At 42.9% G+C, this 144,179-nt stretch overlaps 1 protein-coding gene across 2 annotated transcripts; it reads left to right on the forward strand.

Annotated features, from left to right (window-relative positions):
* The first annotated feature begins 21,831 nt into the window (after positions 1-21,831).
* On the forward strand, positions 21,832-80,586 carry UBE2E3 (ubiquitin conjugating enzyme E2 E3). 2 transcript variants are annotated; one of them, XM_075430707.1, is made up of 6 exons: positions 21,832-22,047; positions 23,264-23,469; positions 25,634-25,684; positions 75,059-75,191; positions 76,831-76,978; positions 78,068-80,586. In XM_075430707.1, the coding sequence occupies exons 2-6, from the start codon at positions 23,276-23,278 to the stop codon at positions 78,163-78,165; spliced, it is 624 nt and encodes a 207-aa protein (XP_075286822.1). In that variant the 5' UTR covers positions 21,832-22,047; positions 23,264-23,275; the 3' UTR covers positions 78,166-80,586. The 2 variants fall into 2 exon arrangements, with proteins under 2 accessions (XP_075286822.1, XP_075286823.1); XM_075430708.1 differs by lacking the exon at positions 25,634-25,684.
* Positions 80,587-144,179: the final 63,593 nt, after the last annotated feature.

Genomic DNA, 144,179 nt, shown 5'->3' on the forward strand with positions numbered 1-144,179 from the left:
CTTTTCATGTCTCAGTGCCACACCATGCCCCTTTTGAGCACCAGACCCTATGCAGCTATTGCCAAAGGAATTATTTTGATTTTTGAAGCTAATTAATGCTTAAATTAATTTTTTTTAAAGAGGGACTTTTTTTCACCTTCTCTTCCCTCCTCTTCCCCTTCTGACACCCACAGAACAAACGAGTGTAAGAGCCAGCAAGTATATTCCTTCCCTTAGATGAAAAGCACTTGCTTCAAAGGGTATGTAGTTTCTAGGTTTGCCTGTTTCATTTGAAAAAAAAAATCACCCACATAGAATAAACATAGTGTTTGATCAACATACGTGTTAAACACAGCATGCCCAAGAACCCAGCTGTATAAGCACTACAAAACAATTGCAAGGATTCTGTTTGTCAATGTCAGAAATGCCATTGCCAACACTTTTTGTAAAGGGTGATTGCAAAAAAGTCCTACTATTGGCATACAAGTCATGGTGGTACATTATCCTACACAAAAAAATATTGTTCTAATCAGCAATTTTCTAGGTGCCCAGTACTTTTGCTTTCAAAGCATTTTGTTTATCTATGCAAAACTGTTACTGACAGTAGGTTTTCTTTAATGCAAAAAAATTACTAGGATGGATAATAGCTTCTGTGATATCTAAAAAAGTAATATTCATATTAGTACAGTAATTCTAATAAATATATATTTCTTATTAATTTTTGGCATAATAAATTCTGTCATTTTACAGCATATAAGAGTATTTTATTGGCCTTTACAAAATTCCGTTTCCTTCCAGATAGCACCCTGCAGTTTTGTCTCCCAATTACAGAAATATCCTTGAATGTGTTTTTAGAGAGTCACAGGCTGAACTACATAAAGAGACAGCAGCAGACAGCTATCTGATTCAGTTTTCCTTAGCAAATTTGGCCTGGAAATGCAATCACAAATTGAGGTCGCACAGGTTGGTGGAAAAATATCTGTACATCCTACTTGTCCCAGGCTGTTCCCATAATCAACTTTTAATAGGGAGGGAGAAGCAGATGTAGAACATTACCCTCCCTTGAGAGAGATCTGTGTGGGTCCAGGTGCCCAAGTGGCATCAGAACACTTTTGTGCTGCAGTGGAGAGTAACTACAGTCATCACACCAACAGCAAACAGATCCAGACCCCTCCTACACAGGCTTTACACTATTCCGCTGTCCTTGGCGCAGTCCAAGCACGCAGTTTTGGCTGCATTAGGTCCTTGCATACAATCAGCTCGAGGACATAGATGTGTGATGACTAGAAATGAAGAGGATTCTGAAACAACAGGGAATGAGCTAGTTATACTAAAGGATAGGAATTACATACACCGTGAGCAAAGAACAGGTAGGGTGCAGCTGGACAGAGAAGTCATTCAGTTAAAATGGAAACAGTTTATGAAGGTTGAACTCTAAAATAAAATCCATTTTGCTGTCATTACAGGAGCTGGAATGTTAAATCTGACAAAATGGCTAAGCAACATCAACTGAAATTTGATTTCATATATATCGGGTCAAATTACACATTGCAAATAAGATTTACTGTAGGTTTAGTGTTCATGAATCATTTGTGAACGGATTTTCTTTATTTGTAGGCATGCACCAAATTGCTTCTATGTAAGCACACCACAATCTTCTGCATTGTTTGCGAATCACTCACATTGACTATTCATAGTATGTAATTGATCACTTAGCTCACAAGCCAATATTTCCATTCTTGAAGGATGCCTTAGAATGTCCAAACAAAATAGAGATAAAATAACAAAGAAAAAAACACTTTTGATATGTATGTAGGGATGAATACTTGTATCTTCTGAAATCTGTGAAATTTTAGTAGATTGCAAGAAACTGCAAATATGAAGACTGCACAAAAAAGTGCAAGTGAATACACTAGTGTTTGTTGATAAAGTCCATAATTAAGAGCTGGTTTTTAGCTGTGATTCCAAGAATTTCACAGAAAAATCATGTATTAAGTATTAAATAGTAGTATTAAAATTTCCCCGAAGGAAGGAAAAAATAGTATTGAATATAAGTAAGTAGCCTTTGGATCAAAAAATAACCAAAATATTACTTAATCCCATGGAGAAAACAGCATAGTAAATGAAAATACAGAAGGCAGCAGAATACAACTCTGAAAAACTTAGGCAAGTCAAGAGAAAATTACCTTCACTGCAAGTTAAAATAATTTAGGCTCCACAGCCTAAATGATGTACTTCATAGAAATGAAAATATAAACAGCATCTTTTATGAAAAAGGCCAGCCTACTACAGAGAAACTATGGAGATTAGAGAAAGAGATTGCAGAAAAACAATTGAACAATGATCTAAGAAAACATGAAAGCAGTTCCCTGAGCACACGGAACTTTATCTGAACCAGAACCTACTGATAATCTGGGAATGTTTAATTTGGAGAAAGCTTTTAAGGCACATCTAAAGAATAAGTGTCAAAAATCACCATAAAAGAAATTGAGCTTTTGCCAGACAGAAATCCTTCCTTCTTTCCCCTATCAGTCCTCAGTCACAAAGATACTTCACCTTAATTATTTTAATCATTAATCAACCTTAATCATCACCTATGATGATTATTTGGAATCTTAACTTGAAAGACATGAAAATGAAAACAATTATTCTACATACCAGCACTGCTTTTTCTGTAACGTGTGATCACCACCTTGAGAAACCATGTGAAAATGTCTTGGCCAGAAGGGGAAAAAATATTAGCTAAATGACAAACTGTTAAACAAAAACACTGAGAAAAGTAGTGGAGTGATTTTACTATAAAATTAAAAGAATAGCAATGTTTAAGGAGCCTGTTCAGTCAGAAGGACATTCCTGAGAAGGTGTCCTATTCTTCAGAAGAGATTTAAATATCTTCTGCTGAATGTGTAAAATCTTGAGAGACAAAATTAAAGACATTTATCTTATTCTGTACTTGTTAACTTGTTTAATAATAAGAAGACTCAATGAGCCTATCATCAACACTATATTCTTACTGCCTGTTTTCACCACAGAAAGAGAAAAATGTATTTCCCTTTACCAAAGAACTTTATGAATTTGGGTAAATCAGTGAGTCACGACATCAACAGCTCTTGTCATTTTTTATCACTTTTTCTTGTTTGCTATACTCTATTACAGATGAAACACTGAGTATGAAAAAGTGGAAGTCATGAAAATCTTGAAAAAGTAGCCTGGATCACAAAATATTATATTCTAATGTCCACAACAGCAAAAATTAAGATTGCAATAGCTCCTGTGAATAAAAGCCTTGTGGATGGTGGAGTTAAATCTTTCTAGGCGCTCAGGACAAGCAGTTTTTCTGGTCACAGTGGCCTTTTTCCTTCCTAAGGGACATGACCTCAAAGCAATGGTAGACATTCAAAAGGTTTTTGTGAAGAGCATGAAAAATGTATTAACTTCTCATGCAGTGTGACATCTTACCTGCTGTTATTCATTATTATATTCACTAACAGGAATAGGAAATAGTATGAAAAAAAAATGGATATATTCTTCAGACAAAGTTAGTGGAATATTGTTGTGTTCGGTGGTTTGGTTCAATTCAATTCCAGGGGTTTATACAGCCACTAACACTGGGAGGGATAAGAATCACAAGAAGAAAAAAAGGGCGCATGGCATAGAGGTAACAGATCATTTTGCAACTGGCATTCGAACAGGGGGATGACACAGCCAGGAATCATTTAAAGCAACAAAACTATTTAGAGAACACAGTTCACAAAAGAGGATGTACAGAGCTGGGAATGTAGATGGTGCATGTAAATAGGAACTGAAGACAGAACCAGCCTTTTCTGTTATCTATAAAACTTAGACAAAGGAAAACAGTTAGATAAAACCAGGATGCTCCATCCTGGCTTAAAGCAGCCCAAAACAAAGGGGCTAATGTCTTCAGCTTCTTAAGCCTGTTACCAGGACTGACATTAAAATATTATTGCACAAATTTGCAGGTTTTTTAAGACATATTTAGGTAGTTTTCTATTAATAAGGCACTATTGTAACATTGCTATAGCAACTCGAGTTATGGTTGAAAAGACTTTTTTAAGCCTTTCTAGGCAGGTGCTTCTAACTTTTAAAGCTTTAAAATGCTGTAAAACGCTCACCGGCTCAGCTTAAATATTTCAAGTCTGTTGTTAATAGCAAATGCTTTAGAAAAGTTTTTTGGAGGGGAAATGTCATGCTTGACCGATCAGTGCACATCAATATTATACTTCTTGCATTAAGAAGTACTTTCAGAAGATGAGGCAGTATTCAGTGAAAAGGAAATGAAAGGCAAACGATGTTGATATGATGAGTATGGTTGTAAGTTTATACAAACTTAAGTCAGTAAATTAAAAATTACATCCTCAACATCTGTAATGCTGCCCTGAGCAGAGAGATTAACATATTAAGCAGTGCACACATTAAATGATTAAAGTAAGAAGCATACACGGCAATACAAAGCACTATGTAAGCACAAGTTAAGGTTATTTTGGGAAACAATTTCTCCACTTGTGTGTACAAAACCTTATGCTAACACAGGACCAGATTTACTCTTTGGCAGAAATGCAGCAGAGATGAGAAGACCATAAGCCTGTCATTGGGAAGTTTTCCCTTCAACAGCTTGTTTCCACTCAAAAAGTAACAACAGTTTTCACCTACAGACCTATCTGCAGGGCTATGGATCAGCTCCATAGCTCTTCTTGGCCAGCAAGTGAAGTGGGCCTACTTTGGCTCTCTGCCATTCAAGACCTAGACAGCTCTTGGAGGAAGCTAGACCTGTGCGGAGATTTTTTCTATTCCTCCGACTATGAAAGGACCCTCTAGGCAAGGTGGAGCGCTCTAGGAAGCCCACTATTTTTCTCTTCTGTAAGTATCGCCTGAAGATCATGAAACAAATCAGACATTCTCACAGCTGATATTTTCATTTCTGGTTAAAAGAGAAAAATCAAATTTTTGCACAGAAGGCAAATGCTTCTTTCATTTTTTTCATTTTTTGAGCCAATGATGAATCATGGTGTTCTGGTCACGATGAGACAATCATGACTGGAATCACAGGAATACATTTCCCTGCTCCAGAAGAGGATTAAGCTATTTCTGATGGCTATTTTCCTCTAACACCTTCTCAGAAATCCTCAGTGATTCCACAATCTCACAAGACAACTTGCCCTGTTGTTTTACCACACTTAGGGCTAGGAAGTTTTTCCTGATGTCCGACATAAATCTCTCTTCCTGAAATTATGCTGAGTTTATCTCTTGAAGATAAAGTACTATGTTCAGCAGAGGCTGATGTGTGAATGATGATGTGAAGCTACATCATCACTCCTCAGTCGTGCTGTTCTTACAGGACAGATGGTTTATATTTTCACTAGAGATCATTTAGTTGAAAAGGACACATTCACCTGGGGGAAATAAAAAAGTCCAAATTTTAATGAAATCTAATTTGCTACTACTATTTTTTTTTGGTTTTACACAGGACACGATATACAATATTGCATACAATACAATACAAATAAATCTCTTGAAGGGCTTTTTCATGGAATGTTTTCTGTTTGCATAGAATATAAATTACATCTTGCAGGGAAAATTGCAACGGTTTTTATTTTCACATTTAAAACCTTTTTTTCCATATGTGCTGAACAGCCTACAGAAAAAGTCTCTTAGAAGTAGCAGATACATACTAATACACATTAAAGACAGGAATATTTTCAAATATCTCTGAAAAATTCACATGGCATGAGTTCCTTGATTGCTGCAGAACACACCTAGCAAAGACACTGCTTTCATAGCATTTGTTGACAGAAAATGATGATTTCCTATTTTAGGTAAGTTAGAGAGTGTACATTCCCTAAGGTTAAAGGTTCCTAAACACAGCTGTTTCTGACATAATCAGAGAAGAAATACATATGGAAAAGACACCAACTGAAAGATTATATTTCTTCCCTGCTAAGTGAGTAGTTTATCAAAATATCTGACTTTATTTCTTCAGGAAGACATGACCACATTTAATTTGTCAAATGCTTTCTGTACAGCCCTTACTTGCTGTATTTTATACCTTTGGATACTGATTAAATAAGACAAACAATGGATAAGAAATGTAGAGAAGAATATACAGGCCAGCACCGCTCAGATGTGGACCAGAAAAGATTTCAAACTTAGGGGAAAGAAGGGGACTCAGACTAAAGTAAGTTTTTACATCAGAAACAGTGAGTTCAATTTGCACATCAGTTCTCAAAGAAAAGAGTAACATAGGTTTGGCTGGGATACAGAGGATGTGATCAAAGACATCAACGTAGGATGAACGTAGGATGTAGTGATCACAGTCTAATTTTTAATAAGGCTGTTGAAGTTGCTGTTGTTGAAGGTCTAAATTCATTCATTGTCTCAGCAGTCCAAAGGGATGATAACAGCATGCAACACTGTTAATATAGTTAGGAAAAATAAAGAAGCTGGAACATCCCAGAAACAGAGCTACATTTCCGCATTGAGGCAATCTGGCAAATTAGTGACACCAAGAACTGACAAAGCAGGAGAGACAGCTGACACTCACTGCTGCAGAGAACCCTCAGCAGTACAATAGCTACTGGCAGGGAACTGGTATCCAGATCCAGACCTGCTGCAGTGTAATTGCAGCTCCATGGAAATCAACCATTTAAGCTGTGTAAACTCTGTCTGAACTGAATCTTTTGGGTTTTATACAAGTTTCAAATGAGCCTTCTCATTTTTTCCCATGATAACAACAGTTGGTCTAAGTGCTGTCAACAGCGTGGAAAGATGACAGGTAGTAACAGCCACTTTGGGATTCTTAACAATTTTTCTGTGTTGCTTATGGAGGTGTGGAATTGGTGACAGCACCATCATTACTTTTGTTTCCTGGCTAAAATGAAAAGTGCTAGGGATTCAGCTCTCGCTGTAGTCTACCAGGAGCCTCATAAAACAGTAATAGGCTGTGGGTTAATTTTCCACACGAAACATTTCACACAGCTCTCTACATAGCAAAGGAATCCTCAAAGGAAAAGCAATATCTAATGACTGAAGAAGGGGGCTGACAATGTGGTGGGTGTGTATAAACAAACTGGTTATATTTGTAAACATCTATATTAACCACCTCGTTAATACTGAATCAGAATACATTGTGTTTCCCCCCTCTCAGGATCTCGTCAGGCCTTTTTCCCTGCAAACCTGTCCATGAAATTCTATGGTGTCCAAGAAGTTTTGCAAAGTCAGAGAACAGTTAGCAACTAAATTCAATAACTCATCACTTATTGTGAAGAAAGTTATACAGAAATATGATTGCTGTCAAAAGTGCTCATTTATTACTTATATGACACCTAGGGGACATAAGTATGCTGAAGCACGAAAACAGTGCGCTGGAGTTAAAGCCTTTTTGTTTCTTCCTTTTCTTCACACCTTCAAGTAAGATATATGATGTTGCTGTTGAAAACCTATTCATACTTGAAACCAAGTCAGGTCTGCAACATGTTTAACATATTCTAGGTGGGGGAAGAGATAATAAGTAAATAAGGAAAGCCATTTATTTACCAAATCCCTGCAGCTACTGTATTATCTATCCTAATGCAAAATGTTACCAAATAAGAATTGTGACATTCCACGCAGGTGTAAAAGATTAATTACACACAGGACATAGCGTGTGCAGCAGACTGCATAGGATGCAAAAATTTTCCCATTTTTACTCAGATTCATTTTTAACTGTCACTAAATCCACCTAAGCACAATTTCCAATTTTTTTCATACCTTCAGTTTTGGTTTCTTTTTGTGTGTGTGTGTGTGAAAATATCTCTCTGTACTCATTACTCTTATATAATTCAGGACAAAATAAGTTGAGTTACACAGGTCCACCAAGATTCCTCCAGAAATAGTTGCATAAAATTATCTTTACAAAAACCAGATTTTTTAACATGTTTTCTGATGTTGTCCGATTACATACTTCCGGCCAGGAGTCATTCTCTGCCATTTTTGTAGGACCTGGGCTCACCAACTGCAAGATGAGTTCATTTCACTGTAGACCACAGTCACTTCTCATCATTATACACTGCACAGCTACTTCACTCTAATTCATCTCTTTTCAAATGATTTAGCTATTTTCTGCTTTGATTTCAACTGGGACGCTATTACTTATCTTTGCTCATTATTTCTTACAGCATGTTTCACACTTGTAAGTTCTGTATTTCTGAGAAACGCCTGTATTAAGAATTCCATAGTACCAAGTTAAGACTGAAATATTCCAAGCATGTGTTAAGGAAGCTTCAGCTTACTACTGTCAAAAGGCAGTGCAACTGAAAGCATGTGTTTTCAATCTTCCTAAAGCATACTTAACATACAGAAATGTTTAAAAACTATGGGAACCATTTTTCTAACTATAGCCATTGCTTGATATTCCAATACAATATTGTGGTCAAAAAACCAGAGATGATCCCTATCCCAAATGTTTATGATCTAAACAATATACAGACAATATATTAAGAAACAAGTGTCAGAAAACAGTAGTTCTGTGAATATCAGAGTCCATGAGGTCTTCTTTCTGTTGGAGTTGTACATTATGATTGATTGGTTTTGTTACTGAATAATATTAATGATATACCACGAGTTCACGTGTTATTGGTCAGCAAAGAATACACACAGAAGAGAAATAATTTGAAGGCTGCAACTGTGGAAGAAGCCAAAATTGGGTTTTCACCTGGAGAGTCCACAGAGGAAAAAAATTCAAACTGAAGCTCTAACAATATAACCTCTAATAATATAATAACTAATACAATGAGAGTCCCACAGTCTTTGGTGTGGATTTCCTATTGTCTAGCAAAAATGAGCTCAAACTGCATTTTTTCTTGTCAGAGGAACATGAAATAAACTCCTTTTCTTCTGTGTGGCCATATTCTTTAATAAAACTTAAAGACGTTTTAAATCCCTCTACTCTTCCAAGTTTTGCTAAAGGCTTAATACTTTATTCACAGTAAAGGGTAAACATATGCATTTATATAGCATAATCACAGAGATTTTGTTTCCTTGAGAAACTAGGCCTAAAACCGGACAAAGGAAGCACTAACAGAGAGCAGTTGTTTTATTACAGTAAGAGGTGACAAGGCTGGACAAGCAGGCATTCAAATGCGAAGAGTTGATCTAGAACAAAAGGGCAAGCAAGGCAGTGAGGTAGATGGCCAACCTGCCAAATGAGAACTTAAGGGGATGAAAACAGGCAAATGCAAGGAGAAAGAAAGATGAGAGAGAAAACCAGAGAAGACAGGGAGGAATAAATGGAGGAGAACAGGAGAACAGATGAGAATACGTAGAGTAAAAACCGGCTGGTTGGGGAGAAAAGATTGACAGTGCTTAACAACTAGCCCCTCTGGAGGACATAGTCTCAAATTATTTGCAAGCACAAATTCATTCATTTTTATGCAAATTAGTGCAGGGAAAAAGAGGAGGGCATCTCAGAGGAGATGCTATCCACTCAGTCCTTCCACTTCTCTGAGGAAACAGCATCTGCTCAGCCCTTCCAAGGCAAGGAAGTGAAAACTAGCTTTATATAACAGCTGCAGATGTAGACTGCCAAGAAGTCAAAGTAGTTCATTGCTCCTTCAAGAGTCTAAAAATTCACAGCTCCTGTGATCCACTGGAAGCTTGTTGGGGGCTGTAACAGTTTGAAGAACTCTCCTGTGGAGAACATCAGTTGTGGGAGCAGAGAGGAATGATGCAAGCAATGGAACCTGCAAAAGGGAAAACTCCTATATATTTCAGGTGACATAAGAGATGGGAGTGATCAGGGGCTCTGGATGTCATTGATACTCTCCAAGATGGAGCAGAGGGGAAAAAAAAAAAGAATGTTGCATACTGCAGCTGCAACAATGAGAAGCTGTTCAGCACAGATATTTGAATAAAGTTTGAAAATAAATTTCAGTAAAAGGCAGCAGCTCATGCTCCAGGATTGCCTTGGGAAAGAAGTCATGGTGAGAGAAGTTACAGAGCTCTGTGACAGCTAATGAGTAACTAATAATAAGTAACTGTATGCAGCCACTGACACTGTAACTGGTTTGGAAATGTTATAAAAATGGGAGTAATTTTAAAGATTAAGATTCACCTGAACTGAGGATGAAAAGGTCTTTGGTTTTATTTAGCAATTTACTGTGGGCTTAATGTTAATTTAAAACCTAGAAATGCCACTGGATGATTTTAATCCTTTCCTGTCATTGGCTTAAAGAGGGCCAGACCACCTCATCAGCTCTGGTACTCTCCTTGCTAATAGGAGCACCGTGGTGGGTGGTGCCGAAGATCACGTAAAAGGCAATCCCCTCCATAACTGCCCATGCCCACTATGCTCTTCAGAACCATGACACTGGCACAAATCACATCCTGCATAACTGTGGAATGGCAGACATCAAGAGAGGAGTACAAGGCCTATGGTTTTGTTTGCACCATCTACCCTTACAGAGGGGACACCTCTCCACTTCTCTATTGCACTTTCTCCAGAAACAGAAATGCCATAGGTTGACCCTCCCTATGATAGCAGCTGCTGAACAGTCCTCTCTTTTGGTTGTAAGAAAAGTACATGGTATGAAGGGAAGAGGCAAGGTTGGCATCTTATTTTCAGCTCTTGTAAGGAAATTATCTCTTGCCTTCAAAAGAAATTGTCAATTTTGTTTCCAGAGAATGGTCCCACTAGGAGCCTGAGCCGTCTCTGAGACTTGGCTGTGCTTGATGCGAATGGGGAGGGGGGAACAAGCACCAAGAAGACAGGAAAGCGCACCAGCAGCGCTCCTCTGCTTTAAAATTAGACATGTGATTCACAAGAACCCTTCCTTCTTCCCATTTTTAAAGTTGACTGTTTTCCAAGACACTCTGAAGTGACAGGACTTGTTTTTTGAATTAATTTGGCTGGAATATATATATAGAGAAAAGACAGCCCACAAGACACAGGTTATTCTGTATTTCCAACTGGTGGTCTCAACGAGCCTTAACAATAAGCACCAATCAATGCTTCTGAGGACCCTGAAATGTAAGTAAGAACAATTCTCATTTTACAGATGAGGAAACTCAGACACAGAACAGTTCTGGGTCAGAGTCTAGCAATGATATCTATCTCATCTGTCAATCTCTGCTGCCCCTTCCCACAGTATATGATCTTCTTTCAAGAATTAATAACCAATATTACAATAGGCCACAAGTCTAAATTTGCTTTCTTTTCCCCAGACTGGGTTTATCTAACTTCTTTTCTCTTGTCACTCTCCATTCTGAACTTTTCTGCTTTCCTCTTTTCTTCGTTGCCGCTTTAAGCTGTGTACCTGGTGGGGACAGCAAGGCTAAAATAACATTTTCAACTTTACCCTGAAGACTGTGAAAGCTGTGATCATTCTTACCTGTTTCAGCAAAGGGTTTGAAAGTCTTCTATGGCTTCTACTGTCATAAGAGTTACCCCTCAGGTTAGGAAAAATGCTGTTCCTAAAGCAAAGCAGATGGCAGAAGAGAATATTGTCTGAAAATAAGCTGCTCTAGGTAGTGACTCGGAAAACAAAACTTTTAAATTTAATAATGATATTCTGAAACTGACCCAAATTCTGTGGACGGCCAGCCCACAGAGAGAAGCAAACCTCCTGGATTCCAGGCAGCAGGGTAACTATTAGTGAACAGGTACACCTGAGCACAGAATAGAAATCTCCCCTTTCTAGCGGTTGGTGGAAAAAGACTATTTACTTGTAAGCTGGAAGTTCTGCTGCATGTGGAAATATCAGGAAAAGTGGTCTCACCTGAGCACAGTGTTGAACAAAATACAAGTTTGCTTCTTCGGATGCAATCTTGACAATCTTGCAGCTCCTTTGCCAGGTGCTGAAGCATCCTGCAGCAAAGGTGGACAGGCATCACCCAAAATCACAAGAAGGCACATCGTACATTTTCAGGGAGTGCCTTTTCCCATAAACCTGCTGGAGTCTTTGCAGGATATCAAGTCCTGCGCCTGCATGATCTCTGCCCGCCGAAGAAGGTTGACCTGTTCTGGTGAGTATACTCATGTCTCCTTACAGTACAGTCTTTCCATGGTTCACTGCGCTCAGCCCAGTGTGAGAAGCCAATCCACAGCCTCCAGATACTACAGAGAGATGGGTTTCAGGCTGTGGAAACCTCAGTGACAGAGTTTATCTGCAAGTAGCACATGACCTGCAAACTATGTCACAAATTGCATTTGCTTTATTCCTGTTATATCTGACAATACTGATAAGAAAATGGAGGAAGAGATGGGAAGAAACGTGAAATATTTTTACAAGTGGTGTTCACCTGCAGGAGGCCCCACGTTCTCAGGAAAAAATGGATGATTTTTTCTTTAGTGGATGTTTTAAAGTACCTGAGCTAACAGATTTTCAGTCTGAGGGCAGATACACCAGGGTAGGTGAGCAATTTTATTTTTTAGGCCATGCCTATGTTTGTAATTGAGTTTGTGATGTGACCAACATGTGTCAAGGTGGCTACTTGAATGACAATCACGTGACTGATTGGAAAGAAGATTTGGGAATGTCTGAGTACAGTCTATGTAAATACTGAAGTGCCTTAGGGAATGAGCTTCACCAGCATGTAAAATCTACAAGCACCAATCTTGGGAACTCTCTCTTGTGGGAAGATCTGAGAGCTGGCTTGAAGGTAGATATATTTACATGATACTACTACCATTTCAGCATTTGTGGCTGAACAGTATAGCATACCTTCTTTCCTTGCTGTTCTGAACAGCCCTGTGGACTGACTTTGGCTAGCTGGCACCATCTGATCTGGTTTTGTTAATGAAGGTCAAGGTGGAGCTGTAGATCAGCTCTGAGGTCAAAATTTGACAGTTCTGGATCTTGCTCCCAACAGCACGAGTTTTCTGTTAATAGAGTACAAAAAGAAACACACATAATCAATTCACCTATAATTATTCACATAGTGCATTTATTCAACTCTGTAGGGGTTTTTTTCCATCAATGTGTAGTAAAGGACAACGCTAATGGAGGTCTATGTATCTGAATACTGTGGAGTGGTAGATAAGTGCTTTCTCCCACTCGCTTCTCATTTTTCCCTTTTTTTCTGGAAGCAGAACCACAGCTTATCACTTGTTAGCCCTGAGCCTCAGCACAAAAGCTCTTCCTATTCTGCTGAACATTACCTATATGAACTGGGCTTTTTGACAGTTCAGAATGACCCCACCAATAGCATACTAACTGGTAAGAAACAATGCAAAGAAAAGAAGCTGATTTGCACTTTTAAACATCTTTTTTATGTACATGTCTACTTGTTGGGTAGGATTCTGTGAAAGATAAGTTTGGGAGTGTAAAGACTGACTTTGCTGCTTCCTTGGTACAAGAAACTAACAAAAAACAAATAGCATCAAAAAGATATTTGTTTGCTTCAGGATTTCACACATTCTGAGTCACTTTTCCATGTCACCAAAGTTTAATAGCTATTAATTTAATAAAATTAATCTTAATGTATTTCTTCAGTGAAAGAGGTATCAAACAAGTGTTTCAGCCAGAATTATATTAGCACCATACTATTTCAAAGTGAAGTTTGAGAAAGATAACTAAATAGGAAAAATGTACTCTGAAGACTTAAAGTGCACATTGCAAAATGGCCATTATTAAATGGATATTCTTCAATCAATTCTGACTAACAGAACCGTTTTGGATCTACATCTCCTTTAGCCTTGGATTCATGCTGAGACAGGGAAGTATCACACCAGTACGTCAGATATCTATAGTGGATATGAGAAGATATCATATGTAAAATATTGATGGGAATTACTAGCTTTTTTTTTAAAAACAATCTGGACACCTGTTTATGTGCTGGCAATTAAGCACTTAACTTTAAATACCTGTGTCCTGGTTCAGCACTAAATTAGATGAATTTGATTCCATTGACCAAGACGTTCCCTATCTTAAAATTTCCACTAGTAAGATTAATACAGTCCACTACCAAGAACATTACTATTTAAAACCATGATCAGCCTGACAGCAAAGGCCAAAAGTTCATTCTCATACACAGCCGAAACAGGGACAAAAATAAGCAGACCTCAGGAATGATTATCTCTATTTAGCACATTAATTAAAACAACGTAAGGTAACTTAGGAATAAGAATACCCCTGAGATTTTTTCATGGCTTTCAAGATCATGGATACAGTACAAAGTAAAGTAATCTTTTGATGTTAGATGAGTAGAAGCAGCTTCATTGGCATATTTTTTCTGCTGTTTTTAAGTTAGCACCATGTTCTTATTTGTTCTGGCATAGTACGGTCTCCTCTATTTTTATTTAACCAAAAAGCACTCTTAAAAACGTAGTATGTTAATATTCACATTAAATATTAGTGAGAACATAGTCAAGCAGTAGTAAAAGGAAATTCAAGTATGAATAGGCAATGCTACAGTTAGACCGATCCAAGCAGAGCTGGCACGAATTAAGCTTGCGTTTCCTAGTCTTCCTCACCCGTGTTGTGCAGAACACAGGAGCATCGTTTCAGCTTAACTCCAGTTGGAAACACTAAAACACTTTAAACTTAGGCTTCAACTGACACTTTCATTGTGTTAATTATATTTCAAACTTCCACCTCAAGCTCCTGCCCTTCCACGCTGTGCCATCCTCATGAGTAGCGTATTCAGTGATATACAAGTGCAGTCATACAACTCTCCTACCTGAAGAGACAGATCAGGTTAATTTACATATTTATTAAACACTGTAAGCAGAAGCATGCACTGCAGTGCCATGTTGCATTGTGAAGAAGCGCTGCAGTAGCAGCTGGGATTACTGCACTAGAACACACAACAGTCAGCCTGTTGACATACATGTGAGTAAAGGTAGGGAAATAACACAATGGGTATTTAAGACAAAAGCAACTTGAGGGATAACTGCACTCGGCAGTGCAGCTGTGCTCTGCAGGGGTACGGAGAACATCCTTGATCTCTCATTCTCTGCTGGGAATGCAGTAGAGACAGCACACATGGCTGGCCAAAAAGGACACTCATCCATCAGCTACTACCCAGCCAGCCTAGCAGTAATGAGGGACGCCGGAGGGAGCCTGGTTCAGCTCTCACTTGGAAGGAGGATGTTGCTCAAAACTGTAAAATGGAAATGCTCATTATAAAAAGAACTAAAAGCTGAAAGAAGAGCTTATTGCTGAAACCATGGGACAAGACTAAAATCAGACTGGTCTCACACCTGCTAATCATAACTTCTTTCCTGGGCAAAGAATTCTGGCTGGTGATACTAAAAGAGCTACTTGAAGACAGTCTCATCTTGACATCACACAGATGGGGGTGATAAAAATGACTGTAACACTAAAAGCAGCTCATTTCTAAGCCTGCACCACTTTACCGCTCAAATACTTCAGAGAAACCTTTCAACATGCTCAACGACAAACATAAACCCTCCACCTACCCTGCAGGATTCAATCCATTCCTGCCCTTGAGTTTTTCTGGTGTATCTCCGGGGCGTGACTTCCCATCTGAGATGGCTTTAGCTACAATTACTTAAGAGCGCACCACCCAAGCTCTCCGCTTTGATACAACCACTCCAGCAGTGGAGGTAACAGAGCAAAGATATGGAAGCTCTTCAGCCAGGGCTGTCCTCCCCTCTCAGTCCTCACCTCCACCGTGGAGATCCATTCCTGAAACACACCTGCTCCTGCTGCAGGAACAACTCCCACTGACCAGGGTACAAGAGAGACTGATGAAGTTGCAACACCTACTCCTATTGCAGAGACTGCCCAGCAAGCTCAGGAGTCCAGTGTCTGGAAGATCAGCCCTGCCCAGTTATTTGCAGCGGTGATTTATCATGATCCAGCCCTGACCTGTCTTTCCTGTCCCTTTGTGGGAGGTTAGGGCTCCTACAGCAGAAAGGGAGTGGATAAATGCAGACAGTAATGTTCCTAGTCGAAAAGCAAGATGCCACAAAGCTACTCTGCAGGAGTCTTTGGTAATCCTGATCTTTATACGCTGAAAAAAAGGTATTACTTCTTTATTGTAGAACAGGCGATCAGCCAAGCTGGCCTTTTATGCAGTGCAGACATGATAATGGGAAATAGGTAAGGGCCTTACTCTATAATTAGGGTGCATTCAGAAGTGTCATGGGCTTTCCAGGCAGGCAAATGTAAAAAGCACCTGTGACTCATCACTAAAGGGTGTGACTGCTCTCAGGGATTTGCAAGATTTTCTTTAAATGCTGATCCCTTCCTTCCTCTCGGATGGGATGTCAGAAACCAGAATCTGAAGAGCCTGTTGGGGGCCGATGTGTCAAGTGTCTGATAAGCCAGATCAAGCTGTTTGTGCCAATTGTTGCCAGCCCTAAAGGTGAGGAAGGAAATCTTTTCCCCACCTAACCCCAGGGAAACAGGTTAGCCAGACTACAGCAGTAAGGAGCTGTCCAGGATACCTTTGTTTATAGTAACACCCTCAGGACGGACCGATCTAGTCATGTAATTTTTTTTTTTTTTTAAAAACATCAGTCATTCATCTTATGAATAATACCTGCCCCATGTGTATGTTTCTTTCTGACCTCAACTCGGTCAAGTGAGCGACTTTATAATTATCTTGCTGCCTTCTGGCTGGCATAAATGAGGATATTATCTCTATTACTACCAGCCTATTAACTTTCTGCTTTCACTCAAACTTCAGTCTTTTGGAGCCACAGGTTTTATGGAGCCAAAGGCTTCCAATCTAAGCAGTCTGTAAATAGCACTAAGATATATGCTTGTGTATGTACTTATAGATAATTTAATCTGAGATGGTTTAGGGGTGGTATATCTCTGTTTGTAAAAGGGAAATGAGACATTTACTAGGCCTTCAACATCATTCATTACAACAGCTACTAGTTTCATAGCAGAATATCACACACCGAGAATGACAGTGTTATTTACTTTGCCCCATGTGCAGAGAAGGGACGGATTCTCACACTGAAAGTTTCCTGAGAATGCTGGTCTGCCAGGGTTGTATCTGTAGAGCCTAGTTCTCCCTAACTTATGATTTACACACAATACTGTCAAATATACACCACAAAATTGTTTTATGGAGTTTATGAAGTTGCTTATAGACCTATTGTTCTCACACTTTGCTACAGGTAAAAGTCTGCCAGTATTTGCATTTTACTCTACTATGGTCAAACATTTATGATACCGTACTAAAAATTAAGTCTGTGTTAAAGCAAGGTGAAACTACCCGTATATAGACATCAAGGATACTTTTTCAACTAAAATTTCAAGGAAAAAGAAATTCTCTTTATGATATTGCTTGCAGATGAATACTCACTGAAATAATGCTTATTTATAGAGGGAAATACCCTTATGAAGTACAAATTGCTATTATCTGGTAGACAGACCAACCTTACCTGAATTTCCTCCATTTAATTTTTCTCACTTTTCTCACAGCTTTCCAAGTAAAAAGAAAATTATAGAGGTTAAAAGCTGGCTAATATAAGCTTCTTTCAACAAAAAAAAGTATGGATTTTTTTAAAGCACTGATATTCATTTGACATGCACAGACACTGGATTCATATGAATGACTACAGGAACTGCAAAGGGGCCATTATGGTCTTTTCTTGCATGAATAATCCACATGCAAGGAATGAATTTACACAATAGAATACAAGGACTCCATGGGAACACTGAAATAAAAACATTTCCACGTGAGTTTGTGCTGCAAAAACATGGATTTACCTGTTATGTTTTTTAAGTGCTTAATGCTAATCTGCCCATTAAAAATCAGTACGCAACTGACCATTTAGTCTTTTAGTGTGTAAAAAGCAACTGTCAAATACAATGCATACCATACAGTAGAACTTGGTATCTACTTCATGGGATTACGAGGAAGATTAATTATTTGTAGTGCTTTAACATATGTTAAGTATTTTTCTATGGATTTAGACTCAGCAATGTTCAACGCTGTAAAGAAACCTGGCTAACTAGCCAGGTCCTGTGTTAAAATATAGTTGGTAAAATTCTCTTCCTGGCTTTACTCGAGCACATAAGGATCCAGAGAAAGTAGACACATCCTGAAAACTCCTCTAAGCATCCCGAGTTTCAGGCCTCGGGACAGTCTGCATCGGAGCAGTCTCAGGACTATTGCTGAGCTACAACAGCCTCCAAAATCCATTCTTCAGACAAGAACAACTGAAGCACAGCGGTGTTCTGGCTCTTGCCTTCATCTCTTCCCCCCACTCCCTCCCCATCCTTCCTCCACCCTATTCCCGTGCCAGGATTTGTAAGGTGGCAATACAAAACCAACAGATGGGCTAAACACCAGCTGACAAAGGGACCGGGAGGTGGTTTCCTAATGGTTGGTTCCTACCCACTCCCACGCTTACTTTACTTCTTCGTTGAGAACAAAAAGATTACCTCTGCTTTTTTTGTAAATTCTTGAGGATGCAAATTCATTGAAACATAGTAGGAACATTGTTCTTAGGGGCTTGTTTTTCATTCATAAACCCAAATGAACCTATAGCATCACAATGTAAAAATAATCCTATTTATGGTAGTGATTTTAAGGCACAAGAGGACGAGCTGCAATTACTGACTGTGCAGCAGGCTTCCTGCACTCGCCTCTGTAAGTCACTACCTCTCTTTCTGGCCCAAGGTTTTTCCCTAATCTACTTTCCTAGGCCTCTGTTAAAATTATTAATTATCTTGGGAAAATACACGCTGGATATTTGTACAGGGTATACCTTACAAGGAGCACTAGCTGCTACTATGACAATAATTACTAATAAAAACACAATCTAAATTTTACCCCGTTACTTTCTGGAAAAAAAAAAAAAAAATTTTTGTTCATTTCCTGGTTCCACAGTTTGCGCCTGTCTCGCTGTGCCGTTGTGGTAGAGCTCCAACAGGTGCTTTAACAACATAGCCTGATATGGGAACACACATAGAACAGAAAGATTAATTGCTAGGTGGAGATATGTTTACTGTCAGGAAACAATGATTTTGTGATAAAGAAGATGGAGTATACAACTGTAAACATTAAGCAGTATTTTCAGCTGAGCTGCTCTTAATCATGAGAAATATATGTTGGCCTTATTTTATCATCCGTACACCCTTAAAATCGTAGGGGCAAGGAGATCAAGCAATGATTTTTCCATCCCACATAGTTGTCTTGTGAGAAGTAGAAAATGCCTTTCACCCTACTTCTGGTGCCAGGCATTGAGTTGTTTGCTATCACAGAATTTCATGTCAGATGGAGGAGACTGAACTGTGAATTCCTAAACCTAGAAAAATATTTTCAGATGTCTGTGCAGCCCAAAACAGCTGTTAAACCTCCGCATGCTGGCACTAACTTCATACCTGTGCTCTGACAGCAGAGGGATGGAGACATACCCAAACAGACATCGGGCTTCTGAAAAAGTATCAACTGCCTTTGGGAACAGTGCTTGTTAAAAAAAAACAAAAAAACCCCAAAAAAAACCAAACCAAAACCCAAACAACAAAGGCAACTGATTGGGGAAAAAAATGCAGGCCTCACCCACTCCTGAGCGCCCAGGACTGTTCAGACAAGTCTGAACGGTCCTTGGGAAGGCTCTGCACTTAAAACAGCAGCTGCCCTTTCACAGTTCAAGCACCCAATAAACTGACAGAGAAAAAACATTCATAATAGGTACATCAGTTAAAATTACACTGGTGTCAAATCACAAGGGATATAAAAAGCCAGAGAGAGATTTTGATACGTAGTTTTGTAACAATGTCTATTAAAATCGTCATTTCTCCCTCCCCTTCAGACTGTACCATACCTCCCAGTACAGTATTTTTGCTATGGTTGACAACATAACAAACCTACCCAAGGAAAACACAACCTCGTAAGAAGAAAGTGTCATCCTTCAAGACCTGATGTCAAATGAACGAATATTCATTCAAATAAATCTATACGTTGCTGATGTAATTCTGTTTTAACAGGGTACAAAAGGCTGGGGAAAAAGAAAATCTAGGCTGGCTTTTCAATTAGTCTTTGTTATATTTTTATGTATCTTTATATATTTTTATATAACTTTATTTTTACTTTGTATCCTGAAAGCCACAGAAGCCGCACAACATGTAGTAGCTGATGCGGTGTGCAACACTTGACCAACCTATTTACTTTCATTCTGTAGATGCACACTCTTCTAGTACTTTTTTTTTTGGACGCCTGTGTTAATTTTCACCTGGAACAAAATAAAAATTCAAACACCTAATCCTGGCTTTCAAAGCTCCAGCAAGCCTTATCTTGAACATCATCCACAGATGGGGGGGGGGGAAGCAAAAAAAAAAAAAGCTCCCAGTGCTGACTGATAGATTTTTGATATTGCCATGCTTTCCTTTTACTAATTATGCCCAGATAGCTCATCATGCCAGATACTGTTTATGCTAGGAATTTTCTACAGCATACCTCAGGGGCAAATTGCCTATAGTGGTGATCTGGGAATTCTCTGTAGCCTCCTTTAACAAACAAACCTCCAGTATTCCTGCACATCACATCACTCAACTGTCTCTTGCCAAATCTTCAGCCAAATCTTTTTCAACTTCAGCTAGCCAGAGGAGGGTATTCCCTGACACACCAATTGTTTATTCCCTCTAGAGCACAATATACCCTCTCTGACCCCTCGATCCTGCACAAGCTAAGAAAATACGGAAGTTTTAAGTCATTAGGCTGTTGATAACGAAAGCCCTTGAGGTAAAAGCCATCGAGGCGAAAGCCCTTGTGCTGGACAGCAACATCAGTCTGAGGTTTCATGTAGATTGCACAAACATTCACAGTACTGGTTAGTTTCTTCTCTGACGAAGCCAGTTATCCGCTACCTCATCTACTTCTTACAGATAGAATGAATCTTCTACAAGTGGATTTTATTGCCAGTGCGATCAGCTCAAGTTTGGAATATTTACGTTATTTCAGTCGGCGGATTGCTTTTACCAGACAGCGTACGGCGTGAAAAGCTGTTCCAGTACACACCAGCAAGGCGCACCCATGGCGGGCCAGGAGAAACACCCTAAATCTCCATCTCACAACGTCTTCCTGCGACCCCTACCGCAACTGCTACCGGTTGTCCCCTCTCCTCTTTCACGCATTCAGAGCTCGGCACGGGCTGCTCACAGAGGAACAACTCCTCTTTCTGCTCGTAGCCCCGCAGGTGGCGGTGAGGGACGGTGGGGCGGCTCTCCCAGCACCCTGGGGCTCCTGGGCCCTGCGCGGGGCCGGGCTGGGGGCACAGCCGGGGCGGCCGCCCCGCTGCTCGGGCTCCCGCGGAGACGCCACGCCAGGCCGAAGACGTGACAAGAGTGGGGGTTTTTTGGAGGGGAAGGCGCAGGGTGAGCAGCCGCCAGCGGTCCCGCTGCCAGCGCCTGTCCCCACCCTGACGCCGGGCACGAGGCGAGGCGCGAGGCCGTGGCGGCTGAGGAGGCCGAGGCTGCGGAGGCCCCACGGCCCCCGGTGGGGCGCAGCCGGCGGCGGGCATCGGCCTGGCGAAGCCCGCGGCGGTGCCCCGGGAAGCGCCGGAGGGCCGGAGGCGGGAGCGCGCCGGGAGGCCGCGGCCGGGCCGAGCGACCGTCGAGGGCCGCCCCCCCGCGCGCGCCGCCGCTTTGTCCTTGCCCGGCCTGGAGCGCGCGCGCCCTCGGCCACCGCGGGAGAGCGCCTGCGCGCGCCCGGCCCGGAGGGGGGCGCGCTCCGCAGGCCGCCAGGCGGGAGCGAGCGCCCTCTCTCCTCCACCCTCCCCCCCGGAGCTCCGCCGGCGGGGGCCGGGCGGGGGCGGGAGGCCGGCGGCTGGGGGCGGCCGGTGCCCCCGCCCCCGCCGGCGCGCGCCCGCCCGCCGCCCCCCGCCCCGGCCCCCCGGCCCGCCGCGGGAGCCCGCGCCGCAGAGCGGGGCCCGCCAGCGCCACCCGCCGGCCGCGGGGCCGCACCGCGCCTCCCCCCGTCCCCCCCTGCTCCGGCTCTCAATGTTCCACACCGCCCGGCCACAGAGCCGCCGCCGCCGCCGTATAGCCCCCCGGCCGCCTCCGTACCCTCCTCGGGCGCCGCGGGCCCGGCCCGGCCCCCCGCCATCCCGCCCCTCCGACCCAGCAGCGGGACAGGACGCCGGCGAAGGTAAGGGAGCGGCGGGCGAGGCGGCTGCCGCGGCGGCTGGGCGAGCGCGGTGGGGGGAGGAGGGGAGGAGGAGGCGGGGGGGGCTGGTAGAGGAGCTTTGTTCTTGTTTTCGGCGCTCGCTGCCTGGCGGCGGCCGGGGGCGCGGAGCCGGCCCGAGTTCACGCCTCACTTGGCGCACACGCACGGTGCGGTGCGGTGCGGGGCCGGGCGAGCCGCCGCCGCCCGCCGCGCCGAGCCGAGCCGAGCCGAGCCGAGCCGAGCCGGGCTCTCCCCACAAAGCGCGGCCGGGCGGCCGCCTCCAGCCCTGCCGCAGCTCCCCGCCGCGCTCCTCCTCGGCCCCCCCGGCCGCCGGGGCAGCCCCCTCCTCCCCCCCCCCCCGCCTCCCCGGTCGGCGGAAAAATGTCGGTCTGGCTGGCGGAGCTGCGCGGGGAGCGGCGGCGGGGAGAGCCGCGCAGGAGGTGCAGTTTGAATTATGCTTCTTCCCCCTCCGGCAGCTCCGTGGCGGCCGAATGCGGTGCTCGCTGCTGGCCATGTAAATACCCGGGGCTGCTGCCGCCCGAGCGGCTTTAAATGCGTCGGGGGGGTTTTCCCCTTTAAAAAAAAAAAAAAAAAAAACAACCCACACCGACATCAACAACAAAAAAATCCCTCGTTCTTCCCCCCCTCCCCCGTCAGCCCAGCCCTTTAAATGCACAGAGCAAGTGTACATTTCCATCTGAAACCAACCCAAGTGTTATTGGCAATTCGTTTTCTCGGAGAGAGGGGGAGAGGGGGGGATCTGGCGTTTGGACCCAATAAAATGCTCTGCTCCAGTGTAAATATTTACAGGGTATTAGTGACTTTTTAAAAAACATTTTCAGTGAGGTCTGTTATTTACAATGTGTCATAAGTTATTAATGTTCATTGCCTAAGTACCCTGCTAAATCTGTCTCATGCCGAAGAACAAAGTCGACAATTGGCATATTGTTTAAAGTATGAAAAAAATGCGAGTGGGTTTAAAAATTGGAAATATCTGTATTTTCGGAAGTGTAAATATTGCTCCGTAGCTGTCAAACTTCAGCCCTTGGGGACGAGACAAAGAAGTATATTTCAGTTAATTTTTCAGTGAAACGGAGTTGTCACCGATTCAGGCATTCTCTGGAGCTCGGGGGATGGCGAGAGAGAGTCCTGCCTGTTGTGTTAACTCTGCCTCCTCTCTCCTCCTTCCCCCCAAAAGAAGTTCCCCACGATGTCCAGTGATAGGCAGAGGTCAGACGATGAAAGTCCCAGTACCAGCAGCGGTAGTTCAGATGCCGATCAGAGGGATCCGCCTGCCCCCGAACCCGAAGAGCCAGAAGAGCGAAAACCCTCTGCCACCCAGCAGAAGAAGAACACCAAACTGTCCAGCAAAACCACTGCTAAGCTGTCCACGAGTGCGAAAAGGTAAAGGGCAGAGCGGGACCTTCCTCTGTCGTTTTGGACAGTGTTTTGGGTCACCGCACTCGCATTGCGCGTTTCAAGGCAGAGGGGTTCTTCTCGCAAAGCTGTGTGGGAACCAGTGACGTACCAACTTGTGTAGTACGGGAGCCTGCCGGGCAGTACCTTCGTTAATCCAAGTCTCGTTGGGATAGTAATGACGCAGACTTGTCACGCCTCATCTGAGGAGCGGTTTGGGGACGGGGTAGCTCGCAGGCTGGCTGGGGGGGCACCTGGACGTGTTCCGTGTTCGCAAAAGCGCACGCGAGGATGTCGGCTTCAAATGTCTTTTTCAGAGTTAGGTTTCCCTGCCTGATCGGTGTAGGGTGGAGTCCTCCTGGTGTATTTTATTATGGTCTGTAGACGGGTGACGAGCAATGCTCTTTAATTAAACAAGTCATGAAACCCCAGTGGCTTCTGTGGGCCTTGTGACTAGCTTTTTGTGTCAGCGTGTGGGAGAGCCTTACGTACCTTGGAGTAGTGGGCCCGCTCTGCAGTTCTTTCAGGAGAAACTTTGGCGAGTTTTCTCCCTTAGGATCTGCAGATTGAAACCATGGGGTGCTACAGGGAGCCTCTACCTTTACGTATCCAGATCTTCAGAAACCTTGTTTAGCTGTGTCTGTTGCATTTTTATTTGCATATGAGGTTAACTGGCAGTCCAGCTCTCAAGATATGCGCTCTGATAACTTTCTGAAAGTTCAGCTGTGTGAAATAACTCCAAATCCCTTGGTTCCAGTGGTCTTCGGGGAGGAAACAGAACTTCCCAGTCCTTTCCCTGGAGTTGCTTTTCTTTACGAATGTTTACAAATATCCTGCAGCAAGAAAAGCTGTAGAGTAGCTGTGGTTACTTCAAGTTTTTCTTACTCAGCGCGAATACTCGAATAGTTCAAACTTTGAGGAACACTTTGATATTTTTGTATTGGACTTAAATTCAGTAAATAGTCTTTGAAATGTGCTAAAATTGCTGCAGAGTATGACGGGGTGGCTTTTGATGACTTTTGAGCTTGTTGAAGAAACCCTTTGAGATAGGACTGGCTGAAGAGAGAGGAGTTCTGGAAATGCTATGTAGGCTTTGTAGTTTGTTGCTACGTATCTTTTCTGAAAACCCTGAGATGCAGGCTTGTGAGACTGAGTTTTCCCCCCTTGCCTTTGTTTCACTGAATTGTTGCAAGTCTCATTCCGTCCATCTCAAATAGTTCGGGAGTCTGGCTGGCACTGGTACTGGTAGCTGTGCAAGGGCGTGCGGTGCGGTTTCTGTTAGCTCGTATTTTGACACTTGCTATTCGTGTGAAATTCACGGTCTGGCTCTATCGGTCCTCTGCTGAAGGGAAGTCTTATCTGATGTTTTTAAGAGGCATTTACCATGCGTCTTTTGAAATTACACCTCTTACATACCTGAATAAACTATTAGATTGACAAAAAGTTTTTGGTATTCCTCTTCTTGATCTAAACCCCTTGGGAGTGTTTGTAGTAGAGTAAAGCCAAGCACAGATTATTTCAAGTTCTTGTATCACTTTTTATCGTATAAATGCAGCTACTCGATAAGGTTGGGGGAGGCGAGGCAGCAGAAGGTGTGGAGAGCAGCAAAGCTGATGTGGAGAGATTATTCCAGTAACAGAGACAGCCGTGCAGATCTGCAAATCCACTTTTTAAACACACTGCAAAGTAGTAGGTAAAATATCGTGGAAGGGGTTGTGCCTGCCGCCGGTGCGGCTGGCTCCTGCAGCCTCAGCCACAGGTCTGTGGCTCGGGCTTGAAGTCATTGTCACATCTGCCTGGGCAGCCCCCCCCGCCTCATTTGCATATTAGCTTGGAAAGAAAATCTCTCTGGCAAAAAGTGCTTGGATGTGAAAAAGAGTTACTTTTCTGAATACTCGTGGGATATTTCTACCCAGCTCGGTTGTAAGCGTTCTGTTTACGTACCGCGTGGAGCAGGAAAAAAGCTGCAAAGTTTCTCAGCTGTGGGATTTGGGTTATGCCTCTGAGAACAAAGAGGAAGCAGCCATGTTAGCATTACTGAAGGCAAAGCCAATCTTGCATTTAACTGCATGGTGGTAGAGGGCAGTGTAATTCCCTGATTTATTCTATAGACTATCTCACTGCTTTGTGTCTGTTCTCATTTCACCAACAGAATCCAGAAGGAGCTAGCTGAAATAACCCTTGATCCTCCTCCTAACTGCAGGTATGTAACAGCTTCTTAAATTTTGGACGGTGGTAGGAGATTAGCATGCGCAGGCTAGCAAATGGGAAACTCGGTGTTTACGGCCGGTGATTGTTAGACAGAAATTGCGTACAGGAGATTAAACAAGCATAGGGAAGGTTTGATACGGAAGTTTGCTGTTTTGTCTGCGTGTTGGAGGCATAGTCGTTAGTGACTGATGTGCCTAGCAAAGTGCATTCAGTTTGGTTCTCGTAGCTGGTCACTGCCTTTGTGAAACATGAATTGTGTGAACTTGAAGATATGCTGAAGCTTTTAACTTAATGTCTGCATGTAGTTTGAACTGGCTTTTTGAGGGCCGTGTTTATAGAGTTATCACTTTGTTCTGAAGTAAAGGTAAAGAACCATATGTGATTCTCTTAGTATGTTGCTTAACAGTTAGGTAAGCTGACGTATGGCCTTTAATTTTATGTGTGTGTTGATCAAAGTTGTAGCCTCTTGATAGTATCTTTAAGGAAGTTCCCAACTTGGGAGACACTTCTGTTAGGTTTTAGAAAATGAAATGGTAAGCTTGGAAGATTGAGTGATTTAGTCTTAGATAAAATGACGGTAAATGGAGCGCTTGATCTGTGGGAAAGTTAAATAGTAGCAGAGCTAGCTAATTTCTTCAAATCTTTTGCATGTTTTACGTTTGTTTAAAGGATGCATAAAAATTCTAATTAGCTGTGAGCATCCAGTGTTCAGATTTGCAGTAAAGCTATGTTTAAATAATGTTGCTTTCATCTGATGCATCTCAGGAAGATTCCTGACTGCAAGGTATCTTCAGATTAATAGCTCGTGTGTAACAGCGAGCCTTGTACACATTTTAAAAAATGCGTGGTGCTTTCTGACTTTATGTTGGAATTGTTTGGATTTTTGAATAGTTGGAAAGGTTCGGTGCAGGTCTTGCGACTTCAGTAGCATGCAAGTTATTCTGCTGTCTGACTAGTCCGTGAGAGCAGGGCCTAACCAGAGCTGTGTTGTATTGAATTTGTGGTGGAGGTGTCTTACCCCGAGGGCTGTGCTGTGGATTGCCTAGGCAGTCTGATGTGTGTGCAGGCAGGGTCAGTGGCCCTCCCTCTTCACTAGAGGCAAACTCTGTCGAGAGAGCCAGTGTCATCTGGGTTTGGGTTGGGTGTTTTTGTTTTGATTGGTTTTTAAAGAACTCCTAATAAATTACTGGGATCTAGTTCTGCGTTGGTCATGCACTTTATACTTGGACCCTCAAAGGGGGCGGGGTAGAAGAGAAAGTATTTAGATACAATGGGACACCACCACTTTGCCTTATAGTTGCTGAAAAGATAATTGTAGCAGTTTCGGGTACAGCGAGTTACAGCTTGGCTTTTAGAAAGAGAAGTCTCCCCACTCGCACTGTCCAGTGCTGTCTGATGTTTGGCTCCTTGGGAAAGCGTGTTCCTCTCGTATTAGCACGAGAGTATTGCAGAGAGTTTCTTGTGAACTGGTACTACCAGATGCCCAGGAATGCTGTTGAGAATGATGAAAACCCCCCAATGTGTGTAAAATTATTCAAGTTTCTCTCCTACAGAGCAAAGGGGAAAAGATTATTATTTTGCCAGAGAGGAAGCCAGTGCTTCTGTTCCCATAAGTATTTTTTAAGGGGAATTTAACCCTTTTGCTCAATAGCAACTGTATGATGAGTGCATTTTTACCTTTTGCAAAATGAAAAAATAGCTACAAGAGATACTGGCTTCTGTAGCAGAAATTCTGGGTTTTTAGGCTGAACGGTTTGAACAGAGTTTCGGTGCCCGAAGGATTATCGTTACATTGGAATTGACTTGTTAGAAGGAGCCTCTCTGGTATCAGGAGGTAAATGCAGCTGTGTGTTTTGTGCAGAGCAGTTGAAGCTCGTAACACACTTTCTTATAGGGTGTAGTAGGACAGATTAGGCAACAGACTGGCACAGCAGGCATATGACTCCTCTTCATTGCTCGTCATGCAACAAGCAGCAGAACGCTACTTATTAACATTTCTTGTAAAAGAAAAAGAATTTCTAAAAAAACATTTTGAATCCTGTACAGCTTGGGCATATTCACACATGCTTTAAAAACAAAAAACCTTGTATCATAAGTTCTCCCAAACAGATTTCTTCATGCAAAGTTGTTTCTTCTCCTAGTTCTAGAGCACACCCTTATCATTTGCAGTCCACATGTTGCACGCTTCACAAGAATACAACTGCCAACCAACTCTTGGACGTTGATAGTCTTTCTGGTTACTCAGTTACATGAGTGATAAAAAATTAGCAGTTTTTAACATACGATAATGGCACATATAAAACAATAAATGTTACTTCAACAGGATACAGGACAAATACCGAATAGCATGTTGAACTCTCCCGTGTGGTGTTAAACCCTGATGGCTGCTGCCACTTCTCACCTGCCAGTGTAACTGCACGTGGAGTCGCTCCACTGGAGTGATCTGAGGCTGATTTACCTACTTCAAAATGACACCGACTGCGCTGTGATTCTTGTGCAAAAGAGGTGTAGGTTTCCTCAGCAGTTAAATTTCCCACAGTCACATCTAGAGCTATAACATCTGTTTTGTAAAAAGGCCAGAGCCCCAAGAGATCCCCGTTCCTGGGTATGCTGAGCAGGCCTGGGCTGCACATTAACTTCTATTTTAGGCACTGGGATAGCAGAATGACAAACATCCTAAAAACCTCTAAATAGCATTTTTTTGCTTGCTTGTCTTGACAGTAGAGGTTGATTTCTGGTTCTGTTATTTGGACAACAAACTATTAGAAAGATCACGTTGTCATGCATCACCTTGTTGTGTTTGTGAGCAGTAAATACAGCCTGCATCTTGGGGGTACCAAGTATAAAACTTTTATGCTGGTAGCTTTACTCTTTAACATACAGTAATACTCTGAATTCCTGTGATTTCGGTGTGGTTTCCAAGAAACGTAAAACATCGAAAACAATAAAATTAGATTTGCTCTTAAGCCACTAAAGATGTTGAAGGGAAATTAAGTGCTGCTTTCTCCTCATGTTTTCTCTGGTCCAACAGAAGCGCCTGAAGCGAGTCAGTAACTGTCCAGCCTGCACCGCAGCACTAGGACAGATAGGTAAACTGAGGACACAGGTGTCTGATCCTGCTTTTTCTTGCTTTTGCTGGCTTAACTCAAAGCTGTGCTACTTGGTGCAGTGTGCTGTATTTAATTTCTTTTGTGCTTTTAATAGCATAAAGCAAAGCTAAAAAAGTTCTTGGCCCTATTGCTCCTAGGCAGCTCAATTTCAAACCGTGGCCAAGCACTCGTACGTACTTCAAGGTATGGAAGCATGCCAAACCCCACCGCTATACATTCGCAGGAAAATGCCGCAAAGATCTTGCATGTAACGCGTGGTAAATCTGGGCTGCAGAGATGCTCTTAAATAGGTTTGACATATCTGGAATAACTATTTTCAGTTCATGGCATAAAACTGCTTAGATCAGAGGTCACTGCTCTATAATTAAGGGTATATCCGAGGCTGGTGCTCTGACCTGCCTGACGGGGAGGCTGCAGCTCAGGTGGAGCAGGGTGCAGCTGGCTCCGGCACTCCTTGTGCTGCCTGGATTTTAGGGCTGGCGCAAGTGAGGCCGTTCCCAGGGGTACTGTGATTTATAGCAGCTTCCTTTAGCTGTTCCTGGCTGCTCTGCTGATCCACAATAGCAAGTATATGTACTCCCTGTCTTTCTTTCCTCACTCCTGCTCGTTTCCATTCCAAAATTAATCATTGTTCATCTTCGTGGGAAAGTTTTCAAAGTTCAACCCAGTATTAAATAAATTTAGTAACACCTGTGCCAGCTTAGTTTATAGTTTATAACCCATTTTACAACAAATCCAGTTTGGTATAAACTTTGTAGGAAATGAAAGCAAACACCAGAATTGGTGTATCCACTCAGAGCTTAATTCATGAGGTTTAAAAAGAGGGGAGTTAAGATAGTGCATCTTTCCCATGGAAGTGGGAGAGTTTTAACATTTTATAGTCTGTTCAGTGTTAGTCTCTTCTCTTTGTTAAATTAAAGATCAGACATCTGAAAACAAGTGGTTAAAATAAAAAAAAGAAGAAGAAAGGCCCGAGAAAAAACGTGCCTGGACAGAGAGACAACTCTGTCTCATCCTCTAGCTAGTGAGTGCCTGACCTGGTAGGTCTCTTGGAAAGATTTTCCCTAATAGGGATTACTGTCTCGATTACTATTTATTTTCAGGCCTTGTATGCCAGTATATACTAATGTGATTGCCTGAGCGACACTACAAAAGCTAGCAGCTGACGATTTTACTGTTTGTAGCCTCTCCTAGGCTGGCAAGTAGGTTGATAATTTACAAGTAGTTCATTTTAAAACTACTGATTTTAAAATAACACTCCAAAGTATGTGTACTGAGCACAACGGGAACAAGACATGTAGGGGTTTTGTTTTAATATAGGATTCTTCTGCTTCCTGAGGACTGCATTTGTCCCTTTCATTACTGCCACATCTTGGGCTAATTCTGCGCTGCAGAGTGTTGCCAGCCCGACCCCACAGTCTGGAATTTGACACAAAGAAAAATGCCTGCAAAGCCCTGGCAGACGACTGCTATTACTGGTTTAGTTATGGACCCATGAATCCAGATGTTTGTAACTGTCTCACTGTGGTTATTACCCCATCAGTGGGGAAGCATTGCAGTATGTATTTAAAGTAATATTGTGAAGGTATTCTTCAGACCAGCAATTTAAGCTCTTTCAATTGAGCTGTCTGAAACAATGAGGAGCAATGAACAATTGTGCTGGTGATGCAGGCTCTGCCACGTGCAGAGCTAGTGCTGGATTTGAGCTAAGCTGGTAGAAGCCTTCCTTTTCTTAACGTACTCTATCTACAGTAAGATTATAGGCAAATGTTTGCTCTGCAAACAGTTGTGCCTGTTGAAGATGTTACTGCACAGCTGTGGTTTGCTCCAGTTCTGCCGTGGAGGTGACTACTCCAGTCAGAAAGTGAAGCAGATTCGTGTGATTACTCCATGGTCCTACCCGGGGCGGGAGGGGATCATCCAAGTTTGCTTAAATGGTTTAAATAGGTGATTCAGACTAACTCTGCTGGATTTTTCGTCCCTCCTGCCAGAGTAGGCATTGTTCACACAAAGCATTTTGTCAGACACACCAGGGTATGAATAAGTCAATCCATTCCTTTGTCTCTCAAATGTAGTAAGTTTCCATCTCTCCTTTGTCAAAGCCAGGTGTTAGTTCTGTTGCTTTTTTGAAATCAGTAGGAGGAAGAATATTCTGAATGCAGTCAAACACCAGGCCCCTATACAGTAGCACAAATGTGTGCTCAAGTCTTCACATGTACTACGGTTCTTTTCCAGACAAACTGTTGACTTTTCAGGTCAATGGCAGTCCCCCAGTTTCGTGTTTATTCTGTAAGTTTCTTATTGGGCAAATGTCTTCATATTGCTAAATCCTGAGTCTCACTGAGAAAGAAAAAAGATGTCAGTTTTGCTTGTTTTCACCTCTGCAGTGAAAACCCCAACTGTGAACACTAAGTAGTTCCCTATAGGAGGAGAAGTTGATGAAGTTATGTAAGAGACAGTATACTAAGAGTACGTGAAAAAATGCCTGTGCCGAAGCTGAATGAGCAAAATCTAAAAAACATCACCCAAACTCTACTTGATAATGTATCTTCTGATAGTTGCATTATATTTTTTATTGTCTCTCCCTGCCCAGCACTTTCTCACCGCCGAGTGCAATAAATGCACGCTACAAGAAAAGAGAGCTGAAGTTTGCAAGATGGTTCTGAGAACACAAACCCACATGATTATTTCTAACACTTCCTTCCCTATACAGAAATTTGCAGATGCAGTTACAAAAATACAATGAAGAGGGGTCACAACTCCTCTAAGAACATGTTTGAAGTAGCTCTCAAGTGAATATTGAAGTACTGCTTTTTAGTATTATCCAGCTCTGAACATAGTCCTGCAGTTCCTTCTGAAGCAATTCCTTCATCGTTAGTTGCTGAACGTAAATCAGTGGCTCGCAGTGATTTAAAGATATGTTTATCTGCTGATAGCCTTGATTTATCTAGAATTATTTCTACTAAGCATTTTCTTCCATTCTCTTTCTTCCTTCCTTTTTTCTTACCAGAAGAGTATAGTCTAGGTCAGAGTAGGAAGGAGTGGTATAATTTAGCACAGCAGCCAGAAGTCTGGTATTTTTGTATTTCTGTCCATTTGTAGTGACAGCCGGATTCTGCCATCCTTCTGTGTGCAGAGTGGCTGTTACTGTGTTTGCCAGTAGTCAGTGAAACTGCTTAAGGAGTAGGGATGAAGCAAATTTAGAAAGGCATTTCAGTAAAACATTTAAGTGCTAAGTAGAGCTAGAATGCACTGTTACTTAACATGCTTTTATTAAAAAAATGCAACAGTGGAAGACTGTGTAACTCCTGAATGTACTGAATTGTGACAATATTTAAATTACTTTCTTTTCAGTTGAGAGCAGGTGACAGATCCGCTAACTCAAAATGCCTCAAGTTGTTTTTTTTTTTCCCTGTGCTGATATCGACCTCTTGCAAGCTATAAACCAAGTTTTTTACCAACCCCCACACAGTAAATTTCTCATGCAGATAATCTCAGTGGCATAATTAAGAAAGGGTTACCCAACACAAATCAACATATCTACTCACGGGAATAAGTTTTTATGCCTGCAGATTTGCAGGTGGGGCACTTGTGTAGGCAGTGTCCGCAGTGCTATCGTACATGCTCTTAAATGTGTGTTAGTCAAAAGGTCATGTAAATCTTTCACCAGTTTTCATTAGCATTACTGTCAAAATGAAAAAAAAACAAGATCATGACTGTCTAGCTACTCTAGAGTTGTAGAAATAGTTCAAATGCTTTTCACTCAGCTACTGGTGTTAGAGACCTGACCCTCATTATGTCTTAAGTTTTATCTGGAAACAATGGAAGAGTCCAAGCCAGACCATTTTTTTAAACATTTCTTTAAACATTATTTTGCAAAATCTGTAAAAACCTCAAAGTAATGTGTCCTTAGACTTAAGGAGAAATCTACTTTTCAAATATGCATTTGTATAACTGTACAAAGGCCCTTCAGGCTCTGTGATAAAACTGATTAAAATATGCCATGTATATATATATTTCTTTTTACACTCAAACTGTGCATTGCTCACCACGGCCAGCCTGTCGTATTTAGTTTGTGATGAACAGTATGTATGGCAGGGTCCTAGCACACTGAATGCTTCCCCATCAGAATGATTTGTCTGTGTGTATGTTACTCTTCTTAGATTTCATCTTTACTTTCACAGACTTGGTATACCTAATTTTAATTCAAATTAACAAAGTGCAAATACAAGAGAATCATCTAATCTACATTAAATCCTTTATTTAACATGAATTGACTACTTCATGTAAAACTGATGTGTGGAGATTTCCTGGATCTGGTGTAACTAGGATTTGCATAGATGTGGAACATTTTGAAACAGGTAGTACAGATTTAATGAAAAATACTTTGCGCCCATTTTCAGAGTTCAGGGCGAAGTCGGCAGGAGCAAGGCTATGCAGGTGCCGTCTAGGACAGGAGCGTGCATACTGTAAAGGTAGCCAAGAACTATGCTGCAACTTTAAATTGGTGCCTTACTTTGAGCCAGTAACTGCTTGTGATAAACGAGTCCTAGCCTGCTTGCATTAATTTGGATTAATTTTCCCTGTGCAGAGGGTGCACTATACTGTTACCTAGTTCCGAACTGCGGCGGAAGCTGTTGTTAATTTTATAGCACTTACTGTAAAACAGACTGGCCAGATCATTTAGGAACTCAGATGCAGATTTAGTTGACAGTGTTAAAACTGCTACTGCAAGCATCACTTTCAGAAATGAAGGAAGGGAGGGATTGCCTTGATGAAACACCATGATGACCTGTGGTTACCAGTGGGTCACTTTCAGGTTGGAAGAATTTGTAGAGAGGGTCTTTTGAGGACCATCCTGCAGTCATTAGTAATTGGTGGGTCCATTACTGATGTGGATACTGGACTAGACCATATAGATACTGCATTTGCAGGTGGCAGCGGGGAGGAAGGAGTTATAGGCACATTGGAGGACAGGACTAGAATGCAAACTGATGTGGGCAAATATAGGAAGTGACCTTAAAAATAGCAAGTAATTTAATAACAGGAACTGCAAGGCACAGCACTTTAGTAGGCATAATCAGCTGCACAGATCCACGGGGAGAAAAAGACTGGATGAGGAGCATTCTTCAGAAAAGGTGTAGCCACTCTGAGCATCATGTGCTTTCCAGGAATCAGCAATACGAGGCCACAGCAAGAGAAATAAATACAACAGCGATCACAATAGGGGGATGTATTTAAAAAAAGAAAAAAAAAAAAAAGAGGTATTGGAGACATGGTATATAAAGCCATCCCATTCAGTTCAGCACTAGTAAAGGCCAACTGGAGTACCTTGTCCAGTTTTAAGTACAACGCTGCAAAGTGACATGGGCTAGCTGGAAAGAATACAGATCAAAGGAAAGAAAGAAAGAGTAATCTTTGGACAGAGAAGAAAGTTGCTGCAAAGGAAATAAGAAAATTCTTGCTAGTCCTGTCTGGTGGTTATCGAGAGCAACTTAAATTGCCATAACAAAGACCAAATTTAGACAGGAGGAGTACCTAGCTGTGAAGAAAGTGTGCGTAAGGAGGCAGTGGATTTACATCGCCAGAGGTTTTTAAGATCTAAGCTTAGACAAATGACTGGCGGGAGCAGTTTACATACAGTTGACTCTATCTTTAAGCAGGAAATGGACTAAATGACCTCTTGAGGACGAGTTTCATGGAATCACGGAATGGTTTGGATTGGAAGGGACTTTAAACATCTTCTAGCTCCAACTCCCTGTCATGGGCAGAGACACCTTCCACTAGACCAGGTTGCTCAAAGCCCCATCCAACCTGGCCTTGAACACTTCCAGGGAGAGGGCAGCCACAGCTTCTCTGGGCAACCTGTGCCAGTGCCTCACCACCCTCACAGTAAAGAATTTCTTCCTTAGATCTAATCTAACCTAAATCTACCCTCTTCCAGCTTGAAGCCATTACCCATTGTCCTCTCACTCCATGCCCTTGTAAAAAGTACCCTCTCCAGCTTTCTTGTAGGCCCCTTCAGGTGCTGGAAGGCTGCTCTAAGGTCTCCCTGGAGCTTTTTCTTTTCTAGGCTGAACAGCCCCAACTCTCTCGGCCTTTCCTCACAGCAGAGGTGTTTCATCTCTCTGATCATTTTTGAGGCTCCAGCAGGTCCATGTCCTTCCTGTGCTGAGGGCTCCAGAGCCGGATGCAGAACTCCAGGTAGGCTCTCACCAGAGTGGAGCACAGGGGCAGTCACTGGAAAAGCACAGGTTTTTGTCCTGTTTTCAGTGAAAAAGAGCAAATGTCTAGTGATTTTTCTGATTATTTTTTGTTCCGCCCATTTTGGCTTTGTTTTAATTTTGGGTCCAATTCTGCTTTCCTTGGACAAAATTGTCACATTCTACTGACTAGAACTAAGCTAGGCACATGTCTTCTATTCTCCAGAGGTGTATCACCTTTGAGAGAAACTAATAGCATTGGTTGTGGAGTAGATCTTGATTTTTGATTCTTCATGTGCTCTGTACTTGGAATCTCTGCTTTTGTTCCACAGGCACAAAAGTAACTCTGACACTGAGACAGACAAAAGCAAGGGACATTTTTTCCCTGCTTCATAGAGGCAGTTTGCAGTAGATATCCAAGCCCTAATGCGTTTGTGCACAACACCCCAAATGGATCCAAGCACGTCAGAGAACTGTTGTACAGCGTACTGCCTCTGACCGTGGATCCTATCTCTAAGCACCCTCTGGAGTCAGGGCTCAGAAGATTGTAGTGAAAATGTAAGGAGCCTGGCAGGTTTCCAGCTGATGAGTTAATGCTGCTATAAACTTCAGTAGTTCCTCTCTGAGGCATGCAGAAGGGTGCAGGCTCTGGGAAGGCAGCCAACGAAGGCAAAGAGCAGACGGCAAAGCTAAAGGCCAGCCTCAAGGATTCACAACGCGATTGTCTTTGAGGTGGGTGGGTCCCTCCATTGCCAGAAACTCTCCATGTAGCTCCAGTGGCAGGGCTGGAAATTGGCAAGCAAATCAAGGTACGCATTCAGTGCGAAGCCAGCCTGCTTTGCGGACATTCGATGAGCACAGCTTGAGCGAAGAAAGCCCAGCGCTCAAGCCACCCCATGGCTGGATTAGCAGTACAGGGTGCTGCAGAAAGCCGGGGGTTCTCAGTCATGCCAGGTCAGTTCATTGATCTTGAAGCTCCAGTAAGGTGGTTTAGGTTTGAAATCAGGTTATTGCTTCACTCTGAAGCCTAAATATGGAAGTCACCAAAATATTGAAGACAGTAAATCAGTAGAGCATCAGCAGGTCAGATTCCATGGGACAAATGGAAAACAAGCAGCAAAGAGAAACGTTGGTGTTTTCCTTTCTATAAGGGAAAGTTAGCAGCAGCAAGCTATTTTTGTTTGCAATTTAAGTAAAGCATTTATACTATAGATGCTTTGAGCAGAGTGGGTTTGGGGGGAAAAGAAAAAGGCATGACAATAGATTAGTAGATGTGCAGCAGGGGATATGTTCAGCTGATAGTGATTCTTGCTGTGAAGCTGCAGCTATTGTAGCAGACAATGGACAGCCAGATTCCTCCCCACCTTTACTAACAAGCAAAGGACTTGTCTGCTGTGCGGTCACTGCCTGGGGTATGCTCATACTTTGGCTAGCTTTTGTCCTTCCCCCTGGCATCTCAACTTCAGAGCCCTCATCCAGGCTGAAGGATCCACGGGACGAATGAAGTGGTGCAGGGATGGTTAGCTGACACTGAGCTCTGTGTTGCTATTGTGCTGCGGTGCTCATCCTAACTTGATGGATACCTAGGCCATATCAATATCTACTTCATTAATATCAGTGGCAGAGCTGTAGTGGGACATTACAGATACAGCAACACCTCCCTCAGCAGACACCTTAAGGGCCCGTTGAACCAAACCCATTATGCCAAAGTCCAGTTTTGCATTTAGTTTTTAATGCCTTGGGGGAAAAAAAAGATGATATTTGGTTTAATTTCTAGCCTGTAAAGCAGAAGCAAAGAGAGGTCTTAAGGGACTAAAATCAACTTATAATGAACACTGTAACAAACGCTATATTCCCATGGAAGCAATTTTAAGTGGTCTAAGTTACACAGCACAACCTACTGCATATTAAGCATAGTCTGAGTGATTAAACAAACTTCTTACGCAAAAGGTAAAAATACTATACAACCTACAATTCTACAAGCGTGATGATGAAACCAATCAAATCTCAGAGGGTGAGCTTCACATGATAAACTGTTTGAAGCACAATCCATGGCCACAGAAGGGTTTGCTCATCTGGAGTAGATATTTTGTATGATACTCATACAAATTCTATACAGCCAGGTAGTGCCTAGCTCCATGCTCCTTTTCCTCCACAAAGTGCTGGGATTGCTAGAGTGGTGTGAAGAGTTGAAATAGCAACCTGGCTACCTGTTTTTTTGAGTTTGTTTTGCCTTTTTTTTTTTTTTTTTGAAGTAACTGAAAGCTAGAATTACAGCTGATGTTCTTATTTATACCAGAGCAAACACACCATAACTCAGGTTTTTTTAAAAAGAAGCAAGTTACTAAAGTAAAAGGGACATGACCAAAACAGAACAGTAAGAGAGCAGTGATTTGTTTGATAATATACAGTACCAACCCTTAAAGAGATCAATACATGGAGAAATCAATTACTTTTTAGATTCTCTGAGAACAAATACGGTGAAAGCAAGTATTTTGGTTGGCTTTTTATTTTTCATGGTAATACAGCAGGCTTGCATTATTTGAAGTCTTTGGTTTTTTGTTACGCCTGCTTGGGTTTTTTGTCTTAGGAATAGAAGAAACAAAGTATTTTCTTATCAGTTAGAAGGCAAGCTAACAGTAGTGGTTGTCAATACTAAACCAACTGTTGCAGGCTGAGCACTGTGGACGTTCTGGGCAAAGTTCCCATGCAATGACAAGTGTGCCTTACTAGAAATTAGTCAAGGTGGGGTCGGGGATGGAGGAAGTAGAGGGATGTGAGCTGTACTAATCAGATAAAAGTTTTGTTATCACTTTATTTTCTTTCTGTACAGAAAGCAAGCTCTGTAAGAATATGGCTTCAGTTAGACTTCGATAATTCTGATCTGGGGGAGAAGGAACTGGGAACTGTTACTTCCTGTGAATTGCACTTGTTTGTCTTTTCTGTGATTTTTCCGTGCTTTACATACAATGTCTAAATAAAGCTAGAAATAATTATTTGCTTAAGGTCTAATAAACTTAATTTGGCCTGGCATTGTGTGACGGTGATCCTTACTGTCCTCTGTGATGTTTTAATGGAGATGAAAAGGAGGAGCTGGTTCTGTAAGTTGATGCCAAGGTATAGAAGTACCTGTGAGACGTTTTGGGCTTTTCCTGTGGAGCCAGGAGTTTATTGCACTGAAGCTGTAGTTACCAAAGAAGTAAAGCTGTTTTCAGTAATAGATTCTTTAACAAAGTATTAGAATGTTGAGGGGGAAAACCCCAAAGTTTGGTCTTTTCCTTCTTAATGGTTAAAAGGATTGCTACTTCAGGCACTTTCCATTAGGCAAGTTTTGGCTGGAGAGATCAAAAGGGTTTCTTCTGCCTTAGCTAACCTTCTTCACCTCTAGCCTTCTGCCCCTTCAGACGCAACCAGTGAGAAATCCTGTTGCTGTTGGCTTGTTAATGCCGTTGTCCGGTGCTTTCAGATTCTCTTGAAAGTTTCTTTCTGTCCCTTTCCTGAGTGGAACTGGTAGTTGCATCAAGCCATCTCTTTTTCGGCCTGCAGAGGTTTTCTGGCTCAGTGCTTTGTTTCGGGCAGTGGGTGCAGAGAGCCCCGTGGAGCCAGATCCCTCACTGCGCTCCAGCAGGATTCAAATGCTGAAGAAGCTGATGCAGAATTTTAATTGTTTTTTATTAAATCTGCACAGTGGCACTTTCTGCATTGCATGGAGTGAGGTGAATTTTGTACCTTGTGTGCTTGTATCTGGATTGGCGCTCGATGAGAAAAGTTGAAGCACATGAAGGATTAAGTTAGGCAGGAAAGGGGGTGTTATGGAACGGGTCAAACGTATTTGCTGGTTGCTTCTGTTAGGTGATCACTAATAAAACAGTTAGGTGCTAACATTTTAACTCTCGCACTGAGATTTTGTTAGAAAATTTAGAATTCCCTGGGTCCTTATCCCGTTTAAGTGTAGGGGGGGAGTTCTGTAGTCCAAGGCAGACAAAGCTTTGCTAGCCTAGAAATCATAAGCCAAAATCAATCTGGCCTCCCAAATACCTAGGCTGTATGTAACATTGGGAAAAAATATCTTTGAAGTTGGGACCCAGCTTTCTGGATTTCTTGGCAGCGCGGTTTGCGTGGCTGCGGGCACATCGCATCGTTGAGCTCCCTGGTACGGCGCTGCAGGCTGAAGCAGCCTGAGTGCAGACAGGGTGGTCGGGCTGGGTGCTGGCAGGTCGCTCCCCTCTCATGGGTGCCCATAACTTCTGCAGCCTGCATCGGTGCAGGATTGTGCCATTCACTGAACGAATGTGACTGCTCAGCCTGCTGGGTGCTGCTCAGGCCATTTGCATCACCTCTGAGCTGCTGCTCTGTGTTGTGAGCTGAGGAGCAGGCTGCGCTTGATCTTTGTGCTGTAAATGGCTACTGCCTACTTGGCACTCGGGCAGGACTGTAAGATTCAGCTGTGCTTGCACTCTTTGTTTTTAAACATGGGAGTAAGGAGACAGGAGTGACAGTGAGTGTACCTCTTCCTACACCTGGGAGAAGCTGGATATCTCCTCTCTAAAATCCTCCATCCGGGCTGGGCAGCTTTCCAGTAAAGATGCCATGCGCTCACCAGTGCAATAGCAGCTAGTTTCAAGAGGTGGGGAGAGAAAAGTGCTGTCTGAAACACACTGCTGCCGCGACAGAAATATCCCTTTGGTTTTCTGCTTCTTGAAAGTGCCTGAATAAGAACAGGTAGTTATGAGAGACTGTATTGCCCCGGGTCTTAGTCCAAATCCATTTATGACCAGAATCATTCCAGGTTTGTTAATTTTGAGAGAGCAATTGACTTTTGAAGCCTGAAGGAAAAAAACCAAGGCAACACTAAATCATGCAGTGAGCGGTCTATGCAGTGCGCTGAGTGTTATTTCTGAGAGTAATTCTGTCGATCTTTTTCTGAAGTCGGTCGCTGATCGTGAAACTGAGGGATCAGTACGGATTAGTTCTGCAGTACATGTCGTTAGCGATGCGTGCTTGACGAGCAGCATCTGTGGGATGCTGTGCTGCAGCTGCTTGTGCTTTCCATATGCAACATCTCCCTTCAGTACAAGGTCAGCTGGCAGAGTGCAAAGTGCCATGAGTCATCCTGGCACTACTGGGGTGCGTAACTATGGTCTCTACCCTAGGTACGAGCCAGACCCTGGATTTTGTCCAACCTGTGTGCAGAACGGGACAGAGAAACACACCTTTGTGCTCTTCTGTCCTGGGGCGGGTGTCAAAACCACAGTATGTTGGGTGCTGTTGGGAACCGGTCCCAAAGGCTGAAGCCCCAGCTGGGAGCAGACGCGTTTTCGGGGCGCCCCGGCTCTGCTCCGGAGCCAGCAGCGCGGGGCCAGGCAGGGGCACCCCTGTCTCCCATGGGGGGACAGCGTTGACCCGGCGTGCTGATGGTGCAGCCATGCTCAGCTTGTAGTGGGAGCTCAAAACAACTGTGCTAATTGGGATCATGCCTCTCAATCTGTCGGTTAGTAGTTTCTCTGATTTCTTTCTAGCCTCTAAAGTTTTAGTGTTGGAGTCTGGATTGCCGCTGGAACAGGAATTTGGGGAAAAAGATCTTCCTGACTGAAGTATGAAAGACAGAAGCTTTACTAGAAAACCCTTCTGTTCTCATTTTTGGTGTCTGCAATAAGTTGTTCCTGGTATTATTAATTCTTCTGGTAGGTGGAGTTAATTTATTTACGTATTGGTCTTCATACTGCTGGGTGAATTATAGGTTTAATTATGGTCCAGGTGCTCAGAGCTTTGCTGTTCTTCTAAATGTGAAATATTAAGAAAAAATAAGTCTGAGTAATTTTTTGGCTTGTTGAATAAATGTAAACATTGGGAAACCATGCCAGAGTATAAATAAAGAAGGATTTACTTTGCAGAGAACGTTGTTATCTACTCCAGGGTATTCTACTTTGTGGGGAGGATTAGTGCTCCGTTTTGTACTGGCACACACCTTTTTCCAGCTACTGCTCTATGCAGCAGAAGATTAAAAATTTTTACCTGTAAATACCTTGTATTTTCAGACAAAGTTTCTTTTGCAATTACAGCTGATTACTAGTGGCCAAAAGTTGAATGAAGTTAACATAGTCATAACAAGAAACCCTCCCTGATTCCCTGGTAGGTGTAAATAAACTGCCTCCTACTTGTGGTATTTCTCTTCATCTGCATTAGTCGGGCTTTCCTTTTCTGCCTGGCACCGTTTTATGCACAGTCCTTGAACGTCCTCATACTGGAAAGCTACTTATTTATGTTTGTTTGTTTGTTTCTTGTCCTAGAACAGTTTTCCATCATACTTTCCCCTAATCTATATGAAAATTTACTTTTTGAATGATATTTAATTCCATGAGAGCTCTTTTCATAACTGGCAGTTCACAGTCAGGTCAGAATACAAAATCCATGAAAAAATTCTTTTTTTTACTGAGATTTTGTAGGTTATTTGGGCAAGGGGCAAGTCTGTGAGCCATGTTAATTAACTGGGACTTACTTCTCGTCATTCCTCTTTTGTTTCTACCTTTTTAGTTACTGCCTTTCTGCTTTGTGGCCCTGAGTCAGAAAAAGCACACCGTACCTTTCTCGCCTTTTTCAGGAAAACTTGTGTATGTGTTTGTTTAAATGCTTTACTGAAGCGAGTGTGAATTGGCCCTGCATCAGCTGCCACTAAACATCGCTTGGCAGAGCCTGTGGAATAATGCACTTCTGTGTCTGCTGCAGTACTGGGGGAAAAAAAAAAATTAAAGACTGTACTTCTTTAATATATTTCACTATTATAATATACCATTTATACATGCAATAGTATGACATTTTCATGTAAAGATCAACTAACGTATTCTTGCAATTGTTCCCTTATGCTCCTTTTAATTTGGGGGGCAGAAAAATTCGTATCATGATTTCATTTTTCTTTTTGGGGCTGCATAACAGCTACCCTCAGGAGTCCGCTGTTACTCAGACAGAAATAACTTATTTGATGCATCTCCTGAGGAGGCAGCCAAAAGTGCATGTTCTGACCTCATATTTAAGCTTTTTCATTTCCTTTACTGATACTTTATGAAGTTACTATCATAGTCATTAAAGATAATTTTGTAAAAGTAGATTATGTAATTATTACAGTTTCTTGTTGTACTGTTTTTAGTATGCAGTCAAGTATTGATGCTGATTCTTCATTTTGGCCCAGTATGGCAATGCCAGTTTGCTCTGGCTGTTAGATACGGAGTGTGTGTTGGGCGTTTGAGATGGGTGAGAAGTTTATTTTGCGGAAATCTGCATGGTTTAGAGCACCTTGACATTTTTATTTGAGATAAGAAATTAGGTTAAATTGAAGGGACCCATACTTAATGTCTTTGTATTTTCCCCTTTTGATCTGAGGCTCAGTGCAGGGAATCATTTCAAAAAGTTTTGCCGGTATCACTGGACTTGGTTCTGGTTCATTGGTACTGAAATATGAGGAGCTGTGCAACTGTCTTCATGGTATCACTGGCGCTTAGTGGGCCTGAGAGTGGATTCTTACAGTTTTTTTTAAGCTCTCTTGATACACTGCAGCTTTTGGCTAGGGAAGCTACACATGCAATTTCTTTATTTAAATACATCTTTAATGTGGCTAAGTTTAGAAGCAGATTAAGAAGTAAACTCTTCATAGGGATTTTCCTATTACAGAGCCTAAATTTAGCTTCTCTTTCATATAAGCGTAATTTTAGATCATGAAGTACCTACACTTTGTGGGAGGTTTGTGAATGAATGGACTGGGGGCTGATGTTGTATAGGCTTTCAAGTCCTTTACTTGAGAAGGAAATGCAGTTGGTGTCCACCTGTTAATTTGATAGAGTGCATTTATAGGGGGCTTTATATAGCTGTTGGGTGTTAACTTAAAACTGTGTCTTCATTTGGTGCATTTGTTCGTTTGCTGTGTCCTTAGGTTATTTGATAAAACATGCAGTGAAACACTAGAAAAGCTCCTGGACTTTGTCTTCCAAAGAGCTCTTGCTGTCAGTGTTAAGGTTATTCATGTCCTAAACAAAACAATCAGTATTCTTTACAGCAAAAGTGTGATTCTGAAGAGTTACGTATTCTTCATGTATCACTGTATATTTTTATTTTAAAACTGAATTACATAGATTGAGGCTTTTCCCAGTGTTGGAAGTCAAATCAAGTGCACTGTAATTTCTGGAGACAAGAATGCTGCTGTATAAAATCCTTATTAATATAAAAAATACGCAGAGAAAATTCATGGCAGTACCACACACCCCTCAGATTCCTGTTGTTTCTAATACTTGACAGCTTTTGTGGGCTTCGCACGTGTATTCTTGTGTCTGGTTGTATATAACTGCTTACAGTGGTGCGGTGCATTAAACAAGGTTGGCTTTGCACCAGTGAATTGTAATCAGTCCGATCTCATTATTACTCCTAAATCTTGGTTCGCTGTAAGCACACTATAGATGCTCCCTGTTTAGTGCTCAGGAACTCTTTCTTTGAAAATTGTGTGCCTTTTTAATGTGTCATGGCTCAATTATCACATGCGGTTTTGGCTGCCAAAATAGCCATATATATTGTCTAGCAAGTGACAGCCCGGGCCTTTATCTCTTCATGGCTGAGTGCCAGCTGTTTAATTGCAGCCCTGCGTTTGCTGTGTGTCACATCGTATGGTGGTCTATTATACCCAGCTAAAACAATATTTTGAAAATGTTTCAAATGTAAACTAATTCTGTGAGACTTTACATCCTGTTATTTACATGATCTGCGGAGGACGTAATGTAGGTCGTTTTTTCCCCTACAAATACGAACACTTGTACCTCCCATCATCTCATGAATTTCCAGGGCAGAGAGAAGACAAGATGGGGATGTGAAAATGCTATCTCATCCCCTTGAGAGATATAATTAAAGCTGTACACTTTTCATGTAATTTCTCATTTGTAGTTTCTAAGGCATTTTTAAAGCCAAATATTCTCTTTGTTCTGCCCTTTAGAAAAGAGCAAGCACACAGAAACCGAGCTGAGATCTTGATGGGAATAGCAAAGCCGGTGGGGCATGTTCCTGCTCAAACAGATAGGTACTTCGGGTGCAGACGGCGTTGGCTTTTGCGTGGATGGTGTCTCAGAGAGGCAGGGAATGGTGCAGGCGCTGTACCCAGCACGTTCCATTTGGCAGCCGCCTGCTTTCCGTCAGGGAAGACTTCGGGCTGGTGTTACCTGTGGCAGAGCCGAACTGCTGATTTGTGTCCGACAGCCCCGCGCGGCCCGGAGGATGGAGCCACGCAGTGTGGAACCCGGGGTGTTGGAGAGCTGAGCACTCCACGGCGTTCCAGTGTGCGGGGAATTCTCAGACTAAGTGTGAATCCAGTTTCCCCTGCTCCTTTTTGTACAGCTGTTAATTTCTTGCTCCCTCTCTCTCTGAAGAGCGTATGTCTTGGAGAGTTTCAGCTCCTGGGTGAGATTCCTATCGGGTGCAAACTGCTTTAGCCTTGAAAGCAATTAATGTACATTAGCTAACATTCTTGGCTATGTAGATTTTTTTTGGCAGAAATTTTGCTTTTCCACTGCTTAAAGAGGAAATCAGGATTTGTTCTATTGCTTGTTTAATAGGAAGAATAACAGTTTAACAGGAAAGACATGATAAAAGTCTTGGGAAACAGCTTTGCAATTTTAGGTCAGAGGAACGCAGAGCAGAAGAGAGCTTAAGAAAGATCCCATTTTTGTGCAAAATACCAGCTTTATAATTAAGCAGTAAGTGTTGGTTTTTTAAAAAGGAAAGAAGAAGATAGCCTGTAGGCAAGATTAGATCTACAGAATTTTTTCTTAATTGGAGGGGAAAAGATCCCATCTGGCTAAAGCTGTCTAGCATCCTGGAAGAGGTTTGAGATTAAAATGGTCTTTTTCAAAAGGAAGTAAAATTTTTAGAGTGCTCTTAAACCTGCTTTCTAAAAAGTGTAATATTGTGTGTGAGTGATATACTCAAAGCGTGTGCACACATGTGTGTTCTGGTTAATGTGCTAGAAAAGTTCTGGTACATACATCACCCACCCCCCCTTTTTCAGAAGCTGACCTGCTTAAGGAAGGTTACAAAGTGAGTATTAAAAGATATTTAGGGGAGAGTTGTGCATATATGGGGCAGCTGAAGCGTGAGTGGTTGTGGCAGTTCTGCTGTGCTGTCAGCGCGTGTCTTTTCAGGAAATGCATCAACATAGTCGCTAGCGTCACTTTGTTGTAGCAGGATCTACATAATTCCAGTAGTTTCCAATGTGACCAGTCTATCTAGTGTCAAAAAAAGGCCGTGCTTGACTTTCTGCTTGACTAAACTCTTCCCTGTTCCATTAAGCTTTCATGCAAGTGCTGTTATTTGGTGTATTTTGCATGTCAGTTTCTTATATATCTCAAATCACCTTACTTTCTAGTGAGTCTGAAGACATCATCGACTAAGTTTTGTACTATTCGGGTAAAGTGGGTGCCGAAAGGTAGGCTGACAGAAATCCTTTCTGTGCACGTGTCGTGGGGTTTGATAAGGCAGGTGTACATCTGTGCCGTCGACGTGGAGACTTTTGGCAGCCCCCTGTTTACATGGTTTGTGAAGAAGTTGTTATTTCTGAAGAGTAGTTACAACACCCAGTTATAGATACCATCTCGCTGAAAATGATTGCTTACGTGTTAGACAAGTTCACTGCAAATTAATGGTGGCCTGGGGGAAGTGTTTATCAGTTGAGGTCTTCAGGTAGCCCCAGGAGTTAGATATGAGGAAGTTAAATCCCAGGAAGACTTACACAAAGCCCACCGCTGGCAAAGCAGTGATGCCGCTGCTCGTCATGGCTGAACATTAAGTATCTGCTTGACAGAGTTTATATAGAGGAGGGCAAGATCAGGGCAGGTCACAAGAATGTACAGCCTGTGCGCCACTACTGGCTGATGAAGTCCTGAATGTTGAAATAATGAAATATTGATCAAAGACAGAAAACTGGGGGAAAGCAGGGTGTGCAGCAGAGCAGGGTGAGGGCAGGTACCTGTGCCACAGCTGCTGGGGTACTGCTGAAAGGTGCGATATGGTGCATCCCAAATGCAGAACTGTCATGAGCCCGTGGCACTTGGGGTGAGCGTGAGCCAGCTGCAGCGCTGGTGCTCGAGGGCTCTGCTTGGCTTTCCACGGCCGGGCTCTGCTTCCCCTCGCAAGTCCTGTTACACATGTCACCGCTGTTCTCAGTTTCTGACTCTTCGCGTCTTGTCCCTCCCTCTCCCATCTTTGTGGCTGTGAACTGAAAATAATTGGGGCTGAACACTGACTTTTTCGGAGGAATATTTGTTGTGTATTTGTAGTTATTTCCTTGGTGATTCACAAAAAGTGAAAAAATGAGACATCGTCCAGGAACACGCAGCGTGCTCAGGGTTAAAGCAGGCCATGAAAAGGGACACCTCCCTTTCTTGTCAATTTGGCTTTGGTTTCTTAGATCCATCATGCTGGAATGCAGCCCTGAAATGCCAATTTTCTTGTAAGGAGGAAGCAGAGCCAATTGATTTAAACTTCTAGTTGTGCCTGCTGGCAGTTTCCACCAGAAACTAATTACAGCTAGCAGCTATCACCAGGAGATGAGTGAGGCGTGCACCCACCTCTTAAAGAAGAGAGTTTAAACCTGCACAGGTTTTCTTTTCTCTTGAGATTGCAAGGCTGAGGTAAATTTTTTGGGGCAGATATTTTACACACACCAACTGAAATCTTCAGAAATTAGGTACATTATTTTATCATGCAAATAATATCTGTAGCTATTCCCAAAACTGGAAGGCAGTTTACTGGACTTTGCACTGCATCCCTGTATCATGTCAAGACTGCATGGTGTGCATATTTAAATTCTGGTGTGATTAACCCAGGTCTCTTTCTGTGTTGTCAGTTCTGTAAATTACTTCAGGGTAAATAAAATGGCCAGACCTCTTTGCTAAATTAACACTGTAGGTTTAAAAATGCTCATAGGGACTGATAATTCTGCACCTCTTGAAACTGTAGTTTCACTAACAAGAATTTTGCAAGAGTGAACCTTTCTAATAAAGGATAGAGCCGGATTTTTTTCAACTAGCATCACTAGATGGCGTTGCCTAGTAATCTAACAGTTGAGTGTTAGTCTGAAAATAGCTGAAATGGGTGTAAATCGATAGAGTAATTAAAAATATTTAAATCTTCAGTGTCTATGTCTCAGTTGTATTTTTTTCTCCATTTGAATAATGCTTCTAATTGTTCAAGAGAGGGCATCTCCTCTAAGTTTTGCTTCTGCGTGTATAGCTCTTAGGTGGGCAGTCTGCTGTAGTTTCTGCTGTGGTTCTGCTCTCTTCCTTGGCTTGCTTGTAAACTTGTTGAAGTCACTGGCTGAGGGACTGAGGCTCAGCCAGACCCTGTGCTGCTGTTTCATGCCGTTAGGCTCTTTTAATTGTGTGCTGAAATATTAACGGAAGGACTGCTTGGAGGATGCTAGATCAAACACACAACAAAAAGCCGTGCCAGTGTTACTTTGTGGAAAGCTCCTGGGATGGCGTGTTTTTCTAAAATACAATGTCCGCTGTTGTTACAGGCAATGTGAAATGAACAAAAGCATGGTTTGGGGTTTTTATTCTGTTTGTTTATCTTGTGTTTTAGACACCATGCATTTTTTTTCTGGCTGGTTTCCTCTGTTTTGTTAGCGGTCGGTCATGCTCCGGGCTGCAGCCCTGGCGTGACACCGCAGAGCCTGCACGTGGGGCATGACCGTGCCTGCACACTGCTCTCTGGCGTGCTTTTTCCCAGGCAAGGCGAGAGGAAACCTGCCTTTCATGTCAGCAGCGTATTGAGCTGAAAGCAGAAAGACGTCAGGTAGGTGGGTTCCTTCAGGGAGGACGGTAAGGAGAAATGGTGAACCCGAGCAGTTTTTGTCCAGTGCTTTCAGTGCAACTCCATCATCTTCCTCTTCTAAAATGTAAGTGTGAATTTGGCATAACCTACTCCCTTTTCTTGGTTCACCAGCACTTCTAATTTAAAAGATCTCCTGCTTAAAATTGTAGTTATTTTTAGATTCTTTCTTAAGCCATTGCAGATGTCTTTATCAGTCTACAAAAACCTAAAGAATTGTTGTTGGCAGGAATTGGTATAACTCACTTGTTTGGTTTCTTAGTTTAAATAATGGTTCTTGTTAATGTCAATCAATTTGCCTGACATTCTACATTTAGATGTAGAGCGTGTGTACACCCCTGTTTGCTCCAACACTTGTATTTACAAAACAGTGTTTTTAAAGTTTTAGAGTTTTAGGTTTTAGAGTTTTAGCTGCAGGATAATGTTGCAGATTTACATTAACAGCTTGGACACCTATAAAGCAGTATCAGATTTTGCAAAAGAATGAGAAAGAAAATAAAAATAAAATTAAAAAGGCAAATTAAAGAAACCAACAAACAGCAAGCATGTATGAGAATGTATTTTTATGACAGTAGGTCACCATGCTACTATTTCCTTAAGAGATATGAAACTAGGTGCTAGACCTTATTTGAACAACTTTCTGAACACCGCTGCAGTGTATTTCTGTAGGTTAATGTAGTTTTTTGTGAAGCCTCGCTTTAGAGAAATAGCAAATAAGAATTAGGGGGAGAGCAAGGTTGTTTGAGAATGCAGCATGATGCTCAACAGCCTCCTCTTGTGTGTCAGGGGAGCAGTATAAGAATACCATGACCGAAAAACCCTTAATCTTCTTTAAGTCAAAATGAATGGGAGTAGCTATGAAGTAATCAAATCACTTATGGGCTAATTTTTCATTACTTTATACAGGGTAATTGATAATAAAGGGACAAAATTTGGTACAAAAGAGCACTGGTGGGGAGAGGTCTAGATTCGTTTAAGCACCCTGGTCAGTAAAGTACTGACACATGTGCCTATCTCCCGGTGAAGTCGGTGGGTTTTGAGCACACGCAGGCGCTTTGCTGAGCTGGGTCCGAGGGAGGGCAGTCAGCTGAGTGGAGCCGAATGCAGGAGGAAGAGGTGAAAGCAGCGTGGTGATTGTGAGTCGGAAGCAGCTGTTGCGGTCAGTGTTTCGCAGGAGAACGCTCTGCCTGCACCTCTGCAACGCACTGCGAATACTTTTAACAGATCTCAGAGTCTCGTCTTCAGCGATGTCTGACCCAGCAGTGGCTCTGCATGGGGTTTAGCCCAGTGTGGGGTCAGTGCATTTAGAAGGCACAGCCATTGGTGCTTGAGCAGGGTGAGGAGTGGGGATGTGGGACAAGTGGGCCCTGCCTGCTGTCCCCTTGTCTTTGCCATCTTTCTTGTGGCGGTTTCAGGAATATGCCATTCAAAGAAGTAACATTTTTGCCACACCTCCCTCCCAGTTTGCTGCCTGCAAGCAGCGAGAGGCGGAAATGTGAAGCCAGTAGTTGTCAGGCACTGCTCGTGACATCGCTGTTAGGAAGCACTCTGTTTCATGAGCGTAAAATCAAAGTACACATTCAGTGCCAGTTTTTTCACCTAATTTTTACATGAGGGCTGAATGCTCGTCTAATCCTGTTTATTTGGGGGCATTCAGCACATAATACTAAATGTGCTTGATTTTTTTTTTTATTTGCAGGTCACCTTTTAATGGAGCTGTAAAAGTAAGTGTAAACCACACCTTCTTTTGTCATCAGTAAGTGCTGAAGGGCGTAATGCTCAGGGCAGGAGTGTCTCTGGGCTCACATGTGGGAGAAGGGTGGGCAACCCCTAGCGCTACCCAGTAAGTCAAGAGGGTTGAAAGGTAACATGGGCTCTTGTTCATTTGCTCTGTCTGTTTGTACAGCCCTCCTCAACACTGCAAATACCTCCTTTTTTCTTTTCTTGTCAGGGGACCCTGTTGTGCTAATCCTAACACAAACACATTCAGAAGGACAGTTATTGCTCTGAAGAGTTTACCCGTGATAGCTAATGGTTCTCCTGCTTGGTTGATAAAGAGGGTTGGATGGCTTGTCTTGGTGACCTCCAGGTCAGACGTAATTAGGAAACAGAGCTCAGGCTGTTACCCCGCATAGGGAGGTAGCACTTACCCCTTTCAGGGTGTCTTACGGAGGATCTTGGTCCTTGGTAGAAGTCGATTAAGTACATTTTCCTCATGATGTGGGTAGTTCCTGTGGTCCCAGTCTACGGTGAAGAAAGTGGGATCTGGATGCACTTTGCACGTACGCCAGAAATACAGGTGTAAGCCAGATGTAGCAGTCCTAGATCTCAAAACCCCTTTTCCCCTGCCTGATTTGCAGCTGTTGATTTCATTAGCAGTGCACATAAATGGGCAATGACCCAAATAGGAGGGAGCAGTACCCTGCGAAGGCTTTGGCCTGTCACCTGAGTGGGTGTTGGAATAAAAAGTCAGATCTGGAGTCAGGGTGTCTTTCTGAGCTCTCTTCTGTCGAAAGAGCAGCTTATAACCCCTAGCAACTCCTGCTGCAGATCCTCCGCATTCACCCCCTTCCTTGGCAGCTCCTGTTTGAATAGGCGATGTCTGCATATCCATGGTGATGAGCCTTAGGGTGCTTCCCCCTAGAAGATGGGTCCCTTTCAGGCACCAGGCAGGAGTGGACAACGTCTGGCTGCCCAGCTGCCAGTGCTCTGTGTGTCTGTCTGCCTGCCTGTGGCTGCGATGCCTGGCCTGGGGGCTGAGCAGCGCTATTCCTTGAGCAGTTGGGTGGTTGCTGAAATCAGAATCAAGTTCTGGTTTTCAAAAGAAACTTTGTGTGTTTATTTTAAGTCATAACTTTTTGGGGAAAAGCCCAACTGTTTAACCATGGCGTTTCCAGGAGGCTGGGAAAAATGCCAAGTGGAAGCAAATGTAGTTTTTAGTGGTTGTGAGAAGCAGGTTTGAGGCTCTGTGTTACAAGTGGCTGCCATCACTGCAGAAGTGTCTTCCTCTGCGCAGAGCCGAGCTGCCCAGTGTAATGTCAACGGGAGGTCATCTGAGGTGGAGCTGATGTCTTACCTCGGTGCCAGGCATGTGAATCGCTCTGTTTGCTTTGAATCAGTTGCAATAAAAAAGCCACTTCAGCTTGCCCTCGGCGCCGGAAACACACCTTTGTGAGATTGCAGGTGATTTCGTCCCGCTTCTGTTGTTTCAGAGCAAAACCGCTTCGATGATGTTTGTTGGGTCCATTCTGTGGGCGTGGAAGAAAGTTGCGTTCCGTGCTGGAGGCTGGGAGCTGGAAGGGGCTCAGCCCCTGTGCGGGGGGGCTGCGGTGAGGGGGCACGGTGGCATCGGCGAGCCCTGACGTGGAGCTGGGTGCGCAGTTACAAAGCGCAGACCAGGCCTGCGGGCAGTGGGCAGCTGCTGGGGGGTCTCTGCCGGTTCGCTGTCCCCTCTGGGAGCCGCTCTCCGTGTGAGCTGGGACCTGTGGCTGCCAGCAGCAGGGAACGCTGAGCGGGGCGGAGGCGGCCTCGGCGTCGAGCTCCCCTTCCCGTGCGGCTGGGAGGGAGGCGGGGAGCTGGCGCGCAGGTGGGCTGCCAGGCCTGCCAGCAGGCAGAGCTTCACGCAGGGACGAACTCTGCGAGGGAAATCCAGCTGGCCTAACTTCGTCTCGAAGGCTGCCTGCCGGGCGCGGAAGCGTCACGGGACCCTGCGAGGAGCTGTGTTCACACAGCAGAGACAACAGAACTGTGGCAAGATGGCCGGTGCCCCAGAGAGAGAGCCCTGCCAGGGCCCGTGCTTGTGTGGAGAAGACAACAGGAGCGGCCTGGGGCGGGAAGGAGCATTTCTCAGGAGAAGCTCTTCCCTTGCCGTGTGCCTTCTAGTGCTCCAGAAAAAAGGTGGTACTGAAGGAAAAAGAAGAATGCCTTTTTTTGCATAAGAGGAAAGCATTGGAAAAAACAGAAGGTTCGACTGGAGCTTGCTGGGAGGAAACACTCGTGATTCATGTGGGGACAGAATGGTTGGTTTGGGACATTCTGTGTGCAGGGCCGCGTAATGAGGCTTGTGCGAGAGGCTCTCCTCTGTGTGTCCCCCAGCTCGGAGGCACGGTGGCGTGGCTTTGGTTTTTTCAGGCGCTGCGTGAATCAACGGAGGAGCAGGAGGCTGAAGCAGCCAGACAGCTGTTCTCCTCTCCTTGGAGACTGGGAAGTATCAGCATGCCACCGGACCTGCTTGTATTACATGTACTAAACACACTCGGTTCCTTTCTTCTGTCTGTTTTTCATCAAAAGGTTAGAGGACAGGCTGAAAGAAGAAGGACTCTGAAGGGCAGGGCCCCCTGCCTAATTATGCATTAGGCACCTTATAATAAACAAATGAGCTGGAGGCTGTCTTCTAAATGGTCTAATTCCTGCTGTACAAGCCCGCAGAGGAGTAGCAGTGGTGTTCAGCTCCTGCTTCCCCTTGACGTTCACGGGCGCTCTGCCCCTGAGCGCCTGCTCTGCCTGGAAGCCTGCTCTCTGGCCAGGGAGACACTCTCTCGCCCTGTTGGATGCGAGGCAAGGAGGGGGAGGATTGCTGTTTCCAGGGAGAGTACATCTTCTTGGCAGTCAGCGTTTACCTGGGAGAGCCAGGAACAAGCTTGGGTGCCTGCCAGTCCTTTCCAAAGCTGTGATTTGGCAAGCGCGGGGCAGTGGGAGGGAGGGTACCCAGCAAGAGTGTGGAGAAGCACGAAGACCAGTTTGTCCAGCTGTGTCCCCTGGGAGTACCTTGGGCTAGCTGGGGCCCAAATGCTGCTTTTCACCTGCTATGAGACGTGCTACAAGACCAGCAGTCTGCTGCAAAAGGGAGGAACAGATTTGCAGTCTTCTCCCTGCTTGGTCCCTGGCAAGATGTGTGCTTTCAGGAGTGAGCTCGGAGAAGTGCTTTCTTAGCAGTAGGCTGGACAGGTATTTCAACGGCCGATGAGGATCAAATGAGCATGCTTTCACTTCCAGCTCTGTGTAGTGAAAGGCAGTCCACCTCTCCAACCGTCTCATCTTCTACATGTTCTTTCTGGCAGCTTCCACCGTGGTACCTCCTTGCCTTGAACCATGTCTTGCGATCCTGCTTTTGGCCGGGCAGTGGTAAAAGCAGGCTGGTGCGGGCGGCATAGCGCTGCTCTGCGGTTAGCTGCGATTGCTGGCCGCATCTGAAAATGGCCTGGGCTTCAACTCGTTTGCTGACCCATTCTCCAGACAACTCGCTGTTCTGCATCATCCCAGGGTTTCTGCAATCTCTCTTATAACTCCTAGATTTCAACTGGAGGCTTCAGGATTCTTTTTTGTTTTATCGCTTTTCAAATTGTCCAGAGGTACTGCTGCCATTCTTGGCTGGCTTCCAGGTCAGGCATGAAAAATGCGCTGAAGTCTCCACTCTCTTCCTTCTGCTGCTGGACAGTCAGGTTGTTGCCTGCCTGAAACTGTCGCTTCCCCGGAGCGACACCGGGGACACAGGGAAAGGGCTGAGCAAGGACCTCTGTGTAAGCAGACCGGGAGACAGAAGTGTCCGCCCAGCCAGTAATGGTGACAAGTGTTGCGGAGAAGCACCGCCTGTGTTTGATTTGGGAGGACAAGGAGGCTTTTACAGAGAGGGAAAGGAAAGCAACAGTTTAAGCATATTTAACATGTATTTGGGTTTAAAAGCACATAAATGTTTATAATCAAGTAGATAATTCACATTTACTAAAGTATACCTTCAACAAGGAAATGTTGCAAGCTAAGGGGTTTGTGATTGCTTTGTTGACTGAGGATGGACTTCGGTGAGGCTCTTACAGTATTGACTTGAAGAGGATGGATTTGCTAACAGGGCGGGTGATTCTGTCTGGTCGCAGACAGGGCAAAAAAAAGAAGAGCAATGAGGGAATTTAAGAAACTAGTGCCAGCGTGTGACATTGGATGAGTAATCTCAAACAGCCATACTGATCTTGTAGCTTTAAAGTTACATAAATACGTGAGGGTGAAAAGGAAGATTTCATTCAGTAGACAGGAGAGTGGCAGCCAAGAGAATTAGTTTACATTTTTATTAGGCATTCTCGTTAAGGGACTGGGAGAGCAGAATTTATAGTCTTCCTGTCTCATAAGGCTTATGTGGGACGTTTCAGTACTGGGATGCTGAAGCATCTCAAACTAATGAAAAGATCGTTTCAGGGCTCTTGAACTGCTTTATAGCTTGTGATAACGGAAGAGATGTGTTTATTTCGGGAAAGATTGTTTAACTGGTAGAGAAATGTGTTCCTGAGCACTGCTAGAGCAATATGCCAGCGGTTGTCACATGCATTTGTAGCACAGCAGCTGCACCTGTGGATCTAATCTTTTTACCAAGAAACCCAAATACTAAGATTGTGGGTTTTGCCTTTGCTCAAAAGAACAGTAAATTAACCTGAAGAGATGTCGTATCTTATGCTAAGACATGGTATCTTATTCTAAGAGATTTTGCATTTTATTCTGAGAGATTTTTATGCAAAATGAGTATTAAACCTGAAGAAATTATAAATCAGTTTTTATCTAAAGCACTGGAGGTCTGTTTCATTTCCAGTTTTATTGCCTCTTTTTACACTGTTTATTAATTCATTAGCCATACTAATTCATTAGCTATACATTATTAATGTTAATTATTGTTAATTGTTAAATGTTAATTATTAATGTTAATTCATTAGCTATACATGACAGTATTCTTCATACTTTTGCTATACATTTATAGATAAAAGCACAAGTTGCTGTCTTTTTGTCAGTTTTGAATCAAGTAAGTTAATTCTTACTAGCATTTCATAGTGTCTAAATTACAACATTGTGTTGGTATAAGGCAACTCCATTAACTTCCGTGGCGTTAGCTGAGCCTCAGACGAGACTAACCGAGAACAGAATTCAGTCAAAGGGACTGAGGACATTTGTTGATTTTAATAATGCTCTGCATAGCTAATGCCAGCAAAATATTTTCTATACCAACTAACCAGTGTATACCCTGTATATGTCCTGTGAAAAGCTACAAATTGAAATAGCTTTTCTGAAATCTTTTCCACTTACTTCACTGGGTTTGAGTGGAGCATCTATCCAGAAAGCATTTAAGTAGAAAAACGTCCTGAGTTTTGGGTCTTTGTTGGTTTTCATTGCCTCCCTCTCTCCTGCTATGTTGCACGTTTCTTGGATTTGCAACTAAAAGCCATTAACAGCTGAAGATCTAAACCTGCTCATCAGACGGACAAAAGCAGTGCCTAGTTGTGAGGAGCAGCTCTTCCCACTGGATCCCCCCGGTTCCCTGAGAGCTAATCGAGTCCTCTGGTAAATCTTCAGAAAAGGGGAGAATAGAAAATCCTCCTGTGATATGTTCTGCATGGGGTGTTTTGAAAATTGTTCCAGCCAACATAAACTCTATCTCTTTAGGAACAGAAGGTAATACTGTGTATTATGCTGATCTCGTTTATCATTTTAAGGCTCCTTTTAGTTGACCGCTCGCTGCTGACATTTGTAACATTTCCCAGGTAATAAAACTGAGCCGCTGACTTTCTTAACCACCAGGGAAATGGTCCTCTCCTGTTGACTCCTCTCCACCAGTTCCCACGGACCCACCGCTGACAGCTCCTCAGCAGTCATGTGAATTCCCCCTCCGAGTTCGGACCTGAGGACACAGCGTTTGGCTCGTTTTTGGACATGCTTTTGAATGCTGCTCTCCTCAGTAAGAATCAAGATTGAATCCAGCTGCTCCAGATTATTTAAATTTTTCTGAATGTGTGTTTGTTCTGGAACAGCCCCACTGAAATGAACAGAGAAATGGGATATGCCAAGTGTATCCTTGGCGGCTCTGAACAAATCCCTGCCTGATAACATGTTTTGGTTTGTTGTTCGACAGTGGAGTGAGTTTATTGAAATTTCAATGATCATAATTAGGCTTCAAAAGTTAGCATTGCGTCAGCACGCAGGAAAGAAGTTGAATGTTGCCTTGGAGTCAACTTTCAGACTCTGTATCGCTTGCTGCTGCGTGCGCGGTACTTCTGCCAGGACAAAGACATCCGTACCCTCTCCTCCAACGGGTATTCCCCATCTAAGACCAGTAATGGGTCTGGTGTGGGGCGCCTTGTCTGTCGTTTTGGTGCAGGACATACAGGGGGCAGGCCCGCAGGCCTGAGGGAACACTACCAACCCCTTTCCAGCCAGATTCCTCTTTCCTTAAAATCCCGTGTGAGCACCTCCATCTGGTTACAGTTCCTTGGGATGCAGTGAGTCTGCTGACATAGTCTGGTTTGCTGTGTCAAATAAACAAATTAATCTCTGCCTCGGCAGAGTTTATTTTTGGTGTTCCTGAGGAAAGTGTGCTTGAAAAAACCAACCACATAGAGTTTGGGGGTTTAGTTTTTGGGGGTTGGGTCTTTCTGGTTTGTTGTTGTTGGGTTTTTGTTGTTCGACACCCATGGGATCTGCTGAAGTCTGGAGGTGGCATTTGACTTTGAAAACCCCTCTCGGTTGTGGAGTAGGGCACAGCCCGGGTCCTGTCCAGCTGGCAGAGGCGTGAGTCAATCAATGCCATATAGATGGCTTTAACTTCTCCTCAGCATTACTGGTCGTACGCCAGGTGGGGAGATGGATGCGGACGGGCTTCTTTCCAGACTTTATTGATGGAGTCATCACGCCCAAGGCCAGCTCGTGCCTCCCTCAGCCTCTGGCGTGGTGTGTATTCCCAGAGCAGAGCAGCATGGGGGCACTGAGGGGAGTGTTGAGGAAAGCAGCTTCAATATTCATCCGTATTACTAATGTGCACCACACACTGGGGGAGTTTTTCTGCTGCTCTTGCTTCTTACTAGCTGCTTGTTTCTCCTGCTGGAGCCTGATCATTCCTGAAGGATTCGGTCATGATTCAGTAGCTGTGCAGAGATCCCTCAGAATATTTTTGTGGGTTTTAACTGGCTTTTGGGTGCTTTTGCCAGTGTGTCTTCTGTGGGTGTTTCTGTGCTGCGAGACTGGGATATCCAGCCTCCAGCCGATGAACTTTCTTCGTTAAGTCCGGGAGAGCTGGTTTAGGGTTAGATGTGCTGCTGCTGGCATCTTTTTTTGTATTCTTCAGTCATACAGGTATATTTTGAATCTGGGGCCTCAGCTAAAGTAAAAATAAAGTGTTTGAGAAAACTAAATCCAAAGAAAGCAAATGTTTCTGTTGTTTATGTGTTCTGAATTAAAAGACAGTTTGATTTATTGAGGTAGAGGGAAAATGAGGTTATTTCTTTATGGTTGAAAGTCATTCTCACTCTTGGGGCTCTGCAGAATGAATTATTCAATCTTACATCTTTTTTGTGGATATTTGAGTGTTGACGTGTATTGTCTCAAGCTCTGATTTAGCTGCGAGTTGCAGAAAAGTAACAGCAGTGTCATGTAGCTGAAAGCAAGGAGGAGGCAGGGAAACAGTCTTGTGCTTGGGGAGAGTAGAAAATGTAATGGTCAGGGGGCTGAGAGCAAGCAAACTCTCAGAGTGCTTGGCTGAGAGTTTACTGTGAAGAAGTCAAAGGGGTTCTTACGCCTTACCGTTTTTCAGCTTGCTTACAAAAAACGAAGATTCTGAGTGCTAAGCTCAGAAGGAATGCAGCCACTGCTTGGATAATTTTACAAATACCCAAGTGTAAAACAATTGCAAATCTGAATGTTTATACATAATATTTTTTTATGTTAAGCAGATTTCTTGCAGTATCTCTAAAATTGTACGTACAACTGTCCTACACTCTACAGACTCTTTAAATTACTGTGGTGCTATTTTTGCCTACGTTTTCATACACACTTAATACCTCCTGTAATATTTTCTTTCCTACCTATTTGCATCATTCTTCTGTTATAACACTGGCTTTAGCTTGATAGCTTTTCTAGAAAAAAACCCACTATTCTCCCAGACTTTTTCTTTCCTGTTGAGGTTAATAATCATGTAACATGCAATTCACTTTCGCAGTGGAGCTGTCTTCCTCATACTTGTTTCAGGGGATATGTTAGTGGTGAACTTGGCTCAGCGTACGAGCCCTAGGTGTTCACTGGTGTTTTGGTGTTTTTGACTGGCAGGAACCTGGGTATAGACAATTTGCTCTATAGGTTGTAGATACAAAATATTTGTCTTAATAAAAGGTGATGTCTCTAAAATTGTGAAAAATTATCTAAGAGTGAATAGTCAGGTAGATAAAGGGAACTTCAGGAACTTGTAGGAGAGAGTAGAAGTAGGGTTGCCTTCTGTAACTTCAGATTTAGCATTTCGTAGTTTATAAATATGTAATCAATCGCCTCTAGTATTTCCTTCTCATTTTCCTTTTCGGTTTCTATTCTTCACTATTGAAATATTTCTAGATTAAAAAGAAAGATTTTTAAGGAGAAATGAATGTTGACAGTAGAAATATAAGCACTGTTAACAGATCAAAGTATTTTGGGTAACTACAGCAGATTTCCATCGATATCGTTGTTTGACATTAACGTGCAAACAGCTAGAAGCAGTATATCTCCTCTTTAGACTTAATTTGTAGCAAAAACATGATAGATTATTTCTGTATTACTATGCAACAGGCATAAACCAATTACAAAGTGTTTTACCATGCACAAAGAGGATCGTTGCATTCGCTTGACTAGAAATCCAGGAACAAAAAAATCCTCTGGTTTTCAGTAGTTTCTGGTTGTTATGTGGTTATCTCAGGCATGCTCAGAAGAAAAGTTTTATAAACAAAACTCCAGTTTGACTATGAATCTGTGGTGAATAATTCAATCTGTGTTGGAATCAGCTATGGTGAAAGATACTTAGGTATTGCCATCTGTCTGTCTGATTAATATTTTCAATAGATATGAAGCAGATAGCTATGCCATTTATGATTAATATTTCTTCCTTGAGTCTGTTAGATTGTCAAGGAAGAGGAATTTTGTCTTCATGACATAAAGATTGTCCTCATTGTAAGAAGAGTGACAGTTTGAAGGAGTACTAGGGGTGTATTCAAGGGAAGAGGAAGAGAAGGGCTTTGAGACTGGATGGGAGGCATTCATCTGAGCCAGATGGAGGGAGAGAGGTAGAGCGAATGTAGGCACATTCTGGGAGAGCTGCATTTGGTCTCTGCTGGCTGAGATTTTAGCGGCAGGCATACTTTCCTTGCATTACTGAAGGGGGGTTGAGAAGGCTGTGAATGGAGTGGGAAGATGTAGAAGAGCTTGAAAATATGAACTATGATGAGGCTGGAAACATACAATCTGCAGTAGTAGTACATTAGTTTTGTGGACCTAACGTCAAAATTAATCAAACAGCAAGTAGGTAAAGCTGTGGGGAAGTCAATGTCTGAAAGCTGGGTTTTATTCTTCTGTTGAATGCTTTCTGATGCCAAATAGACAGCTATGTTTAGTTTATTTGTGCTTGGCATATGGAGTGTACCATGTTGTTCTGAATGCAGCCCTTGTCCATACCTGCTTCACCTTGTGCTTTGACTCCATGATACACTGCCTGGAGCTGTGCCTAGAGGCTGTTCAGAAGCTAAACTCCAGCCTGCGCCTGCTTGTTACACAGCACTTTGTTGGGAGTGCCAACAAAATTGTCGCCTGGTTTTTAGATGGATTCGAGATGGAGCTTGACCTTCAAAGCACTAGAGATTTTCAAGGCCCAAGTATTTGAGAGATGGCTCCTCTCTGCTCTGTGCTTGCTCTCTGGGGAGGATGCTCGGGTTTCCGAAGTGCATCCTGATGGCACCCACTCCCCAGAGCCAGCCAGTTCACAGTGTTCTGTGCTCCACAAAGTTCTCCCCACATGGGACTACAGGTCTGGTCAGGATTTGTGAATGCAGTATAATTGAGATGAGTGGATTAGTTCATGACTGTGTAGGCAGTTGATGTTTAAGTGACTAATGTAATTCTTGTTTGTAGGAAGGCTTGGCATAGCCACTGAGTTGATCCGAGAAGCACAGAAATGCCAATCTGCAGAGTATATATGAAGCTTTAAAAATGGAAAGAAGAAAGCTAGGAAGCACCGTCAAGAATATATCATCACTTCATATTGCTAATCACTGTCTTTATACCATCAGAGGTTTAGTGCCTTGTATTAAAGGTGAACTGCTGCTTCTTCCATGGCTCAGAGGAGTCGGTGGTTAATGAGGTCGTGCCGGGTGCTGGAGGTCTCTCCAGGGCAGATCTTTGAAGAGAGGTGCCTGCTCTGAAGTGTTTGAGAGGTCCGTGGAAGTGTTGTAGATTGACTGTTTCAGAGCATGTTAGGAGATTTATCTTTTCAGAAAGCCACGGTAGTAAAATTGCTGTAATAAGGACTTAAATTTGTTAATATTTAAAGAAAAGACGCATTCGTAAGTGTTTAAGGCATACAGGATAGCGTGGGGAGCCAAGTGCTCTGGAGGATAACAGTGCAAATGTTTTTTTTTTTCTCTTTAATACACGAAAACTTAGGGTGGGCTCCTTAGAGCTGACAAGAGTGACTGTTCCCATTGAATGCAAGAAAAGCATATGGAAATAGTCAGGTAGAAATTAATGATGTCATCACTTCAGCAGGAGAATAGTACCAGATTTTGCAGTACTTCCCTTCCTAGAATATATTTTGAAGTTTATTGCTTTTAGTCTGATTGGAAAAAAACACTGTTGCTGCCTTAGCATTACACTTTTGGCTCCCGTATGGCATACCCACGTGGGCCTCAAGTTCATCACGGTCATGCAGTTCAGGAGTGGCACTGTCTTTCAGGTACTGCAGCTGCCCTTCAGTAGATGGGGGCAGCTCTTTTACCCCATTGTCCTGAATTCTTCTGAATGAATGAGGCCTCTTGCTTGCTTTCTCCCAAAGGCAGAAGGGATGTAATGTGGTAGAAGGGTCCAGTCCTTTCTCACTCAGTTTTGCTGCTTGGAAGCTGTGTCAGTACCAGTGATGGAGGGGTCATGTCATTCTGCGCCTGCCAAAATGGGAGCTTCGTGTACCCCTAACCCCCCTGGATAGTTGTCCGGATGTGAACACAGCCACTGATGTCAGAGCCTGTTGCGACAGGACAAGGGGTGATGGCTTTAAACTAAGAGAGGGGAGATTTAGACTGGATGTAAGGAAGAAATTCTTTATGGTAAGGGTGGTGAGGCACTGGCACAGGTTGCCCAGAGAGGTGGTAGATGCCCCATCCCTGGAAACATTCAAGGCCAGGTTAGATGGGGCTCCGAGCAACGTGATCTAGGTGAAGATGTCCCTGCTCACTGCAGGGAGGTTGGGCTAGATGAGCTTTAAAGGTCCCTTCCAACCCAAAGCATTCTATGATTCTAATTCTATGTTTGCCACTTTTTAGCAGCAGAGGTTTTGTAGTTAATACTAGTGTTTTCTTGCAACAGCAGCTCAAATGAAGATTGTGATTTGTGTCACTTGGTTTGGGGCATAGCTACTCCTTCTATAGTGGCAGTTCCTATAAACTTGATGTTTCCTTAATGCTTTTGTGAATATAATCTGCTGAGAACAATATTTTAGGTACTTAAGTTAGTATTTTGGAGGGGGAAAGATGCTACTTGCAGTGGACGATCTTCATCTACCAAGAAGTACAGTTTATTTTAGGCTTATTGTCCAAAATGCATGCATCTAAATACATTTCATACTGAGTGCTGGGTTGCTGGAAAAGGTTGTTTATTTTTACACCACGTAATCTGCAGCAGCCACAGGGTAGAATCTGTACAAAATAAAAGCAAAGGTACTGCTTCCAGTTGTAGTCATGACAGGGTCTTTCCAGAGCAGGTGGCATCCAGCAGCCGGGGTGTTTTGCCGGAGGTGAAAGTTCTTGCTTTGTTTTTTTTTTGCCAAAGAGATTTAAATAAAGCAGCTTTGATGTTAAATGGGGCATTGTCACTATACAGCTAGCAAAAAGCCATATGTCACCAATTCCTCTTGGCCCTTGGCATAGGACACATTTCCTAGGCGGTTCAGAGTCGTCTTTCCTTCCATAGCACGGTCAGAGCATGGTCAGGCATTCGCTTTGCAATCAGCTGCACCTATGGAGATGTCACCGGCCACCTTCTGTGGTGGTTCAAACCCTTCCCAACTCTGCCAGCTGGAGGATTCACCTGAGTGGGGGTCTGTATTCCTACTTTGTACTAAATCCATGAGGTTACTTGGTATGGCTCCCACTGAAACAGGCTAGGGAGAACTGACAGTCTCCTGTGTCAGCAGTACTACAGGAGCAGAAATACTCAACCGACTAACTCTTCACTCTTCATCTTTTTCACTATGTCCCCCAAGAGGAGGCAATTGAAAATCATTTCCATTCATGTAAATTGTAGAGTTGAATGCTCAATGCTCTGCAGAATATCTCTGCATTGCCACTGGCAGTTACATGGAGCAAAACTTTGTGGACAGAACAGTTGCATCTGAGCAGATGTCTGACTTGGTCCACTTCTCTTTTCAGCCCGCTTTGAGATTTTCATTGAAGTTGTCCTCAATAAGGGCAGTATTTGAGTAGTCATATGTTTGGCAAAACACGTAAATAATTTGCAACCATTGTTTGTATTCATTTTTGTAGTTCTAAAGTTATTTTAAATAGACAACCCAAAGCACTTTTTCCAGAATTAATAGATTTTCACATAAATCTGGAAATGCCTGTACTCTTGCTCAGATCTCCAGAAAAGTGCATTTAGTTCATTAGTTTCACGCTGAACCGTTAACATTTTAGGTTGTTTTATTAGGAGAGAACAAAGAACTCCTGGCTTGTTGAAAATTTGTTACACAAAAATAAGGATGAAAAGGTTCCAGAAGAGCTGATGTTAAGCGGTGCAGACTGGATGAAGTTGTGCAGATTGGAGAGATTTACAAGACGTCTGGTAATTAGCTTCCAGCTCCTGTGGAGTCCTGCACTCTGAAAACTGCAGCTGCTTGCACTGGGAGGGGGGCTGGCGGGAGGTGCAGCGTAACCCTGAAAAGCCAGATCTTTGTGTTCACAAGTTATCAGTGGGCTAGCGAAGAGTCTCCAGGTAGCTCGTTGGAAAACTACCTCCTACAAAAAAAATGCACGGCACCTCTCCCTTTGCAGGACTGTCTCCTCTGCTGGTATTTGCTTGGTGCGGTGGGGTAGGAGAACCAGCTGTCCAAGAGCTGTTGGTGCCTTTCCCTGCCTGAGCCAGTCTGCCGGTCTACCCCACACCAGCCCGCTGCACTCCCCAGGGACTGCGTGGCCGCTGGGAATTACTGGGGTGCGACCGGCTGAAGTCACCTCCTGCTGCCCGGCCCAAAATGCCGGTGATGCTTGGGACTGCTGTTGGCGCTGGGCACCGGGCGAGCAGCCCTCGCCGGGGAGGCACGGCAGCGTGCTCGGGTGCAAGGGGCCTGGAGCCAGGCCACAGAGTTTGATCCTTTCATTATTATCGTTAGTGTTATTATTATTATTACTATTACTACTACTACTGTTATTTTCCAGTACTATTTTTTAAAATTCATTAAGGAATATTTAAACAAGAAAGCAAACTTTCCATTTGGATTCATTTTGTGAGTTGTCCCTTGGGAGCACCTTTCTACACCCTGGCTGTAGGATAAGACGTGTCTGTGTGGTTTCTGAAGTTCAGGCATAGGAACCTTCCAGCACTGAATGGGAATTGCTGACATCTGGTTACTTTTCAGAGACTGGGGAGACTTTGCTTCTGTACTCTGTTCCGTTTCTTACCCATTACAGTCACTTTTAGCAAGTCATTGCTCCGTCATGTTTATTATTCTGTCTGTAAACCACAATATTGATCTTGTCTTAGACACCTGCAGTAAAAATGATTAAGATCAAAATGATATATTTACTACTACTCTTTTTTTGTTGTTACAAAAATTTCATCATCGAAACATTAGTAATCAATCCTAGCAGGCTAACTACTGGTAAAAGCATTCGTCCTTTCAGCTATGAATCTGTTAAGTACAATGAGCAGGCAGCCTGTCTGAAGTTAATTTTTCTAGCAGTGCTGTACTTTAAAATCAGGCATTTACAGCAAGGAAAGAGTTTTATTGAGATTTGTTGTCGGAAAGAACGTTATTTTTCCTAGATTGCAAAGGTAAGCAAATGAGTGGTTAATGGCATACACCAAATTATGACTGACTGAGAATATGAAGGAAATAGATTTCTATATCAACATATAGTATTAGGACATGTTGCAAGAGATTATACTTAATTTTTATATAACCCAATGAATTTTGCAACAGTACTATTTAAGTTTATTTGTTCCACTGATAATGCTTAGAGTCTCAAATAAAAACCATACCCAGGCTGAGCCTTTTCTTCTGGAGTTTACAGCCGTTCCTCAGCCGTATGTGGTGGTATCCAACTCCTGAATGCTGTGCAACTGGTGCTGTGACCTGATCTGCTGGAAAGCAGGGCTTAGCGCCCAGGAGGAGGTCGGTGCTTTGCTTTGCCCGAGGTCTGAGTTCTGTACCCTGCTGTCGGCAGTAAACTGCCACTTCCCGATCAGCTGCCTTCATCAGCCTGAATCTGGACTGTGGGGGACAGTTACCTTTCTTTTTAATCGTAGTTCTGAACAGACAGATGTGTAAAAAGGTGGAATGAAGTTGCAGCGTATCTTTGCCCACTGGTAACAGCAGTCCAAGCTCTACAGCAAAGCTCTGTGTGGGTCACAAGTCGGTTGTCTCATCCTCAGTGGTGGCAGCTGTCCTCGAGGAGGGATACAAAGCCCTGCTCCCAGGGCTAACCCAGACAGCTTCTGCTCCCTACGCTACAGCTGTCTCCATGGAGAATGATCGTTTGGAAGAGTTACTCATTAAATTAATATTGTTAGAGGGAGCAACAGTTGGGCTGGAGCTGGTTTTTCAATAAACAGATTTTACTGAGTGAGACTTTGTTTCACTTAGATGTTTATTGACCTTTTTTTTTCCCTGGAATTATTATTATTTTCGAATTTTTCTTTAGTGTAGTGCACTTTTGAGAAGTAAAACGAACTCATATCAGACATCGCTTTCTGTGTGTTTGTATGCATGGTGCTTTCTCTGTTCCTTTGAATTGCTGTGCTTTTGGAACGAAAGCTGGCATTCACAGGGGTTTTTTTAGGCTTCTAATACACAAGTTACATTGTATCTACTGGGTACCAAGTGTTGCTTCAGCTGCCTCCAAGTCTGCCTTACACAAAACAGATTCCTATCCTCACTGCTTTTGTTTTGAAACTCTCCAAATTGTTACATTCAACTAGCGAAAGGTAGGTTGCTGGGCTCATGTTCTAGCACCCGAACCCAGTCTGCCTGATGCCTGGTACAGGGCAGTTGCTGCTCGTAACGCTCTACAGCTTAGGTACTGAATGGGCAGAGAGGAATGGCTGGCAGGCAGAGAGGGGCTCCCGAGCCTCTGCTGTGATACACAGGGCACTGCGGATCCAGAATTGCACTTGCAGAGTACGATTCCAGCATGTTTTCAGCCAATTCAGGTTGGGCTGCTGCAGCCCCTCGCTTCTCCCTGCTCCCATTCCTGTGCTGGCGCCGGCACCCGTGCCAGTCTGCAGCCAGCTGCCGCTCCCGGGCGCCCTGGCAGCAGCCCCGGGTGCTGCTCAACCTGCTCGGCAGCCAGAGCAGTTCCGTGAGGGATTTCACCGGTGCTGCTACAGGTGTCCAGGGAGGGGAAGGGGTACGAAGAGGCGCGGGACTGGTTTTGCTGGGGTTAATTGGTTGTGGGACAGCACCAGTCACCTTGCACTCAGGCCTACTGGAGTGGGTTATACCCCAGTGGTTTCCTTTATATGTTCAGATTGGCAGAAGCTTATTTACAGATTTGTTTTGTTAAAAGTGCAAAGGTAAAAAATTTAGTATCAAATAATAGATGGGATATACAAAAACTGACAACAATTATGAACTCGTGCCCTGCACTGAATGCAAAGCTTGTCATGATTTTGCTTTAAGCAGAGTTTAAAACCCATAGCCAGAGCTCTAATGATCATTTCAGACCATGAATCTTGTGAAAAAGTGAAAACCTCATCAGTCCTCAGCGTAGGAAATTTTGTTAGCCAGTGTGGGAACAGGACTAAAGACAGGCCTGCTGAACATTGGACTGTTGCATTGAACAGGGTTCTTGGGTTTTGGCTAACCGGATTCAGACCCCTTCAAAACAGCTCACTTTTTTCAATTCCGATGAAGTAGCCAGTGACAAAAGCCGTGTGGCAATCCCAGCCACATTTGGAAAGGAGCTGCACTTGAGAATTCATCCCTGTGGTGCCGGAGGTGGGGAAGGTCAATTTTATTTTTGAAAAATATGGTCTTTTACTAGTTGCAGAGATTTGCATCAGACTTTTATGGCTTCAGCTTAGGCATCCGACACAGGGAGCTGTGGCACGGCATTTTCTGTTTTGTTAAGCGGTACAACGTGACATGGAAATGGATGGAGGCAAGAGCGAGGAAGTATGTAAAAGTAAGAACAGAATTAGGTTTAGAAGAAAGCCTGTGCTAGAAGGTTGGGAAGACTGAACCGAGACCTGACTTAGGTGATGGCAATACAGACGTCTTTAGAGGGAAAATATTCAGTGCTTGCTACGGAGCAACACTCAGGAAGTTAGTGTGAAAGAACTAAAAGTATGAAACTAATATCCATGTATTAAAGATCGTTAAATCCCTCAGTAGATGCTTCTTCCTCGGAGTATCAGTGTGTTTGAATGGAGGCAGGCTGTCGGACTGCTTTTGTCTTTTCTCTGTCTCGGTGTGGGCAAGCTGTAACTTTGTTGCTGAAGTTGAAAGCTGATTTTTTGGAGAGGGCCAAATGGGAACTTGTAGCTGTATTGCAGTGAAGCGTTGGGGGAGCCCAACCCTGGACATCTCGGAGGGGGAGGTTCCACTGTGGTAGCACCAGGCGCGTTGGGTGTTCATCTTCTTGACAGGTGGATACACCCACGTTCCAGTGAAGGTGACTTCCCTGCAGTTCTCTCTTTCTTGGTCCTTGATGAAGTCCTTGAATAAATTGTGCTCACTAAATTGCACTTTCTCCTTTTACGATATTAGAAGAAAGTTTCTTCACAACATTAACACCATTCACAAGTTTAATCATGGAGTCTGCCTTTAGGCTTGAGTTGTCAGACTGTGGTGGTTCTCTGATTCATTAATGTGCTTTCTGTCTTGAAAAGCGCCGTTCATAGGCGGAGTTCCTTTCAATTTTTGGCTGAAGAGACGTTCCTTAAAAACCAAAACATAATCCACAGAGCAGTGGAAGATTTTTTAATACATCAGTCAGTATTAGAAATTGCCTAATGTTTAGACATTTTGGGTAGATTGATAGCTGGGGACTTCTTTGAACAGCTCTAGTTGACTTGCAGGCTTAGTCTGTTGAAAATTGCCCAGTTATTGTTCCTAGGCATTAATCTTTATAAGTTTACTACAGTTTTAAAGCCAGCTGTATTTTCAGATTAATTAGCTCCTTTAGTGAAATGAATTGTTTTAACTGTTCTTTCTTCCTTCATCCAAAGTGTGTGCATAAAGGATGTTGGAAATAATAGATTTTCTTTGTTGACATTAAAAGTGAAAATATCGGTAGTTAATCCTAAACTGGATTTCTTAAGTGTCAATTAGCTTTTTGATATGAAGATTTTGCAATGAATGATGGAGATGACCAAGGTCTAAAACACGTGGATGCCACAGAACTATTGAATGAGCTGCTAATAGTGTAATCTCAGTCCAGCGGGTAAGGTGATGGCCTGGGATTTGGGAGATTTACATTGCAGTCATACTCATAGCACACATTTTCTGGATGACGTTAGGCAAATGATCCTGTGTCTGATGGCCTGCGTTGTGTGTATTTGTGGGCAGAAGCTTGAAAGTAAGGCTGCATCATTTCTCAGGTACCGTGTGATTCTTTCAGTATGGATTGCTAGCGTCAGTATGGAGGCTATAACATATTGAAGGATAAGCTATACATGTATCCCAAATGAGTTTTGTTTGTGTCAGGGAGTTGAGAAGGGTGCTGTCTCATGGAAGAAAAATAAAATTTGCTGTGTTTGCTAAATACAGGTTCATCAGTAATTTTGACCGGAAGGAATATTTGAACTGAATACGTGGTAGACAGATTTCTTTGACAAAGTGATTTGGCCTTAATACAAATTGGGCTTTATACCAACAGCAAGAAAATAGCACGTGTTTTGCCACTCGTACTACTAGTGTTTCAACACTGATGACAGGGAGCGGGTCTTTTATTTTATGCTAAGTTACAGCTTTGTTATGAACACAGGGTGAAGTAGCAGGAAATGTTTCCCGTTGCTGACTGTTGTGCTCCGTGTTTTAATAGAGAGTATGGATAATATCTGTAGTGTAGGCATGTGAGAGGGATTTCTCGCAGATTTCAAGATATTTAAAATAAATCACATGTTCAGCATGAACTTTCGTCATGCCTAGGAGTCCTGCGATTTCTCTGTTTTCAAAAACAACTCGTGTTTGGTAAACTTTTGATGTATTGCCTGGGTACTATATATTTAGAGCTCCTCTGTCAAGCATAGACAGAAACAATCTGATATGTTTTGTTACCTGGTTTACATTCAGTATTTCTGTTGTAATTTAGCGAACTATGTTCTGGGGTTAGTTATTTTTCAGAAGAAAAATTGCAAGAATTCTGCCTCCATAATTGGCTACGGTTGTTCTGGAAGATGGAGAGAACCTGAGCAGACTTCTGACAGCAGCATGAAAAGTACTGGGAACTAGCAGGAATACAAAGAGGAAAGTAAAGTTGAGCCATTGTAGCAATGAGCTAATTTAATGGGGCTTTTGGCAGTGAAAAAACTATCAGCTTTCCAAAATACGTTACTTGGGTTATCTACATATTACAGCTTTGATGGACTTGTCAAATGATTTGTTACCTCAGCTTCCTTTGGTAACAGCAGTGCATGTTCTTCTACTAATGGCAAGTTTAGTGCTGGAGGTTTTAATTGTCTGAAGCACTACAGTCTGGCATCTTTCTCTTTAGGGTGATTAATAGCAGATCTGCATGCGGTTAGGTTCCCCTAAGGGTACAATTCAACATGGACCAAAGATGGACACCTGATTACATTTCTAAGGCGGACCACGCAATCTCAAGCTCATGCCCTCTTTATGCTGGCTGCAGGAGGACAAAGGCTACCTGACTCAGCAGAGAGCCTGGTGTCACAAATCTAGTCCGCTGGCGTTTTTGGAACCTACACGGTTTGACCAAGTTAGTTAACGCTGGATCAGCATTTTGCTTTGAGTAGCCATACTGTTTTTGAGCTGGTAGGAGGAGCCCTCAGGTTGGATTTACTGTTGCATTGAACCATGGCCTCAGGCACAAGTCCTGCACTGCTTTACAGCCAGCTGAATTAGCAGGGGACCCATGAGTTAAATAGAGGCATTTTTCCCCAGCAGTAATTTCTAGATTTCAGTCTTAAGGGCATGATGGACTTCGAGGAAGTGATGGAAGCAGAGGTTTGTACAGTGAACTAGACTCCGTGTATCCTCAGTTACACAGGGCTTCTGTGGATCTGCTAGAAGCAGTAAACAATGTTTTTCAGCGAACAGATGTAGCAGTTCAGTGGCAGGCAGAATAAGAACAGTTGTAGCTATATAAAGAACACAATAGACTGAAACTTTTTCTTTGTACGAAATTGCACATAACCTGGAAACCTTAATAATGGTGAGTACCATATCAAAAAGTGTTTTCAACACGGATTTGGTATATTGCTGTAGACAACCCACATGTGTCCAGCCCTAGGAAAATGCTGTAATCCAAAAATAAGGGCTGTACTTAAGGCTTTTGCTGGTGACACCAGTATGCTTTCTGTGTGTAGAGGATGTACTACCCAGATTCTCTAAGTAGAGGTGCTTAGACACTGGTGCTGAGAATATGAGTGCTGAGAATTAGTACTCCAGAAAGCTCTGTAAACAAGGCATTAAAAAATAAAGAAAATGGAAATTGCGGTCTGTGCTTCTTAGTTTTTAAAGGTCACAGGACTGAAAGCCACGAACATATGTCTTTTAATTAACGTTTTAATTAACTCAATTTCTGAAACTGCATTGTGGATTTTGCAAAACTCACTGCGTAGCTTTATGAAGTGGATTTTTCAAGCAAGAGGTTGTGGAACATACTTAAGGGTATTAATTCTTCCTTTCCTTAGTACTTCAAGTTGAATCAAAAAAGCTACCTTACTCCTGTCTTAAAGCACTGTCTTCACTTGCATTGCTGTAAAAATTGTAATTACACCGTTGTGACAAAGTCACTGTGGTTGAGCATTCTGCGAAGAGCTTTGGGAGCGTTACGTTTGCTGAATCTCATCTTGAGACAGAAGTTTGGGGAGGATGGAGGGGGCTATTTCCTTACCTAATTCTCACTCCAGGTACCCCGTTTGGTTTGTTAGCTGCTGCCTTTGTGATGCCTGCCTGGGTGTCAGACCTAAGGGTGGGGCCTTTGGAAGAAGAGTGCAGGAAAATATTCCACGGCTTTAATCTGGGCTGTGTAGGCACCCCTGATGGGCGTCTTGGGAGACAGACCAGTGCTTTTGGTTTTATGGTACCAATGACATTTCTCATAAGACTGTTCACTGTCCGGAAGCTTCCTGAAAACAGATTATTTTTTTTCCCCTCAGTTGTATCTTATTACAGATCTGAATTGTTTCTCATAATAAAACGTAACACAGAGTTAGCACCAAATCTAGCTAAATTACATTTTCATTCACCGTTTTTCTTCTTAATTATCACAGTCTCAGTACTGTGAAGTTGTGTTCTGTTACCAAATTGAGAGCCCCGGTTTTCAGAGGAGTGCTGTTGACAGGTGAAGTGCATTTAGCAAGTGCAGAAGGCAGCATGCTACTAGCATCATGTAGGTTGGAAATTTCTTGTCCTAGTTTCTCATCCTGCAGCCAGTTCCATACGGGCAGCTTTAATGCATTTTGATTTAGTGAATTGTAACAAATGCTGAATTATGATTTCTATAACCACTGCATCAGGACTCTAACCGACTTCTTGCTGGTGTGAATGCCGCTGGATCCGCGTGAATACACATGACACTGTGCTGGAAAAGTTGTTCTTCATCTTCGTGAAACCTGAGAGCCAGGGTTCGGCAGAGTTAAGTTTAAAGGACCTGGTGTGACCCCATGGGCTCCTAGAGTTTAACCTCACGTCTTCTCAAATTCACCATCTGAAGTCACACTTGTAAATTAAAGCTGTTCAGTGGACTAGCTTGGATAGAGCGTGGTTATGAATCCTTTCTCTTATCTGGATCAGGTGTATATCCCTCAGTGAAGTGGCATAATGAATATCTACTTAGGAAGCAGATATAGCCAGTTAACCTTATTCTCTCAGTTTATCTAATTTATTTAAAAAAAATCAGTCCAGCTTTTATGCATGAAATAAAAACCCCCTTAGTTTTGCAAAGAATATTTTGTCATTTCAATTAATTTGCTTTTTTATTTTGTCTGAGATTTTTTTAGCCCATATTTTAAAAAATTAATCAAGTGGTTCTTTTATTGAGAATATACTGGTGGAGCCTTTACTGAATTTGTGGTGTTCTGGAAGCTAATTTAGGAGGGCAGCAGGCTGGTAGCAATGAACTGCACAAAGAACTTCAGCCAAAACACTGAAGTTGCTATCAGATCCGTTGTTCCATCAGTATTTTGTGTTTTAGAGGACAGAATAGAGGAGGATTTTGTGTCCATATGGATTCCATGGGGGAAGTCAGAAGGAGCTGGGTCTTTCAGCGATGAAAAAGGGGGAGGGAAGAAGACCATGGACATTCCCCACTGTAGCACTCTGCCTCGGGTATTCTGTCCAGCGCGGCAGACAGCGAGAGAGATTCCAGGGCTGTCACTCACCACAGCTCTCAAGGTTTAAGGTGAGGTGCTTGAAGCCTGTGCCTGCAAGAGGAGAGAGGGAGTCTCTTCACTAACAGGAGATCCTCGGGGAATAAAGAGCTCAAGTACAGCCCCTAGAAGCACGTCCCATGCCAGCCTCTTTAGTGCTCAGCAGAAGGAGGAGAGTTTTTGTTCTGGGTTTGTCAACAAAATAGAAAATTGTGAACAGAGTAAATCTTCCTTATTCCTGGTTTCCAGCCCAGAGTTTTTGCTGTCCTCTGTGGGAACGGAGAAATTAGATTTGCACCAGGGAGTGGCAGCTCCCTTCTTGTGGCTTTCTGCAGCCCCAGGATGATGCTCTGCGGTGACAGGGAGCTGAAGGCCGTGATGCCAGTGGGGCTCCAGCGCTCGCTTGCAGCTCTGTACGCGACCGGGGTGGTGTCTGAGGCAGGGCTGCGCTTTCTGCTCAGCTCTGCAGTCGTCCAGGTGGGTGTAACCCCCCTGTCCTGACCTGGTGGACAGCACTGCAGAGGCCGAGAGTGCTGTGAACATGTCTGGTATGTTCTGCTGAGCCTTAGAGAGTGTGGGTTTGTTTGCTTTCAAAAACGATGACCTTGGTATGTGTACAAAAGCCAAAGTAGGGTATGGCTGGCTGAGGATGATCCCCAGTGGAAACAGACAAGTGGTAGAAGCCAAGTGTGATGTCCTGTTCCTGCGCTTTGATCTCGTGTCTTCTCACACCAAGAATGTAGCACTGGCGGGGATTTTCGGGTTGCTAACGAAGCAGGAGTATCTTTTACATCACTGGAAGTGAGACACCACTTCAGCCGTTAAATAGAAATTTCATAAACCTCAGCCAGGTGTAATGAAATTGTTTGATTTAACAATCTCCATTATCAGAGTGTGCTTATTGTTACAGCTTTGTATTACTTTTGACATTGCAGCAATTTCTTCTCAGCAGTAGGGGAGAGGTTTTGAACACAGCGTTGTCTTTGCCTTATGAGGTTAGGAATTCCCCTGCTCACGTTATAGCCCGATCCTTTCAGACATTGCTAGCGGTGGCACAGAGAGGGATGGCAGATAGTAATGGGCAGAGAGTTACTGCACTGCGCTTCTGGCTACTCGCTGATAGATGCCCTTGCTCTGGCTTGGTGAGTGATTGCCAGATCGTTTGGCACCAGACTGGTGCCGCACTTAATTCTGACTGATTCATTGGGCTGAAATATGTCACTAATTTAATTCAGCTATTTCATTAATCTGATTGAATTGCATCCAGATGTTAGAGATGTATGGAAGAAAGGTACCTGACACACAAGGCAAGAGCACTAACCTCTGCGTTAAACTATAAAACAGTCATTAGGACATCTAATACTTAAATTGAATTGCTCCATAGAAATTTAGTTTCCAAGCACAGTACTAATTAGCTGTAAGCTTGATGAATGTCAAGAATTAATTAAAACATTTCAGTGGCCTGTGTGGGTTTTAAATATTGTCATTATTGCCCCAATATTTTCAGTTCTTACACTAATCGCTTTTTAGAGAGCACGAATGGAATTATCCTCTGGAGTGACTGAGGGTACAAATGGTTCATTACATCATCGAAAATGGACCTCCTTGCCTCTGGATTTCCTTTTTTTTTCCTAAAATTTATCTACTGTTTTTCTTCCAGTATTGTGCATGTGTTGCAAGTAGGAAGGGAAGGTCAGTGATTTTAGACCCAACTTTATTTTGACAGCACTTCTAGTTATTCTTTCTTAGCTGTACTCCAGAGGGCAGCATGTTGTTGTTACCTACTTTCATTTTGGCAACAGGAAAATAGCTACAGCTCCATCGGATAATTTTTTTGTTTTTAATTAAATAGGATGTCAGCCAAAATCCATGATTATTTTGTCCCATTAATGAAAGGCCTGCAACAGTTTAAACATTTGGTACATGAAACATCTGCAAGATAAAAAACATGTTGGGGAATTATGAATTGAAATGGAATTCATAATCAAAATCAGCTTTTGGTTGTTTCTTGAATATGATCTTAATGTAAAAATAGCTAAGTTTTTGGTGCAGGAATTGCAGATGCATAGTGCAGACTGCTCATATTCCTTGTCTCTGATAAGTGTCTCCACGTGTTTGGCTGCGTAGTGAGGATGAATGTCCAGCATGCCATGTTACAGACTGCAGACATCTGTATGACAAATAGGTGAGGTGACGTGTCATGGGAAGAGCCTTAACACGTGGAGGGCTTGTAGGGAGGCTCCTCGGAGTGTCGAGCAATGCCAGAAACCACACACTCCCAGGCTACAGCTTGGTGCCATGCGCTGTCGCTTGCTCCATGTTCCATCACATACCACAGTCCTCAGTGCCTGTTCCTCGGGACCTCAGAGGGAGAAGGATGGGGACGTTCCACCATGTGTCTGTGGGATGTAGGTGGTCCCTGGGAGGGTGCTGAGGTGGGCAGACTGGAAAGGATCTTATACAGTGCCGTTATTGACTGGTCTGCATAGATATGATGAATCCACTGTGCCTGCGTGAGCTCAGTGGTGCTTTTTTTCCGTAGCAGTCAGTTTGGATCTCAGGGGTTCAGATTCAGGACCTCTTGCAGAAGGTTAGGTTAATGTTTACCCCGAGACTTGCTTACAGAAAGAAGATTGTGCTTTGATTTCTTTTGTGAGGAGGTTAGATCGTTACTGTGTGATAATAGCATCAGGTATGATGTTTCAGAAGTCGAGAAACCACTTGTTCGTTATCCCTTCTTTCAAAGATTTTCTTTAATAATTAATTATGCAATAACCCTTCCCCTGGTGAGAGATGTGTGCAGTATTGTGCTTCTTAAAATAAACTAGTAGTCTCAGTGCTGGTTGCCTGGAGGCAGAACATCAGTATATCCTGAAGAAAACAGTTATTTGGATTAGCAGCGCTGTAAGGAGCTCAGTTCCAGGTTCCTTGGTTCTGTCTCTCCCATCCCCAGTTTTCCTGCCCAAGGGTGTAACATTTCACTCCAGCCTGTGAATCAAGTGGCAATAAATGTGTGTCGATGTACGTGTAAGTCACAATTTTTATGAAGGTGTGATCCATTTAATGCCTGGAGAAGGTGAATGTGGTCAAGATACACAACTCCCTTTATGCGTGGATATGATGTCGTTGGAAGCGCATGATGTAGAAGCTCAGAGCAACCATGTACTCAGGAATGCAGGTCTGGGGATACGTTTCAGACCATGGCAGTCCAGTAGATCATGGTCAATCTGTTTCATTGCTGCATGTCCAGAGGGACAGCGGAGTGCCCAGCTTCCATGCCTGTTTGAAACACTGAGCCCACTGGAATCCATTGGAATTAGGCAGGTGTTAAAGATGGGCAAGTGGTTTGTGTTAAACAAAATGAATGTAGAAGGAAATCCATAAACATGCCTCTCTCAGAGGTACACCTGACTCTTTCTTTCTCTCTCCTCTTGTTTTACACAGTGCCGGTCCTAAAGGGGATAACATTTATGAGTGGAGATCTACTATACTTGGACCTCCAGGCTCTGTATATGAAGGAGGCGTATTTTTCCTGGATATCACGTTTTCATCTGACTATCCATTCAAGCCACCAAAGGTAAGGGTAAGGTTTTTATTGCGTTTATCATTTTTTCACATGTGAGAAGAATGTAACTTGCAGTGAATGAGTGCTCATCGCTTTCTGAATATCAAATTTGTTTGTGCTCTCTTGAAAATGACAAGGTCCAAAATCTTGGCTTACAATTTGAGAAAAATCCTGTGTCTAATTTATTTCCTGATTTCCACAGTCAATACTGAGGCTTTGCCAAGTGATAAATGAGATAATAATTCTGATTAAGAGTGAAGATTCAAGAAATTTTAATTTTAATACAAGACAGCACAAAACCTTCTTATGCTTCCTTCTTCTCATTCCAGCTACTAAAATATATGTATAATAAACTTTTTTCTGTTATGAACCATGTTCTATATTCTATATTTTCACGTAATTTTTAGCCAAATAACAGAAAGCTAAAATAAGTTTAGACAGACAAAGAGTGTTATGTTGTGACTTTAAGTTGGGTGAAATACTGTGATGATTTCTGTTATTGTGAAATGTGAATCTGTTTACTACTGCAAAGATCAGTAACTTTGCTTGATAATATTTTTAAGCAAAAACTCTTTTTACTAAGTGAAACAAATCTTAACCTAAACTAAAATTTCATTTCCTTCCTCAGAAATAGTGTTAACACTTAAAAAATCATAATTTACTAATAGATATCAAAGAAGTTAAAGTCATCCCCTTCTTCCCTCCCTTAATGCTGAATTACAGCTCTTGACCAAGTCACCTGAAAGGACACTGCTGACAATGGCAAAGACGAAATACCTAAATACATTCTACCACACAACGTTTCTGCAACTTAGAGCTCTTGTGGCTACAAGATCGTTGTTATAAATCAGGTCTTTTTTCATTCCCAGAAGGACTGCAGCATAAAGAATAATATACCCTTTATGTATTTCACACTTCTCTGAAATGCACAGAATTTAATATTCTCTGAGTTATGATTGTTATAATGAAGTGATGCAGAGTTTTAGACTCTTATTTGGTTTAGGCTTCTTATTTGTGCAGAATAATGCTTACATGCTCTGCCGATACTGGTCTGAAATAATTTAAAGACAAGGATGGTGTTAGCTACTGTGATAGCATTGTTTTGGATGTATATTAGGTCCTGCCTAATGGAGGGTAAGGCAAAGATTTCATTACTAATTTGAACAAGAATAATACAATACTCCAATTTTAAATAGTAATTTTCATGGTCTATAGTTAGGCCTGTGAAAGAAAGGAAAAGATCAACTAGTACTGCACATGCAGCCAGATTCTGTCTACTTCACCTTCAGAAACCACAGTAAATTTACCATTGAGATAAGATTGTTCTTGACGTGCGACATGTTAGTTAAATAGCATGCAGTACTACAAAGTAGGTCCTAAGTTTTCTGGGTACCAGACAGATGGGCTGTGTGAAAGCAGGCTGTGCACCAAAGATCTCTGTGGTAGGTTTCTTAAAGGTAGCCATGACTACAGTAAGTACGCTCTCTTCTGTTAAACAACTGTTTTAGCAAAGGAGCAGCGAGGAGCTGCCTCCACAGAAGCTCTGCAGAGCTGGCAGCACCCCAGGCACTGCTGCTGCTCGGAGCCAAGGGGCAGCATCCCTGGGCAGCGCCGAGTGACTCTCTCTCTGTCTCTTACGCTGCGACTGTAGGTTACTTTCCGTACCAGAATTTATCACTGCAACATCAACAGTCAGGGAGTCATCTGTCTGGATATCCTGAAAGACAACTGGAGCCCTGCTTTGACTATTTCAAAGGTTCTGCTGTCTATTTGTTCTCTTCTGACAGACTGCAACCCGGGTAAGGAGCTGATAATTTACTGAGCATCCACTCGTAGTCCTTTGACTTATTTGCCATGGAATATAATATGCGTGTTTGATTGTATGCAGATTAAATAAAAAATAATATTTTTTAAATTGGGGATGAAACGCTCGTGCTTGGATGCGGTCCCACATTTGATGGCACTTTTCACTCCTGTGGCACGACAGAAAGTGAATAGCAGTAAGCCTTTTTTTTCCTAAGGTATGGTGGAGAAAATAAGTTGATGTCACCAAAGATCTGTATTGCAGGAGCTGCTGCAAGGGAGCGGTTGATCCAGGAAAGCAACAAAGTTCTCTTGAGTTATAAACTCATAAATCCTGCAGGCTGGAAGGGGCCACGGGAAGTCCCTTCTCTTAAGACAGCAATTGAAACGTTTGGTTTTGCAAATGTGAGGGGGACGATGTTCAGAGAGATTTTTCCCTTTTTTTGAAGAGAGTTCCTCGTTGCTGTTGGGAGGCGAGGAACTCCACTGGAAGCCATACAGTTTCTCAGCAACGCTGTGGGACCGGTGTCGTTAGGCAGTGAACACTGATTGTCTGTGGTCGGGGCAGGAACTGAGCAGTAGTGCTAAGATGGCAGTTCCTTGGCAGAAGACTGGTGATGATCAGGGAGAAATGGATTAGCCTCTTTGACGCAAAGCTTCGATGGCTCCTGAAGCGAACTGGATCCCCTCGGTGTGTGGCCATCCTCCTGATAGCCCGACGTACACTGGTCCCAGCGCTGCGACAGGATGCTGCGCTCGCTGAGTGTCCCCTGCACCCGTCGGCCCTGCCAGAGGGGTGAAAGCAGGGCCCCTGGCTGGGGCAAGGTTCCTGAAGATGCAGATAACCACAACAGACTTTTCTGTTTTCTTTTTATGTTTGTTGTGCCGTGTGTGTTTTCTCTTGGGAATGGCTTGTATGATAAGAGTCCCACTATATCTCACAGCATTTTCTGGCCTAACAAAGATTATACTTTGGAATAGGTTATGTATTTTAAATCCTGTGGGTTTGGTTTTGGTTTTTGTTTTTTTTGTTTTTTTTTTTACTGTGGAATGGTTTCTAATGCATCTTCTCCTGCCCTTTGCAGCTGACCCTCTGGTTGGAAGCATAGCCACTCAGTACCTGACCAACAGAGCAGAACATGACAGGATAGCCAGACAGTGGACCAAGAGATATGCAACATAAAATGACAAACTACTTGTGCAGTGTGAAGGTGCAGAAGGCAACTTTGCAGTGTGCAACAAATCTTTATAGCCTTTACAATACGGACTTCTGTGTATATGTTATACTGATTCTACTCTGCTTTTATCCTTTTGAAGACTGGGATACTGCCCCCCAAAAAGGTAAATGCTATCAAGAGTAGAAATTTGTAGCTGTAGATTAGTTATGTTTAAAATGCCTACTTGCAAGTCTTGCTTCTTTGGGATATCAAAATGTATTTTGTGATGTACTAAGGATACTGTTCCTGAAGTCAACCAAATATTATAGTGCATTTTAGCCTAATTCATTATCTGTATGAAGTTATTAAAGGTAGCTGTAGATTACTAGGAATTATGTCATTTGTATTAAACCCAGATCTATTTCCAATATGTGGTACATGCTGTTGTGAAAACTGTTTTAACTTTTACCTTTGTCAGTTTGTAATGAAAGGATTTCCTTTTTCCCTTTGTAGCTCAGAGAGCACCCAGTGTATCATCTCAAACACAATAAACATGTTCCCCAAGGAGTAGTTTCTTTGTTTTCCTATTTTAAATTAATATTTGAATAAATTTAATTATAGTAACAAGGCAGGGCCAGTGTATCACAGATCCCTGTGGATAATCTTTAAATTAATATACATAAGCAAAAGCTTGCTATTAAATGTTTAATGCACACCTGTGGATTGTTTAAGTTTTCCCTGTGTTGTGTTTTACAGAACAAATGTCATTTCTACCATTTCCTTAAGTTTAATACCGTTCGCCTCTTTCTGAAGTTGGAATGAGAGCATTGCATATGCTCACCCCAGAGGTTAACATAGCTGGTTGCTTCAGGGCCAGTCCTGCTCTCGTAACGGACTGCCTGAGTCCTGCTACCAGTGTTTATGGCAGGGCGAGGGCCAAATTCGAGACAGTCTGCTGCTTTTGTTTCCTAGTAAAGCAAGTTGGACTTGCTGATCTAGAGAACTACAGTTACCCATTGAAAATGGTCTTCCAAAGCATGATTGAACACTGTATCATCTGTCCAGAAAAGAAAGCAGTAGAATAAATTTAATCAGATTTTTATGACATGAAAACAAGTCATGGGGGAAACGAACCTTTGTTAGTGAAAATGAAATCTGCCAAACTTTTGGACTACGTTTCCCCCCCTTCACTTTATGGCTTGGAAATTTTGTAACATCTGTAAGTAACAAAAGATATACAGCTTTATAGTATATACAGTTTAAAAAGTAGAGTCACTAATAGTTTTATAATTTAAGCTTTTATAGGTTGCCAGTCACACTATTGATTATTAAAAAAAGAGAATTCATCCCTTTAAATGATTTTTAAAATTACACTTAATTTTAAACTTTACAGTCTCCCTTACTACCTGGTGTTTTTGGAGATAACGTAGCACTTCTATCAATAAGATGCTCTGCTCATTTAATATATGAAAACTGAATGTTAAGTTTAAATATTAAAGCAATAGAAAAAATGTTAAAGATTTAGATCTGAAGTTAGCCATCACTATATAGGTCCCTGTTTTTTATATCACGTAACCTTTGACCATGAATTGTCCACCCTACTTTAAATATTTCTACAGATTCCTGAAGGTGGCTTGAAGAACTGTGTATCCCAAATATCTCAACCTAGAAGCCAGTCTCTCTCGGTAGCTACAAGATAGCTTTGGAGTTCAGGTTATGAAGTGCAAAAGGGAATGAGAAACAGGGGATCTGGCAGGTGAATATGCCTAAGTCAGGTAACAGACTAATGCCAGGAGATGAAGTGCTGGAAATCACTGCTGAAGGTGACCAGAGTTTCTCATTATGTCCTTGGACGTGTGAGAAATAGCACAGACTGGCAAAGGAACAAGGGGCTATCATCACATCTGGGCCGGACGTCTGATGTCTGCTCACTGCTGACTGCTAGCGCACCCGTGGGTGGCACAGTGCTCGTACACCACTCCAGTGGCTTTCCAGGGAAGAGCAAACTATGTATCTCACGCGCTAGCTGTGTTGCCTACAGAATTTACAGATATTTATATCGTAAAATATTATGGTATAAAAATACAAGTTTTAATCCTAATTTTAATGTCTTTTGGTTTTACATTGTACCTACAACTTCAGACACCTAGGTGTACAAGTGGGATGCCTTGTTAGTGTTGCCCCATCTTGCCTTCCTTGCAATTGGATCCTTTACACTGAATTCCCATTCCTTTTTTTGTTGGTTTGTCATGATTCTGTTCTTTTTTTAATGTAGTTTTTTTGTGTGTAAATTTTATATTTACTGAAGTAAAGGTTGTTTTTGTGTAAACATTTAAACTTTAAAAAGAGAAAAGAAGCTAATTTTGTTTCTCAAGTTCTCTCTGCTAAACCATGCAGTAGAAAGAAATTTGTATTGTTAAATAAATCAATTAGTTGTTAAATGAGAATGTGTGTCTGTTTTTATGGGGAGGGGAGGGGAGAAATCCCTGCTGGAAATATATCCAAAATACCAGTTGCAAAGAGCATCTGGTGTTCTCAAACTATTTCCTTCCTGGCTGTGCTGGGGTGAGTGCCGAACACTACCAAAGTACAGCACTGATTCTATTTACAGTTTTAATTTTCAGTTCCGTCTTATCACCACTTACTGGGCTCTGTATTTGGGAAAAGGTGAATTGAAATTATACTTTTGTGAAAAGACCAGCTAAAGATACCTCACATCCCCTCTTCCTCCCCATTTTGCATGGGCTTTTCTTATTCCGTTGTCTTTGGAATTCGAGGGGGGAGCACAGGCAGCTGGCTGGGAGGGGGCTCCGTGAGCTCCCGGCACAAGCAGCGCTCGCGTGGGAACCGTCTGTCCCAGCCCGTGGGCTGTTACACTGCTGAGGAACAGAGAGGGCCAGACCAAGCGGGCAAACATGGTTACGTCTCTGCTTTCCAGCTGAGATGGCGGGGAACATTCAGAGCAAATATTTCATCATATCAAATATGAAGAGATGGGTAAATATAAACGTATTAAATATAAGTATATTGAATGCAATGGAATGGCAAATATGTATCAGCTTTGTTATTTCTGTAGTAACGTGTTCTTCATGAGCTGCTTCATGTTCTGTGATGTCTGAACAATGTGTGGGGCGCCTTACGTGGAGACGGCTCGCTTACTGATCAGTGTTGACCGGTGATCATTCAAAGTCTATAGCCAGGAAGAGAAGGGAGTTGTACGGGGCTGGAAAGCAAAGACTGCAGGGCAGCCTGAGCCACCGGCCAGGCTTGCGCAGCCTCAGAAGGAAAGCAGGAGCTGAACCAGGTCTGGTTTCTGCTCTGCTCCCTCCCTGCCTCTTGGGGGGACAAGGAAACCCTGCCACGCTTTGCTGCGCACCGGTTCCTGCCCTGCACCAGCTCATTTGTGGTCGTGGGTGTCGCAGAAAGTGAGACCAAATGTCTGCCTTTCTTCACCTTCATGTGCGGGAACCAGATTTGTGGCCTCGCAGCAGCATCCCCGCTTGTCTGCGCCACAACGGGAGAGCTGCAGGGCTGGGGCTGAGGGCTTCGCACCAGCCGGGTGCAGCTCTGAGCCGCAGGGCAGCTCTGCTGCCCCGCTGCCACTGCCACCGCAGCTGCCCCATGGCCCTGCCTGGGTCACCACCGCGCTGCAGGGGAGGAAGCTGGAGGCTGCAGGAGCTCCTGCATCGATCTCGTGGTCTTCTGCCCCTGGGGTTTCGTCTGCGTGGGTGCAGGCAGCCAAGCAAGGACTCCTGACTCAAGAGTGAATTTTCATCTTTCCTGCATTTTCTTCAGCAAAACTCAGAACTGGATATTTAGGTGAAAGAAGGAAGGCCTGTGCTGGCATCCTGAACTAAACAGCTTCTAAGGGCAGCCACAGTAGCGCGTCTAAAATGAGATTTGATTCAGCCGTGAACCGACATTGTATTTCTGCAGCCCATGCTATGGCCAGGGAAAAGGACGCATTCGAGAACTCGGCGCTGCTTTGCGTACCGCATCCCTTCAGCCTCTGCGTGGTGACACTGCTCGCGTTCATTCGGGATGGAAACTTCCGGGGCTGAACCGCCGCTCCCTGCCTTCCCCTGCCTGACCACCCCGACTGGAGGCGGCTGAAGGGGGTCCTGAGGCAACAGGAGAGATCGCGTAGCAGAGCACGTGCTCTAAAGGGGGAAGAGGTGAGACAACAGCGCGGCTGCTTGTACTGCTGCCTGACCTTGCCGATGTTGATGGTGGTTAGACATGTGCAACCGTAGCTTAGGTGGAAGAGCAGATAATGCACTTGGAGGAGAATTGCTGGAACGTTTGCAGCACGTAGGGGCTTTTGCTTTTTTATCCTTGGAGAGGGAAACCTGCTTCAGCTTGTCTGCCCCCACTTCTCTGCGTGCATGTCTCTCCGGAGGGCAGTTCTGAGTACCTCTGTTGCTGGGTAGAACAGAAACTGTCCAACACACTAGCAGCAATTTGGGGGATCCTTAAAAATAAAAACTGCCATGAATAGATAGAATTAGGCATAGTGTGAAAAACATACGTATCTCGTCCCCTCATGATGACTACGTCTGAGCAGAGGCTCTGCCTCTGTAGGGAGGTAAGCTGTGGTAGGACTGCGTGCGTGGATGAGCAATGCATGTAGCTGCTTCTCTTTCACCGTTGCTGCCACTGCTCCGCTGCCCGTGATGTGCGGACAGCTCTATCTGTTTACGTAGTGTTTCTAAGTGTTGAGAAGTATTTTGTAACTTCGTTAGCTGGGATAAACATCTCTTTGACCCATCCTAAATTGTTACCCTTCACAGCATGCTTTGACAGTGAACACTACAGTTTAATTACAGACTGTGTGAAAAAAATACTTTTTTTTGTTATGTGATTATTTCATGTAACCTGCGATGTGAACACTTCATTTTATGTCTCCTGGTTTTGTCGTGCGATGTAATGAATAATTGCATCTGTCGTCCTCCTTGATCCCATTTATGATTTCATGTACCATCATTATTATTAGCCTGTAGTGACCTCTGTTTCCAGGCTGGGAAGTCCTCATTTATTTAATCTCTCCCTGTACGGAAGACGCTCTGATTATCCCGGTCACCCTCGTCTGTACATTTCGTAATTCTGCTCCAGCTAATTGAAAGGAATGAGAGCTGTGTGCTGTGCACATAAGGTGAACTCACAATTCATCCGGAATGATGTTTTCTGGTTTGGTCTGCTTGCCTAGGAATTTGTAAGACTCTGCCGTTTTGACTGTTGCTTATTGCTTAGCTGATGTCTTCATGAAGCTGTGCTCAGAGCTGCTGGAATCTCTTATCTGAGCAAAAGCTAATTTCATCTTTTATGTGGGTCTAACAGATTTGTCTTTCTCAATATCTGCTGGTTTTTATTTATCGTCACCAAATTCATCTGTCATCTTACCTCCCAGCTCTCAGTATCGTGAACTCCTTTCTGACTCTTGGCAGTCAGCTTTGGTTTCTCCTGCCGTGCCCACCGACGCTGCCTGCGCCGCGGGTGGGAGGTAGCAGCGCAAGTCACAGCAAAGCGCAGCTTTGGGGGGCAGCTCTGCCTGCCAAGAAGCGATGGGTCCCCGAAGGAGGATTATCATCCGGCTTCCGAGTGGCACAAGCGCCAGCGGCTGCCAACCGTTCTCGCCAGCCTGGGCTTTTGTCTCCCTCTACAGAACAAATGTCAGGTCATTATTTAACGGGGAGCTCGGCCTGGGTAAATTTTCCGGAGCACTGACTAAGCTGTCACCTTGGAGATGAGTTTTCTGGGATATCATCTAAGTGGACAGGGGTGAATCACAAATCCTGTGGGAGAGCATTCCTCTGAGCGTAGCAGTTGGATGCAGCTCTGAAGGACAGGCCTGAGTGGAAGAGCTGCAGCCTGGCATCTGCTGACGGAGCCAGGCAGTGGCAGTGGGGCTGGAAATGCAGAGGCGATGCGTGGCAGCAGGACGAAGCTGTTCCAGTTCAGCAGGGTGCGGTGGCGTTCCCAACACCCAGGAAGGCAGCTTCTCGCAGCCGTCGGACTCTGTGGTTGGGTTTATGTCGTCCGGCACCGTCAGTGTGCGCAGGTTTGTGAAGATGTGAACCAAGCTGGGACTCTCCTGACTCCACACTCAATAAAGAGGTTACCAGTACTTACAGTTCCTAACTCATGGGCAGTGGAATTAAAATGGCAATTTATTTTAAACTTGTTGTCAGTTTCTGGAGGGAAATACTAATAAGCTCTGTGCTTTTCTGCCATTGCCGGGGTTTCCCTGTTCGCTGGGACACCAACGCGCTGTCTTGTCGCTGCCGGAATGATTGGTTACTGCGTACAAGAAACATTTTTCATTCTGTTTGCTTCTGAGTGTTGCTGCTTCCGGCTGACCTTTTTCGTAAGTATGGATGTAGTGAAGAACTAAAAACATTAAGCTATCATTAAGCTTTGTTCATTGATTTAGTTGCTATTTTACTACAAAATGACCTGAATTATCTTTCTTAAACGAAGACAGTAGGAATTACGACACAGTGGTTCTTCTGGAAGACGACGCTGTTTGTTAGCAGCTCTGTTACCGAGTCTGGTACCTCACACAGGTAAACCGTGGGCTCCACTACGATCTTCCTTCGCCTACTGCATAATATTAGGTCCAAGCATTTCTAAACTGGCAGGCGGAGCGGATGACAAAGGTGACCTACTGTGGAGTGTCGCTGGAGCGAGGGAGAAGGGCAACAGAAACTGCACGTGCATAAAACGCACCGCACGCCTGAGCGCCGCACGGGAGGAAAACCGAAGTGAGGGCGCACGGAACCAGCGCTGGCCTTCCCGGCTCGGCAGTGTCCCCTCGGGCCGGCTGCTTCTCGCCCAGCCGCGGCGGGCCGGTTCCCGCCGCGCCCGCACAGCCAGCCGCGGGGCCGGCTGCTGGCTCCGTCCGGGGCAGGCGCCGGCCCGCCCCCGCAGCCCCCCGAGCCAAGCGGGAGCCCGGGCCGCCGGCTCTCCCGCGGCGGGGCCCTGCTCGCACCCGGCTTGCCGCCCAGCGTTTGCCCCGCTGAGCGGGCCCGGGCCTGCGCCGGCAGCTGCCGGTGGGCGGCTCAGGCCCCGACAGCGCGGCCCTCGGCGAGGCCCGGGGCGCGGGCGGCGCCGCGGCTGCGGGGCGCGCTCGGGCCGCTAGGTGGCGCTGCCGCACCGGGCACCGCCGGCCCCCGGCCCCGGCGAGGGCCGCGCTGGCGGGGCGGGGGCACCGGGCGGGGGGCACCGGGCGGCCCTGGGCCTGGGCCGAGCCTGCCGCCGGGACCGCAGGCAGCGTGCGGCCGTCCGCCCGAGGCGGGTGACTCCCGGCTTGGAAACGCCGGGGCTGCGGGGCTCGGCGGCGCGGCGAGTGCCCCGGCCGAGGCCCCTCAGCCGGCGGAGCAGGGCAGGCTGCGGCGAGCGCACGCCGTCGCCCGGCGGCGGGAGGCCGGGGTCCCGTGGCCGGGGTCCTGTGCCCCCGCTCTGCGGTGCCGGCGGGGTGACTCACCGCCGCGTGCTGCTCTAGGGATAGACAAAAAAGCCTGTTTTTACCTCAAAACAGTTGACAATAAGAAACCGCCGTGGGTTACGTGAGACGGCTGCTGCCCGGCAGCCAGCGAGGCCGTGGCGGGCCCCTGCCGGGTACCTCGCCACTTGTCGGGTGACCTTAGCTACATGTTACAGCCAGGTGAAGCTGACGGCGGTGACTCGTGGCTTTCTCAGCTTTCCGGCTCCGGTGGCGCGCTCGCCCACAGAGCCATCTCGCGCTGGTGCCGTCCGTGCCTTTCAGCCCTCCAGCAGCAGTTCCCCGGTGCAACGAATGGGGTTGTGCTGGCCTGGCACTGTCTGCTTAAAAACGACGTGCAGATAAATATTTTAAATTTACCGAATTGCTAATGATTTTCCAAGGCTTTAACGGAGTGATTAAAGCAGCCGTTGATTTTCCAGGCCCCAGCCTACGCTGCCATTCAGCTCTCCGCAGAGGAAGTCACGCGCAGTCGGCTTTAGCCAGCGCTCGGGGCGATCACCATCGCAGGCGTCAGGTACTGCGCTCGCCTTGCTGACTTACATCAGGAACCTGTAGTAAAGCTGTGAAATAGCATTGGCCTAAGACATTTCCTGTGACGGGGCTTTTATTAAAGACATTTACAGAGCCACAAACTGCAAAGGGGGATGGCTCATGCAAATTGCAGCAATTTATGCTTTGAACGTGATGTAGATCTGGAAATGTGTTGGAAATCCTGCATAGCTACTGCCAAGTCCCACAGACTGCATTGGGAGGAACCAGTACTTCCTGGCCGTGGACTGTTTAAACACTTCACAATTTTAACAGTCAGCAGTGGCATTTGGAAAACTGGTTAAGAATGACCAGGCTTTTTCCAATCAGGCCAGGATTCAGGTTGGGAGTTTGGCACAGGGCAGCATCGTGGGGAGCTCCCATGGCACTAAGCCCCCAGCCCAGGCACTTCATGACCCATCTGCCCCATCCGTCACAGTGATGCTCCCTATAGGCAGTTGCTACTTCATGAGGGACCTTCTTGCTTATTCCCTTGGGGTGGTGGACCTTCTAGATGCTGTTCAGTCCCGCTGGCCTTTGGGAACCTTCAAAATTTCATTTAAAGGGGGGACTACAAAGAGAGAAGGTACATTTTGTGACCCTGCCCCTTTTATCTGTGTAACAGCAGTCACTCAGAGCTGAGGAAATTTGCCACAGTAAAATACAAAAACACTCACAAAACAAGAATCAACCAAGAAGATTATTTGAGAGCAGTCTGAAAGTGTAGCAACAATCTAGTCCTTGGTATTCAACCCCCAGCTCTGCAGAGGAAGGGAGTGGATGAGGTTCTTGCAGTGCCCTGAGACTCAAGCATTTGGGAAAACTGAAGCTCTGGAGAAAGGAAGGTGTAAAAGTCCCCACGGATACTACCTGCTCCGACCTGCTTTCACTGTGACTGTCCTCCTGACTTTTACTGTGAGGATCTGGCTGTCTCTTGGAATCTAAGATTTAAGACTTTTTTGGTTTCACTGCAGATAACTGAGGGACCTGACTTAGCTCTTTTCAAGTCTCATCCCCATTTTATTTTTCTGCCTTAAGTTTATGGTAGTTCTTGCTTTCCCGCTCTTGTTGCCATACAACTGACTCTGCCGTCCCTGGCCATTGTTGGTATTCAACCCCCAGCTCTTCAGAGGAAGGGAGAAACTGGGAAACATTGGTAAAGCGGCTTTGGGAGCTGCTTCTGATGGTTTAAGAACAACCAAGTTACCATAGCAAGTGCCAAGCAGGCTGCAAGCACCGGATGACTACACCTTCCTCGTGCATTTATACTGTGTACTGGCACAAAATATTTTTCGCCCAAGACCACCCTTCCAAATCTTGCTACTGCTTTCTTTTCCTTCCACTTTAAGGGTTTTGAAAGAAGAGATAATTTCCTTCAATTTGTTATTATGAAAAACTGACTAATGTGAATCTAGGGGTTCAGTCTTCAATTAATATAAGGTTAGCACTCATGGCAGCTGAGTGATGGGGAAGCAGAAGCGGCTCTGGCTTACGCTGGCTTGCAGAAGGTCCCTGGAGGCCATCACACTGGCAAGAATTATTGCTTGAAGGGCAATTACATTGGCAAGCATCAGCTGGAACACCGTGCACCCTACTTTCTCACCTCATCATGCCAATTCATGCCGCCAGCTTTGTTCTGACACCCATCCTCTATCACAGGAGCAAGTGGCAAGGAGCCAGCCACGCTCAGCATGGGGTCTCTGCTCCTCGGAGAGCCGGTAACTGAGGGCCAGCTCAGCCTGCCGCTGTGGCTGGAAAAATCCAGCACAATGCAACGGGCAGAAATAAAGCCTGACTGAATAAAACCCAAAAGCTTGGACCAGTCTAAAGGACTTCCCTGGTAAACAAAAGGAGCAAGACAGTGGGAGTGAAGAAAACAAAACTGACGCGCTGGAGCTAGGCCTGCCTGGTGGCAAATGAACAGATGGACAGCTCTACTCATCCTCCTCCTAGGAAGAGGGATGGTAATTCAACTGTGAGACAAAAGACGTGGATGGGAAGGTGCAGATTTCCCCATCCCGGCTGCCGTGCCTGCTGCCTTCTGAGACGGCTCTGATCCCACTGGGCCTTCACTGCTCTTATCCCGTTAGGCTTCGGGATGGGGCTGGGAGGCAGACAAAGCTTGACGCTAGGCTGGAGTGCTGCTGGATGGAGGCCGCTGAGGGAGAGGCCACGCTGCCCAAATGCTGGTCCCCGTATGAGTTTATCCTCGGGGCTGTGGCTCAGGCTCAGCCCCAGACAAGGACTAGGGTTAGGAATGAAGCTGGTTCTGGAGTTGTAGGGCTATTGCACTTTTTATTTAATAAAATAATAAATGATGGGAAGACTGGAAGCCCAAGATGGAGCAGCTACAGAAAGGACCCATAAATGAAAAAGAGAAGCACCGCAGCGCTACTCGTTGCAGACAAAATGCTACTTTTGCAGAGCTACCCTGTAACAGGGCCTAAAATACACTTCTGTTCAGCATCCATACTGGAGCTCCAGAAACCAAGACATATTTGGAAAAAGAAAATTAAAAAAGACCTACATGAAAATGTAGAAGCCTATTAACAGTACACTAGGAGTACTTTCAAAGGAGTAGAATCATTATAAGCAGACTGGAAAATATCTAAAGAAACCTATTTCTGTTGAGAAAGCATATTGTGTCTCAGAGCAAAGCTCTTACCATGAAAGATTTTTAAAATATGAAAGAAGAAGCTAGCTACAGGATAAGGGAAGCTATTAAAAGCAAGCAAGCAACAGAGGGCTGAATACTAAGGGGATAAAGTTTGCTGCTGATTTATAGTTATGCAAAGTGGTTAAGAGGAAAGCTGACAGTGAAGAACTATCAAAATAACTCACACTGACCAGGATATAGTACAGCCAATAAAATTTAATATAGTTAAATGTAAAGTGATAAGCAGGAAGAAAAGAGTCTGACTTCAGGTACACAATGGGATCTGAGCTGCTGCTTGCCATCCGAGACTGGTCCCTGGGACTAATTGCTCACTGTCTCTTCCAATGCCAGGATGAAGAAAGGACAGTCCAGTTTCAAAGCAAACTAAAGAAAATCAATGTTCCTCAAAGCACTAAGGAAGCATGTAGGAAACTGCTTCCCTCAAAGATGTTGTTAGGAATACTGCAAGTCTATGTGATTAGAAAAGGTCAAAGAACAACAAGATATTCCTGTACACCTATCTCTGGTTATGGCAGCTTTGAACCAGAGATCGAACATTTTTTCAGCAAAAGTACTGATGTGAGCTGTGGCTACATACCTGACTTTTCCTTGTGGTCAGGGCTGGGCAGCTGCCATCAACTGCTGCCATATACCACTCAGTTCAACTCAGAGCAAAACTTACAGGTGGAGTGGTCACAGATTGGACCCAAGACCCGAGATTCATGTCACTTAGGGTTTTATTGCAAATCTGAGAATTACAGTTCTTTGTTTATGCCTCTGACTTCCTCAAAAGATGCAACAGAAAGAGAAGGATTTTTAATCCTAGTAATTTTCTCCTATCTATTGGAGTATTTCAGGACAGGAGCTGTTGCATAGGTGAGAATGACAATAACAAAGAAAGTTAATACACGGTGCTCCTCAACACCAGAGACTCCCACTGTCCATACAGAGAGCACTCTTGGCTCCCTATGAAATTAGGGACAGCATTGGATCACTTCCTCTTACAGTGAAACCCGGCTTCCGTCTTTTGCCTGAATTCAGTTACACACTCCTTCTGCTTCTTCTTTCCATGCTGGAGAGCATCCCGCACTCTGACTCCAGTGACACACTGCCATGTGTCAACACCACAAAAAACCAAGTCCCTCATAAATTGCCAAGTAAGTCCTTGTGTTAATTTGAGCTGCTGGTGCTTCCAGGAACAACTTATGCCAAGTACTACCTGTCCTTTCCTGTTCTTCTCTTCTGAGTGCAACTGCTGACAGTGACCGGCACGAAAAGCAGAGAAAAGAAGTATTTACTGGGAGAGGAGCTGCCAGCGGTGAAAAAAGTCTCCCGAAACCTGTTGATTTCCAGAACATGCCTCAAGACTCTTTCTGGTAGCTGAAATCAGGGGGTTACAACAGCAGTTAAAAATGAACAAACAACAATTAGTCAAATCTGTGGAGTCTCAAACTGGCAAAGAAACACTCCATTTAATGATCGCATAATGCATCGCTTCGTAGTGAATCTAAAAGCTGAGGAAAATGGCGATATCACTTGGAATTGAAGAGATGTGTATTTCTGAAGTTGTGTGTTGTATGGGCGTAAATCACAAACATCTGCTGCCAGGCAAGAAAAGCAAAGACAACGGCCCCCATGAAGAGCGTCTTCCCAGACGCCGAGTCAGCAGGATAGATGTGAAGTCGTGATTCCTGACACCCAGCTTCAGGCAGGGCTGTTTTGCCCTGCCTCCGAAGAAGTAAATGGAAAAAAAAAAAAAAAGATCTTTCAGTGGGGGAAGTTGCCAGCAGCTGCAGGCTGATGCAAAGAGTGACTCAGAGGCAGTAGTTGCAGAAAGCAGGCTCTGGTTCCCAAAAAACTGAGTTCCCAAGAGACTGAGAGCTGAAAAGTATGTCATGGTTTCAATGGCCTTGTGGGAAACACGAAGAGCAGAGCAGTGTGCCACTTAAACATTTCTCGTCTCTGCACGAGGGGGTGCAGACAGCCCAGCCCCACTGCGCCTGGCCTCAGGACTGGCCGCAGCTCACCAGCCCCAGCACGGGTGCCACACAGTGAGGCGGGCTCGCTCAGAGACCAGTAGGGATGAACAAGCCCTACTGAGGGACTTGCCACACAAAGCGGAGCCATTCCGTGGCCCTGGGCAGTTTGTTGTTGCACTCTGCAGTCTGGCAGTATCTTTGGTTCAGGTTCCTTCGTTCCTTCGTTCGTTCGTTCGTTCGTTCGTTCGTTCGTTCGTTCCTTCCTTCCTTCCTTCCTTCCTTCCTCCCTCCCTCCCTCCCTCCCTCCCTCCTTTCCTCCTTCCTTCCTTGTGACTCTTTTTAAATAACAAAGATATGTGGTGTTCGAGTTTTCCATCCCATATGTGTTCACCCTGTAGCTGTCATCAGATCATCCCATGCTTTGTTTCCCGCTTATCATCTCTTACTTCTGAACTGCACTTTATCCTTCCAGGCAGGAGTACTTTGCAGTGCCAGTAGCAGGCTTTTGAGGCCTGAAGAAAATAGTTATTACAGTATGTGATAGGTGAGAAATGTCTCAGGAGACTAATTTTGCACTTCGCTTCTTGACAGAAAAGTGAATGCCACAATTTTAACCAAATTTGAAATCCTTTATGTGGGCGAAACTTCTGTCAACAGGAGAAGAAGCTCTGCTCCAGTCATACTCCCCAAATAAGGCTTTTTTTTATCATGATTTCTCAATACCACAGTTCAGTCTGCATCCCTAAATGTTGACATGCCACTTACTGGCAATTTTCTCACTGTCTACATCTCTTCCAAATGCCTTTAGCTTTAAGAAATGAATGTTCTTTTCTGGGGGGAATTCCATCTTTGCTGGAATTATAGAGAAAAAAAAAAAGTGGCAAAAACAGAAAAAGAGAGGTTTTTGATTTTACACATATGTAAAGTGAATAGCCCAGATGTCTTCCACGAATGATTCAAACATCACCAGCCTAATTTTTATGTTGGCCCTATACCAGCTGCACTGAAACAAACAGATCCTGCACTGGTGCAGAGGTTAGGAATCAGACCCTACACTAAAGAAAAAAAACAACCATTCAAAACATGTCAGGAATCGCATTGTTAAACCACGGTAAGAAGCCCCGCCAGCCCCACTCTGCCCCATACATCCAGATGGCTACTATCGTGCGCCGAGGACTAAGGACTGTACCTAAAGGGAGCTGCAATTTCCAGCCCTCTAACAGCTGAGTGATGAAATACCGGCCAGCCCAGCTCATTAAACCAGCAGACAAGGAACACAGGGGAAAAAAGATCTAGTTTTGTGCAGCTGCATTGCACTCTATCAGCTCAGTGCGGGGTCGAACAGGTGCCAGAGCTCATGCACAGGCACGGGTGAGGCTGCACAGCCGTGAGCGGGAGCCGAGATGCAGAGATAGGGAGGACGGGAAGACGTCTGCCCTTCTCAGTAGCAGCAAAATAAGAGGCCCTCTCCCTGCAGAGAGCTTAGCTACTTGCTTAAACCTAAATCAGTCCTAAACTGGGGCCTGTAAGCTCTTTGGGATGGAGACGCTATATTCAGACTTGAAGGCACTCTGCACTTGACAATAAATTGCAGGAGACTTCTTTCGTTTTTATGTTGCTTTCTAGCGATATTCAGTTGCATTCAATTACAAATAACCTTGGAAATCTGGCACAGGTAGATCTTCCTGACCAGTTATCAGGAATGTCATATTAAATATTACATTATCTCTACTCCCTTAACAGATAAGTCTATTATCTCTTGTCAGTGGCTGGTCAATTTTCCTCTTTATTGAATGCTTCAATTTCATGATAGAGCAACATATGCCAGACCGGGCATTTCTAGGGCTTTATTTATTATACCTGTCTGTGGGGCTTGAACTCTCTCATCATTTAGACTACATGACTCATAAAAGGACTCAAGATATGTTCTGAAATAAGCCATTTTTCTCTCCAAATACAAATCCTGTTATATTTCATTATTTCCATATTCATAATACTTAGTGTTTATGCTTATTCAGACACAGAGTGATGCCAGCAGTGCTTGCTACTGACTACAGAAATTGTGTGTATTTTTCTTTCCAGTCTTTAGTGGACTTCTATGAAAACACAGCTACATTTTTTCTTTAGGCTGTGAGCTGCGTATTCTTTGACAGCATCATACATTACCCTGTGTTATACCTGTAGCCTAGAGAATGACTAGCAGCACTGTCTCCCATCTGTTTTAACTTCATTTACGTCTCTATTAATTAAAGTGGATTTGAATGTGTACCTACAGTACATGTACACGCATGATTTCTCACTCTTGTTGACTTGCGGGTGGAAAGCATTTTTGGTGTCCATTCCCCTCATCCCTTCTGGGTACCAGGCAGCACGTTCCAGCAGACAGAGATTAGCAGCACACGCTACAGCTAACTCTGGTTCACCCACAGTGACAGGCACTCCAGCCTCCAGTACACACTGCCAGGTACCGTAGTGACATACACAGACATGCTCAGCACCAGGATATGAGGGAGAAACTTTCCTCTGAGCATGTTATTATGATTTAGTTAGGCTTCTCATAGAAAAGTCACACTGAGGTCCTGTGTGTTCAGTTTGGGAAGGGTAGCGCTGTAGGAGTTGAGGAGATGGGCACAGGAGCACACAGAAATTAGCAGCCGTTCAGGACTGTGCGAACAGACATCTGTGCGGCTTCAGATTCTGGGAGGACTTGAAGACTAAGTAATGTGGATAAGAAACGCCAAAGAATAAAGTACTACCTGGACCCTTGCTTAGGATTTTGAGTACAGGCGTTACCAACATTTACACTGACATGCATTTTTTTTTCTCAGTTCTGCATAATCTAGCTCCAAACAATTGCTCTTACGTGAGGTCCTGGTTCCAGCCTATTTTTTTCAGGTCCATTCACCACCTAATTTGGGGAATGCCTGGTCGGTTTGGGTTTTTGAAATCAAACCTCCGAAAATCCTCCTGAGCATGTCTTCTACCCCAGAGCCAACTCATTGCTAATTAGCACGAATCACAGGGACATCATAACCTTTGGAAAATACTGCTGATGCATGGTGCATGTCAAAACAGTATTCAGCACTACGATGTGATTTGTAGAGAACATTGTTATAAATATTCTTTTGCACAAGAGAAGCATGGCTAAGCAGAAAACCTTATCTAATCCTGTTTTATGCCATATGCCATATTAAATGTATCAACTGCTATCACACAGGATCCAGATGTAAACGTGCTGTTGGCTTTAACCATATACTAATTTTATATATAAATATAAACCCTATAGCTGAAATGCCTTTTCGGTTTTCGCTTCCCTGTGTTGGATTAACACATCAACAGCTGTGAAAGAATGTTTTCAACCATGCCACAGAATCTTGTTATTAAAATACTGTTCAGACATAATGTCCAACAGGAGACAATTTTAAGCCTCGATTGCTCTCTGCCTCTGCTGCACCAATGGGAACAAAAAACAGGCTTAACATTTCAGAATTCCTTTCATCCCAAGACAGAATCAGGATTTGGAATTCTGAAAGTCGTTGAATGGAAAAAAGCACGTACTTTGGGAATACTGAAGGGACTTTATTCCGGCAGTATGCTGAGATAAGATCAGAGCGCTTCGCTTTGATGTTACTGTTTGCGTGTGTGCCTTCCCAAGCACAAATACCAGCATCCGAATGAGCGGCTGGAACAAAGCGGCTTCACCTGACCAAAAATAGAGAGGGGATTTCTCAATAATTTCCATGAAAGATAATATTGATGAACATCATGTGTTCTCGTAAAACTTCTAATTACATCAAACCTATATTTCCTTGACGAAGACGCAAGAATTAAGTTTTCTTCAGAAAGATAAGATGGGGATCAGTTAATTGTGCAGGGATGGTCAGAGGCAAAAGATTTTGCAGATCTTGCAAACAATGCAAAATCAGACCCATAACCCCCATAGCCCTACTAATTTTTTCAGTAAATGCATATGTCACCTTGTAGGGCGTTTCTGTTCACCACTGTTTTGTTCTCATCCACACCTATGTGAAACTAGAGTCACTTCCCTCAAGCTGTTCTGCTTTAGATATTTTCATTTTTCTGTGAGTGAATTTCTGATTTCCTCTCTTGACATCTTGCATTTATCTACCTTTTTAATCCCATTTGTAAAGTTACCCTTTAACTCTTGCTTCAGTTGCACTGGAGATTTTCACATCCTGCTATTTCAATTAAAAAAAAATTGCCCTTCACTTATTCTACTGCACTATTAATGTTGAATTTACAGCTATGGTTTGGAGCAAGATGCTTTTCATGGTTCTTTTTAGCCAAAAGGGAGAGTATAATTTCAAACAGTAAGCAGTGGCAGGCCCTGGTCTCCTGCCCATTTGAGGGTGCATTAAACCTTGCAGAGGGTAAAAAGACCCTCCCCATCCCTACCACAACAAACATGCAGCAGAGTTTTCTTCTCTTTACAGGCTTTTCATGTCCAGCCCACATCTTCACTCATCAGGTGATGGCTTGGGCTGTAGTGATCTGTCGGTCACGGTCCCTGCTCTGGCGTGCAGTAGTGGGTAGCGCCCAGGCCCAGCAAACAGCTCCAGGCCATCTTCTGAGCTGTCCCTGTGCATGAAGCTCCCTGTGGAGCTCCAGGAGCACCCCTCACCTTCAGCTGAACATACACCAAGGTGCTGCTGCCTACAAGGCACTAACGAGCGCATGTAGAGTTAACAGCTGGCTCTTACCTACTTTGTGCTCTTTTGTTGGATCCTATTTTCATGGCTCAGCTCCCATTTTCAGTATAAGCTCTTTCAGCTTTTGGGGACAGCTTTTTGGGAGAGATGCATCTTTTTTAAACCGTACGTATGAATAAAAATCTGGGACGGCTGCATTCTGGGCCCTGGAAAAGATAAATCCTATAATTAGAAGACAATCTCCTCCCTCACCTTTGCTATCTTTGGCTGTCTGAACCAACGCAACTCTGAAGCAGTGAAAATGCTGTCACACCTCGCTTCAGGTTCAAGGTTTCAGTCTCTCTAGCTATGCCATTGATGGTGATTCTCAAAGCATCCTATTCCCACTGGATTCCACAGGAAATACAGGCGCGCAGCCCTTTGCAGGTAAGGCCTTGTGCCATTCAGCGACCTATTTCAGCTCCTCTCCTGATGGCAGCACTGTGGCTGTCACGGCTGTTTGCACCTATGCGAAAGTCCTCTCCTAATCGAGAGCAAAAAGGAGGCAGCATTGCAAGGGCCAACTATTGACAATAAAGGTGTTCTGGGCTCTGTACATAGGCGTAGATATCACCGTTCCTCTCCTAAACATTTGGGGCTGAGGCACACTGCATCTAGGACGGTCATTAGCATGCTGTCGAGAGAGCCTACGTACTGCCTTAACCAGCGTGGACACGCAGACTTTGGCATCCAAAGATCCTACAGGACAGGCAGCAAAAGCGGGGCGGCTTGAAGAGCAGACTCTTGTCAGAAATTGCTCTCTGAATGCGCTGTTTGGACTGGGCTGGGAAACCAGCAGAGAAAGCCCCTCCTGCAGACCCGCCTGGAGATCTTCTCCCGGGCGACGCAACCTCACCTGCCCTGTGGCCCTCCCCTCGCTACCCTCAGCGTTACCGCTCGCAGGGAGCACGGACCCGCAGGCCACGGCTTGTCGGGTGCCCGTCCGACCCCCTCACGCCGCTGCGGTACCACCAGGCCCTTCCGAAGCCAGAACGAGCGAACAGCCCCCCCTCCGCCCCCCCTCCGCTCCCCGGCGGGTGCTCCGGCGGGAGCTCGGCAGGGAGGCCGCCCCGGTGCCCCTCTCGCCCGCGGCTGCCGCCAGACGAAGCCCGCGGGCCTGCAGCAAGGCCGGCGGCTGGGGGCTGGCTGAGGCGCTGCCGTGCCGGGCGGCTTGCGTGCGGCCGTTGTGGGGGTGTCCCCATCCCCCCCCCCCCCCCCGAGGCCATCGACGGCACGCACCGGGCGATCGCGCGCCCGCACTGCGGCGGAAGGCAGGAGCGCGGCAGGCGCTGCCCGCTAGGCGGCGCTGCGGCGGCGGCGGGCGGCGGGAAGGCCCGGGCTCGGCGGGGGGGCCGGGCCGGGCTGGCGGCGAGTCGGAGCCCGGTGGCTGGATGCAGGCAGGGGCTCGCGGTGTCCCCAGGGCATCCTGTGCCAGCCTCGGGCCGCCCTCACGGGAGGAAGGCCTTTCCGTTACGCGTAAACGGAATTTCTTGCGCTGAAGCGTTTGAGGTAACGTCCCCGGACCGGGTGGCTTCAAACGTCAGAAGTGTCGGACGGAGGGGGACGCTCACACCCCGGAAAGCGCGGCCGTGGTCACGCAGTGACGCTGAGTGAGGCGGAACAGCTGTGCCGCTGAGAGCTGCTAAAACTGGCCGTGGTGCGTTCGCCCAACAGTTCTTTACTTAGGCAGGCCAAGCGGAGGAGGCTTTCGTTACTGCATTTTCTGTTCCAGCCTTTACACAACTCCGGATGCTTCCCAGCGCTCAGAACGGCCCTTAGGTGAGACGCTGTTCCTGCTGGTGGCCAGGCCGTTACCCCGTCAGTCTGCCGCTGGGGCTCCTGAATAACTTCAACGTGCCAGGTACAGCGCTACGAATGTGAAGATAATATTCCACAAAGTCAGTGTCAAATCCTGTGAGCTCACCACTTGCATGACATTCTGTTTCTTTTTTCCACTAAAGATTCCATAAAAACCTGAGAAAGAAAATACATTATTTCCCTCAACCAACCTGGCAGAAGTTACCTCATCTACTGCTAAATAAAAGCAAACAGCTCTCAACTAGTTCACAAACCCTCAGTTTTCCATTTTGCTCCATATGGCTCCACTTTACCCCAGGGGCCCCTGCTCCTGCCTTACACCGAGAGCCCGGGAGCAGGGTCAGACCCACTGATGCCCCAGGAGCGGCTGTGCCACGGCTGTGTCCAGCCACAGCTGCCCCAGCGCAGGGTCAAGAGCACCTGGTTTCTTTGTTCGACTGGGCAGGATAATACAGCTTCCCTGAACAGCAGTATTTAAAGCAAACGAACTACGCACAGTCTCTCCCCTGAACTGCTATTACACAGCTTGCAACCTTTCGTTCAGGAGATGGAGTTTGCACCTCTTCGCGTTATCTCTTTGTAATTGGAAATCTTTGGTTTTGACAGCGGCGACATGGCAGCCTCCCCGCCAGCCTGGCTACGAGCAGTGCGGAGTGCCATCTGGAGAACTGACGCCAAAGTCAAGCAGCAACATCCTGTCATATTTTATCTGGAGGTTCGCAATGGAACAACTAATAACGTCTTCAGCTTCATTTGTCTGGCTCTCTCTCGTGCTCTTGGCAGAGGTCATAACCAGCAGTGGCTCTGCTGATTTGCTGCATCAAAACTAATTAGGTTACAGTGCTCACTGACAGAGCCTCTCGTAATGGCATAAACCCCTTCGGCTTTAACTTTACTCATTATGTCAAAGTAAAGTTTAAAACTCATAAACTTGCACCTCTATCAGCTTCCCAGTCGTGAACTTTAACATCTATTAATGGTGTTTATTCAGCTTGATGGAGCTGTCAGCCCCTTAACTTCTTTTTTCCTTTCCTTCTTTGAAAGCGCTGCTGGTGAGAAGTGGGGCTCATGGCATGAAGACGCGTGCCTGACGTTGCAGACGCAGATTTGCCGGTCCAGCCTCTCTGCTTTTTGCATTCTTTACAGCAAGAAGAAAGCCCCAAACTGACTCGGTGTGGTTTGTAAGGGAATGCACTGAAGCTGCCTCCCGCTTGCCTCTGAAGCAAAGTTGGCGTAGGTGACCTTTTTTGCTGTGTTTATTGGAAATCTTTTACCAGATACTTTCACAGTTTGTCTTACTGAATGAGTCAGTTTTAAAAATCTGAGTAAAATGAAGAGAACCGTTGTACAAGGTTAAAATTAGGGCAATGCTCAGGGTAAAAGCCAGGGCACATCTTAACGGCTCTTACTTCAAGGGAGAAACCAGCAGGAAAGAAGATTTCTGTCTGCACAGAGGGAAAAAAGAGAAGTAAGGTTTAACAGTTTCCTGCTTAAATGTTGTAAAACATGTCAGCAGGGGGCTGTGGCAGTAAGAAGAATTGTGCTTTCTCACAGCAGGAAAGTGGCACTTCACTAGGCTGGCTACGTTGATTATCAAGATGAGGCCGTCTTAAAGAGCAAGCACAGCACTTAAATGTATTATAATGTGTGGAAGAATCATGATTAAAAAAGACAGCACTGTGTATTTGCTCTAAGACTTTCCACCTGCTACTGCTTGCAGGCGCTACCGTAGTGGTGAGAGCTCATGCAACATTCTTCTTTGCTCTTGTCCAATGAAAATATTAGCTGAATCCTAGGGATGGCTCTCAATTTTGCACTGCACGTTGTAGCAAGCCTGGATTTTGTTGGACATAAATGTCAGATCATCTGTGTTTGAGAAAGACCTCAGGAGTGTGTGAGAATGAGGTTAAAGGTGATTCTGCCCCTTTACTCCGCTCTCATGAGACCCCACCTGGAGTCCTGCGTCCAGCTCTGGAGCCCCCAACATAAGAAGGACATGGATGTGTTGGAGCAAGTCCAGAGGAGGGCCACGAAGATGATCAGAGGGCTGGAGAACCTCTCCTGTGAGGACAGGCTGAGGGGGTTGGGGCTGTTCAGCCTGGAGAAGAGAAGGCTCTGGGAAGAACTTATAGCAGCCTTCCAGTACCTGAAGGGACCTTCAGGAAGGATGGAGAGGGGCTTTTCACAAGGGTGTGTAGTGATAGGACAAGGGGGAATGGCTGTAAACTAAAAGAGGGCAGATTTAGATTAGATATTAGGAAGAAATTCTTCACCATGAGGGTGGTAAAACACTGGCACAGGTTGCCCAGAGAAGCTGTGGCTGCCCCCTCCCTGGAAGTGTTCAAGGCCAGGTTGGATGGAGCTCTGAGCAACCTGGTCCGTGGAAGGTGTCTCTGCCCATGGCAGGGGAGTTGGAACCAGATGATCTTTAAGGTCCCTTCCAACCCTTATCATTCTATGATTCTGTGATTCTATTATTTATTTATTTATTTATTTATTCATACGCTCAAAGGGATTACACTTCTGTTATTTAATATTCTTGCACTTCCTATTTATTTGTTTATTCCTTACACTTATTTGCGTAAGGAAAACAGCATGAAATTCTGGAACTTCAAGTGCTCTTATCTGAGATAAAGGCTTTGGATTACATTAAATTATGAAGTCCAGTTTAGAGCATTGTAAATAACACTGCTCCTTTAGAGTTGCTGGTTCCTCTTGACAGGTAATTCTCTGCTCTGCCACATTTTCTTACTCTTCCTGTCTTATTTAATGTATTTCATTTATTATAAAAAAGTATGGAAAATTCTTGAGCAATGCACATCCATTCCAGTGTCATAAAATGGAACATCTGTTGTTCACCCTCAGGAGCGTTTCCAGTTGGGAGCTGTACCTTTCTGAACATGGATGTACATCAATGGTTGTGACAAACCGTGTGAATGAGTCATATACAATAATGGACCGATGTGAAGAAATCAGACCTGGAATATCATGTTCATATTGTGATACTTAATTAACTGAAGAGACTGGGTATTTAACAGGGAAAAGTTACTACGTGCTTAATGATCTGGATGGACTGCTTTTGGAAAGGAGACTAACCTAAACAAAATACGTAGGTTGACAATGCAGCATTTCAGCAGGTTATAGCTGTCTGAGTCAACAGATCTTTGAGGAGGTTCAGATCCCCAACACACTATGCATGTATATGCATTTATTGCTTTGCCACCTTCACTTCAGATTCCTTGTGATAACAAAGTTAAATCGTGTGCATAAATACGTGTAGGACTACAGCCTAATGATGGAGAGAAATTAGTTTGCATGTCATACACTATTCCAGTTAAGAAGTAGAAATTGAAGAAAAGAAAATTAAGACTGAAAATCAAGAGAGCCCTTGTCACAGAAGATGTGAAGCTATGAATTGTTTTCCGTGGCTGATGAGTGAAGTTTCATTGTTTGGCTCTTAAAACCAAAGCAAAGCAACCAAATTATTAATAAAAACAGAACAGCGACCAACGCGCCCTAAATGGGTTAGGCATTCTCTGACCGTAACCTCTGCAGCCACGTGTCTGTCTCCAGACTGACATTTTGCACTGATCAGAACAAAAGCAATATCTTATTATATTTGCTTGATAGGAGCTGCAGGTACAGATCATTTAGTCGTTTTGAAATGCACTCGTGGTCTTATGTGGCCATAGGCCAGCACAGCAGCCTGCACTTCTGATATTGGAACTTAGCATGAGGTAGTAATCCTCACCGTCCCTAGCTTGAAGTATTTTTTTATTATTATTTGATTTAGGAAACTTAAAATTCTGAGACTGCTGTCTTGGCATAGAAAAATGAGCTGAAAGAGAGCACCATGCACAAATAAATACACCCTTATTTGCATACGTGCAGTAATATCGCTGAAGAGTCATAAAAAAAAAAAGACTTGGCTATTGTATACTTATTTTGTGGATTTTTTAAAATGGGAGTTTTAAACAGGAATGATGCAACACAAATCAAAACTGTGCATACAGCTCAAATTTTGAAAATAATCTTTCAGAAGTTGTGTGTATTTCATTTCCTATTTTTCTGACAGCGCTCAGCTGAAATACGAGCTTTAAAACTGCTTACCTTGGGGAAAAGGGTGTTGCCTAAATTCTCTTACCACATTAGAGGGGTTTGTTGTGACCAAATGTAACGGAGGCTGGGTGAGACTACTGCCCATGGCTGACGCCTGCTGCTGGTGCGGGAGTGCTGCGAGGAGCACGTGTTGCAGCTGCTCTGTCCTATGAGGTAGCTGAAAGAGGGACACAATCCAGCCATACCTTCACCACAAAGAATGCCCCGCTGCAGAGGAACGCTGCTGGATATAAACATACCACAGTCGATCTGTGCGGAGACATAAAAGCGAGTTGGGGATAGAGGGAGCGGGCGAGCAGTGAGGTGGGACTGCGCTGGGCCTCCTCCCTGGGCTGCGCGGGCAGCAGCGAGCCCATGGGCCAGCGCTGTGGGGCTGTGCCCTCGCGCAGCCCACCCAGAGCCTCCCGCTGCTCCTCGTGGGGGGATCGGCCTTCTGAGGGGCTGGAGGTCTGGAAACTGAGAGGGTCCTGCTCCACCTCCCTTTTCCCTTGAGTTCTCACGTTACACAGGAACAAGTCTTCCCACCATTGCGCCAACGATGTGTGCCAAAACTCGCCTCTCTTGGCAATGTCTTTGTAACTGCCAGGTTTTCGGTAGCATGAGCAGGGAAATTGGTTTCAGCCCTGTAAATCTGTAGCTAAGCTGAGTCTTTCAGATCATTGTCCTCCATGGTGGAGAGTTAGTTACTGATTCAGTTCTAACACACATCTTTAGATTAAAAACAAACCCGAACTTCAAGAAGCTGGCAGTGGTGCCAATGTGGATGTCGCAAAGCAGATCCAGAGAGCAGTAGCTGTTGCTGATAGAATAGCACAGGGCAAGCAAAATGGGCCTGAGAAGTGGAGCTGTGATTTTGACTTCAGGGTTTGGGGATGGAGATCACCAGGCTCCCTCCGACACTGCTGTGGCCACCTTCTGTTTCTTGTTTTGCTAAGTTGCTTCTCCCCGGTTGGAGACGGGTGCTGAAGAGACATCACCAGTACCCAGCCTCTCTGGCAACAGCAGAGCTGTCGCCAGCATTGCGCAAGCCCGGTTTGGCCTCTGAGCATGCTAAATCATGTTTGTTCTGTGTTGATAATTTTCAGGGTATTTATCTGCCTGCTGAAGTCTGTGTGGATTGCATGTTGTTGAGGGATATCTCTGGAAGCGGGAGTGGCAGGGGGTTACTGGACACCACAGGGTTCAGTGCTGGAGCAAGAGAGGCCCTTGTGGTTCCCCCTGCGTTCATGGCATGCTCATACAAGCTACACTAATATTGGAGTTTCATGCTTCTAACAGGACTTCATTCTGACTGCAGTGAGTTTTCAAAGCCCACTCAGCTGACACCATTGTACACCGAAGAACATACGAACAATGTATTTAAGTACAACACATTTTGTTTGCAAATGTATTTGTTCCGTAATCAGTTGACATGGTTTAGCATCTTGCCAGCAGCGTTCAGAGTTCAGTATTTCCCTGCACTCAGCGAGCACAAGCCTTTCCCTGAGCTAGCGTGCTGCAGAGGTGCGCTCTGTCAAGAAAAAGCCAGTGCTCCCGCCGCCCGGGTAAGGAGAGGCAGTTCAGATTGCTCACAGTGCCAGAAATGCAGAGACCTATCTGCTGCATATCTTCTCCTTCAGCGCTTTAAAGAGATATGAAACAAGCATTGGCTAAGCCAGCCGATTTCTGTTGCTTTGAGGGAATGTGATGCCCCCATCTGTTTTTCTGTCCCAAACAGAGAGTGCTGCAGCCTATAAGCGTTATCAGACTCAGTATCTGTGGCTTAAATAGGAGAGCCAGGTGCTCAGTGAAGGGAAGCATTTTTTAGCTCCTGGCATTTCTAGTCAAGACCCGACTGTTTCAAAATCTCTTGCAGAGGTTTTGTCTTTGGAGGATAATTTTTTTTTACCTCTGCTGTAGCTTAGCTGCCAGCCAGCTTCTAGGCCTGTGATGAGTCAGAGTTCAGCTGGGCTGTTCATCATACGGACAGTCACTGGCATGGCAATGGCACCCAGGATCCCACTGGGAGCTGGAGCCCAGCACCCCCCTCTGCCCGTATAACCAACCGTCACCCTTATCAGGGGCAAGCATTGGTTCCGATAGTTTGCAGTGCAGAACGCTACATTCGCCAAGACCTTTCTCTGAGCAACTGGAGGGCGAAGGAAAGGGCGCTTTCTCTTTGTTTCTGCCTCTTGATTAGTTTAAAAAGTAGCTTGCAAACTTTTTTAACCTTCAGTTCCTTTTAGCTGCTCTCCCTCTCTGGAATTAGTTGACAAGTCCTAGAAGTAAAGGCCACTGTGAGTTTTGCTGGTGGTATTTCTGCCTGCAAGAGAGGAGGGAGGAGAGAGAGGCAGGTCTGAATTTTCCCTGTTTCTCCTTTAGATTTCTCTTGGACTGAGGAAGAAGATTCAGAAGACTAAACTGAATGGATCTGTCTTAGGGGTACAATGAGGAATTATATCGTAGGTAAATCCATGCTAGACCCATTTCAATGCCCTTTGTGTTGAGAAATACAGTTGCAGCCTGTTGCTTAAAGCTTTATCTGCGATTGCCTTCATTCCCTTCATTCCCCTGTGTGTCCCTCTAACACAAGAGCATGCTGACAAAAATATGGAAGGAAGCCACATATTTTGCCTTCAAAAGGCAAGTGTAAATGTTGTCATAGCAACACAGGAAAGCAGAGTGCTACTTTATAAAGGTGGTGGTGGGGAAATGAGGGAGGGAGGGAGGGAGAGTTAGGGATTTACAGGACATGCAAAAAAAATGACAGTTCTAGGATGAGTAAAAGAACAGAAATTTGCCATGTGACACTTTTAGCTAGTTGCAGGAAAGTTTGTTTGTGTCTGAAACACACACAATTCCAGTGAACTGGGTAACCTATCTAAACAAATCAAAATCTTTTCATGTCCAGCGTCTTGTATGACAGAAAACCTGATAAACCAGGGGCCGGACAGACCCAGAGCTTACTCAGGTTTCTTATTGGAAAAAAAGACTGGTGACTCACAGTATCTTTCATTTTTAGAAACGGCTTGTGACATCCCACAGCATCGTCAACATTTGAAAGATTCCACTGAAGCTGCCAGGTATCAGATACTATAAAGACAGCGAGCTAAAGGGACAGGTGTTAGTATATCTCTCTCACAGCAGACCCTTTGCTTGCAATGCCTTATCTTTTGCTTGTGTCTTCTCTGCTGATGTAAAAGATGATCCATTCTGGTGTTGCAAAGGCTGAGTTTTTAGTAGTTTATCAGGGAACTGAATAAAAATGGTTTCAGTAAGAAAGAGGAAAACTAGGAAGGAACAATTAAATAAATACACTTGTAGTGACATTAAAAACAATCCTCAACAATTTTGTTCTCATCCAGTAAGAAAAAGCTGTGTTTGTTTCCAAAACACAGTTCAAATTATCTTACTACTTTAAATGTTTTGTGTACATCAGTTTGTGTAGGTGGTGCATCAGGGCACTGCGGACTTGAGAAGCTGCTGTCAACAAACCCAGGGAGACACAGAAGAGCCCACGGCCCTTTGGTGATTGACAGATTCAGTCACTTCAATGCTGAGCCCAAAGCTCAAGCCTGAGGAGGGTCTGTTTCACAGAACTATGAGAATGCTGTCAGAAAGTTTTTTCATTTTAGTTTGTCATTTTAAAATATCATCCATCTGAGGACGATTCATTCCCAGGACTTTATATAACACACAAAGTACTGTGAAGGGAATATTTTTAATGTATCTGCAGTTTGCTTTAGTACCACAGAGTGAGAAGCATGTCTTAATTAGTTTGCTTCCCCCCATTCCTGTGGCCTGTGTTACAGATACAGAGAATACTATTTGAGAGGGAACAGAACATTACATTTTCATTTGGAGTTGGCAAGTGGCACATCATTTCCAGATTTATGAAGGTGAAAAACTGTATAAAAATAGAAAAATTTCTATCTGCCGTATTTACAAGAATAAAATGCTGTTGCTAAATGCCTTGAAAACAAAGAGAAACAAATGTCTACATAAAGAAATATTTCAGGCAGCTTTTGTGTCTGCCTTTATTTCTGTCTTTCTGATGGATTTCTGCAGGTCATAGATCTTTTTAAAAGAATGATTGTAAAAGGATCTGAAAGACTCACAAGAGTCTCTTTAGACCCTCTTCTTGTCCTCTGCAAAGGCTAGTCTCCCCCTAAGTAACAGATAATCCTAAAAGTAGGGAAACGAAGCTGTCAGCAGTCCTGGTACTGCAGGTGTTTCAGCTAGAACGATGCGCCATATCCTCTCTCACTGCTTGTAAGTATTGGCTTAAGGTGGTGATGGCTGGACATCAAAAAAGTAATACTGCAGCAAAACTAACACAATGAAGGTCAAGTGCGAAAAGTAATAACACAGCAGTCACCTCAGTCTCTTTCATGAACAATGGTTGTAAAAGTATATATTGCGTAAGAAGTCAGGAGCTCTGTTCACCTAGCAGGGAAGAACCAGTACCAGGTTCCCTACAAAGTCAAGAATTTCTGTATCCTCCTTTTTTCCCTTCATAAACAAATCCATTTTTCACTAGCAGTAAAGTAGAAGGAAATAATTTTTACTTAATTATTGTCTAGTCTGGCCAGATGCCAGTTTGTAATCCGGCCTGGCTCATAAACACAACATCAGCATTAGTACCACATCTACCCGCCGTGACTCTGGCCACAGCACCCTTCAGAGCACCGTATTTGCCACCTTCAGTGGTGCTGGGTGCAAACAAGCTGTTGTTTCCTAGGGAGCTCGCTGAGCTACCGACGGGACAGGTGCTGCAGCTCTAAGCCAGTTTTCGTAGCAGAGCACAGCCCTGGAAACCCTTTCTGCCCTAAGTCACCCCATCTCAACAATGCTGGCCGATCCTAATTGAATTCCTGTACACATAAATAAGCTGTAACCAGTGCTTGCTCTCTCACCAGAACATTCCTGGTTGTGAAGTCCTGATTTGTAGTTCTTTCTAATGAGAAACCTTGCTCACATTTTAAACGATTGCTAGCCCCTGTGGGTAAGTGCGGATCTGGAGCATCTTGGGTTGATCCCTGCTCAGGGAAATTAGAAATGATGCCTCACGGCCATAGAGGAAACATTACTGACACTTTCACAGTTAAAAAAGAAAAAACAAAGCAAGGAGAAGTGAAAAACAAAACAACCCTCTGCTGTTCCCTCTGCTCTAGCCTCAGATTGTCCCACTTGGTTTCCATTTAAATAAAGAGCAAGGCTGTAGGTAAGTTGTTTAATACACTATTTAGTTCCCTTGATTGTACAGTTTTCAACTTTGCAATTATAAATTTCAGCCAGGGCTTGTATCATTTTATTCATAATTCTGAATCTCGTGCAGGGAAGTAGATCATTTTAAAAGCTCTTTAAAACAAAGAAGAAGTTTCTTTTAACAGTACTGAACATGGAATCACACCAGCCTACATTTTTTTTAAGAATGGCGCCTGGGTTCCCAACCTACAGCCACTGGCAGAGGAGTCTCTGCGGCGGGTGGGTAAGGGTTGCTATCAGAAGTCATAGCTGTACGCGTGTGTGTTTCCGACTTTGGAAACATGATCGTGCCGAGGGAATGTGTCTTTTCAAGAAACTAAGTTTTAAAATGCTTCTAAGATTGCTAAGAAAACTAAACTTAGCACCAAAATTGCAAGGCTGAAGCAGAGAAAGAAAAGCAAGATTGTTATATACAGCCCCCTATGGAGGGGAAATTCCCAGGCAATGTAAAGCAAACCCATTTTAATGCTGCTCGTTGCTTGTAGGAAATGAGTACTCGGGCCACTCGAGCAGAGTGTGCTGTCTGTGCTCCCGCACTCCCCGTTGCCACGAGGCCGCACAGTCTGCCTGGAGTACCAGCGCAGCGCGGCGTGGCACAGAACCATCGGGAGCCGTCTATGAAGCCAGGGCACAGAGTGCTGGAGGAGCTGCGGCAGTGTTCGCAGCTCAGCAGCTCCTGCAGCCCCCAGCCAGCCTTGCCGAGCGGAACAAGCAAGAGAAAATTCACTCCTGCCCCATTAGCTACAGGAGTCCTAATTGCTTTCTCCTGTAGAGATACCAAATATCTTTGCAAACAGTACATTCAGATTGCTACATGCAAATGTACCTATGATACCTTTATGAAATATGTAAAATATGTTGTGCTGAGCTATGATCTGATCTGCGTGTATATTTGAAAGCCTTTTCCATGCTTTGGTTCTGGTACTGAACATTTCTGACAGTTTGTTTGAGGTAAACAGAGCCAATCTGTCAGCATGATTCACTACCAGCACATCTGATAAGTATGACTTAACTTGTAGCGGGCTTGTATGCTTTTAAAGCACTTGCGTGCTTTGCGGTTAGCAAATTACTGTGGGGCAAAGCAAACACAAAAGGAGATAACAAAAGGAATGATGGATTTGATCACATTACAGAGGAAGCCGGGTGTTGAAGAGATTGCTTTACCTAGATCAGACACCTGGAAAGCAGAGCATCTGCCTCAGCTGCATCAGAAGAAGCGTGATCCAGAAGCCCCATGCTGTGCACAGGCACTGTAACAAGAGGCTGTCATCACATACTGTCCCACATTTCCTTTTATATGGATTTCCTGCATCAAGTTTCTGTTTTGACAGCTTTTGAACAGTAACACCTTTCTCTGTTTGCCTCTGAATTTCCTCCCTCAAAAGGTGCAAATTACGGTTTTACTGTGGCCTGTTAGAGATGCAAATAAGCACAAAATAGCCAAATTGGGACAGTCTTGTAATAGTAAAATATCTTCCTGTTGGAAGATAGTACGTATATATTGATAATCTAGGGCTAAATGGTGGGAAATATGTGTACGAATTTTTTGGGGTAGTGTGAAGTTCTGCATTTGCATGGCCGTGGAACTTGGTAATGCCAAGGATGGGAAAGGCATGAGCAATCTATGGAAGGTTAATGGAATGAAACAGCTTTTGGTGACAATTGCTACAAGCAAATAATGTTTGTGTCCTTGCTTCACTCAACTAGGGCCAAGTAAATGCCTCTTCGTGTAAAAGGTGTAACCCTCATTACTTGCTTCTGAACTTTCTTTGACTTCTCATTCTTAGTATTATCGAAATTCTGTGCCTGATTCAAGCAGCACCACGTGTACCTGCTGTTATATGGAACAGAAAACCACTTCCTTGACCACAACTTATCGCTAGCTGTTTATCACAAGCACACATAAAACTCTCATTACTGTATTGCAGCTTCTTGGTGCTAAAGGCAGAAAAAGAGAAGCAAAGACACATTTTCTTCTGTATTTTTTTTAAAGACTACCATGGAAATAGGCTAAAAGAAATTTATGAGTTTACGTGGCTTTGTTTCTATATCTTCACATTATCCAAACTAAATCAATGCTGGTTAGAATTCAGTAAGAACCCATATATTCTGATCTACACTAATTTACAGACAAACAGTCCGACACAACACATTCAGTTACACACTATAAATGCTATTGTCACTTGCATGGAGACAGCAAAAAATCACCTTTCAGGGTTGTTCTGGTCTGAAAGGAACACCTTCTCTTCCATTTCCACAACGAGAACAGCAAGAGTTTCTTTCGTTACAAAGTTTAAAAGGACTGTTTCACCCCCACCTTTAAAAAGTAGAGCCTTTCTGTAATGCGGCTGCTGACCGAGCAGAAGAGAGTCTGATTGAAAAGGAAAGTTAATAAACTGATTTTTTTTGTGTTTTTCAAATCACTGGAGTATGCGCTTTACCTTCAGTTTAACCTCGTGCTTTTGTGCTTGAACACAGGCCTGTTTTCACTTGCTATTTTTGGTAGGTCTAACACAAGACACTGGCTCTGCCTGCAAACAAACACTGCTTCTCCTGAATTAGCAGGCTATCATGGTTTAGCACCATTACTACTAGAGCATTTTTATGATAGGGCTCTAAAATCCTCTCTGTAGCATCCAGGTGTCCTTTCTCCCTACTACCAGAGCGGGCAGCCCACAGGGCTGAGGCTGAGCTGATTGTATGCACGAGCCTGTTAAGCTTCCAGTGTAACCACACAGGAGAGTCTTCACATGCAAAAGCTGCCTCTGGAAGCTTAGCAAAATAACGCTGTGAGTGGAGGAAAAAAATCTACATCGTATTTTGAGAGTTCCTTCCCATTTCTAGTAGATACATGATATACGAGATATATTGGGCTTTCTTTTAAAAGAAGGATGTGTTTTTACCATTTACAGTCACAAATATAACCCAGTCACAATATATTACTATTTAGTTCTGTCATTTAATTCAGCCTTTTGCAACAGTTCTGGATATTCCCATACCCAGTTATTTCAGTGAGATATGAGCTTCAGCGGTTAACTGGGATCCTTTAGATATTTTTAAAATTCACACTTCTTTTCCTCTTCAAAATGCTGAATGGAAAAACAAGCACCAGGCTATGTCTAAAATTCAAGTTTTAAAATCCAAATAATGTAAAGTAAATGAAATGAAAAGTTAGCATGTTAACACAGTGTATTTGATTGCAGCAATTCAACATTACTGCAGCAGAGGTGGAGTGTGAAGGAACAACTCCCTTTGCAGAAGCATGCATTCATACATGAGTCATGCAGCCAAATGAACAGTTTGCCGTAGAAAGTCTCAAATATCCCAAATCTTTTGAACTGACAAAGGATTACTTGTGTTTGATTGTTTTTCCCTTCCCTCCCTTGCTTCATAAACTTCAGCTCATCGCTTCATAGAGATGAGATACAAGTGGGGCAAAATAGATGTTGGTTTTCCCAAGGATGCATTTCTGTTAGCAGAGATGGCCCAGCTGACACGCTTTCACAGAGCAGAGAACAAATTCTGCTGAGTCCTCTGCTTGGAAACTGTTATTTAATTTTTCTCTTTTGTTCATGTTAAGTCTGTCTTGAGTAAACTACATCTGCATCCTGACACACACGTTCAGTGGCACCAGGTTACAGACCATCATGTGACGTAACACATTTTGACACATCCAGATGTAACGTGATGCACATGTCACAAGAAATAAAGCAAAGTAGGGGCGTCTAACTTTTCTTCTTCTCAATGGACTTGCAAATATCCACAAGTGGTTGAGTCTTTCCTCATACATGCCCCCATTCCTGCAGAGGGGATAGAGTAGCTGAGGGCAGCCATGAGCAACCGTAGACCGTAGGACATCCTGTGCGGCTGCTGTGTTATTGGAGTAACAACATCTGTACAGCCCAGCAAGCCCTGCCATGCATATTTAGCCAGGTGCCACACAGCTGTATGCATTGCATGGGACCAAGGCTGCACCAAATGAGTACTCCTCATTTGTGTTCCTGACACAGAAGGCAGACAGACCACGTCCAGGCTGATTTTAAGCTCCCCTCGGTAGACATCTGTGACTGCAGTAAGGCCAGACAGGCACTGCTGCTGGCAGATGAGTTGCCACTGCCCTTGCTGGATGCAGCAACACCTTGGGCGTGTCTGTGGCTCCGTTGGAGGTGTCCTGAGGGGTGCTGGGATGGGGGGAGGGAGGGAGGCAAAGGGCGGGCACAATTCTGCTGCTCTCCAGTCTATGCTGCCCCAAGCAATAAAGATATAGTCTCAACACTATGCTGCGCTTCCTGACATGTAGCAAAAGGTACAGTAGTGTGTTTAGATGGAAAAACCTCTAAGCATCTTTTCCTCCAGATACCAAGCATTACTTAAAGCTGAGAGCCAGAGGTAAGAAGTGCCAGGTAGGTGTGCTGCAGTATTACACTCTTCAGTACAAAAAGTGAGGAAAAATAAACTTTGGTCAGCTTTTGAAATTCATTACTGACTTTACGAGTGCTAGCAATTTAAAAGAAATCACACTGTAAAGGGTGAACTTGCTATATTTGTTTCTTATTGAACACACCAACATTCTGGGGGGAGAGAGGAGCTCTTTCTTCAGCTTTGAAGGCAGATAGCACAGCTAACAGCATGACTGGGTAGCCAGATGATTTATTCCACTTCCCTTTCCCTGTCTGGGTGCTGAGATACAAAGTTGAATTTATCAGCAAGTGAAGATGACATTTTTTATTCTTAGTCAGACAGCTGCACTGAAGCAGAACGCAATGGGAAAACAGACCCCGCCGCAGCATCGTGCTTCTTCCAGTGCTCACCAGTAATCTCAGTAGTCCCCTTCCACGAAGGTGACAACTGTCACACCGTCAACTTCAATATGTGTAGGTGCAATAGGAAAGACTGTTGCTTTTTTCAAACTGAAGATTTGCCTGCTAACGCTGCCTGAGCAGTGCTGTCCTCCAGCTGCCTGCTGCTGGAGCAAGCAGGCAGTTGTGCGTGGCCAGACACCAGGACAGTTTCATTCATCAGATTGATACCACGCCTGAATCATATGGAAATTATTTTTTTAGGTGGTGGTTTTGTTGTTTGCTTTGTTTTAAAGGCAGAAAAAGGCAAACATATTAACTGCTATACACTGAATGACATTTGCTCAAGTGTGCAAATGCAAGGCGGATTCTTTTTATTTCATCAGGTGATACTTCAGCATTGTATCCTAAATCCATTTGTCATTAAATTTTACAGTTTGTCCTTCAGCAATAAGTCAATCACTTAAACTGGAGAGAAAGGGTAAGGTTTTCACCGGGATTGAGATGCCAAGTTGTTATGATTCCAGGTTAAGAGCCAAGGGTTGTAAATTACTTCATGCCAAATAGCTTAGGAGTTTTCAAAGTTTTTTTGCAGGCTTTTCATCTCTCTTTTATTCCACATAGACAATCTTGTTATTGATTTGAATGATTTTTTTAAAGCTGTATTTTCCTGGGAGCTGCCTGGGTAGTTGATTTTCAGATAAATTTGCTTTTAGCCTGGATTTTTATAGAATCATAGAATCATAGAAAGTTTTGGGTCGGAAGGGACCCCTAGAGGTGATCTAGTCCAACCCCGCCGCAGCGAGCAGGGACACCGCTAACTAGATCAGATTGCTCAGAGCCCTGTCCAGCCTGGTCTTGAATGTTTCCAGGGATGGGACCTCCACTACCTCTACAGTGATTCAGAACAGAAGACAGCTAGTTACCCTAACCATTTCTCTCAAACAGGTTTGAATATTTTTCTTGGAAACATAAAGCACTTGATCTGGTTGGTCTTTGTACATTTGGGGAAATAAAGAGTTCATGTACGTATGTACATGTATTGGGACAAGCAAACACTGCGCCGTGTGTGTTTGCCTGTTCCTGAACAAAAGACATTGTCCTGAGGTTAACGGACTCTGAGTCCTTCCCTCAGATGTTATTGGCCCCACTGCTGGCATTGGAGTGGCAGGAGGAGATGCGATGCTCTTCTCTTGAGAGCTCGGAGGGCAGCTCACCACTCCTGCGAGTTTGTGGCGCCAAGCCTACCCGCACACTCCAACTCATCTGTATGGGCACAGTGAGGCTACAAAGCAGCCACTGCTGAATTTCATGGTGTTGGCAGGTTCTCACATGCTCCTACGTACGTGCTCGCAAAATAAGCCCTAATGTGGTTAGGATAACCTTTAAGGAGAGGCATAGGGAATCTCCATCAGTCATTTCCATATTCTCATACCTCTAGTCTGCTGTTGATTTGAGTTGGGTAAATGATTTTATTCTGCATGATTAAACATTTCAAAGATACTGCAGGGGAAGGAAGAAAAAATAATGTGTTTTGAAGATAATTTTTGTAGTAAGTTCAAACCAGCCCAACTAATTCCACTGAAGAAAGAAAACTGATCAATAGAAATGCTATAATCAGTCTGAAAGCCTGATGAATGACCAGTAGGCACAGGAAAACTTACCTAACTAAACATAAAACTTTCGAAACACCCAGGACAAGGACAATTCCTGAAGAAAGGATTTTCTTTTTACACAGGAAGTAACATTAGCCTGTAAATCTCTGCTTTGCTCTCAGAGATGTTTCCCATATGGATCCGAAGATGTTCTAATTTCCATATGTCCTGAGATAATTCCTCAGCCTCTGATCCTGTAGCAATCCAGTATGTCAGATACAACACAGCCAAATGTCAGATGGGATGTTTATACATTTCTGTCTTGTGAAATGATTTGAGGGAACTTATATCTAACAATTCAAATGTATTCCTTTGCTCCCAAATGCATTTCCGTTTAATCAAGAGTACCAACTTCTTTCTGGATTAAAGTCTTTTCTACATTACTCAAGGAAACATTTCAAAGCTCATAAATGAGATTTTATTAAATTTGTGGTTTCAAAAGTGTAGCAACATTGGGGTTTTGGCAGGAAATTTGTTAGCTTAAATTATTTTAGAAAACTTTTTTAGAAAACTACGTTTTGGAAGATAAAACATGAACAGCAGTGCTGCAATCTTCAGTCATAACAAAGATGATCTTCAGAAGATTTTAAAAGAAATCAATGCCTGTCAATTTTTAAAGGAAACAACTAATTGACTGTTCTTGATCTATAGATCTAATATGAATTGGTAAATTATGCTGAAGAAACCTGCAAAAATGCTCATAAAAAAACATAAACATAACAAGATGTGCGGATGCAGTTCGTAAAATGAAAAAGACATTCTCTTCCTTCAAAAAGAGAAGATTCTGGGCTGATGTCAGATTTGCTAATTTGGTAACAGATCTGAGCTATTCCTGGCACTCTATTTTAGGCAAAGAATGTTGTATTTTAATGGACAATGTCACAGCTGTTGAGGTAAAAAATCAAAAATCTTCCAGACCCAGCTTTGGCAGTTTGTCCAATGGGAATCAGAAAGATGGGATGGAGGTCAAAGAATCTTAGGATATGTGCCATCATCTAAGATCTCTTGATAGTTGTATGAGAGAAGGAGTTAGCAGAGGATACTGGGGGGAAAGGTAGCAATTAAACAAGTAGAAATGAACAGTGCTGTGACTAAAGTTTCCCATTAGGCAGCTGTAGAAGCCTAGTGGTTGGCGCATGGTGCAAAAAGGCAAATTTGGATTTTGAACATCCAAAATCAAAGCAAACTCAAAGGTAAGAATGAACATTAGAAAGCTATACAGCATAGGTGTTTTTCAACACTGAAATCTGGAGCAAGCTGTTACTTTCACTAGAGCTCTTTTCAAGAATGCCAGAATCATCCTCATACAATAAGACATTTGCAGCCATAAAGAAATCAGCACAAAACCTAATAACTAAATGGACATAATTCATACACTGAAACCAAACAGTGATAAAATTCTCCACTAACCAAGGAGAGACCTTCTTGCCAATCTGTGTGCTTGTAGAAGGAATCGAAGCATGTCCAAATTTTTCCTGGAACCTTTTCCTGCTTCAAATGCTGCTTTGAGGTCTGAGAGGAGCTTCTCATCTCCATTGCCTGTTTATATAGCTAGTCATTGACAAAATTAGAGCAGTAACTCCAGAAACAACAATTTCATTTCTCAGTCATTGATCCATTTATGAATTTATTTTCTGCTCTTGAACTTGAGATGTCTCTCAATAATATGTGTTTTTTAAAGGAGAGATGATGTGGGTATATTGGCCCTGGTGTAGATTCCTCTCCAAGTACAGAGAAGCCTCAGGGTCATAAATGGCAAAGATTTCTCCTGCATATAGAAGCATCTGGTTTCTCCACAGACTCCTGAGGCAGTTCTATTGGTGGCCCTGGAGATGCCCTTGGGCCTATTGTGTGATTAAGCTGCAGATGGCTGTCTGGAATCTTTAGCCTCCCAGTTGCAATTTCTGTTAGTGTATCCCAGATTCTGAGGAGTTGAAACACTTTGGAAAGAAAGATATGGTTACATCTGTTTTCAAGATATCCATTCTACTAAAATAAATAAATAACCTAAAAGCTGCAGTTATATTCTTAACATGATTTCAGGGGCTGACCCTCTGAGGCCAGAGAAGGTACAGCCACATATAGCACACGGAAGAGATGACATCAACAAGCAAGGCTTAGTTCCTGTTCAAGTTCTGTGTGTTTCCTTTCAGGTCAGCTATGTGATATGCCCTGTCCAAATTATGCTGTGCAGAAGTTATGGTGCTTGTGGCTCATGCACAGTAGCTAGTGGTACCTCCGCAATTCCCTGGTCTTACCCTTCAGCAAGACTGAGATAAAGGCTGCAGAAAAGGAGCAGTTCAACTTGATAAAAGACAGCTGGACTTTTTCAAAACCTCAGGAAATATTTGTTTGAGTTTTTTTGTTGTGCTTCAAGCTGCAACACTAGAGTGGCTATTCAAAAAGAAGCTAAACACATTCACTATACCATTGCACTCTGCTGATAAATACGCAGAGAAGTGCGATCTGTTTAATCTGTGTGGGCATTCAAACCTTGTGTAATACTTGGTAGAAATAAGTGGGCTGAATAAAGATTAATTATTTGCACTGCAGGAAAATCAAGCAATTCTCACAGCAGCTGTTGTAATCTTGGTAGTAAAAGCAGGAGAGCTTGTGCAGATGCTCCAGTCTTGAGAGTCACAGAGGCAGATGTATCAGAGGAAATACCAATATGTGTTTTTGCATATTTTCATCTCACTAATCACAGCTGCAGTTGCACCTAATTTTCTGTCCATCACCCTTTTCTTTCACCACTGTTTCCAGTAGTGCACCAACACCACCCAGCTTCTCCCTTCTATTAGCTGGCAATACTGTACAGTAATGTAGCAGCGCTGCCATATACCCATACCTTTCCAGAAAGCGGATTTTGCTAATAAATTTTTCTTCCTGTGAATAGGACACCAGCAGTTCCACTATCTTCTGTACTGGGTTCATATCTCAGAGAAATATGTTGGGGGTGCTTGTTGCTGTTTGCCAGAGCAAGCAGGACAGAAGCAGCTTGTTCTTGCTGAAATAGAAAGAAAAAAAATCTCCTCTGAATTACATAGACTGCATTTGTTTCACAGGTCTGGGCAGAGGTATCAGTATCAAGAATCTCCAAATGGTGTCACGTGTTGGTCTGGAAATGTATGTATGAATGACTGTTAATTTCTTTAATGTAGGAAGTTCATCAGTATATTATTATCTTCCTGTAAGCAGACAGGGGACAATTAAATAATCAGCAAAATATAATTCCCTGTTGGAGCAAGACTCAATTAATTCTTCTTTTCTTATCTACAGTAACTGATAACTCTTGAAAATTATCTACTGTCAGACACGTTCTGCCGTCTTACGCCGATACAACTTCTTATTATTTCCTATTAGAAAGCATCTCAGAAAAAGTGTATTTCAAGAGAAGATATTTGAAGATGGTGATCTAAGTTAACACCAGTCTCCAGAAGAGGAAGGAATTGTAAAAACAAGAAGCATATGGAAGAATTCAAAACAAGAGAGCAGTAGGAGAGTAGGAAGTGGGGTAGGAAGAGCAGAAGGAGGAAGATTTGGAGGAGAAAGGACAGATGATCCTTGACAGTGGGTAGAAGTGATTGCCACGCTCTCATCTAGGTCGACGTTCTGATTTCACCCTTGTGGTGACTTCTCGTATGCTCTGTGTTTTATTCACACATTTTGTAAATAGAAATGGTGTTTAACTCAGTTATGGGAAAACACTAAAGAAAAACATGCGTGATCCCTACTTTCTGTTTGGAGGTGGATTTTCAAATCAGATTATACAAGTTTTAGCACCAATGCCTGCCACCACAATATATAGAAAATTTAGAGTCTAAGTAGTGTACTTAGTAACATGACTGGAATCTACCACATTCCATTCATTTTGTTTTTCATTCTATCCCTAATGGAAAAAATGGGGAATTTTTGTTTTCTTGTTTCTTTTTAAATAAAACAGGTCTGTCGTACTCCATCTATATGAGGAGATACGTCACAGAGCTGCACTTTTCACTTGAGAGGAGCGCAGGGATGTCTGCAGTGGCTGTTCTATTTGACAGGGATTTGTTCTGTAATCTGGGATTACTCCAGAATAGTTCTGCCTTCTGCATATGGGAACTTTTGCCCTATGGTAGGTATTTCTGCTGTCAACCTCAAACCTCTTCCTGAGTTTTTCAGAGTGGAAGGGAAGGTGGAGGGAGGGGGACAGGCTCACTGAGAGGTGAGTAGTTGGGGGGACCACATTCCTCTGTTCTTTATCAATGTGTCCTAAAAACTCAGCTTCATGGCCAGATGTGTTGCTATTTTCCAGGCAGCTGGAGAAGACACACATCCAAGATGAGGCCACCACTTGTCAGGGTGGGACACTTCCCCACCAGCCATAAAGAGCCCAATGTTTTACTTGAATAACGTCTGTAAGGATGGATTTAACCCCTTGCTCATACACATGTACCATTAAAAGAAGAGGATTATATCACATGTTCAAATTCTTCAAGTATTTCCTTCACAAATTAGTATCACCTCTCTTTCTGAGGTTCATTTTCAACCAGCCATTTTTTTGCTCCTTATCTGATCTTGGCCAAACACTGAGACTGATTGGGATTATTGGTATATGAGTATATGATATCTTTTTGTTGAACTGTGTTTACAGGAATATTACCAGTGCTTGCTGTCATGGCACCGCATGAGCTTTCTCAGGGGCTGCTTGAAGACGTTGATTCAGACTGGAGAGCACACTGATCATTATGAAAGTTTGCAAAAATACTCATGCCACTAGAGTTAGTGGCAGGTGAGTTGTATACCAAAAAAAGCAACACCTAAGGCACCTGCAGTCATCTAAAATTGGTTTGCTTATTGCTTAGATTTAGTTAAAGGATTATTGAAAGTGAAATGGAGTGTAGATCATAACCTTGGAAAACTGTTAACTATGAAGTATTTTAGAAATGTAAATACTACTAAGTCAAAGGCAGTTACATTTCTGAAAACATTATTTTAGTTTTCATTGTAATCTAAGGATCAGCTGTATCAATGGCTTTGAAAATTGAATTAATGAAAAACAATTTTTCATTAATCCAGATTTTAACCCCTTTGCATGTTGATCCATATTGACTTCAAGATGCTACTGAGATAGTCTGTAGTGTTGACTGTTGTTGTCTTTCAAGGAAGAGGGGTATTACTCTCCCTTGGTTAGTTTGCAAAAAAGTCCTGGACAGTTCTTGCTTACACTTTGCCTAATTTAGAAACACCATAGGGCTCTCAGCAAAAATTCAGCTGGCACCCTCTTCTAGCCTAGTGCCTTCATTGATGAGTCTTTGTGCTGTGGCTTATAGAAGTACACATTTGTCTGCGTGTTTGTCACTTCTCCAAATTGCTGCTCTTTACTTAGTAAAGTGTTCAGGTGATAACTAGGGAGTGGGAGAGTTCTGAGAGCTCTTCTATATATTTGACGTGCCTCCTCACATGGTTTTGGCAGGTGGGAAGATTTTCTCAGCAGAAGTGGGGAGGTTTTGCCTGAACACCAGTGAGATCTATGACATTCTGTGCAGAAGACCCTTATGGTCACTCAGAGTCAGATTACCACGGTTAGATTAGCTCAGAGTGAGACTCCAGCAATCATCCGTATTTGAAAGTTTTTACAAGAAAGTTAATAAATTCTAGGCTGATTTAATGCTGCTCAAACTTTTCTTCATGGGGAAAATAATTATTTTCTCCTTGAACCCAGTCCTGGCTTATACCCTTTTCACTTGGCAAATCCCCAGATCTCCCCGACACAGAAGCAGTAATGCAGCAGAGGTGGGTGGGTTGGAAAACACTCTTTCCTTGTGTGTCTCCACTGGATAAAGCTGCCTAATGCCATTATTTCCTCATAAGAATGCATGAACCTCTTCTATTCACCATGTTGAAATTAGCTCTCAAAACTACTCATAATAAGCAATTCCTAGATATTTTTTCTTATGTATTATTGTACTATTACTCAGTGTATTATTGCTCAGTGCTAAATTTACAGGAGAGAGCACAGGCCACACCTGAACTGCTACATGATTATGTGAAATGACTTCCAGAAATTAGTACTTCCAGGAAAAAGATTAACCAGCATACCAGTTTTTCAGCTGTTTGGAGCTATGCATGTGGTGTGTGATGTGTTGGCTAGTCAACGATTGAAGAGTAGTGCTACAAAAACTACACGCCTTTGGAAAATAGCCCATTAAAAAGGAATGTTAATTTATCAGAAAAGGTTGTGCTTTTTCTTCTATTCTTTTCAAATGCTTTCCTAAATAAGAATCCTGTAATTAGATAAATTAATATAATGTAATGTAGTGGAATAGAAAGCCTTAAATGATGGTCTCAGGCTCATAGCCAAAGTCTGAAGTCATAGACTGTATCTATTTTTGTTTCAGAAATGACTAGCAGTGCAGTTCATGCCTTTCCCAGCTGTACTTTTGTAGCTGAATAGGGAAAAAACAGATGTTCAGATGTTCACAACATGAAAACTTCCTCTGATAGTTCATGAACTCACAAATCGGTATGGTAGGAGAGTAGCCTGTTTCTATCACAAATGGGAAATACTGCTGTCAAATACAACTTGAGATCCAGGCCAGAAATTGTTTAGCTGAAGAACAGATCTACAGGCACTTCCCAGGACACAGACAAATCCCAAGATATAGGATCATGTATTTTCATTGACATTGAAGCTGGTATGATTTTGGTTTACAAAAACATATGTGTAAATGTCAGTTTCTCATACAAGCATCACTAAAATGTCTGTGATGTTTTTTTAAAAACTCAGTTGGATTACAGTTATTATGGTTGTTATTACGGTTCAGGTGCAGGAAAGGAAGTTGGAATTAAAGAGACTTCCCGTTCAAATCTTTACATACACTGTCTTTTGGATACTGTGGTCACTTGTGTGTAATGCTCGGTGAGCTGAGACTTCTCAGAAGTGAGCTGTTAACAGTGGCACAGTGTCTAAGTAAAACCAGATCAGATGCAGATATACGATTCATGAGTGTTGGATGATTAGTATTCCCACAGATGTTGGTTACTCTTCTGATCTGAAAATCAAAAACAATGGCAGAGATGATCTCTGTTCTAGTAAATTGTGTTTGCACAGAAACTTCTCCAGCAGTAAAATTTGGGTGATTCCACCACAGCTATACCAGAGACTTCACTGGGCAGGAGCTGTTGCACTCCTGCCCCAGCTGCCCATGCCCAACCACCTTTTCCCCATCACTTCCAGCACCGTCAGCATTAGGTACCCCCAGTTTCGTCATCACAGAAGACCACAGGTACACAGTATGAACAGAAGCACAGTTGCCTTGCTTGTGCCAGGGTGGAGATACTCCCCAAGACCCTGCACCCTCTTCAAGGCATGCCAGTCACTAGGTCATGCAATTATTTCCCTGCCAGACTCTTCGGACAAGCCCTATGCTACTTTAGGTTTCATGCCTACAGATAGCATGCCTACAGATAGCAGACCCTAAAACAGAGTATCATAAACCGGATTTAGCCCTTTCTACTTCCTGTGGGTATGGCCTTGCTTTCCTGTTTCCTTTAATACATTTACCTTGGTTCCAATTTTGGGTCACTTATTCCTTCAGTTCCCCTGTTATTACAGCCCAATTTGTTATTTTCTCCCTATAGAATACTTATACTTCTTTACGTAAATTGTTCCCCACACTAAGAAGGTCTGATTTTATTTCCAGCGTACAACTTTCCAACTTTCCTGTCCTGAATGCTTTGCTGTGGGTTACAATCATGTGATGCTAGTGACTGCATGTCCAACAAATCCTTGACTCAAGAGGGATTGAAGAATATCCACTGGACCTGACAGGTGATTTGAATTCCTTCTGTACTTGTGTGAGTTTTGTTTTTCAGGAAAGTTGAGGGAAACTTGTTGGCTCTTTGTTTTTTTGTGACCGTAATACTTTTTCCACGTTTGTTCTAAGAGGTTTAGAATCTCTTTGCTTTTGCAGAAATTACCTCAAGTTACTTCAACCTCAAAACTTTGTATCTAATGGAGGAGGTTCATGTGCTTAAGGCACTGTGCCGGGGTTTATCCAGTTCTCCAGTCTCCCCTCACCTCTCTACTGCTCCTTGTCACGGGAAAGGCAGGACAGAAATGCTCAAAGCATGTCCAACCTACTGGATGTTTTTCAATCAAGCACACGAAACTTTCTGCTTATTTTTGTGTCTTTAATTATTATTCACCACATCTGCCATTCTCACCGGTTCCAGCATTATCAGTACTTTAATGATCTCTCTTTAACAGGAAATGTTCTTGCTATGGTGAAACTGGTATTTTTATAGCTTTAGATTGTATAACATGGAAAAAAGATCAAGATGTTAATAACATTCTTGCATACTCCATTCAAGAACTACCTTCTGGGAAGATTACTCTGACCTCACACAACAATGAGTCATCTACAAAGCCTGGATACCTTTCCATCCCTCCAGATGAGCTGGGTTAAAAGTGGGGCATTTTGCAATGGTGTCAATTGGTAAGATGGATTTATGGTAGTGTAAAACTAGAATGAACTTAAAAATAAATGGACAAAATAAGGAAACAATTTTCAACCCAAACTAACATCTTCTACTCTTAACATTATTGAAGGAAAAAGAGATAGCCAGGTTTTAAATTTATGTTTCACACATGCACAGAGTACTGCTTTTAGATAAATTTTGATAAGGAACAGCATGAGTACTGGTTCCATAATTGCACGGCTGACCAGACTTGTGGTCTATTTTATGCTTAATATTGATCTTCAAAATTTTTCTAATCAGGTAATTGCTAGTTTATCATGTAGACAATGTAGCCTTAAAGAGACTGTAATTACATCATTATAATCCACAGTTGGCTATAAAAGAGCTATTACGGAATGAATAGTCAGTGTTTCAACCCAAGTATCTATGGAGGCTCCTTTCTTTACAGAGGACAAAAGGCAAAACCAGAAGTTTTAATGTTTATTTGCTCTCTGGCAGCCTAAAGAAAATTTAAGTGTGTCAGTTTAAAAGAACCCCAGGAGACAGGACATTAGTTTCCCTGCATGGATGTGTTTTAATCCCTGTAACTTTTCTGTGGGAACTGGAGAAACAGGATCTTGTTCTCCATCCGCATGACATTAGTAATTGTGAGAATAAGAAATTTTGGAAATTAAAGTAACAAGAGCCTAAATCAAACCAAAACTCCAACAAAAGCCTAGTAAATCATACAATGAAACCTGCCAAATTATGAGGCATGGATTTTATGTCCACTTAGAAAATCATTCCCTGTCTAATCTCACAGTGAATGCCTCTTCATCTCCTTCTTAAATTGAAAGTCCAAAGGTTGGAACTTCAATATCTTGGAGAATAACCTTGGAAATTTCTGGTTAAAGAGAGTAATACTGATTAACTTGGTATACAGCTATTTGAGTTTACCACTGCAAACATGGTTTCTAGTACAGAGTAAAAACCTACACTGACTAATTTAGAAATTGTGGATTATACAGCAGGTGATACTGCTTGATTCTTGTTAAATAAATGCTCTCTTTAAAAGGTGTTTATTTGATCAGTTTAGGAAGCTATTCAAATGTGGATGTTTATGAGGTTTTCCTTTTTATTTTAAAAGGTATTTTAATGCCACTCTCATACTATTTGTGGCTAGAACTGAAATTTTCAGAAGAATGTGGGAACAAATTATCACATTTTGTTTCCTGCATATGCTGAACCAAGGTACATTGAGATCTATGCACACATGTATATTTACTGTCTTACATCTGAGAAAAATGAGGAAAAGGAGAAGTATTCATTCCAAGAAAATAAAATAGAGCATTTGTTTTATTGAGAAAATTAAATACATATTAAAAAAAGGAAATCTAAAAAAATATTTGTGGAGTACAAAAATGTGATCTAAGAAGACAGAAAACTAGCAAGCTGGAAAATGTTTAAAGTAGCAGAAACAAGAATAGTCTTAGGAGACGTCTTGTTTCTCCAAGCAGGTAGGAAAACCTAGTAACAATGATTCAGAAAAGGCAGAGCTTGACAAATCATTCTGGTTTGTATTACGAAACAGGTAGATACAGCCCTTCTGTCACTAAGGGGAATCTCAGACACAAACATTCTGAAAGCAGCTAGTCTAAATAACCCCTGGGAAAGCGGTTTTTCCAAGCAGGCGTTTAGCTGCCCACATCTTGGAGGTGGCTGGTGGGCAGGAGCTGTATTGCTCATTCTGGCTCTGGAGGACTCAGGAGTGCAGCCCAGGAGCGTGGGGTACCTATGATACTGGTGGCCATCGAGGGAGGTCCCATTCCTGATGTTCCAGTTGCTCTCCTCCTCTGCCTCTGCTCCTGCCTCTCAGCTCTGCACAGCCCCCCGCACAACGTCCTCCTACAAGCTACTTGCAACAGTACAGCAGAGAATAGCCTGCTTTGTCTTTTTGCAAGTTTAGTTTTGTGCTGGATTAGCTAGCTGCAGCATCTCACAGCAGTTCAGAAGAATATCATAGCTGGCACCATGTAGATAATGAATGTAAAAGGATGGGATTGTGAAGGAAAAGGTTTTGGCGGGGGGAGACTGAGACTACCATCTCTCAGCAGTGGTGGCCCTCCTTCTCCTTCTTCTCATGCAGCTTCACCCTTGTTGAGAAACACCTCAGGCATACTCTGGGCTACCCAAGCAACACTGCTGCTGGGAACAGACTGTGATACGTAGGTTCTGTGTGTCTCACACGGCTTGCAGACACTGATTTCCAAAAATTGCTCAGCCAGCATCACTAGAGGAATAAACTGAGCAATTAATCAAGATGAAGCTCTACAAAAAAAGGATTCCAGACACAGTGCTCCTATGGGTCTGCACTTGGTCATAGACAGTGCCTTTCAGGCCTTGCTTTCACTGACAGGAAGTCAGACACTGTAGCTAGGAAGAGAGGGGACTTGAGTGAGTGAAATATTTTGCAGACCTCTACTGGGCTTCCCCTTCTTTTTATTTTTGTTCATCATATTTAAGCAAGGCTTTTTGTTTAAATCCACTCAAACAGACATTTACTGACGCTGATTAAACTCCAGAAGTGTTAGCAAACACACGAGTCATTCATGCTGCCTCCTACTGCAGGATGCTCAGTTCTTTCTTTTTGCTCCCACCTGCTCTGACCTGATAGCTAACCTTTGCAGGTGGCTTTTACTCATCATTTACACAGAGAATCTTTTCAGTTACAGTGACCCACTAATTTCATAGCAGTTTTAAGAGTGAAATGTTGGAATCATATAGCCAGGAGCAGGAAGGAGCACTACAATACTCATAGGCAGCGACTCAAAGCAAAAAAGGAGCTGTCTTCAGCCTTCTGGAAATATTCCTTATTGTCTCATTACTTCAAGAGCCTGATTTCAGTTCCTGAAAAACTTTAAAATGTGGTCGGTAAAAGCAGCTACATAGATGTAACAAGCTTCAGTCAGACATTCGGCATACTATGCCTATTGACAGCTATTTGTTTAGATTTGTCTAATTAGCCCATCTAATATGTGATTTATTAATACATTGTGGTATTGACTTCTCTCCTGGGACATAAGCAGGAGGGTTTACACAGGGTTTACAAGGATTTTCAACCATTCCTACCCGTACTGAATATTCACATCAACAAACAGGAAAGTACACAGAAAATCATGGTGAATAAAATTCACAGGTAACCCAAAGATGGGCAGAGTGATGAATCTCCACAAAGACGGGCTGGGCTAGTTGAAGCAAAGTGTGTTCAGATACAGCTAAAAGCACAGTACATCTAGGGACAATGAATGCAAACCACATCCCCAGCACAGGGGCCTATATCTTGGCAGTGACTTCCAAGAAGAACTAGGGTCAAAGTGGACAACTAAACAAACCCATATGCTCTGAGTAAACAAACGCTTATGCTGTCACTAAATATGTACATGTAGGGTGAAACTGAGAGGGAAACAATTGTAACTCTGAATCTCTCATTGACAAGGATGATACGGACACATTTCATTCCATTCCAATATCCATGTTTTAAAGGGGCATTGAACGTGCAAAAAAAGCCACACTAGTGGATACAACAAAAGAAGAATTTTTTGAATGAGAGAGGCAAAGATTTCAGCCTATTTGGTGGAAAGAGGTGATTTGACTACCAAGCACAAATAGTTGCTGCATAAAAAGAAGAAATACATATTGCAAATTCTTTAACCTAGTACAAAAAACCACAACAAGAACCAGTGGCTGGAAGCTGAAGGCAGACAAATTTAAATGAGACATGCTAGATGAACCTTAGATGAACATTAGATGAGTTGCTTTTGGAGGTCATGTACTTACAGTCACACATTTGCTTCAAATAAATAATCGATGATCTTCAGTAGGATAGATTCTAATTAAACGCAAGTCACATATTAGTAATCCCCCGAACACTGGGTTAACAGGTGTTTAGCAGGTCATGAGAAAGCAGTATCTGATGGCCCTTTCTGCTTTAAACTCTGTGAATACATGCACAAAGTTGAACATAGAGTATTGTTTTTTAAAGAGTACTTTCTAATAATTTTAAACTGCTTCCTTTTAAAATATTTTCCTCACAGTGTCTGAACTGACCTGGCCAAATATCTTTGAAAGTGATACAGTAGTATGCAGAAACCTGAATATATTACAAATGTGTAGGCACAGAAGAAAAATCTTGCATGTCTCAAGATCCAGACTTCGTGACAAGACCTTTACGGAAGGAGTGAGACAGGAAATGTGACTTTGTAGTCATTAATTCTACATTTTTCTGACTTGCCACGCAGACAGAAACACCTCTGGAAGGTAGGGAACTCCTGTTGTTTCATTCTAGACTCTTTCTAAAGATGTAGCCCTTACCTGCATTTATATACTACTTGTGAAAGGAAGAAAAAAAAGGATTTGTGAATTTTAATAAAATATTTATGGCATCCAACAGTTCAGGTGCCATAATACTTGCTGCTACAAATTGGCATGATTTATGTGTACGCTTCCTTGTGAGGAATAGCAGAAGTGGGACAGGGGCAATGCTGCAGTCTCTCTGGAGCACCAGAATAATTGGTTATTTCCACTCATCTGGGTAGTGCTGCCCACTTGGGCTCCCAGTGGCAACCTCGCGTGTTCCCACTTTGTCTGAAATACCCACAAGCATTCACTGGCTCCGGTTCCAAGCAAGTTTTGAATTCCCGATTAGAGGGTTGCTGTTTTTTCCTGATTTATCCTGTCTGCATTTCAATGCAGGCGAACTCACACTCTCCTATTTGAAATCAGTGTTCTGCCATGACCATCTGCTTCAATATTACTTTCTTCTGATTCTTAAATATGAAAGAAAAAATAACTCCACAAATAACTCTAAATGCAAAAGGAGAGACTGGTCCAAGATGGTTCTGTAGGATTATCATGATGTATTTGTTTAAAGTAGAAATTTAAGGCCTCTCTGATTTACTATATCCAACCAACTATTTCCAGGACAGTGCCTTAACATAACTGGTAATAGAACAGGAAATGACTCATATTAATTTGTATTAGCAATTGATTCAAATGTATTTTAAGATGCAGCTTACTGCCTTGCTATACTATACAGTCTATACTTTGCCTATACTTTCTTGATAAATATAGGCCAGGTTCCCTAGATACACATTAATGCTAACATGCTTAGCAGCACACTCATGTTATGAACATGTGTCAGGGGGATGTATCTGTTTGGGGTCATTGATTTCCTCAGGGCCAGGATCTCACTCAGTGTTAACTAGAGCTTCACGTCTGGCATTACTGTTGAACATGACTGTTGATGTGGAGGTCCCCCTGTCCCCTCATTTCTCGACAGGCAGCCTGGGGAAGAGCTCTGGTGCGAGCAGCCAGGAATCTCACATGGAGTTTTCAGCCATTACTAAATATTGCTCAACTGAAGAACAAATCTGTGGCCAAGGAGCTGTGATACACATGCAGTTTGTGAACTAAGAATTGAATTTCATGGGTTGCCGTTCCTTTTCACTTCAAAATTAGAACAGCAAGGTAATAAATGTAACAGCTAGTTTATAAATAAAATAGGTAATACTATCATTCATAAGCCACATGCACATGCACGTGAGAATTTATACACAAGGCTCTCAGGGAACTTGAATTCAAATTCATTACTCCCGAACTTACTTGCAAAACTACACTGCTGTTGACAGTAGGAAACAGAAGAGCTTCTCCTTCATTTTTTTTTATTTGTTACATCTGAGTATTGTTCTTCCCTGAGACATCTTTCACACTGGTTTTAACACTACTCGTGAAATTCTGTATTTACTGGGAATTTTCCTCTCATTTCTATGGATCAGAACTCTATTTCATATTGTGCAAAGAAATATACGTGTAAAGGACTATTTTGCAAGAGAGTCTCAGTATATGCAGAACAGCACAACAAATAAACGTAGATGTAAAGGACTGTTTTGCAAGACAGTCTCAGTATATGCAGAATAGCACAACAAACTTATTTTTAATGAATGCTTAAATTTAGCAAACCCAAAACAATCAGAAAAATCCATTTAGCTATGCTGCAATAAAAATAGTGATGGAGAATAGATAGTCCTGGCTCCCAATGAAGCAAACAGCCTCTCTTAGCAAAATCTGTCTCCATCCCTTTTCTTTGAGGACAAGATTTCAGACTGTTCTCTACCAAAAAGAGTGACAGAGTTCTTGGGTTAGGTCTGCTTACTGTCTGTGTGACTCTAATGGGTGGATGGATTATCTCTCTGCTCATGGTTTCATATAACAATATATAATTATATGCTGTGTATATACAAACATGCAGGCACTGAGTTATAAAAATAACATGTGATTAGCCTTACATTTGTTCCAAAAATTCCTGCTACAAAATCTCAACCTCAACCATTAGCTTTCTTTTGGGAGTTGCTCAAATTGTTGAGAAGCGTCTATGTTGGGATCTTTTGGTGTTGTCTGTAACCGTGTGAATTTGACATCACACACAGAATAGAATAGTCAGAGTTCTGTTCTCCTGATCTTGTAGGAGAGTCAGATTTTTTAATTATAAAAAAAGACAGCATTTGAGGATTGCTATATTACTGATTTCCAGGAGGCCCTACAAGTATTTCTGTTCAGGATGGGAAAAGATTAAAATGCCATTTGCATGACTGATGTTAAACCTTCTATCTTGTAGTCTTGTAAATGAGTTACTGCCTCACAGGCACTTCATGTTATGAAAACATTTTACATTCAACTGGAATAATTGCGCATTTAACTTCAAAGTTACAACCTGCCTCGGGTATTAATTTGTCAGGTCCACAGTGGAACTGTAGAAATGTCAGAAGAATTGGCTCAGGATAGATCTGTCATGCACGGCAAACCATTCCATCTTACCCGCAGTCTCTACTGCAGATATTGAATCAAAATTTCTCATAGTTCAAGTAAACTCAAATACTTGACAATCACTGAAGAATGTATAGTGTGCTTGAGCGAGACTTCTGGGTAGTATTACAAAATGAGGAGCTATTATACCATACCACTGCCAGCTTGCTCTATTGCTTTTAAATTGGTTTTGTATGCACAAATAACTATGGAGCTAGGATATGTTCCTCATACAGATAGTTATTTAATCTCTTTTAAATTAAAAGGAGGCTGTGAAGTTGGTTTTATTTTTGAATCACTGCAGTAATGAATGCTTGCAAAGAGATAACAGCCCTGGTAATACAAGCATGAGTAATGCCCAAGTGATTTCATTCACTGTCTGTACAATGTTCCTGCTGGTTACGGAAGGATTTGGCATGAAGATCATCATCACTATATAGGGTCTGCTGAGAAATGTGGTAAAACACCTTAGAATTTATGCCCGTTTCAGATGTTGTTGATTCAAAGTCAGTGAGAAAGATTTCACTATTGTCCACTTTTTTCTTTTTAATACCGATGATAAGAATCAGATGATGATGTGGGGGCAGGTTAAACAAAGCAAACTGAGATCAGCCTAATGCAGTTACATGGCACCTGGGTACAATCAGCTTGTAATTTCTGAAAGATTCACCCTTCATGAGGTTAAAGTAGCTATTTCTTTATTTGGCATGAACTATTTCACAAAGACAAAGCCTTTACAAATAAAACTCATTGACTCAGGTAACGCATTTGTTTATACATTAATGAGCCTTTTGATCATGACAGCAACTTGATTCTGAATATTCTGTTTTGCTACTGCAGTAATTTGCCTGAATAAAATACATGCAGAAAACTGATATGAAAATCAGTCGCGAATAGTAGTTTATTCCTCATATTTACTGAAAAGCTTTCTTCCTCAAATTTGGTAACATATCACTTCAAATGTGTCTTTACCTTAAAAATTATGATGGCATGGGAGCTGCAGCTAACTTTAAATTATATGTAATCTCTGAAGGCTGTTATTCTGTTTATGATGTTTGTTTGTAAGACCATTGCTTCAAAATTATTTCATTTGTTCAATCTGCACTTTCCAATTTATGTTTAACATTTAATAAAATGAACCCTTTTTAACTTTCCCAACTTAGATTCAAAGGGAAAAAAGATGTATTTGTAATTCATGTCTGGTATTTCTGATTATTTCTGGTAACTCTCCTCCATAACAACTTGACATTATGCTTGAGATAGCTCTGAAATATTTGTGGGCTAAATATTTCTGAAAATTTACATTAAACAGGAAACTGATGCTATCACCATTATTGGAGTAAAATGTTCTTGTTAAATCTTTCCAATAAATCAGTCAATGAGGCAGTTATTTCATTTCTATGATATAATGTCTTCTGCTACTTTTAATTAAAAATGTATCTCATCTTGTAAACATTATTATGAGCAAAACATTTTCTACTTATGAGTTTTTAAGTGTCAGCAAACACATCTGGAACTTTGCTTAATAGATAATAGAAGAACGGTCCAATTTTGCCAAGAACAAAAATATGGACAGCAAATTTCAGGAGAAGGATGGGGTGTTGTGCTGATTTGAAGCAGTGTAGAGGTGGTAGATAACATAATGAAGGCTTCATTTCACCACCACCAGCAGACCATTAATTTAAAAAGGCAAATGCTTTCAGAGAAGATGAACCATGCTGCAATTTCAAGAGACCAAATTTCTATGTTTTCAGCAGTTTCTACAAAAAAGTGCATAACAAAACCTGCAATATATGACAGTATGCAATGACTAAGTTTGCAGAGAATTGAGTAGCTATTACTCAGTCCATCAAGTGACACAAAGTCAGAGGACAACGCTGACTTCCCACAAGGTTGACTAACTGCCGTAACTTCTGTGTTAATCTGGGAGCAGGTTTCAATGGGACATTAAAAATTCAAACTAAGGGAAAGAAACATTTTTTGTCACAACTGGTATGCATCAGAGCCTCAGCTCCCTGCTGTTTCCTGGAGACATGGCAGCAGCTAGAAAAGTGCTGCGGTTGGTTCAAAGTGAGGGTCCGAAGCAAGACGTTATATCTACAGTGAGCAATTCTCCGTGGTACGGAGATACCTCATCTAGCAGGAAAACTGGGCTGCAGAGGTGGATGAAATGGTGACCTGGTCAAGCCAACAATCAGTACTGTCACTAATCTCCATGGGCCTGCATTTCTTTTTTGATGTTGTGGTCTTTGAGGTATTACAAAAGTTTTATTTGCTGCTGAAAGGAAAACTTGATCTTGCTTGATGCTGCTATTAACCTGCCTGCTGGTCCCATTGGGGTCAGTGGGAACAGTCCCAAGGTTTCTTTTTTTTTGCTGTAGGGATGAACACTGTGAAGGTGAGAGGGGAGGCAGAGGCTGCCTGTTGTCAAGAAGCAGCAGCACAGTTACATCAAAATGATCTTTTATCTGGCTGTGCCTCGCCTGGAAGGCCCACCTCATCATGAATGGAGGCATGATCAATCCCACTCCACATGTGGCTTTTACAGGAAGTGCTTAAATTAGGAGCTGAGTTCCCTAAGCTCTCTGTATAGCTCATGCGTGAGAGAGATGTGTCCAGAGCGTGATTTAGCTAATCCATCAAATTTGCTAATCCAAATCTAAGAAACTCTCATCTTCAGCAAAGGTGTGTTCGTGGAGGTCAAGAAGAAGCCAGGATCTTAAAAAAACCACATGTTAAATCAGGTTCCTAAATATCTTTTCAAGTTTTTCTCCTGTTCTTTTTACAAAGTCTTATTGAAGTCAGTGTTTTATATGTGATGTCTTTTATCAGCTAAGGATAATAGCTTTGACACCACTGAAAATTTGCCATAAGAGGGCTCAGTTAAGGTCTATTAATAATTTGAGAAGTATTTTGAATGAACTATTCAACAGATGATTATTCCATTATTATTGTTATGTTCCCTGTCAGTCATTCTTTCACTCTCCTACATAGAAAAACTTGTGTTGTTAGCTGATGTTTGTTATGTAAAATAACTGGATTTTTGGTCCACAAATTAGAGGGGAGTAGTAAGAATATTAATGAGATACACCCAGCAGAAATAATAAGATTTTTGTTTAGATATTATTTAGACTGCATCATGACTGACTGTGCATTAGTGGCACTGTGCAAATGATGTTTAATATTTAACTAGATTATTAACTGTTATGAAATCTCAATTTTGGATCACAAAACTCAGTGTTTGAGAGCATCTTCTAAAATACCAGTTGATAACCTGCAGTTTTATCCCTAAATTAATAATGTATCATCACTGTGTTCTAGCAAAAAAAAAGCTTTGTTCAAAATTCAGATAAGCAGCAAGGTGTCATGAATGTTGTCAGACTTGAAGCATGCAACTTTATCAAACAGAGAGTAAGACCATGTTGCTACTGCTTTGTACAGGAATGTCACAATGGGAACCTCTGTTTAGAGAAAGGTATCTGAAGGGCACCAAAAGCACTTTATTCACCAGCATAGAAGTGAAGCTGCATTAAATTTGAAGGCTTGTTTGGCTTTCTAGCTACTGATCTGTTTCTATGGGGTTCTTTCCTGATACACCACAGTGTGCTTTCTGCATACACTAACACATTAGCCACATTTGTGTTCACTGTAATGATTGCAGGGAAAGGATTAGGAAGCCTTGCTTTTGCAGACAAACAATGAAATGAAATTCTTGGGTTCATATACATAGTTGGAAATTGTCATCCATTTTTTAATGTAAAATTTCAGCTTCTCTGCAGTTCCTGAGGAGTGCTCTTTTGACTGACTGATGACAGGTCTTGTCTTCCTGCCTGTTTGTAACAGGAGCTGCCAAGGTGTTCTGGCCAAATAATCCCTATCGTGCCATGAAGGGAGTCAACAGCTCAGCCCCCGCAAGTCACTGGTTTGTGATGTAGAGGATTCGTGCTTGTGGGTGCATGCTTGAGCTGCAGACCTCACCACTGGCATCTGCTTTGGCTCTCAGGTCTTCCTAGTTCAGCTGCACTGGCTTCAAAATTAGTGATGTTTGCCCTAGATGCTCTAGTATGTCCCTGTGAGTGGCACCAAAAGTATGACTATTTTGAATGTATTACAGTTTATTTTTTTCTGGGGCACAGCCCTTCCTGTGATAAACCAGAACGCAGCCTTACATCTAGTGTAATTTGTTTTCAGTGAAAGTGCACAGAAATCATAGGCACATTGTTGTTTGCTGAAAGGAAGTTTCATTTCAGCAGGGAGTTAAAGAAGGCTATGAACAATACACTCCAAAATTATCCTGTAGGTTGACAGGTATGTATATAACAAAATTCTTATTCTAAAGAATCATAAACTTTACTCAAAATTTGTGGACAAAGTATCACATTGTTCACTGTGCACAGGAGTTACTGAGGGAACAGGGGACCTGAGCAACCAAATATCTCATTAAGTTACTCCTGTTGTTTTCCATGCAGGATCAGTGCCGAATTAAAGGATGATGCCAAATCTAATCTGCTTCAAAAACAAAAAAACAAAAAGACATCAGATATACAGACAGCACTGGCTTCCTTATGAGTTTAAATATAAGTACTACAATATTTATGATTTTATACTTCTGTAATGATATTCACAACTACTGACTACTAATTATATATACAACTATTTTTAGTTGACAGCTTCATGCAAATAAAAAAGAACTGCTTGTACTGATAAGTAGCCATTATGATGCGGAGAAAGAGAACATCATAGATTTTATTTTTGTCACCCTACAAGTTCTGTCCTTGAAGTTAGCTTATAAGCATCTGACTACACGTATTCTTAATTGGTAATTGTGCCTTCAGTGCTTTCAGCTAATAATATATGGATTTTCTAGGAACTTATACTCGAGTAAATTGCCATATTTAGCAGGCTTATCTTCTCAGATCCTTTTTCAAGCCATGGGAATTATTTCTTGCTGTGCTAAGGCAGCAGGACTTTCTCTCTTAATTCTTATCATTCCATTAAGTAAACCCACTGAACAAATAGCTGTTATTATAGTAGTGTAGATTTTCCTCTGCTCCATCAGAGTGAAAATAAGATTGATAGTTGACCAATATCTTCTAGTATTTATCCAGAGTCTTAATTCAATGCAATCCCTATTCAGGTGTTCTGTTTGTTGCCTATAAATACCAAAAAAAGTGATCAAGTCCATATCAGTAAGAAATTCTGGTTAAACAGGCATGAACCACATGGGCTGTGACTTACTGGTCAGCACAGAACAACTGTCCTCCAAGGAGAGTCTGATTCTTACTCTCAGTGTTTCAATTTGTTGAACACATCTCTACCCTTTTTAATATCTTTTTACATTTTCTTACACTGCTGATCACTTCATGAGTTCAAGACAGGGTTTTCAAAGGGGTCAGATAAATGCATATACCCATACCCAACTGATTTTGTACAGAGTGAGATTTCTCACGCACTGGAATTTTCCTTCCTTCTCCTTAAGTCATCAAGAAACACCGACTTCTTGGAGTAAGAGCTAGCTAGAATGAACCTGTCTTTCTTCACCTCAGTATCCAGACACTCCAGAAGAAAGAAGAGAAAATCCAACTTATTCTGAATATAGTGCAATAGACACCACGGTCTTCCACTGCAGAGTCACTGCAGTGCAGAATAAAACTCCCTGTCAGCATTCCTCACCAGAGAGTAAGCTCTGTAAGAGATCCTGCTACCACAGGGGCTGTTTCCCTATATAAATTCAGCTGCTAGGAAGGATTAACATTTTTAATGGCAGCATTTGCACCATCTTTTCAACACGAGGCCATGGATATCCATCCCTTGCCTGAAGAGCTGTCAGGGCAAACTTCTGCAATGATCATCTTGCAAAGTCTGGTCTTCATTCAGAAAGCACCCTGTAAAGAGGAGAAGGCTGCCCTCCTTTGACTCAGAGCTCCCTTTGTGATGGGCCCTTTAGAAATTCAAAAGTAATCAGCCTGGTGGAAAAGGCATGCACTTTAGAGGACAAGAGGAAGTTAAAACAAAAAGCAAGCCCTTAACATTATTTAAATCCTCATGAACTTTATTAAAGGCTTTGGATTTAAATGCCTGAAGTATAATGTTTAGGTTTTATATCTAAAGGGATAGGAGAGGAACAGAAAAAGTAGAACTGTAGGAATTCAACATTAAGAAAAGGGCAGCGTTTGAAAATAAGGGTAAAAGTAGGAGCTGATTTCAGAAAAAAATACGGGCAAACCTCAGAAATGCGATCACATTGCATATACAGAGAACATGGAAGATTTTTTTTCAGCGTCCAAGTTAATGGTCACTTGCTCTAAGTGTCCAGCATTTCAGTTTTCACATCACAGCTTCACTCAGTCTGAGAACAAATTGAGCTCACATTGATCCAAACCTAGCTGCTGTGTTTAAGAAAGCAATAGAGGCTGTAAGTATGGTTTATGTTTTCACCTGCCATGAGTTGTTCAGGCGTGTGTCATTCTTGCTGTAGCTATGTTTTGATCCGGGGACATTTTCCTGTTGAGTCCAGCATAAAAGACCCACAGAGTCTCTATGAGTTGGAAACCTGAGACTCTTGATGAAAAACTTCTATTAGTCTTTTATAAAGCAATTTTAAAGTAAAGAGTTTATGTTGAGGCAATATGTAAAAACAGAGAAAAAGAAGTATGTGTTATGGTAATCATGAAAGCAATTTTTCTTGTATACGTCTTGGCTCTGATCAAGGTAGATCCCCTCAATAGGACTGCATGTGTCAAGAGGTAAAGTCCCTGTCCATTTCCCTATCATGTGCTATTCTTGCGTACTTTTTTTTCTTTCTCTTTTTTTTGAAGTGCTTCAATTTACTCACTATTTATAGTTCCCACATTCAGATATGGGAAGAAACTGAAGCCACATCCTTTTGCTACTCTACAAGGACTTCAAGGTCTTTAGGTCTTTCTCAAAACAGAGAGCAGCTTGTATTTTTCCAGTTAACATTTTCCTTTTTTAACATGGGAATTCCTGTTACGAAAGAATGACTTGTAGTAGGAAACACCGAAATGAATGTTCAGCTCATTAGGAGTGCAGTTTGTAATACTAAATTGATTTTGCTGTGGTTTACCATCCTTTGGGAGATTATTGACTAATCCATAAGAAATGAAAAATAACAATAGCTATATCTGCATAAGGTAAACAGTGAGTTGCATATGGAAATAAAGACAACAATTTTTACATTCCTCTCCACTTCCCAGCCTTACCGTGTAATCCTAATGCAATAAATAGCTAAGAATTATGTTGCATTTGCAATGCCTTTGCTTCTATCATCTCAGCAGTGCACATAGCTGCACACACTGCTATAAGAATGTTACCAGTTGGTACTGTAAATAGCATGAATACAGATAACATGTAAACCTAGTTTCTCAAGGATAAATTGAATCCTGAAATCTGACCCAGACACTATGCTGATGCCTCTGGGATTTTAGAGTGTTTTTTTCTTTTGTTATTTGGGGTTTTCTTGCTTCCCCCTCTCCCCACCAAAAAGTGCTGTGGAATCTTTTTGAACACTAAATGTTTGGATTTCTGTGTTTTCCTTGCAATGACTGAAGGTAGCCAAAAGTTTTGGTAGAGAACTATGCAAAGCAAAACCCCAGTGCTTAAGTTTGGTCAATTCAGTTTTATTTGCCCTTCAGCAAAAATTATGTGAATGGCACTGGAGAATGAATGGGCTGAGAACGCTGACAGCAGCGGCAAGGTCTCTGCCAAACTGCATAGTCATGCAGCAGCAGCATACGCCTGAGCCCTTGCACTGCCCTCAGATGCGAATCAAAAATCTACAAGTAGTTTCACCTTGTTCACCTATACCTTGGTCGTAGTTGGAAAGTCAAGTTCCAAACATCTGACACCATTCGGGTGACAGGACACAGTGTAAAACACAGGAAGATCACATCAGTATGCTTGACAAGGGCAGAGGTTCTCATACTATGCACTGTGATTTGCAAGGTGATAAGAAAAGGCTTCGCAGAGGGGCACACTATTTCATACCAGAGTGAATTATCAGCAGACCAGTTTTCCCAAGGCAGAAGAGTAACTAGAAGAGTAACAGAAGAGCAGGCTGTAACTAGTGGATGCAAGTGGCTGCAGTACCCTCTGACAAGCCAATGCCATAACTGCTGAAGGCCAAGCAGTTCCTACAGACAGCTACAGGGTTGCAGGGGATTAAGAGAAAACCCTCAAAATCAGATGCAGATTTTCTTCCCTCCTCCCATAGGAGTTCAGCTGATCCAGAGATGTCGTGTTTGTGTCACAATGGTGACCCGAAAAAGGGTAACCATCACCTTCTGAAATTTGAAAAATCCTCATCTAGTGTAATTTTGTCTGGTTGCCCCAGAAACCTTGTCCAGTGATTTTCTATCTATAATCTAGTTGATATTTCCATTTGGGAATACTTGCATTAGGCAAGGAACCTGAGATCAATCGATATTTTTTAACATATCAAACTCCGAGATAGGCAGCAGAGATTCGTGAACCCTTTGTTGGATATCACAAGAGCCAAATGCAGAAAAAGCTTCTTGTAAATGTTCTGTTGAAAAACTAATATTTAAAACTTTTAAAATCCATTCAAGTATAAAAAGTTTACACAGTTTGGGAAACCAGGTTTTGGGACATTAAATGTCTATTTCTACAGTTCTTTTATCTCACTTCTTCCTCTTCCCAAGCAACCAATAAAACACAGAACTGCCTATAAAAATAGCTGTTAGAACCAGTAAAATAAGTTATTTGCTTATACAAGATGCTTCATCCAATATTTTTTTTTTCTGTAACACGTACTGTGCAGCATGCACTATGGAGTCCCCTTCCCCTCAGTGGCAGGAAGACATCTGATCTAATTCAGAAAGATCAGCAGCTAACTGTTTTTAAGAGTGGCATTGTTTTCATGTGGACAGCATTGAAATCAGATGGTCTTTCATTTTTCTTGTCTTGTACTTTCATCTAAATGACATTTATGTTTGAAAATATTGGAAAGCATTTAGCTTTAGAATCTATCCCTACCTTCTGGCACTCTGCTAAATTTCCAAGTTTTTATATCAATGAAAGTAGTATTTCAGCATGGAAGCATTCTTCCCTTTCTCATATCTACCTTCAAAGTCAACTGTTCAGTGCTATTGAGGAAACAGAGCAAGCTGCGGATTGGCTGAAAAGGGGCAGTTTTATCTAAAAGTTTTTCAGCACATTTACATGAATTAGTATATGTAAACAAACATTCAAAAGCATGCATGATCTTAATAGGAATTATGTCATTAAAAACAGCTAAAATTTTGTGTTGGAGGGTAGAAGATCTAAAAATTAAATTTATCTGGAATCATTCTACACTTGAAATAAATGAAAATATCTTTTATTAAGCACATAGTGGAGTCTAGCTTGTTCAGCAGGGTACTTCAGTATGTGCATGCACATAAGTACAGTTCATCTGAAGAATGTGAGTTACGCTGGTTTTTTTTACTTGCAAATTGGATGTGTAATCAGTGTTTTCTGAGGCTAGAAGGTGGCTGATGGCACATCTTGTCTTCTCTGAGCCAGCAGCTCCTGGTGTGATATGTCCCAGGGGACACGATGATTTGCACTTCAGGTCACATGTGGATGAAGTAGATCCCTGTGCCCTAAGCAGATGTTAATCTCAGATCCACCCGCCTACTTGCCAGTGTGCAAGTTCAAGATGTGGGCAGTGAATGTGGACATTTAGGGAGCCATGAGTTGAACCATGATCCTCTTTGTGCAGATGAATAATTGGCTGTACATTCTTCCATCTGCCTCTGATAATCACGGTCATGCATCATTAGGGAGCTATGAAGGGGCAATCAAGCAAGAAAAAGTTCGTCCGTGCCTTCTTATTTTATTCATTACATTTGCCTCATCAAAATGTGCACAATAATCCTTATTCGTACCCTGCAGGATCCTTCTCTACCAGTTATTTCCTTGTCTTCAGAAATTGTATTTCTCTAAGCTTCTGCGCATGGGTCACAGACACTATTGTGAATGTCAGTGGCTATATTTTGGTGTTAAATCCAGAGAATCCAGTATACAGTGATGCATCCCAGATCTGAAGAGGCCATGGGCGACCCAGCAGCAAGGGGGAGAGTTTGCAGAGGAAGTAAGACGCGTCAGACAAACCAACCAAGAAGACCCAATAAGGCATTTATTCAGTGGCTTAGCTGACTGTTGCATAGCAAGGAGAGACTCTGCCTAACTGGAAAGTCACACAGAAGGCAGAGTATGTGTGGAGAGAGTTTATGATGATTTCCGGTTTCAAAGGTGCTCAGGAACTTACGTTTCTGCATCTTCTGTCTGCACAGATCTGACTTCTGACTTTTTAAAGATGTTTACCCACCACTAGTTACATATTTTGTCTTTACCTTTTAAATTGTAGTTCCTTTTCCTGACACCAGGCAAAGCTAGTTTTTTTCCTATGACAGACAGCAGCAGAAGTAACTTTCATCCAGACAAAGCTCAGGTCAGATCCAATGTCCTTGCCACTGCTGACTCAGAGAAGACAGGGTGTTCATGTCACTGCCATGTCAAGTAGCCTGTGGTTCTGATTGTATTTTAAGAGGTTTTTCCAACCTAAATAGTTCTATGATTCTGTGATGAGCCCTGCCAACTCTCAGGCAGTTTTGAGCTGCTCCCTGGTGCTGGTGGCGTGAAACAGGACCACCACAATGGAGTTGCCACTTCTTTGGGAAGAGACCCCTGCCTTAGTCTATCTGGTACTGAAACTGATTGTTTCCATGCAAATGCAAAATAAGAATATTTAAATAAAGAGCTTCAAAATTAATTAATATATTTGGAAACATTACGTGTTGATCCCCAGAGAAAGACATGAATGTAAAAGAATCAAGCTCTAGAGAAACAAATTTTTTCAAAGACCTGGCTTTAAAGGAACTATATTCAACATATTGATGGTTGAAGACAAAACCAAATGAAAATAGCATACTACTAACCTATAAGGTATGCATAGATACATAGAATGCTAAGAAAGAAGAAAAGTGGCCAGTCTGATGGAAGTAAATCTTAGTCACCCCTCAGAAATTAAACTGCAAAAGCCAAGAGTGTCTTTACATCTGCAAGCAGAAAGCTCCACATGGGCATGAGGTCGGTGTCAGAAACCACCAGTCTGTTCGCCACCTGTCTTTAGAGAGATTAGATCTGAGATACAGCCTAATTTTTTCACTCTGAAGTTGCCTGAATCATTGGGGTCTTGTTCCCTGTGGTCAGCTTTAACTACCTGTTGCTAAATATGAGCTATGCATATGCCCATTTCTTTGATTCCTTTTCCTTCAAAATCTGCCTTTCGAGCAACTGAGGATAAAAACTCTCATGTTCTCATTTAAAGCTCTAGAAAGAGCTACTACATCCTCTTGGATTGTCTTTGTGTATGGTACCTACTTGCTGTTAGGTTTAGAAGTAGTGGTTTTTTTGCACAGCACCTGGCATTCGGGGATCTTGGCTCACCGCTTGTTTTGTCACAAGAACTGAAACAGTAACTGTCCCTTCTTCTCGCTCTGGTCTGGCTCCAAGGCAGAGCTGTGCAACCATCAGCTACATGTCTGTCAGGTTACACAACTCATAGAGCAATCTGGAGGGGGAAACCTCTCCCACTCAGCTGCTCCTCCCCTCCACAGCTCTCACACTTTCTCAAGCCCAGTGCTCTGTCGGGTGCCATGGGAAAAAATCCAGCGGAAAAGAGGAAAAAAAGGGCTACTTTGCACGCAGCGTAGGAATGGGCGCTGGTTCACCAGGAGTGGCTGGGTTTTGTGAGACTGCTTTTGATTACATGATATGGGTATAGATTGCACAGATATCATCCTACCATATATTTCTTTCCTGTCTGACTCCTGTCAGGTAATTTGAAGTGTCTAAATCTTGATTCTCCTGAGAAAATAACGGGGACTCTGTGAAGATGTGAATGTGAATGTTTGTGTGTTCAAGGGGTCTCTTTCTGGCACTTGCTTGGAGGGCTGCTAGAGCTTCCCTGTAGAACCAAATGGCCTGAGGCTGGCTGAGTGGCACCAGCTAAAGATGCTACCTTGCAATACAGAGCCAAAACGTTTCCACAGTAAGGAGAAAAATAAATAAATTGTTAACAGTTTGGGAGGCTTCCTGAAACTCTTTCCATATAAAGCTGTTTTTCAGTCTGTTGTCAATCTGCAGTAACCCAGTGAAGAAAAACAGCTATGGTATCATTTGAATGTCAGATCCAGTTGTAAAAAGCTGCTAAAAACATGCAAAGCTAATTTTGGAAGATCTCAATTTCATATTCCTGGAAAAGGATGCATTGGCAGAGACATGAGCAGAAGTTTTAAGTTATACAATAAGACTTGCCTAAAATACGTTTATACTCCTTATTTGACCAGTCTTTGGAGTTTGAATCATCATATCTTTTGGCCTGAGCAGCAAGGGTTGCTTTTGTGGTATGAGAGCTCTTAATCTGCCACTGGCATGGTTAACTTCAGAGGCATTTGCACATGTATCCTGACCAGTCCTCTCCTACAACTATAAAGAAGAATTTCACAAAATAAATACTGGGAAACTCATATGACTAGTGATTAAAAAGACTTCAAAAGGTTTAAAAGCCCATCTTGGAGCCTGCTGTTATGGACACTTTCCAAAGGTTACCATAAAAGATCTGACAGACTCTTTCCACAGTCCTTTTGTGTTGCAGTTTTGTCTTCTCAAATTAAATTTATTTCTCTTTTTTTCTGACTATATTTCCTTCTGCTTCCAGGATCCCCAGATAGGCTCTTTTTCTTCCTACACGACATTCCTTCCACCCCCTCCCCCAGAGTTCGTAGAAAGAGGAACTCAAAGGAAAAAGGCCTTTTTGTTACATGGAATAGATTGACTAGATATTGTTATAAATACAATTAATTTTCTAGCCAGCTCCAGTGATCTCAGTGGCAGAAGAGGACAGGGATTTCTCTCCCTTTTCTCTGATGCCACCTTTTTCATGGAGATTCCTTGGGTTGTTGGGTAGTGCCTCTGAACTAGCTGATGACTCAGTGCAGTCACAAACACACAGATCCACAGGGGAGAGCAGGGGAATCCCTCTACACTGTTACACAGCATCTTGTTGAGTCCTTGGCTACTGTCTGAAACCCATTTCACAGTATTTATTTGATCTGTGCTGGAAGCTACCTGTCATCCTCTCAGATAGGGATCTTCTACTAGGCTTCTGTAAACATGACCGTGAATTTCTGGACTCTGCTTATGCTGTAAAGATGGAGCATTAAAAAGTTTTTGCTTGTATAAACTGCTGGTTTTACCTGCTAAGAACATATGTAGGAAATACATTAAGAGTATGTTCCCTTATTTGCAAAGCATTTCACAGTATTTCCAGACAAGTTAGAAGTTGAATAATGATGTTTTAATATGATCATAAGTATGCTAGAGATTGCTGTCTTCAAAAATACTGGTGCAATAGCAGCTTCAACAAAGAGACAGCTAAATTTCGGCTAAAAGCCTGAAGGAAATTTACAGATCTTCTCTATATTCTGCCCAGGTTTTTTTCTGAAGATATGAGTGATTCTAGGTAAATTCTAGAAGAAAGTCTAGGAAGACTTTCAGACAATCATAGAATCATAGGTTGGAAAAGACCTGTAAGATCATGAAGTCCGACAATCCACCCAACACCACCACGCCTACTAAACCATATCCTGAAGTGCCACATCTGCACGTTTTTTAAACACCTCCAGGGATGGGGATTCAACCACCTCCCTGGGCTCTACACGTTTTTTAAACACCTCCAGGGACGGGGATTCAACCACCTCCCTGGGCAGCTGCATCGTTGCCAGTGATGGCAAATCTTTTATAGTAGTTATTTGTTATTAAAAAAAATATACAATGGATGGAGGTTTTGATGATGTCTTTTAATTTAGTTAATGTAAACAGGCAAACTAAAAAGAGCACTATGGAATTCTGACATTGGGCATGTTTCAGATGAGAGGCTGTAAGCAGTTATGCTCAGATATTACACCTCTGATGTTACACCTCTGATATTACATTGCCCTTGGACTACAGGCCCCACAGATTCTATTTCACCATCAGATCTTGGAAAAATTACTCTTCATAGGATCCATAGTTACAAAAGCTTTAACACCAGTCACTCAGTTTACATGAGGATGTTTGAGACTAGGGATTTCTTCAATGCTCTAACATTTGTCTCCACAAAGCTTCAGAATAAGAAGTTAGAAGGCTCATAAAAATGAGGAAACTCATTGAAACATTTGGTATTTGTACAAGAACCAAGTGTGTTACTAAGAAAATATACGAAGGATTATTTTCATTCTGCGTTCAGATTAAAATGAGCCATATCATAGGGAACTTACATACAGTCAGTTCATGCCGGAGTCTTTCTCTGGTGTTCCTGTTAACACACTGAGACTCACATGCAGGTATCAGCCTTGGGGTATCATAAAAGTGTCACAGATGCTGGTAGACTTTTAAGCTTAAACGTTAACATCTGGAGAATCACAAGGATGACTACAAGATGACTAAGACTAGGGTTTAGATGTCTTGCTCAGACAGACAATATGAATGTTTTCTTTAATTCAGTCATTATAATACACCATCTATTTAAAAGGTAATCATGATGTCAGCACACTGTTACTAAAAAGAATGAGATAAAAACAGATTTCTGATTGCTTTTGGTTCTTTGAAACTGGACAACAGGTTTTCAGGTAAAAGCAGTTGTTAGACATTTACACGTTATATTTCAGATTCAACTGAGGTAACAGTATCTCCAGCTCAACTTATAATTAAAGGATTAAGATAATATTTTACCATCACAGAAGAATAAGTTTCAAAAGGTTTTTGTACTTTGAACTATTATCTTAGTCAGATAGCTTTGAAAGTACAATGTCTTTTGCAGCCTGCTCTGAAAAGAAATACAGCCTTCTGTGTGTAAGTGAGAAGGGCAAACACTGATGTACAAGGTGCTCTGGGCTGCTGAACCTGTTCAAAGGCTGTAGCCCACTCACCTCCACCTTGTAAGCTGCCCCTGAGGCTCTCTGCAACAGAAACAGTTCTCTGGTGGGCTACAAACCACTCCACACTTGATGAAGGTTCTTATGTAAAACAGCACTGCTCAATAGATCTTGCTTACATATGATATCCTGAAGTTATGGAGATGAACAAGATTTGGGATAAGCTATTTCTATGGATATCAAAAATTGTAATGTAAAGAATTGTAATATTCAAGAATTTTGGCAGGAATATAAATCCTCGTGCTTGCACTTGTACAAAAGAACTGCTGACCAACAGCAACAGGCAAAATGTTTCTGGATAACTTCATGAGGACTGCAAGTTTTCCTGTACATTCTCCTAAAGCAAGTGTTATTGTAATATTTAATTTAATGCTTAATGTTTTCTTGATTATTCATATTGCATTACTATTGTAAAATTTTGTAAGAACTACCAGTAATAATAAAGTAGAGACAGAAGTGAAGAGTTTCGCTGGAGTGCTAGACTCTTCAGTCTTCAGAGTGGCATCTTCAGCTCTAGCTCTTTGTAAATGGAAACTGGTGGAAGTGAAGAAGCATAATTCATATACACTGGATTTCTTCCCAGTTCCTAATTTTCCACTTCTATTGGGTCTGTGGGAACTAGTCTCAATCTAATTCCCATGATATTTAAAGAATTGGCTTAAATACAGATATGTTTGTGACTACATATTAAGAAGAACAAGCACATATAGAAAAAGAAGGT

This window comes from Opisthocomus hoazin, chromosome 9 (genome assembly GCF_030867145.1).
Source record: "Opisthocomus hoazin isolate bOpiHoa1 chromosome 9, bOpiHoa1.hap1, whole genome shotgun sequence".
Classification (NCBI taxonomy): domain Eukaryota; kingdom Metazoa; phylum Chordata; class Aves; order Opisthocomiformes; family Opisthocomidae; genus Opisthocomus; species Opisthocomus hoazin.

What these genes read in the sequence shown, in the direction of transcription:
- UBE2E3 (XM_075430707.1), top strand. Translation starts at nt 23,276, where the DNA reads ATGTCCAGTGATAGGCAGAGGTCAGACGATGAAAGTCCCAGTACCAGC. An exon ending in ATCCATTCAAGCCACCAAAG is followed by an intron (nt 75,192 to 76,830) that starts GTAAGGGTAAGG and finishes CTGCGACTGTAG; the next exon opens with GTTACTTTCCGTACCAGAAT. An exon ending in TCTGACAGACTGCAACCCGG is followed by an intron (nt 76,979 to 78,067) that starts GTAAGGAGCTGA and finishes TGCCCTTTGCAG; the next exon opens with CTGACCCTCTGGTTGGAAGC.